The sequence below is a fragment of the Vitis riparia genome, chromosome 4 (genome assembly GCF_004353265.1).
Source record: "Vitis riparia cultivar Riparia Gloire de Montpellier isolate 1030 chromosome 4, EGFV_Vit.rip_1.0, whole genome shotgun sequence".
Taxonomy (NCBI): domain Eukaryota; kingdom Viridiplantae; phylum Streptophyta; class Magnoliopsida; order Vitales; family Vitaceae; genus Vitis; species Vitis riparia.
Genome location: NC_048434.1, coordinates 6331508 through 6444944, shown reverse-complemented (window position 1 = coordinate 6444944; position 113437 = coordinate 6331508). Strand labels below are relative to the sequence as shown.

Here is a 113437-nt window from a genome sequence, read left to right as displayed (position 1 = left end):
TAATTCCAAAATAATGAAATTTGTAGGATTAATTTATGCAAAATCAATTGGGCTTTGGTGAGGGCCAACATCCATGATATTTTCTTTTAAAATTGATTTGAATGAAGCCCATATGTAGATCGTACCATTATGATTGGTCACATCATTTTCCTGTTGGTTTCATGATAAACAACGCCCAATCTGATCGATCACAACAACTTAGTTTTGTTTTTAGCATAAATCGCACATGTTTGATTGGTCACATTATTGTCATGTCTAGTTTTTCTCAAAGACTACACCTAATCAGACAGGTCCCGAAAATTCATATTGGTTTCGATGTAGACCAGACCTATACAATCGGTCACGTCACTATTCTGTCTAGTTTTCATTTTTTTTCCTTCTCATTTACACCATCCATTCTAAGAGAGCCCTAAAAACTCTATCCCATTCTCCCTTAACTATTCATTCATCCTTCTCTTTCTGCTTTTCTTTCTCTCATCTTCCTCCTTTTTTCTATTATTTATATTTTAGTTTTTTTAAATAAATGTATACTTTTAATATTTTAAAATAAAAACATTCAAAATTTAAAGGATAAATATAAAAAATTTAAGAGTTAAGTGATAGTAATTTTTTAGAATAAGATTAATGAGATAAATTATGATATATTTAATATTAAAATTATAATTTATTTAATTCAAATACATTTAATAGTGTGAAATAAATGATGATACATATATGATTTTTTTAATATTTATATTTTTTATATTTAATTATCATATAAATAATATAAAAAGACTTGTTAAAAAAATTATAATATTGATTTTTATATTTTTATTGATCAATTAAATATAATTTAAAATAAAATAATTAGAATTAGATTTTTTTTAATGATGAATCTTAACAAATTTAAATTAAATATATGTTATCAAAGAGTATCATAGGGTCCAATGGTAGCAGGGATTGAATAAAAATTAAGATGATAATTAATAATTAATAATTATTTATATGGAGGAAAATTGTTCTCATGATTTGTTTCCCTTTTTTTTATCTCTACTAAATCTAAAACTCAAAAGGGCCACCCACTTCTCTCACTCGAGGCATCAAGAAGCCCTTCTCTGAAGTTGCCCTCCAGACGAGAGAATCCCTAAAAAGGCCCTATTTTCCTCTGCCACTCTCAATCCTCGCAGGTACTAATCTAATCATGTTATTTTTATTTTTTTTCAACCCCCGTTTGATTCCCAAGAAAATCCATCCCGCATTTAATTTCCGGGAAAATTCATCCTCGTTTGGTTTCCGAGAAAATCCATGTAAAACCCCTAAAGAAAACCAAAAAAAATTGCCTTTTTTTTCGCTCCCTGTGTTTTCTGGATCTGTTCTAGAGGTCTCTTTGCTTTTATGCCACTGGATTTAAATTTCACGAACCCTAAATCCACGATTTTTGAGCTAGGCTGAAGAACACAACCTTTGCCTGCAAATCATGATCAGATTACCAAATAGCGTCTTATTTGTTTTTTAAAAAAAGAATTGGACAGATTTTGTATCCTGGGCGTGGGCTGGACTGGAAGGAAATATGGGGAAATTTCCCGAAAAATCGGTAAAAATACCGATAAATACCGACATATCGGTGATATTTCCGAAAAACTACCGGGAGAAATATCGCCGAAATTTTTCGATATTTCAAACACTGATTACAATGGAAAATCATTCACAAAGAAATAATTATGGTCTCCTTCAATTTTGTCCATTAGTTTTAGATTTAATTAATTGATACAACAATGGATCTTCACAGCTATTGCACTTTAGTCAATAGGTGCTTCTCCTCCCAGAGTCATCATGTTTTTGTTACCCAACACATTACAAAAATAAATATATAAATAATTTTTTTTTATATCCAAATTAGAATCCGATTAGTAATACTTTTGAAAAACACTTCCAATATTAAAAAAACATTTTTATAAAATAAAAAAAATCCACATATTTGGTAAAATTTAGTAGACTTAAAAAGTTGAAAATTTGCTTTAAATGCAAAAACCCCATAAATGTTTTTGGAAAGAGAGTCAAAACCCATTTGACAATGATTATAGGAAGCACTTGAGTCTAAAACTGTTTTTGCAATTCATTTGTATTGTTAAAAAATCATTTGTAATATTTTTAGTCTCCCAAAAATATCAGACAAAATATTTTTTAAAATAATTCAAATAAAAACACCATCAAACACGGTGATGATTCTAGTTATGCTAAGTTCTAGTGAGGTAAAAAATAAAATAAAATAAAATAAAAAATAAAAAAGGCTACAGAATAGAAGTGGAAAGAGTTTTCACACGTGATTATGAACACATCGTAAATGTAAATGTGGAAAAGAGTTTATAGGCCACTCCCTTCTCCAAAATAGAAGCCCGAAATCCCACAAATATCAAGTCTGAATAACAAGCATTGTAATATTGCACTACTTATTTTTCAAACTGAATTTACAAATCCAATACATGTATTCTCAAACTGTGAGCAATTGTAATTTATAAGCAAATAATCCTGCTTCCTGTAGTCTTTCAAGGGAAAATCCCCTACAGATGCAAAAAAAATGGCATACCTGGCTTTGCAGCCCAATCACAATTACACTCTAAATCCAAAACCAACATTAAAAAACTATACCTCAAACTGTGAACCATCCAATTGAAAAGAATAAAAAATCTTGCTTCCTGTAGTCCTCAAAAGAATCCCCAAAAGAAAATATGATACTAGCAGCTTCGCAGCAAAAAGACACTGACTAGGTACCAAGCCAACACTCAAACAGACACAATAATCCATGCAGAAAAAAGACCTGCAATAAAAGAACATCCAAAGCAAAGACATTTCAGTCGGTCCAGACGTGCTGATCTGATATCAGATTTCAAATTTATACAAGTTTTGAAGAAAATGAGATTTGCCAAGAGGAAAAAAAGAGTGCAAAAGAAGTGATCTACTCAAGCATGCAAAAGACTAAAATGCTTACCAAACATAGAAGAGCAAAGGAGATAAACTATAATCATGCAGCTGCTTTAAGGAAGAATGCCTTCAAATTAACCATTAGAGTAATCCCAATATTCAGCTGGTAAATAGCTTCTTTAATTACTACACTTTATTTTATTTGAAGTAACTAAGGTGGAAAGCGCAAAGATAAATGTTTGATGTACAAAATATTGAGGTTCAATCAGAAAGATTTTAATTTCCAAGTACCCCATTGTATGTTTTTAGTGATACTTTTTGCTGCCAAGTTAACACAAAGATATAAAAAGAATATACATACATACATACATATATATATATATGCTTCAATTAATGCATATGTCATATGAACAAGACAGATTTCAGATAGAGGTCTGCTATAGGTCACTGATCACATTGCACAACATGTACAGAATGGAGCAACTTTCTTATCATAAAATGAAAATTGATAGTTTGACACCATGCTATCCTCTGTAGCATCATGTGGCAACATGGGATTGCTATATGACAAGCTAGGAAGACTAATATCAGAGAGAAGTTGGACCCTTACTAAATAGGTAGCCAGTGATTTTTTTTTTTTTTTTTTAATCTTTTTTGATAGATAAAGAAGATGTACTATAAATAAAAAAGGTATAGACGGCGTGTACAAAGTAGCCACAATACCCAAAAGGAAGCACAAAAACACAAAAACCAGCAAACGCGCCCTACATAGAGCCTAACCAATCCACAAATCCTAACCTAATCCCAAAAAAGATACAAGAAAGAATTTTTAATTGTTTGATCTATACTTTCACAATTATCAAAGACTCTCCTATTTCCCTTCCTCCATATGGTCCAGATCACACATAATGGAGTAACCTTCCAAGTTTTTTTTCCCAACAAAGGAGTCACCCCAACTTAAGAGAAATCCCCTAATTGAAGAGTGCATCACCCATTGTACACTAAACAAAGCAAAAACAAACTACCACACAATGCATACTTTCGTGCAATGAAGGAGAATATGATCACTTGTTTCCTCATCTTCTTTGCACAAGTAGCATCTATTAGGAATTGCCCTACCCTCCTTTTAAGCCAATCCAGAGTCAAAATTCTAGCCCATGTAGCTTCCCATGCAAAAAAAACTTTCATTGGAAGCCAAGAATTCCAAATTATATCATGAGGGAAAGGCTCCACTCTCCTACAATGCAAAGAGGAGTAAAAAGACTTAACTAAGAAAGTACCATTCCTTAACCCCAGCTGCACCATAGTGTCCTCACAGTCCACTCTGATGGAGTAGTCATACAATCTCCTAAAAAATACATTCACCTCCTCAAGCTCCCAATCATGTAACTGTCTAACAAACCTAGGGTTCCAGCTACTACCATCCGAGACATCAACCACCCAAGCATCTTTTTCAGGATGCTATAGAAAAAAGTGTTGGAAACAAATCCCTTAGACAAGTGTCCCCACACCACTTGTCTATCTAGAACTTCACCCTGTTGCCGACTCCAACTCTGAACCCTGTTCTATCCTTGAGCACCTCCCATCCACCTCAGATTGTCTTCTAGACACCCACACCATACACCTCTCACTTTTTTAGTACACCATCATCTTTCTTCTTGCTCATACTTTCCTACAATTACCATTCTTAGACTCAAAGTTCAGCATATACACTACACAGGCACTTCACAGCTTTTGTTTGGCCAACACATACCAAAAGGGTACCAAGTAAGCCGACTAAATTACTTCACTATTAAGCTCCAAAAGAAATAGAGCACATACAAAAGAACTAACCAGACAAAATCAACATAAGGGGCAGGTAAGAAAATTGAGAACTAGTTTGATCAAGGAAAAGTACATACATTCCCATAGAGGATCTAGGAAAATATACAAGTAGTCCAAAATCCAGAAACACAAATAACATTCTGATTGTTCCATGGGAAAATAAAACTATGTCTTTAGGTAAGAATGAGATTTTGAAATGTTAATGATCAATCTTATCTATGCCACTTAAATTTTCATGACCGAGATCAGTGTTAGCATGAATCAGAGCAAGTCAGAGTATGGCAGTGCTTTCTCTTTTTCTCTTTTAGTTCTTAGAGAGAACTCACATATCACTAATAGGATAAAATCAGTTAAAAGTATAAAACAATAAATGTGTGACGTAACTGGAAAATTCTCCCATCCACGGGCAAGGCAATGAATTTAGGCTTTACCTATCTTAACACTGATACTGTAGCTCTTGGATGATGAAATGATAATACTGATGATCTTCTTCAATGCCTTGTAAGAATTGCCAATAACTAACAGAGAACCTCAAATATGCTCCAAGATATGATGAAGTTTTGGAACCCGCCGACGAAACAATGGTTCCAATCGAAAAGATGGAACACCAATCTGCCACCTCTTAGCATCATACATTTCATTCCATGCTTGTACAATCTCATTAATGTCGAATCCCAAACCTGCAATTATTCCAAAGGATTTATATTTTCCGATTCTAGTATTTTTGAAAGGATAAGTATGATATAGTACTAGTAAGCAACATTTTCAGCCAGTGAGTTCTTTAATTTACCTTCCAGTGCAGCTCCATTGGAACAATGGTTCTTTATCATAACAGCTATATCAGTTGGAGAAGCTCCAGCAAGTTCAAACTTTTCAACTGCAACCTCCAAACATTCTTCCCACGACAGTAGCCCCAACTTGAATTCCACAATTGAACGCTCATAAAGCAATGTACCCCACAAGAGGTATATCTGTGACTTCATGTTTGCAGCCTGCTCTGCAACGTCACTGGCAGATATATCTTTGAATAGCGCATCCAAACCCATTTTCTGCAACTGGGCCTGATATTTATCCAATTTCGAGAGGCCATTCAGACGCCGCTCCTCCATCTCCTCCCACATCAGCATGCCCCTCTCCATGCTGTCCTCAGCCTTGTTATACAGCTGTAGGACCTCCATGGAAGGCCCTGACTCTAAATCAATCTTGCACCCAATTGCATAATACCAAGAAAGTTTTGCTTGCTCAAACTGCTGCTGCCCAAGTGCAAGATGACCTTCATAGAAGTCGGGTTTGATTTTTAGAGCTTCTTCATACCTCAAACTTGCCTTGATATATTCTTTCTGTGCCCACTCATATGCAGTTTTAATCTGAGCACTAATAGATTCCCTTGATCCATCTTCAGTGAGGAATACCCTCTTTCTTGCCATGGACATGTGAACATTTCCCCAATTGAACAAGGCCAAAGCTGCCATCTCTTGAAACTTGTCAGCAGCAATTTCAAAAAGTTCTTGGGCTTCTTCACTTGTAACAGCATCCTCCATCGCCTCTGAGTACAGCTTCATCCCAAGCTCATGAAGATCCAAGTATGAATCAGAATTGAACCCAACATAGTTCTTGAACAACCGTGCAAACTGTACTATCCAGTCATCAATACACGAGAACCCATTTTCCATGTCTCCACCTTTCTCCACATTTCCATTCTCCTTAACATGAATTCCTCTCCTATCATGATTGTACACCTCCTCCTCATTCTCCATTCCTTCATACAGCGGCTCATGATCTGGACTAACTTCTGCAACATACAATCTAAGAGACCCCTGTGGATCACCTGAAGCTTCCGCAAATCTCAACTCATCATTTGTTGTGATTGTAACCAAATCACCTTCATGATCCCTATATTTTACAAGAATACCCTTCAAGCTTGGAAACCGGTCTTGAACTATGTCCCTCACCAATCGAATGCTACAATTAACCGGTAACTGTGCCCACCTTATATCCTCATTGAACACCAACTTCACAGGCCTACTCACGGTCACCACTTCTTCTTCCTTCACAATCTCTGAAACAACAACTTCTTCTTCCTCAGCAGTCTCTGGAGCCACTGCCTTCTCCTTAACAGCATCAACATTCTCCTTAACAACACCAACATTCTCCTCCACAACTGCCTTATCTACCGGTTTCACAACTGCCTTATCCACCGGTTTCACAACTGCCTTATCCAGCAGTTTCTTCACCTCAGTTTTGTTACTCTTCTTCTTCTTAGTCTTCTGTTTTACAGCCTTATAGGGAGGTGACTCGGTATACTCCGCAGCCATAACAATTTCCTTATCATCTACCTTGATACCCTTTTCCTCTATGGCCTTTTTAACCCTGTCTGCGATCTCCAACGCAGCAAGATTATTAGATTCAATACTCAGAATACCGTTAACATCCTTCAATGCTAAATCAAGTCTATTCAGAGCCTCATAACACTTAGCACGCTTCAAAAGCGCCTTACTGTATTTTGGGGAGACCTCAATCGCCAAATTGCATTGGTTTATTGCTCGTGGGTACTCCCCAATGCCCATTTGCATATAGCAAGAGGCCATGTTAGACCTCAAATAGGCAATATCAATATGGTTTTTGGGAAGCAACTTTAGGGCTTTTTCATACTTCAACATCGCCCCTTCATGGTCGCGCTTTTGAAACAGCTTGTTACCTTCTTCTTTCAATTCCTGAGACATTGTTATGAAGACAGCCGTGTCCTCATCAAAGGCCGTCGTTTTTCCGTGCTTCGCGCTGGCGTCGCCCGGTTTCGACGGCCCCGGAGTCTTCTTCTTCCCAGTGGGCTTCCCCATCGATAATCAAACAACAACAATAACAACGAAAAAAAAAAACCAAAAATCAAGGCTTACACACACAACCCACTTCACAAATCCCAGGAATTACCCAATAAAAAATAAAAAAAATCGATGTTCTTCTGAGGGAACACAACAAAAAATTCAAACCCAGAAACCCTAATTTGAGAAAAAAAAATTAAAAATTCGGATCAAACGTAATACAGAGAAGAAGAAATACCAATTAAACGCAATACAGATAATAAACCCTGATTAAAATAATAAAATATGATTTTATCGCTGTATCTGTAGATATAATAATGAGGAAATTAATATGAAAAAGAAGAAAAATTAGGGTTTTGAATGGAAACGCGGAAAGGACTCATCAATGGCGTCCTTTACAGAACGTCAACGCCATGTGAGTAATACCAATACCCACATGAAGTGAAGCACGTGTACTCAAGCTCCAATTTCTGTAATAACACATAGAAATGACCCTTTTACCCTTTTGAAATTTATGCCTTAAATTTTAAAAGCAAATAAAGAAAATAAATAATTTCTTATATAAGATATTATAAATTTGATGTTGATTTTGATATGTGAAATGCATGAATTGTAAGTCTTTCATAAATTTTGAGAAATTAAATAAATGTCCTCATAATTTTATATAGAAGAATATCTTTTTTATTTTCTAAAAAAGAAAATAAAAATAAAATAAAATAAAAATGAGTGCGTTTATCAATTTTTTTCTTCATTTCAACAAATACCAAATAATTTTGAAAGATGGCATGTTGTTACGGTAATATTAAATAAAATTTCTAAATCTTTTGGATTTTTTTCCTGATTTTGAAATCATTAAATTTATTGATAAATAGATTCCAATTACTACAACTTGATTTTTCAAGAATTATAATTTTTTTTAAAAAAATCTTGTAGTAAAAATAATTGTAAAATCTAATAAGGTGAGGACCCAAAAATATTTGCAATATTTATGAACATCTAAAATAAAGTATTTACTTATTATTTCTATTTTTGAAATTAAATAATAAGGATATGTGTCATAATTGTTTTCAAAAATAATTTTAAAAAATAGTTTTTAATAATAAGTTTTAAAAACCTTTTTCTGATTTTGGTAAAACAAAAGTTGTTTGAAAATTTAAAATATTTAATATTTTTAAATATGTTTTTAAAATAAATTTTATATTTAGTGTTTTATTTTTAATTATTTACATTTATATGATTATTTCTTAAAATAGTCATAAAAAACACAAGTGCAAACAATAAAAAAATAATTATAAAAGATATTATTTGAAAATACTTTATTTTATATTCTTAAGAATAAAAAACAAAAAATAATTTTTTATTACCAAACGTATTTTTTGCATTTTTTATTGTAAAAAACAAAAAATTATTCTAAAACACAATTTTCAATCAGAACTTAAATTTCCCTTGAATAAAAAAATATTATTTGAGAAAACAAACAATAAAAGACAGAGGGTCTCATTATTGGTTGAACATGTTTTTTTAGGGTTGTTTTAAAAAATAATTATATAAACATATAAAATTATTAAAAATAAAACATTAAATATAAAAATTATTTTTAAAATATATTTAAAAATATTAAAAATATGTTAAAAATATTTAGGGTTACAAATAAACCTTTATTTCACAAAACTTTTAGAAAGTTTTCAAAAACAGCTCTCAAAAACCGTTTTACTGTTTAAAAAAAAACAATTATCAAATAAGGCTATAATTTAAAAGAAAAAAAATCTTGTAGTGAAAATAATTGTAAAATCTAATAAGGTGAGGACCCAAAAATCTTTGCAAAATCTATGCAGCAAAAGAGGGGAGCGTGTCTTTTCCACGCGGAATAGAGAGCGTGGATGGAGCACGTGCCGGCCCGAAAAGGTGGACATATGGTCATTCTAGGCTGTACATGCTTCTTTTTTTGATGCAATAAAATCTCAGTGGATCCTTCCACTCGAAACGAATATTCCCATTTCTTTTTTTTCTTTTTCTTTTTTCACATTTTGGCGTATTTCCATTTCGTCAAATTTAAATTCTGAAAATTTTAATTGCAACCTCACTCTCATATTTTCAATTTATTTTAATTTCTTAATTTTTTGTTATTTGAAAATTAAAATTTTAAATAAGAATAAATTTAACTGAAAATTAAATTAAATTCACTAATCATTTTTGTATGTACAATTTTTATTTTAAGAAGTAATTTTTTGTGCTTATTTCACAAATTTTATTCAAAAAAAAAAACTTATAGCTTAGAAAATATTAATTCTTGCATTAAACTTTATTTAATTTAAATAATAAATTATTGGAAAAATTGCCATGTAGGGGGTAAAAGAGAAAATTCCCTTAAAGGTAATTAAAATTCCATAAATATTTGTCAACAAAAAAGATGGAAATTAAGGCATTTAAAAGCACCTTAATTTTTCAAAAAGGTAGCCCCCCACGTTAGGTGTGATCAATAACACTCCATTTTTAAACCAAAATTTTGGTTTTTAGCCCTTACAAATTGTAAGGTTTCATGATTATGTAAAGAATGATGATTTTTTTCTAATTTAAATTGATGAATCATGTTTTAGTACCGAGTTTGAGGAAGATGAAATCATTTAATATTTCATTTAGATTGTGTAACAAAATTAGGAAGGTGATGGTTTCTTAAAATAAAATAATTTTATAAAATTATATAATTTTTTTATTTTTTTTATTTTTATGTTTCTTTTTTAATTTTTTTTCTTTTTTCTAATGCATTGAGTGAATGACGTTAACAACGTCAATAAAATGTGAAAAAATATCTCTAGTACTATCACTTTGTTACAAATTATACATACAACAAAAATATATTGCAACAATGACACATTACAATAAAATTGAGAAAATTTTGAACTTTTTTTTTATGAAACTAATAGTTTTGTATGATTATATCATACTCTCTAACATACTTGTATTATGAACCATATTTAAAGTCAAATAAAATACTAATTTGAATTTATGAGACTTGTAATTTTCTTTTCATATATAAAATGATTAAACAATTTTCAATACATTGACGGAATGATGTTAATATATTAGTATGATGTCTGAATACTAATATTAATATAGTAGAAATGGGCATTTCTAAAATTATTAATGATGAAGATAAAGATAAAGAGATTGCAAATTAAGATTTTATAATGGTTTGACAATTCCCACCTATATCTGGTCTTCTCAAACTCCTTTCGGATGAGAATTCTACTGAAGCATCTAAATCTTTACCATTGGATTCATTGGCTTTAATGGGTGCTACAAATCTTTCTTCAAGTTAAATTCCAACTTGAAGTTTCAACACCCAATCCTGACCTAATAAATGTGAGTTTAAGAACACTCAACCTAGCACTATAAATACTTAAATACAAGAGAAAAAATGGATGAACACAGTGCATTATCATAATTTGCAAGTGTATGATGAATGCGATAAACAGAAAACGAGAGTTTTTAATGAGAGAAACAAATAGATAATATTAAAGAAACTTTATAATTTCATTGTTGAAACTTTATTAGATAGCTTTTCCATTGTTCAATATCTTGGGAAATAAGGTATTCATTGGTGACGCATAGTCTTTGTCATCGTAACATTTGCTATAATCAGTAATATAAAAAAAATGACATTCAAAGAGTAAAATTATCCTATGATAATCATCTCCACCGTGCGCTTTTAGATAATTTCTCATAAATTATTTCATGTTTTATCAATGCAATCAAAACTATCACATTGATTGTATCTTCAACTTCAAACTAAAACCATAGAAAATAAACTTATCAACAAGAAAACCCTTTTTTTTTTTTTTTTGAGCTATTAAAAATTAAAACTACAACCACCCTCTCATATTTTAAATTTATTTTATGTCCTTAAATTGTGTAATTTGAAAACTAAAATTTTAAACAAGAATAAATCTTATTAAAAATTAAATTAAATCCAATCTTGAGACTTTTTTTTAATATTCAAAACTAAACTTTCTAACATCGTAAGGAAAATTTGTATATCAAATTATTGAATCTAGATTACAAATATCTTTCTTTACTAAACAATCTGTTGTTCTATTTGTTTTCCTATAAATACGATGATAATCATAAATATATAGATCCTAAGATAATATTTGTTTTCCTATAAATAGGACAACAATCATGTTTGGGACATATTTTGAACATTCATTTCTTTTTCCATGATCAGAAATTTTTTCAATTCACCTCCACTGTAAGCCCAAGCCCTTCTAACTGGAGAACTTACCAACAAGGTGCATCACAAAATTGCAGCAACATGTGATCAGTACATCAATGACATGAAACCATTTCTTTCTCCAACCCCCATTGATGTAGAGAACAGCAGCAACTCCCAATAATACTACTACATAAGACGCCCCAAAGCTCACATAGAAAATGTCCCTATCTGTCAAACCTTTTTCTCCTTCATCAATTTCTGCTTCTTCCTCAGCTCTGCTGCAGTTTTTCCTCAACCGTGACCCACAAAGATAAGGATTTCCCACATAACTGTTTTCCAAGAATGTCCCAAACTGGGCTGTCATTTCTGGTATTTTACCACTTAAGTTGTTGTAAGCCACACTGAAAACTGCCAAGTTGGTTAGCTCAGTGAGTTCCCCAGGGATGGTACCAGTCAGGTTGTTGTAGGAGAGGTCCAAGCTCTCTATGCTCCTCAGGCCTGAGAAGGCTGCTGGGATTGGCCCAGTCAAGATGTTGTGAGAAAGATTCAATGCGTGAACCTGGCTCAAGTTTCCAATTTCAGGAGGTATTGCACCTGTCAACTTGTTGGAAGAGAGATCGATCCCAGTCATGGAGTATAGAAAGTTTCCCTTGTAGAAGTCGGTCCTGTTCTTCGTCGTGAACTCGGCCATGGCCTTATCATAAGCTATGGGGTAGCTGTTGACATTTACTTGAGATAATTCAATGTGCTGGCTATGATACAGATATGATGAGAATCCTGGGCTTGGGAAATATGATATGATGGAAAATTTCCCAGATCGAAATCCAGTCCTGAATTGGATTTTGTTTAAGCAAGAAGGAATATGACCAGAGAGACTGTTGTAAGAAAGATCCAATATGGTTATCTTGGACAATTGGCATAACTGATAGGGAATTTTTCCCTGAAAATGGTTTCCTTTCAAGAGGAGAATGCTTAAGCCTGAGAACATGGAAATCCAATCTGGGATGCCACCAGATAAATTGTTATTTCTAATGTCTAAAGTTGCCAAATCCATGCTTCTAGTGAAAGCCTTAGTCAGAGGCCCTGTGAGATGATTTTCCTGCAAGTGTACATGAATTAATGAGTATGGACTAAAGCAGGATGGAAGGGAGCCGGAGAGATTGTTGTTTGAAAGGTCTAGGAGTTGAAGGGCATCAAGGGAGCAAAATTCAACAGGAATGGGTCCTTCAAGACTATTGTTGGGCATGACTAGTGCAGCCAAATTTGACATATTTCCAATCCACCCTGGCAGCTTACCGGATATGGAGTTGTGACTGACATCTAATCTCTCCAATCCAGAACTGTTGGACAGGTCTGGGATTTTTCCAGAGAAGTGATTCCCATCCAAGTGCAAATGTCTCAAACGGGGGAGATTAGAAACTCTTGGAAACATTTGGCCATGCAAATCATTCTTTGAAAGTATAAGGTACTCCAGAGAGGGGCAACCCATGGCCAAGTCCTCGGGTATTCCTCCCGTGAATGAGTTGTTAGACAAGTCCAAAAAGAGCAACTTTCTCATACCACCGAAGGAAGGAATGCTACCTTCAAAGGAATTCCTCGACACATTCAGGAACATGAGATTTGGGAGAGAGACGCTGATGTTTGATGGCATTTGGCCTTGCAAGAGATTGTTGGAAATATCTATTGCAGAGGTAAATATATTTGGACGATAAGGAAGGTGAAAATAGCCTGTAAGAGAGTTATTCTTCAAGTTTAGTTCTTCCAATCTTGTATTGTTCTTCATCAGCCAAGTGGGAAAATCTTCTTCCAAACTGCTATTCGAGAGATCAACTACTCTTAAATCATGCTGGTGGTGAAGAAAACTTGGAATGGACCCTGTTTTGAGTATGCAACTTGAAAGACGAAACACCTTGAGTTGAAAGGATGGAACCCAAGTTTGATCTTCACTTTCTAACAACAATGTGTTATTCCCACAGATGAGATCAAGCACCTCAAGCTTGGAATGCTTAGCAAAGGAGCTAATGGGAGGAAAAGTTTGGAAGACATTATGTGAAAGGGAAAGGAATTCTAGTTTCATGAGACCAGCAAAGAGAGATGAATCTAGGTTTCCTGAAAATCGATTTTAGATAGATCCAATGCCCGAAGGGAGGTCAAGTTTCCCAAACATGGAGAGACACTGCCCTCAAACCCATTATCACTGAGGTCTAACTCTTGAAGGTTCTTAAGTTTGCACAAACCTGAGAAAAAAAAAAGGGAGCAAAATGAATGATTCTTTCCCATTTGGTATCAGCAAATGTTTTGAACCAAAATTCAAACTATTATAAAAGGTACCTTGAAGCGCGGTCTGTGAACCATTGATTCCATTGCTTCGCAAAGATAAGCCTTTAAGTGATGTCATTACTTCTACCATTTGCAGAATGCTGCTGCTGATATTGGTAGAAGACAAATCAAGAACCTCCAAGTTTCTCAAATTATTGAGCTCTGGAAGGGAAAAAGGAACAATTACAAGAGAGAAAGAAAGAGCAGCATTACAAAATTTGTACTTAAGCTTACCTCTGAGTGTAACAGAACCTTCCAATTTATTCCCTCCAAGATAAAGCTCCTTAAGCAATGAGAGCCTCCCCAATGATTTTAGGGTGCTGATATTGAAACCATTTGTCTCCAGGTCTAAAACTCGCAACTTTCTCAGACTTTTGAGCCCTGATATCAAAGATGGAAAATTAGAGCTATCATAAATCATCACAGACCCAATTAAAGAGTTTCTTACACTAAGCAATGGGAGAGAATTCCCTTTGTATACCTTTGGTTGTTATAAAGCTTTCCAACAAATTATTACTCAAATCCAACTCCTCCAAGTTGTGCAAAGCAGCCAACTCTGCAAAAGACGATATAAGAAATCATACAGAAAAGGCAACATACTTACCAGTGTTTGCAATACAGATCAATAGGATGCCACATGGAAGATGAAAAATGATTGGAAAAACTTGAATACAAACCTATTGACAATCAAAATTGAAATGGTAGACAGCACCAGAAGAAATGAAAACATTGGGAAATACAATTCAGCAGAGTTATAGGTACATTTGAGGAATCTATGTTACTTTCTAAGGCTATATCTGGTTCCTAGAAAGAATAAAGGAAACCAAAAAAGAAATGTTCAACATAATATTTTTCTTCTGTTTGGATAATATGGAAACGGTGAGAAAAAGTTGCAGAAAGTTTGGGAAAATGCATTACTCAATAATTAAGTTTTCTTTCCTCCAACTCTTTCATGGACAATCAAACAACAGAAAAATTTTATAATTTTATTTTATCTTTTCTTTCCTTCTATTTTTTCTTTCTATTTTCTTTCCGTGAAATTTTCCAAATACCAAACATGGCTTATATGCTTTAAAATGCAAGAATTGAAACAGGTTTCCTTAAATTGAAGGGAACGAAGCTTAAGAAGTTCACCTAGGAAGAAACTTTACAGTAACTATGGACCAAAAAATATATCATCCAGAGAAGGATATTCAAAAAGGAAGAAGGGAAAATCAAATAAAATAAAAGAGGAAGAAAGAAATCCATTGTACCTTGAATTGATCCTTCCAATATGTTGGTACCTAGAGATAGAGACTTAAGTGATGAGAGTTCAGTCAAAGATGCGAGGATGCTAATGTCCAAAGTATTATTGCTTAAATCAAGGAGCTCCAGATTGTTCAACTTAAATGGTCTTTCAGAGCCTGCAGGATAAGAAAGAGGGAAAAGATTCAAAAGGAAGAATAAAACTAAGACCTGGAAACTTAGTGGGAAAAATTTATACCCTCATCATCACCCAAAGTGGCCAGCATATTAGTAGATAAATTGAGTATTTTTAGCTCCACAAATGGACTAAACAAAGAGGCATTGAGGTACAAATCTCCCTGGGATGACTCCCTCGTATTGTTGAGAAAAAGCTTGAGTACTCGTCCTGTTGTGTTGCTACACTCAACCCTTTCCCATCCACAGCAGTCACTTTCTTCATCTTCCCAAGATGGAAGAGAAGAACAATCTGGAGAACAGAAGGCAGCTTTCAGCTCTAAGAGAGCAATCCTCTCTTCATCTAAGCATCCAAAACACCCATAATCCAGTACCAGAAACAAAACTAAGAAGGCCCAAATCCCAAAATGCCTCTCCATGAATATAATAACAATTTGCAGATTACAGTTGCATTGAACTCTGACAAAAGTAGTTAAATAGAAGATACTTTGTGATTATCCACATACCTCAATTTAATTCTGTTGAAAGTTTCAACAATGGGAAATGCTGACAAGTAGTTCACAGGAGCATTTGAGTCATTTTTTCAGATGGGACCAGCAAAAAAGATGTCCCATTTCGGGCAGGGGACATCTAGCATAAATGAGATGGCTCCACTGCAGAGAAAAAAGAGGCAACTTCCAGCGGCTGGTTGTACCAGTCAATAAAAGACTGCACATCTTCAACCACCACTAAGTAACAGCGATGTATTTCCTGTAGTGACAGTTAGTACCAAAATTTATGACAGTTAGCAATGGTGTAAAATCACAGAGATGAGAATAAGATAGGAAAGACATTACAGTTAAGAGACAGTCAGAACTTAGAGCTATTTTAATTGAATTACTAGTCATTCTCCTAGTCACCTACTTTTCTTTATGCAATGTTGGATTATAACGGTGGTGTTCATATGCTTGCTTATATTTCAAGATTGAATTTAACATGGAGAAAAATCCTTTGGTATCTGGCTGTTGGGTGTTTTCAAGAATGCTGGAAAAACTGGAAATATATAGTTAAGGAACTAGGTGACATATTGACCAAATCTTCACCATACAGATTACAAAGCAATGTGTCACATATCAAGGTCTCAGCTGTGGACCAATGTAGTTTATGGAGTGAATGAAGTTCTACATTAACTGAGAAAATTCTTATCCTGGGTATAGAATTCCACATTTCTAATTTTGAATAGAGTAAGATTGTCGGAAAATTTGAAGTTTGAATTATTCAAATATTTGTTGATTTGAACTAGTCACAGAAGTTTGTTAAGAGTAGAAGTTAAATTGTTTGTTTTTGAATCTTATCATATTAGAAGATTGTCGGAAAGTCCTCGATTTTAGGACATGAAATATAGACGGAAAATATCACAATCATAAATGTGTATGATATAAATAAAAAGAAATTATGGACACAAATAAATCAAAATCGTGTATTGCCATTCATATTTGGCAATAACGTGTAAATCAAATTAGAATAGTATATTGTCATTCATATATTTGGCAATAGCGTGTGATCTACATGGAAGCCTGTGGTGGTAGGAGGTTATAAATAGAAGCCTCCTCTACTCATTCTATTCATTCCCCAGTCAAAAGAAAAAGAGCGGTACAACTCTTTCAGTGAAAAAGTAAAGTTGTCTTTAGAGTTACAGAATTATTATTTTTTGGGTGTAATTATTCTTTTGGGTTTGTGAGGAGTGAGTGTTTGTAATGGTACCAAAATTTATGACAGTTAGCAATGGTGTAAAATCACAGATATGAGAATAAGATAGGAAAGACATTACAATTAAGAGACAGTCAAAACTTAGAGCTATTTTAATTGAATTACTAGCCATTCTCCTAATCACCTACTTTTCTTTATGCATGTTGGATTATAATGGTGGTGTTCATATGCTTGCTTATATTTCAAGATTGTATTTAACATGGAGAAAAATTCTTGGGTGTTTTCAAGAATGCTGGAAAAACTGGGAATATATAGTTAAGGAACTAGGTGACATATTGACCAAATCTTCACCATACAGATTACAAAGCATTGTGTCACATATCAAGGTCTCAACCGTGGACCAATGTAGTTTATGGATTAAATGAAGTTCTACATTAATCGAGAAAATTCTTGTCCTGGGTATAGAATTCCACACTTCTAATTTTGAATAGAGTAAGATTGTCAAAAGGTTTGAAGTTTGAATTATTCAAATATTTGTTGATTTGAACTAGTCACAGAAGTTTGTTAAGATTAGAAGTTAATTTGTCTGTTTTTGAATCTTATCATATTAGAAGTTATTTATTCAAATAAGGGTTGGATATCAACCTGAAAGAAATCATGGACATGGATAAATCAAAATCGTGTATTGTCATTCATATTTGGCAATAACATGTAAATCAAATTAGTCATTCGTATATTTGGCAATAGCGTGTGATCTACATGGAAGTCTGGTGGTGGTAGGAGCTTATAAATAGAAGCCTCCTCTACTCATTCTATTCATTCCCTAATCAAAAGAAAAAGAGTGGTACAACTTTTATGAAAAAGTAAGGTTATCTTTTAAGGTTAGAGAATTATTATTTTTTGGGTTTGTGAGGAGTGAGTGTTTGTAAACACTTGTGGTTATTTTTCTCCCTATAGTGAAAATTTGCAATAGCTCTGTGGATATAGCTTGTTTTAGGTGAATCACATAAATTTCATGTGTTGATTTTGTTTGCTCCATTTTGTTATTATTATTTTTATTCGTTTCATTAATCTGGTGTTTTGGGAGGTCTATATCCTAACACAACCAAGTTGTTAGGACTTAGGAGAGGGTTTTTGGTTTCCTTAGTTTAAGGATTTTTGAATCCTAAAGTCGATCTATAAATCCTATTGTATTTCCTAATCTAAAAGAATAAGAATTCAGTGCTTTTTGTTCTGTTTTTTCTCCTACTTTGACTTCATGGTATCAGAGTCCACCGGTTAGTAGTTGACAGAAAACAATGGTCAAAATGCAACTTGCAGAGTCCCTGTATAGATGGTAACATCATTCACCTAATATTTGAAGAATTTAAAGAAAAGCAGGGGCTTGTGGTGATGTAGGAAGAAGAAATTGAAGAGCCAACAGGAACATACATATGTTGACAGGATATAAGTCCATCATTGTTCATATCAAAAAACATAAAAAATTCTGACGGATCACAACGTAACTCTCCAGGACTCCTTTCCCCCCTCAAATACCCATCCCTAACAAGGTGTGATTCAGATGGAGGGAACACAGGAACAACTGCCCGCATGAAATCTGCTGGTCTCATTAGTATTTCTCCTTCAGGGGTTCTGAACGATGCAAAGTACTCAAAAACCTTCAAGGAAAACATGGACCAAGACTTTGTCAATGTGAATATTTAGTAATGATCTGAATAAATCAAACACTAAACTAGCTTGATGCAGCACCAGTTAGAGTTCAAGCAGTGCAATAAAAATGCATGTCAATCCTGAGGCTCAAGGATTGCATTATTCTCTTAGAACAGTGACAAATAAGACAAATAGCAAATCCTAAAAGTGACATTAAGTAGAGCCTTTGGTGTTGCATAAAGTCCAAGTCTGATCTTTAAGAAATCCAAAATAATTAGAATAGACCAAAGATTGAGAAGGGGAAAGAAGGAATATTATCCTGACAAATCATCCCTTGAGACCTATCTCAAGTGGTAAAGGGTTGGGAAAGATTTGTGAGAGGTTCCAGGTTCAAGTCCCAATGGGGACAAAAAATTACCTGCCAAAAAGATATTATCCTGACAAACAATATGTAATCCAAGTTTACAATGTACTGCAACAGATTTTGGGAATTGTACAACCATTATACTTGAACTGATTTTGATGATTATGGAAATAACGATGACGACAGTTATAACACCAGCAATAAAAATAGCAATGCCACAACAACAAATTCCCACAGCTTATAATCATGTTGATAATAAAATAAATTCAATAACTTTACTAACATTTATTTCATGAACCACGTGGGATCATTGCTGACACACAGTTGGGCTTCTTTACTGCAGTTAATCTTGAAAGTTTGAGCCTGATGTCATAAAGTTCAAATCTCAAAGCTCAAGGGCATGCTTGAGGTGGAAGACCATCAAAATCCCTAGGGTGCAATGCATCCATCCTTTTAAAAGAATTCCTTGTGAAATTTAAAATGAAAACTGTACAAATGAGAATATTTTCATTCAAAATTGTTGTTGTATACATAATCGGTCCCTATTTAACATGTACACAAAGAGCAAAACAATGAAAAAAATACAAATATAAAAAAAAATAAAAATCACACAAATTACCTACAACTGGGGCCTCAATCTTTCCCTCAATATTCCACAAATCACCATTCAAATTATACCGGATTTCCACACTCCCCCTCAAGTTAGATCATAGATATTAATCATGTCCAACTTGTAAATAAAATCTTCAAAGCTTGATTTCTTGCACCCACTCTCTGTGATTCTTAATGTTCAATTTTTCAATGATAAGATGGAGTGGGGAGTTGTCGAATGCACCGACGGGGCCCATTGAGGAGTGTATCTCCGACACTCTTTCATGGGTTTCCGATTGACTGGACTCATGGTTGTCTCCTCTTTGGGCAGCCATGGATTGATTAGGGTTTTAGAGCAAACACCGCTCTAATACCATGTAGAAACTGAGAATATTTTCATCAAAATTGTTGTTGTATACATAATCGAGTCCATTTGGTGTATTTCCATTTCGTCAAATTTAAATTCTGAAAATTTTAATTGCAACCTCACTCTCAAATTTTCAATTTATTTTATTTTCTTAATTTTTTGTTATTTGAAAATTAAAATTTTAAATAAGAATAAATTTAACAGAAAATTAAATTAAATTCACTAATCATTTTCGTATGTAAAATTTTTATTTTAAGAAGTAATTTTTTGTGCTTATTTCACAAATTTTATTCAAAAAAAAACTTATAGCTTATAAATATTAATTCTTACATTAAACTTTATTTAATTTAAATAATAAATTATTGGAAAAATTGCCATGTAGGGGGTAAAAGAGAAAATTCCCTTAAAGGTAATTAAAATTCCATAAATATTTGTCAACAAAAAAGATGGAAATTAAGGCATTTAAAAGCACCTTAATTTTTCAAAAAGGTAGCCCCCCACATTAGGTGTGATCAATAACACTCCATTTTTAAACCAAAATTTTGGTTTTTAGTCCTTACAAATTGTAAATTATGTAAAGAACGATGATTTTTTTCTAATTTTAAATTGATGGATCATGTTTTTGTACTGAGTTTGAGGAAGATGAAATTGTTTAATATTTCATTTAGGTTGTGTAGCAAAATTAGGAAGGTGATGGTTTCTTATAATAAAATAATTTTACAAAATTATATAATTTTTATATTTTTTTTGTTTTTATGCTTCTTTCTTAATTTTTTCTTTTTTCTTTTTTCTAATGCATTGAGTGAATGATGTTAACAACGTCAGTAAAATGTAAAAAAATATCTCTAGTACTATCACTTTTGTTACAAATTATACATACAACAAAAATATATTGTAACAATGACACATTACAATAAAATTGAGAAAATTTTGAACTTTTTTTTTATGAAACTAATAGTTTTGTATGATTATATCATACTCTCTAACATACTTGTATTATGAACCATATTTAAAGTCAAATAAAATACTAATTTGAATTTACGAGACTTGTAATTTTCTTTTCATATATAAAATGATTAAACAATTTTCAATACATTGACGGAATGATGTTAATATATTAGTATGATGTATGAATACTAATACTAATATAGTAGAAATGAGCATTTCTAAAATTATTAATGATGGAGATAAAGATAAAGAGATTGCAAATTAAGAGTTCGACAATTCCCACCTATATCTGGTCTTCTCAAACTCCTTTCGAATGAGGATTCTACTGAAGCATCTAAATCTTTCTTCAAGTTAAATTCCAACTTGAAGTTTCAACACCCAATCCTAACCTAATAAATGTGAGTTTAAGAACACTCAACCTAGCACTATAAATACTTAAATACAAGAGAAAAAATGGATGAACACAGTGCATTATCATAATTTGCAAGTGTACGATGAATGCGATAAACAGAAAACGAGAGTTTTTAATGAGAGAAACAAATAGATAACATTAAAGAAACTTTATAATTTCATTGTTGAAACTTTATTAGATAGCTTTTCCATTCTTCAATATCTTGGGAAATAAGGTATTCATTGGTGACGCATAGTCTTTGTCATCATAACATTTGGTATAATCAGTAATATAAAAAAAAATGACATGCAAAGAGTAAAATTATCCTATGATAATCATCTCCACCGTGCGCTTTTAGATAATTTCTCATAAATTATTTCATGTTTTATCAATGCAATCAAAACTACCACATTGATTGTATCTTCAACTTCAAACTAAAACCATAGAAAATAAACTTATCAACAAGAAAACCCTAATTTTTTTTTTATTTGAGCTATTAAAAATTAAAACTACAACCACCCTCTCATATTTTAAATTTATTTTATTTCCTTAAATTGTGTAATTTGAAAACTAAAATTTTAAACAAGAATAAATCTTATTAAAAATTAAATTAAATCCAGTCTTGGGACTCTTTTTTTTTTTGTATGAAAGGATACTACGAAATAGATACCTACAAATATTATTAAAAGATGTGTCACAATAATATTCAAAACTAAACTTTCTAACATCGTAAGGAAAATTTGTATATCAAATGATTGAATCTAGATTACAAATATCTTTCTTTACTAAACAATCTGTTGTTCTATTTGTTTCCCTATAAATACGACGATAATCATAAATATATAGATCCTAAGATAATATTTGTTTTCCTATAAATAGGACAACAATCATGTTTGGGACATATTTTGAACATTCATTTCTTTTTCCATGATCAGAAATTTTTTCAATTCACCTCCACTGTAAGCCCAAGCCCTTCTAACTGGAGAACTTACCAACAAGGTGCATCACAAAATTGCAGCAACATGTGATCAGTACATCAATGACATGAAACCATTTCTTTCTCCAACCCCCATTGATGTAGAGAACAGCAGCAACTCCCAATAATACTACTACATAAGACGCCCCAAAGCTCACATAGAAAATGTCCCTATCTGTCAAACCTTTTTCTCCTTCATCAATTTCTGCTTCTTCCTCAGCTCTGCTGCAGTTTTTCCTCAACAGTGACCCACAAAGATAAGGATTTCCCACATAACTGTTTTCCAAGAATGTCCCAAACTGGGCTGTCATTTCTGGTATTTTACCACTTAAGTTGTTGTAAGCCACACTGAAAACTGCCAAGTTGGTTAGCTCAGTGAGTTCCCCAGGGATGGTACCAGTCAGGTTGTTGTAGGAGAGGTCCAAGCTCTCTATGCTCCTCAGGCCTGAGAAGGCTGCTGGGATTGGCCCAGTCAAGATGTTGTGAGAAAGATTCAATGCGTGAACCTGGCTCAAGTTTCCAATTTCAGGAGGTATTGCACCTGTCAACTTGTTGGAAGAGAGATCGATCCCAGTCATGGAGTATAGAAAGTTTCCCTTGTAGAAGTCGGTCCTGTTCTTCGTCGTGAACTCGGCCATGGCCTTATCATAAGCTATGGGGTAGCTGTTGACATTTACTTGAGATAATTCAATGTGCTGGCTATGATACAGATATGATGAGAATCCTGGGCTTGGGAAATATGATATGATGGAAAATTTCCCAGATCGAAATCCAGTCCTGAATTGGATTTTGTTTAAGCAAGAAGGAATATGACCAGAGAGACTGTTGTAAGAAAGATCCAATATGGTTATCTTGGACAATTGGCATAACTGATAGGGAATTTTTCCCTGAAAATGGTTTCCTTTCAAGAGGAGAATGCTTAAGCCTGAGAACATGGAAATCCAATCTGGGATGCCACCAGATAAATTGTTATTTCTAATGTCTAAAGTTGCCAAATCCATGCTTCTAGTGAAAGCCTTAGTCAGAGGCCCTGTGAGATGATTTTCCTGCAAGTGTACATGAATTAATGAGAATGGACTAAAGCAGGATGGAAGGGAGCCGGAGAGATTGTTGTTTGAAAGGTCTAGGAGTTGAAGGGCATCAAGGGAGCAAAATTCAACAGGAATGGGTCCTTCAAGACTATTGTTGGGCATGACTAGTGCAGCCAAATTTGACATATTTCCAATCCACCCTGGCAGCTTACCGGATATGGAGTTGTGACTGACATCTAATCTCTCCAATCCAGAACTGTTGGACAGGTCTGGGATTTTTCCAGAGAAGTGATTCCCATCCAAGTGCAAATGTCTCAAACGGGGGAGATTAGAAACTCTTGGAAACATTTGGCCATGCAAATCATTCTTTGAAAGTATAAGGTACTCCAGAGAGGGGCAACCCATGGCCAAGTCCTCGGGTATTCCTCCCGTGAATGAGTTGTTAGACAAGTCCAAAAAGAGCAACTTTCTCATACCACCGAAGGAAGGAATGCTACCTTCAAAGGAATTCCTCGACACATTCAGGAACATGAGATTTGGGAGAGAGACGCTGATGTTTGATGGCATTTGGCCTTGCAAGAGATTGTTGGAAATATCTATTGCAGAGGTAAATATATTTGGACGATAAGGAAGGTGAAAATAGCCTGTAAGAGAGTTATTCTTCAAGTTTAGTTCTTCCAATCTTGTATTGTTCTTCATCAGCCAAGTGGGAAAATCTTCTTCCAAACTGCTATTCGAGAGATCAACTACTCTTAAATCATGCTGGTGGTGAAGAAAACTTGGAATGGACCCTGTTTTGAGTATGCAACTTGAAAGACGAAACACCTTCAGTTGAAAGGATGGAACCCAAGTTTGATCTTCACTTTCTAACAACAATGTGTTATTCCCACAGATGAGATCAAGCACCTCAAGCTTGGAATGCTTAGCAAAGGAGCTAATGGGAGGAAAAGTTTGGAAGACATTATGTGAAAGGGAAAGGAATTCTAGTTTCATGAGACCAGCAAAGAGAGATGAATCTAGGTTTCCTGAAAATCGATTTTTAGATAGATCCAATGCCCGAAGGGAGGTCAAGTTTCCCAAACATGGAGAGACACTGCCCTCAAACCCATTGTCACTGAGGTCTAACTCTTGAAGGTTCTTAAGTTTGCACAAACCTGAGAAAAAAAAAAAGGGAGCAAAATGAATGATTCTTTCCCATTTAGTATCAGCAAATGTTTTGAATCAAAATTCAAACTATTATAAAAGGTACCTTGAAGCGCGGTCTGTGAACCATTGATTCCATTGCTTCGCAAAGATAAGGCTTTAAGTGATGTCATTACTTCTACTATTTGCAGAATGCTGCTGCTGATATTGGTAGAAGACAAATCAAGAACCTCCAAGTTTCTCAAATTATTGAGCTCTGGAAGGGAAAAAGGAACAATTACAAGAGAGAAAGAAAGAGCAGCATTACAAAATTTATACTTAAGCTTACCTCTGAGTGTAACAGAACCTTCCAATTTATTCCCTCCAAGATAAAGCTCCTTAAGCAATGAGAGCCTCCCCAATGATTTTAGGGTGCTGATATTGAAACCATTTGTCTCCAGGTCTAAAACTCGCAACTTTCTCAGACTTTTGAGCCCTGATATCAAAGATGGAAAATTAGAACTATCATAAATCATCACAGACCCAATTAAAGAGTTTCTTACACTAAGCAATGGGAGAGAATTCCCTTTGTATACCTTTGGTTGTTATAAAGCTTTCCAACAAATTATTACTCAAATCCAACTCCTCCAAGTTGTGCAAAGCAGCCAACTCTGCAAAAGACAATATAAGAAATCATACAGAAAAGGCAACATACTTACCAGTGTTTGCAATACAGATCAATAGGATGCCACATGGAAGATGAAAAATGATTGGAAAAACTTGAATACAAACCTATTGACAATCAAAATTGAAATGGTAGACAGCACCAGAAGAAATGAAAACATTGGGAAATACAATTCAGCAGAGTCATAGGTACATTTGAGGAATCTATGGTACTTTCTAAGGCTGTATCTGGTTCCTAGAAAGTATCAAGGAAAGGAAAAAAGAAATGTTCAACATAATATTTTTCTTCTGTTTGGATAATATGGAAAAGGTGAGAAAAAGTTGGAGGAAGTTTGGGAAAATGCATTACTCAATAATTAAGTTTTCTTTCCTCCAACTCTTTCATGGACAATCAAACAACAGAAAAATTTTATAACTTTATTTTATCTTTTCTTTCCTTCTATTTTTTCTTTCTATTTTCTTTCCGTGAAATTTTCCAAATACCAAACATGGCTTATATGCTTTAAAATGCAAGAATTGAAACAGGTTTCCTTAAATTGAAGGGAACTAAGCTTCAGAAGTCCACCTAGGAAGAAACTTTACAGTAACTATGGACCAAAAAATATATCATCCAGAGAAGGATATTCAAAAAGGAAGAAGGGAAAATTAAAAAAAATAAAAGAGGAAGAAAGAAATCCATTGTACCTTGAATTGATCCTTCCAATATGTTGGTACCTAGAGATAGAGACTTAAGTGATGAGAGTTCAGTCAAAGATGCGAGGATGCTAATGTCCAAAGTATTATTGCTTAAATCAAGGAGCTCCAGATTGTTCAACTTAAATGGTCTTTCAGAGCCTGCAGGATAAGAAAGAGGGAAAAGATTCAAAAGGAAGAAAAAAACGAAGACCTGGAAACTTAGTGGGAAAAATTTATACCATCATCATCACCCAAAGTGGTCAGCATATTGTTAGATAAATTGAGTATTTTTAGCTCCACAAATGGAATAAACAAAGAGGCATTGAGGTACAAATCTTCCTGGGATGACTCCCTCGTATTGTTGAGAAAAAGCTTGAGTACTCGTCCTGTTGTGTTGCTACACTCAACCATTTCCCATCCACAGCAGTCACTTTCTTCATCTTCCCAAGATGGAAGAGAAGAACAATCTGGAGAACAGAAGGCAGCTTTCAGATCTAAGAGAGCAATCCTCTCTTCATCTAAGCATCCAAAACACCCATAATCCAGTACCAGAAACAAAACTAAGAAGGCCCAAATCCCAAAATGCATCTCCATGAATATAACAATTTGCAGATCACAGTTGCATTGTACTCTGACAAAAGTAGTTAAATAGAAGATACTTTGTGATTATCCACATACCTCAATTTAATTCTGTTGAAAGTTTCAACAATGGGAAATGCTGACAAGTAGCTCACTGGAGCATTTGAGTCATTTTTTCAGATGGGGCCAGCATAAAAGATGTCCCATTTGGGGCAGGGGACATCTAACATAAATGAGATGGCTCCACTGCAGAGAAAAAAGAGGCAACTTCCAGCGCCTGGTTGTACCAGTCAATAAATGACTGCACATCTTCAACCACCACTATGCAACAGCGATGTATTTCCTGTAGTGACAGTTAGTACCAAAATTTATGACAGTTAGCAATGGTGTAAAATCACAGAGATGAGAATAAGATAGGAAAGACATTACAGTTAAGAGACAGTCAGAACTTAAGAGCTAGTTTAATTGAATTACTAGTCATTCTCCTAGTCACCTACTTTTCTTTATGCAATGTTGGATTATACTGGTGGTGTTCATATGCTTGCTTATATTTCAAGATTGAATTTAACATGGAGAAAAATCCTTTGGTATCTGGCTGTTGGGTGTTTTCAAGAATGCTGGAAAAACTGGGAATATATAGTTAAGGAACTAGGTGACATATTCACCAAATCTTCACCATACAGATTACAAAGCAATGTGTCACATATCAAGGTCTCAGCTGTGGACCAATGTAGTTTATGGATTGAATGAAGTTCTACATTAATTGAGAAAATTCTTGTCCTGGGTATAGAATTCCACATTTCTAATTTTGAATAGAGTAAGATTGTCAGAAAGTTTGAAGTTTGAATTATTCAAATATTTGTTGATTTGAACTAGTCACATAAGTTTGTTAAGATTAGAAGTTAATTTGTTTGTTTTTGAATCTTATCATATTAGACCACAAGCAAGTCAACTGTTTAATAAATTGAGAAGATTATTCAAAGAAACAGAGTATGTACAAATCTATTTGTATTGAATAACTGTACAACTTTTCAGTTTAGCAGCAAAAAGGTTGCTTCAAAAAATCCACACATGGGTTAACAGGAAAAAGCCAATAAAGGAATTATCTGCACTGTAGATGTACAGAATGCCTTTAAGCAGCACCATAATACAAGCTGGCAGCAAATTCATAAGATTAGCCTGCTAGTTAATCACTCCATTTCCTAATTCTTGAACTGTAGATCGCCAGTCATGGTGCAAGCCTCAGTTTTACAACCGGATCTCATTCCCCGAGTTATCAGAAGCAACATTGTGAAAAAATCAAAATCTATGCACCAACGAAATAATCAAGAAAGAAGTCCTGAAATAGAGCCGTAATTTGAATGATTACAACAGCAGGAAAAAAATCCCATGATTCCTGACTCCATCGGTTGAGCAATGTCCCTTTCCCGTTTCTGTAAAACTCTCACAAGCTCCTCTGAGCTTAAATTTCCATCATCGTTCATGTCAAACACATGGAAAATGATTTCAACCACACTCTTGCTGAGAGAAATGCCACATACCTGAAATTGGACAGATCACTCTATTAACGAAGAAGGTTGAGTGATAAATCCAGTATTCTGAGATATTCTCTTGAGCATAAATGACAATTCAGCAAGATTCACATGATAAAGAAAATCAAGACTGAATATCTATTATCAATCATAGTTTACTGATTTAGCAATGATAAAATCAAGCAATAGGGGCCCTGCAAAAATAGTTGCAAACAATGGTGAGGCAGCCACTGACATGCAGAACTCCCACCAAATTTAATTTCTGAAGGAAAAGCCCCTTGTAATTCAGTAAATTCCCCAATTTTAAATACTTGACCAGAATCCAAGAAATTAGCCATTATCATAAAATAGGAGAAAGATACACAACCAGGAACAAGGGAATCAGTGTCATACATTGGATGCTGCATGTTGGAAATCCGTCTTTGTCAATAGTCCATTTACTTTCCCATAACTAGAAAGAGCCAATGCAAATGGTCTCAAACTTCTACGTAGCTCTGCAAAACTCTTAAATTCCTCAAAGGTAATACGAATGTCACTTAGAGAAGACTGCTTGTTTAATCCATCAACCCGATCAAGCAACCTGTTTAAATTACTCAAGTCGGCAGAAGCTACCATGGATAAGGCAAAATCCTTAGCTGAAATGGATCCTCGTAATTTGTAATCATAATGGGCAAACTCCAACTTCAGCACCTATGAAAATACAACTAGGTGTTAAAACATTGTCTTTAGAGGGGCATGAAAGGTAGAGATAAAATTATCCACGGAAAATTAAAGAGAAATAGAGAGAAAAAAAAAAAAAAAAAAGATTAGAAAACAAAAATAAAAGATTTTCAAATGGTTGCATAAAACAAGCAAATTGGGTAAACTCAGATGCATACAACTCAAATGAATCATTCTTGAACTGTCATTACTCAATTATATCCAGATATGTTAAAGATATGGGGAGGGGGAACATACTTCATCATGCAGATCTCTCATAAACTGGAAAAATTTCTCATGTTGGAGTTTTGCCTTTCCATCTTTACCAAAGAAGTGCTCCAGCAGGCCTCCATTTTCCACAGAACCAACAGTTCTGAATCCAAATCGAAGTCCATCCCTGTGGAGAGATCCTTGTCTGTTATGAGCTCGCATCAAAGCCATAACTTTCTTGAATTCCTCCTTATCAATCTCCCTATAGGGACCGAAACAGCCAAGTCATTAGCAAGTTGGTAAACAAGAGAATCAACAACTGCCTGAGAGAGTTCTACAAAGTGAAATCAGTTGAAAAATATACTGAAGTGAAGACTATGATTAAGATATAGCATTCAACCTCTACATTAGGGTAATAGTCTTTGCCCCAGATATGGTATTGATCATATTTGTCTACAACAGATCAACCAAGCATCAATACATAAATTAGCTAAAACTTAAAAGTTTTCATGTCGCATAATAATTCAATATATTTACATGAACCCTACAGACTTGCCTATTATTTGCTTGCTTATCAAAAGATACAAATAAAAATTGAACCCTACAAACTTCGTTGCATGTTTATGAACAAACCCAACTTGAACACAAACTATTTATTAAATGGATTTCATGGGTTAATACAATTATGAGACGAACACAATTATACTCAACTCGAACCCACTAATTCCCATCATTTTCAAGTCATGTTGATGAGTTGTGTTAAAATTGTCACCCCACATGTGGTAGCCAGAAAGATAAAAGTTTTAAACCCATGTTAAACATCAGTTGGAAGGGGAATTAATTCATGGAATTTTATGAAATTTCAGGGGAACTTAGAAAAACATACAGGTAAACAATATTTTGAACTTACCATCCTACATAATAAGGAATACCACCATTTCCTTGATACACCACAAATTAATTTCCCACATTGATGAGAACAAAAAACTCAACTTAAACCCCTAAGGGAATGCAATACTTTCAACGATCATCATATGCAATACCAAAAGTTAATTTTCCATCTTGCTGAGGGTAAATAGCTTGAGTTAAATCCATGAGGAAATGCAATACTTCAATTTTTCATGCATCTAAAATGTTCAAAATGCAATCACTAATAAAACATTGAAGTGAGAGAGCACAACACAGATCTCTCCCAACACCTTGTATAGCAATTATTAGGGCAATAAGGATTAAGGATTACTAAAAGGATAGGATTCAGCCGCTTTACCTTTTCCAGATTGCCTTACATAATAAAGAAATAAATAAATGAATTTTGATTTTTAGGAACTCTAACAAATGGCAGAGATTTACCTTAGAAAGATAATAATTTTAAAAAATATTTTAAAAAGAACATGTAATTATTAAAAAAATTTACTACCTTAAATTTAAAAAACTTTGATAGTAGTTTTTAAGAACATAATGTAAATCCTTAATTTTATATTTAAAAACAAAAAAACAAGCAGTGTATCCAAATAACTCATTGATTATAAAATTTGTAACTATTCATGCCAACAAGAAAAGGCTTTCTTTTTAGAGATGAATGTCCATTAATTTATCCTTTCAATAGAAATTTCTCACTTTTTTTTTATATAAAAGGTAATAAGAGCACATTTCTAATTGAATCAAAATCCCAGGGAGGTTATGGCTCTTTGTCACAGGGTCTGTGGAAGGGAAGGAATAGGAAATTTTTTAAAAAAATTTTGTTCATAAACAATGGCAAGTTATCATTCATCACTTGAGGACTGCTATACTTTACAGCTCTATAACATCTATTCTTTACCTACTCGGGCTATTTTTTCCTCTCTTTTGAACACCATTTCAATTAACAACATAAAAATAAAAAATAAAATAAGAAGAACCTCAAGAAGAGTGATAAAATAGAAGTAAACGGTGGATCTACTTGGAATGGATCAGTTGTATCATACTTAGGACAGTCTGAGAGAGGATTTAAAAAATTAATTCCTTGTACGATATAAAAGAATAAAATACTGGAAAATGTAAAAAAAACTACTAGATATAAAACACTCTTATCTGTCTTTGCTTCCTCTACACTTCCTAATAGGTTGGGAATGCCAAAAACAAAAATGCCAAGCTACTAGAGGAAGAAAATGGTCATAAAGAAGTTAAAAGTGACAAGAGGACTATATTCAACAGCAAAAAGTGATGATTAGCAGAAACAGATCTGTAAATGCTAAAGAGTAAAATTAGACCAATAATGAAAACTGCAAATTGTGGAAATAGTTATGCATTTCATTGTGCAAAATTTATATTAATACCAACCCGTTATTGTTAATGTCAAACATTTTGAATGCCACTAAAAAGCTTGTCTCTGGGATGCTCAGTAGGGTAACACAAAAGATATACCTGTTAAAAAAATAACAAAAGTTTAATCCTCCACAAAGCAAACATTCATCATTCAAGAATTAAGTATCTGATAGAGAAGGGCCTAATAATATAAAAGTCAATTACAACACTTCATACAACAAGACATTAGAAAACCAAAAAATGATACATTGGCAACTTACTCTTTGAAAGATATAAGTCCATCATTGTTCATATCAAAAAACATAAAAATTCTGACGGATCACAACGTAACTCTCCAGGACTCCTTTCCCCCCTCAAATACCCATCCCTAACAAGGTGTGATTCAGATGGAGGGAACACAGGAACAACTGCCCGCATGAAATCTGCTGGTCTCATTAGTATTTCTCCTTCAGGGGTTCTGAACGATGCAAAGTACTCAAAAACCTTCAAGGAAAACATGGACCAAGACTTTGTCAATGTGAATATTTAGTAATGATCTGAATAAATCAAACACTAAACTAGCTTGATGCAGCACCAGTTAGAGTTCAAGCAGTGCAATAAAAATGCATGTTAATCCTGAGCAAAGTTTTTAAAGGCGAAAGCGTAAGGCGAGGCGTTTTTGTGTTCGTGAGGCGAGGCGTAAGCCTCGAGGCGTTGAGGCGTAAGCTTTTTAAGCCTCACATTATATAATTAATTAATATTTTTAAATATATAAAATAAAATAGCATAAATAGAAACATGAAAACAATTCATTAGAATCATAATAAAAAAAGCATACTAGTACCCTACTTTCACAAAAAAACCATAACAAAGTCATAAAATAGATTCTAGATTCAACTATACTAATAATTTCAAACTTTAACAAAAACCATAACTAAGTCATGAAATAGAAAATAGAGTCAACCATAATAATAGTTCTAAACTTTTACAAAAAATCTATAACTAAGTCATAAAATAACAACTAGAGTCAATTGTTTCAACTTAAATCCTCATCATCAAGGTCATCATCATCCTCATCCAATGTATCAATAGTAGGAAAATGTCCACTATCATGTATCCCCATTTCATGTAAATCTTCATCTTCATCAATTGGTGTCAAATTCAACTCCTTCTCTTTGCCTTTGCCTCCACTTGTACCTAGCATAAAGAATTAATTAAGTGTAAATATTATAAGTTTTTTTTATTAAATTTAATCAAATTTATGACTTCAATTTTTGAGTACTTACTTGGTACTTCATTATGTTTCCTTTTGTAGGAATGTGAAGAAACCATGTGATCCGATGATGTTTCAATCTCTTGGGAGTTGGATGAAACAGCTCTAATGGCATCAACACTGAATAACTCATTATCTTGAAGCCAACAAAGATCAAGGGGGAGGAGGGGATCTTCTTTCTCCGCAATCCATTCATCATCCGAATCAATCTCCTCTACCAAAATCGGATCAACATTTTGTTTCCTTTGTAGACTTCGCTCTCTCAATCTAGTGTTGTATCTTACATACACTAGAGCATTCAACCTTTGATGTTCAAGTCTATTTCTTTTTTTTGTATGGATCTACAAATAATAAAAGTATCAAATTTATGTGTTAAAATGAAATAAGGTTCTCTAACATTGACATAGAAATATATGTATAAAAATTTACAAAAATAGAAGTATTACCGACTCAAATGTGCTCCAATTTCTTTCACATCCCGAAGCACTACAAGTAAGGCTAAGGACTCGAATAGCAAACTTTTGCAACTCCGGTGTTGAACCTCCAAAACGCATCCACCAACTTGTAGGACTTCTTAATGTTCGAGAATCAATTGCAATACGACTCCCAAATTCACCCATTGCTTGGTCATATGAGTCCAACTGAATGTCAGCTTTTAAACGTTCTTGATAATCCAACATCCTATCCATGCATTCAAATAATCCCTTCCTCACCTCATCAGCATTAGAAAACTTATCTCCATACCGCAATTGAGGATTAAGATAATAACCCGCTGCATGTAAAGGTCGATGAAGTTGCGGAGTCCATCTTGCATCAATTTTTCTCCAAATTGGGCCATATTTTCTCTCCACACCTCGACAATTAAATGCAATCTTCTCCTTAGCTGAATCCATCAACTCATAAATATAACCCATGGCTGGTCTTTCCTCTGAATCAACCTCTCTCAAGACACTAACTAATGGAACAGTGGTCTTTATGCAAAAAGCAACATGAGGCCAAAAATTTGGATCAAACAACACTGTACTTCGAGTTTTCACACCTTCTACCTTTTTAGCCCATGTGCTTGAACACCATTTTTCTGATGAGAACATTGCTATAAGAGCTTGCTTTTGCTTATAAAGACTTTGGAGAGTAAGAAATGCAGTAGCAAATCGTGTAATTGCTGGACGAAGAAGTTCATGATTTTTTGTAAATGTTCTCATCAAGCTAAGAACCCAAGTATGCCCATATATGAACTTCACTACTTGCCTAGCTTGAGATAGTGTAGTAGCATGGACATTTAGCTTTCCAATATCCTCCAACATCAAATCAATACAATGAGCAGCACAAGGAGTCCACCACAATTTTCTCCTTTTTTCCATAAGCCTCATTCCAGCATTCACATAATTAGAGGCATTATCAGTGATGACTTGCACAACATTCTCCTCTCCAATTTCTTCAACCACCTCATCAAGATATTTGAACATCAATTCCCCATTTTTTATTGTATCAGAAGCATCAATTGATTTCATAAACCAAGTGCCAGCAGGACTATTCACCAAAAAATTGATAAGACACCTACTCTTTCCATCTGTCCAACCATCTGACATAATTGAACATCCATATTGTTTCCAAGCTTTTTTGTGATCTTCCATAATGATACTTAGGTCATTCACCTCTTCTTTAAGAATCCATGTCCTCAATTCATGCATAGATGGAGGCTTAAACCCGGGCCCAAAATTTGCAATAGCATCTATCATAGGAAACCAATAAGGATCATTCACAGTGTTGAATGGGAGACCTTTTGAATACATGAATCTACCAATTTTTCTACACACTTCCTTCCTTTCTTCTTGCTTCCACTTTGAATTCAAAGTAGTTTGTCTAGGTTGTGAAGTGGTAAATTTATCCATGGGTCCCCTAGGAATAGGTTCCCCACTCCCACTTACACTCCCACTCCCACTCCCACTCCCTAATGTCCCTATTGTTTTAGACAAGGCACTCTCATGCATTGAATTAGGACCCATACCAATTTCTTGGAGCAATTCATTTCTTTTCGTTTTTTGATCCTTAAAATTGGCCAATGCCTCTTTGCATTCCAATCTAGCATCTTCACTAACCTTGTTGCATGGTTTCATACCATGATGAGTTCCGGCTAAGTGATGCTTGAGTCTATTCACCCCTCCCGTGCATCTTTGATTGCAAAATTTACATCTTAAATATTGCTCCCCGGTAACTTCAAGAACATACTTCCACACAAAATCTTTTCTTGAATTTTTCGAATCGGAGGAACTCATTCTAAAAAAAAAAACACCAATAATAATATTCAAATTTCTATATAATAATATAATTGACTAAAAAATAATAACAAAGCACAATTGAAAGAAATTTAAAAATGAAATACAAAATTTAATTGGTTTAAATTTAAAAAAAAACCAATTTTTTTTAAATGAGTTTAAAAATTATACACATAAATTTTAATTGGAATTTAATAATGAAACAAAGAAAATTGAGGTGAGAATTAAAATTAAACCAGAAATAAAAAATTCAAAATTCACAAATAATTATCTTTTATATAATTTTAATTATATTTGTAAGCAATCATATAAAAAACTTCAAAAAAAAATCTTATTAACAAAAGGCACATCTGATTTGATAAATTAAAAAAAAAAAAAAAAAAAAAAAAAAAAAAAAAAAAAAAAAAGATGAAAACCTACTGGGAGAGAGAGAAAAAATGTGGACGGGAAGTGTGGGCTGTGAGCTTGTGGGAGAATTTAAATGTGAGAGAGAAAAAAGGCTTTAAAGCTTAAATAGATGTACAGCAAGCACATCTGATTTGATAAAAAAAAAAAAAAATTAGGATGAGGAGCCGACGCCCGTGTGGATCGCAGAGAGAGAGAGATGAAGAGGGAGAAACCATGGAAGAGGGAGTTCGCAACATACCTGGAGATGAGAGGGATTGCCGCCGGAGAAGATCGCTGCGATTGGTCGCCGCCGAGGGTGAGCACTCCGTCGCCGCTTGACTGGAAGAGGTAGGGTTTCGTTTTGGGTTTGTTTTCAGTCGGGATTGGGGTTTTAGGGATTACTTAGGGTTTTTTTTAAGTCTCTGTTCATTGCCACATCAGATCCGACGAAGCGTACGCCTCACCGGAAAAGCGTGAAAGGCGCGAGCAAAGCGCGCCTCAATCACGCCTCACCAAAAAAGCGTACGCCTTTCAGGTGTTTCGCTTTATTTTTAACGCCTCAACGCGTTTTCGCTGCGCCTCGCCTCAAGGCGCGCCTCAGGGCGCGCCCCACAAACGCCTTTAAAACCATTGATCCTGAGGCTCAAGGATTGCATTATTCTCTTAGAACAGTGACAAATAAGACAAATAGCAAATCCTAAAAGTGACATTAAGTAGAGCCTTTGGTGTTGCATAAAGTCCAAGTCTGATCTTTAAGAAATCCAAAATAATTAGAATAGACCAAAGATTGAGAAGGGGAAAGAAGGAATATTATCCTGACAAATCATCCCTTGAGACCTATCTCAAGTGGTAAAGGGTTGGGAAAGATTTGTGAGAGGTTCCAGGTTCAAGTCCCAATGGGGACAAAAAATTACCTGCCAAAAAGATATTATCCTGACAAACAATATGTAATCCAAGTTTACAATCTACTGCAACAGATTTTGGGAATTGTACAACCATTATACTTGAACTGATTTTGATGATTATGGAAATGTCGATGACGACAGTTATAACACCAGCAATAAAAATAGCAATGCCACAACAACAAATTCCCACAGTTTATAATCATGTTGATAATAAAATAAATTCAATAACTTTACTAACATTTATTTCATGAACCACGTGGGATCATTGCTGACACACAGTTGGGCTTCTTTACTGCAGTTAATCTTGAAAGTTTGAGCCTGATGTCATGAAGTTGAAATCTCAAAGCTCAAGGGCATGCTTGAGGTGGAAGACCATCAAAATCCCTAGGGTGCAATGCATCCATCCTTTTAAAAGAATTCCTTGTGAAATTTAAAATGAAAACTGTACAAACTGAGAATATTTTCATTCAAAATTGTTGTTGTATACATAATCGGGTTCCTATTTAACATATACACAGAGAGCAAAAAAATAGAAAAAAATAAAAATCACACAAATTACCCACAATTGAGGCCTCAATCTTTCCCTCAATATTCTTCAAATCACCATTTAAATTATACCGGATTTCCACACTCCCCCTCAAGTTGGATCATAGATATTAATCATGTCCAACTTGCAAATAAAATCTTCAAAGCTTGATTTCTTGTGCCCACTCTCTGTAATTCTTACCGTTCAATTTTTCAATGATAAGATGGAGTGGGGAGTTGTCGAATGCACCGACGGGGCCCATTGAGGAGTGTATCTCTGACACTCTTTCATGGGTTTCCGATTGACTGGACTCATAGTTGTCTCCTCTTTGGGCAGCCATGGATTGATTAGGGTTTTAGATCAAACACCGCTCTAATACCATGTAGAAACTGAGAATATTTTCATTCAAAATTGTTGTTGTATACATAATCGAGTCCCTATTTAACATATACATAGAGAGCAAAAAAATGGAAAAAATACAAATATGGAAAAATAAATAAAAATCACACAAATTACCCACAATTGGGGCCTCAATCTTTCCCTCAATATTCTACAAATCACCATTCAAATTATACCGGATTTCCACAAAAACATATGGTAAGGAATCTAAAAATGAGTTTTAAAAAAAATTTGACCTACCAAGTGCAGAAATTCATTTATTGAAGCCAGTGTGCACTCTCTTTATATAACTAAAATAATCTTGCTTCAATTCCTTAGGATTGTAGAAATTGAAGTTTACCAAAAAAAAATATATATATATATATATTTAGGTTTTGGCTGGGTCACAGGCCACTTTTAGTGATTGGAAGTTTTAAAAGGAAAAAAATAAAAATAAAAAAAAGAAAGAAAGGAGAAAAGGAAAGAAGGAGGAGTGCAAAGAAGGGGGAAGGGCATTGGCGGATTGTGTGGAGATAGTGTCGCTCACCTTCGGCCAGCCGTTTCGCATAAATTTTTAGGAGAACACTCTACTCAACACAAGGAACATTCGTACAATGTCGGATTTTGGTTTCAACAGTCGGATTTTCCAATTTGTGGTAGGATGTTTTAACCATAAAACTTTTATTTAATGTATTTTTCTTGAGAAAAATTATAGATTTTGTTGTTGGGAGATAAATAGGTAGTATTTGTGACATTTGAATGTGATTATTGATATGGGAAATTTTATTTGGTGATTTACGGATTTTTTCTTTGAAATTTTTGTGATGTTGGGATTATTTAATTGTGGAAAAATTGTTGTATTATGTGTTTATTTTGGAACCTTTGTTGGATGAAGTTTTGTTTTGATTTAAATTGTGATTCTTTCTAGAAATAAAAAATAAAAAAAATTTAGTGTTTTGGTTTACTGTCAGCTTGGACTAGGAGAAACCCTTAGGGTTAAACCTTTGATCTGGGGTCATTTTGGGTCGTGACATATACAGTCCCCATTATAATGAACAACAGTTTGTGCAATCACTAATCTCCAATATTTGTTGCTTTTTATCCCATTTTTTGGGCCCATTCTCCCGAATGGGCTACATTCATGTGAGACACTAATTGGAATTCTTCAGGATATAACAGGTCCCATTTTAATTTTTCACGTTTGTAAACCGAAGGAGGTCTCTTTGAATTTCTTCAAGACGTTGAGAGATCAAAATACAGGATTGCAAAATGGTTGAGGAAATAAGTAAGCATGAGCACAAGAGGACTCTTAATAAGAATTAACTTGCTACCATTGGTTCTATATCCAAATTTCCATATGGTAACCTTTTTTAGCAGCTCTTGGTCGACAGGCCCAAACCGATCTTGATTTAAGGGAGAATATAAGAAGAGAAAATATGCTCAACAAAGAAGCACCCAACTCTCAAACCAATTCTGAAATATTTTGGAACTGGACCTACGATATTTTATCAACAAAATAGGGCTACAAAATCTTTTCAATTCAGATAACAAGCTAGCCCCCTGAAAATTTTTCAATATCCTAAACTAATACAAAACGAAAGGTATTGCATCTAACAAATTTTAAGGCAAGCAACAGATAATAATAAAATAATGTCACAGGCCTTCCAGATTCATTTTTGGTAACAAACCTTAACATGATAATATATATTACTTGTGTCAGGTAGATACTTTTATCAATGCCACAATATTATTTAAGGTACATGGAAAAGATGCAATTCATGGCCTTGTATGACAAATTATTGCAAGTTCATGATCATGTTATGAATACCTTTTCAGGAGGGCTTCGCATCCTAATGCGTTTCTCATAGTTGAAAAAAATCTTTCTCCTGTATGCTTCTGCAATGGAAAACGAGGCCATTAACTATTGATAATGTATTGCAATGAGGACAGACCACTAGAAGAATGGATCATGCATCAACCACAACCAAGAATCAACCAAAAATCAGTTGGCACAAACCAAAGTATAAAAAGATTTTGGCCAATAAGGACAATTGGTTAAAACATGACTGTCAGGCATTAAACAGACTAACTAGATGGAAAGTAATGCATCGCTATCTGGTGATTTCCCAGCAATAATCAGTATTGTAGAAACTGCACCATACTTTCTTATATATATATATATATAGGCACACACACATAGTTGTGTACATTTTCCTTTCTAAACGACTTAAAATGACCTTCCATCCTCTGGTCAATACTACATCTTTCCTTTATGTTACACAATATAAATTATGTTTCTTAAATAAAAGAAAAATAAAAAACCAAACCACATTTTCCTGTGATAGTCCATTGATCCCTAACCAAGTTGGTTTGACAGCCAACCCAGGTTGCAATTTGAACCAGCATGACCTGCAGTATTCTAGAGTTTCTATTATATTTCAAGATCATAAAGTTCCATCATCTAATGTCATGGGTGTAGAACTGGTTTGTATCAACCAAATTTGATTTCCAATTCAACATTCTGTGAAACTCTCAGAATATAGGTTAAAACAACCAACCCTTACCAGTTGTCTTTCTTAGGCTTAAGTTTGGGCCTAAGATGACAAAGAACAATTCTATATTTTATCCATTCTGTTAATTAAAGATTTCAAACTACAGCAAGATAGAACAAAACTTCATCAGCATACAAACTAATACAGATAATTTTGCACAGTAGTTGATTTAGGCCTTTCTTTTTTACTTTTTTTGATAGGTTGTGGTTGATTTAGGCAACTGGGCTCCAAGTCCACATAATGCAATTGTGTTGGAAAATGGGAATTGAAGAATACCCAGATTAATGCATCAGATATTCCATTAGAGTTAATTCCTGTCCAGAAATCAATCAGAGAGGGAAAATATGTAACGTATTTTGCAGCCGGACAAAATAAGTTCTATTTCCCTACTTTGTCATGCATGGTTTCAAGGACAGCTTGCTTTGAGGTAAACAAGCTTCACAGGGGTTTGTTCTGATGGGAGATGAAATGCTCTGCAGGTGACAACCCAGCATTGAAATGGTGACATAACTAATGGGAGTATAGTTGAGGGTAGGCACTGATGATAGGGTCACCAAAAACAGTGTGAACTATCTTTAAAGAATACTCCAAACAAGTTTTCAAGTCTCTAACTTCTTTTATTTTCAGCAGCTGTAACTTAATATCTGCTTGGGTTGTCTCTATAAAAGACCATACTCTTTTGTCTTTTTTCATGAATAAGAACTCTAGGGATCTCTTTCTCCAATGGCTTTGAAAGTTTCTTCAAAAGTTGCCCCAAGACCAATTTTCTCAGAGGAGCAGACATCCATAGACAGGATTGGTCTCTATCCTTCAAGATTTTAAATTTATCCATATATAATTTGAGAATTCCCCAAGAGATTCTCAGTCAGAAAATGATTACCAAAAAATTACATGGTAAATAAGTATAATCTGATTGTTTCCAGACTCCCCTCAAAAGATCAAGACAAGAAGGTGGCCAACCGAGGTTGAGGTGATATGGGAACCCCTGCAGGATAATGCATTATAACAGAATCCTATAGGTACCCTTTGTTTGAGAACACATATATGTTGCTGTTGCTATAAGTAGAAGAGCCATCACAATAAACTCTCAATAGAGCAGCTTTCTCAAGGCTCCTTAGGTAGGGGCCATATCCACGCATTCCATGCATGTAGTCAGTTGGGGCCCCAACTTAAATGCCCTTATTTGTCAAACTTGCTTTTAGGTATTCAAGCATCATTTTCCCCCCTGTTTTTTGTTTTTGTTTTGTTTTTCTAGCTCATTGTATACCCCCGATGTACTCCTGTGTGCTTTATGCTTTTTAATTCAATCTCTTACTTATCAAAAATAATAATAATAATGACGTCAAAGTTTTAGGAAGTAGTTAGGATATTTTATTTTTCTGTTAAATAAAATCTGAAGTCAGTAATTCAGATTGTAGTTATGGGGTTTCTATTTTTATGAAGTAGTTACATTTTCCTATATTATAGCTGAATTGGTTATAGAGCCCTGGTAACTAGTTTCTGCTATATGTCTATGTATTCATACTTTATGAAATTTAAGAAGAACAATTACTTTTCTTCTCAAAAATTACATGGTATCAGAGCCTTGTGCACTTGATCCATTTTTTCTCATGACAAAAAGGCGATGACCGGCGCAACAAGAAACTCTACAGCTTCTGCAAATTCATTTGATAGCATCCAATCTGCTGCTTCGACATGAAATGGCAACTCTTTCTCCCAGAATTTCAACCTGCAACTCACGGTTCACAAGCTCAACGAGAGGAACTATCTCTAATGGGCACAATCCGTGAAATTGGCAATTGATGGAAGAGGGAAATTAGGGCATCTGACAGGTGAAGTGACACAACCGGCATCAAATGATCCATCCCTGAAAAAATGGCGATCTGAAGATTCCCTTGTCATTGCGTGGCTCATCAATTCTATGGAGCCGGCGATTGGGAAGCCTCATCTTTTTTTACCAACAGCCAAGGATGTTTGGGAGGCTGTGCGAGATTGTTATTCTAATTTGGAGAATTCGTCTCAAATCTTTGATTTGAAGACCCGACTCTAGCAATCCATGTCAAAGGACAGCTTTGCTGTCCACACTTCTTTCCTTATTTTAGTCCACAATTGTTTCCTTATTTCTCCATTTATTAGTTTGTACAATTAGCATACATTATTTGACAGATTATAGTTTACATATATAGGGCTAGAACCATGCTGGAATTTATTTGCTTTTATTTGCTTTCCATGTATAGCATCCTTGTAAAGTCTATATATACTATACAAAACTCAAGGCCAAGGTATTCGGCCATTCACACAATATTTTGACATGGTATCAGAGCTTGTGTTCTAAACCTAGAGTTTACACGCTTTCTAGTTTTTCTTTGGGTTTTCTCGGATTTAGCCCTAAGGGCTCTCGGATTTAGCCATAGGGGCTCTCGAATTTAGCCCTAGGGGCTCTCGGATTTAGCCTTAGGGGCTCTCGGATTTAGCCCTAGGGGCTCTCGGATTTAGCCTTAGGGGCTCTCGGACTCTAGCCCAGCTTTTGGGTTCTTTTTTTTTTTTTTTCTGGTGGTTGTGACAACACATCTGTGGTGTGATCTTGGAGTTTTCTTTAGGTTTCTTCACTTCTAGGCTCTTGGAGATCTTCGATTATTTGGAGGTTTGTTATCAAATTTAGGCTCTTTGACAATGTTTTTTTTTTTTTTTTTTTTTTTTCCTAGGCTATTTCTGTCTTCATAATGTCTAGAAAATATTCTATTGTTCGTTTCAATGGCAAAAACTATCTTAGTTGGGAGTTTTAGTTTAAGATGTTTGTGAAAAGTAAGAAGCAAGACAGAGTCTCTAAGTCATCTACGGAATCTGAGTACCGGGCGATGTCTCTTGCTTGTTCTGAAATCATTTGGCTTCGAGGTTTGCTTGCAGAGTTAGATTTTTCTGAGACCGATCCTACACCTCTACATGCCGATAATACAAGTGCTATTCAGATCACGGCCAATCCTATCTATCATGAGCGCACAAAGCATATTGAAGTGGACTGTCACTCTATCCGTGAAGCCTTTGAAGCTCGTGTTATCACTCTTCCACATATTTCCACTGACTTACAAATTGCTGATATCTTCACCAAGGCTCTCCCTCGTCATCGATATTGCTTGCTAAGTAGCAAATTGATGCTTGTTGATCAACCTGCATCAATTTGAGGGGGGCTGTCAAAGGACAGCTTTGCTGTCCACACTTCTTTCCTTATTTTAGCCCACAATTGTTTCCTTATTTCTCCATTTATTATTCTGTACAATTAGCATACATTATTTGACAGATTATAGTTTACATATATAGGGCTAGAATCATGCTGGAATTTATTTGCTTTTATTTACTTTTCATGTATAGCATCCTTGTAAAGTCTATATATAATATACAAAACTCAAGGCCAAGGTATTCGGCCATTCACACAATATTTTGACAATCCAAACAAGGCGAACGTGACGTTACTACCTATTACAACGAGATGGTGACTTTATTTTTTTTTGATACGTAAACACAAATATATTAGCAAAGGCAAACGCCGCAAGGTACACAGGGAGTATACGAGGCGACGACGGCCTCACAACAAAAGACCAAAAAACAAACAAAAAACCCACCAACCCTCAACTGGAGGCTAGCCACTCCAGGAAACCTATAAGGAGCGGGACTCCGCACCATTATACAACTTAGCCCACCCCCACAAATTACAAACAAAAGAATATTTAATTTTCTGTATAGCAAGCTCCCCCCCCCTAAATGCTAGTCTATTCCTTTCTTTCCACACCGTCCAAAAAAAATAACGGTATGGATCTCCAAATTCTCTTCCTCTTTTTGCCCACAAAAGAGCCCTTCCAGCTGATAATCACCTCCTTACAGTTTCTGGAAAAACCCACTGGGCTCCAAACAGGCTAAGAACCATCCCCCACAACACTCCAGCCACTGTACACTGAATAAGAAGATGATTTACATTTTCCTCCTCACTACCACAAAGGTAACACCTGTTAGGCATCTGCCATCCTCTCTTTTGAAGCCTATCAATAGTAAGAACCCTTCCCCAAGTCGCTTCCCAAGCAAAAAACGCTAACTTGGAAGGAACATTCTCCACCCAAACTTCTTTTTTGGGAAACATAGGGATCCTTGACTTCATACTTCCCATTTTTTCCCCCCTTCCATACAGCCAAGTCTTCCTCCAAGGATATTCTTTGACTCCTTAAGATTTGTAGCAATTCGTCAACCCGGGTCAGCTCCCAATCATTGAACCTTCTAATAAACCTAAGGTTCCAGCCTCCTTGGCCAGCAGACTGGTCCCATAACTCCCCCACAGTGGCACTTTTTTGTGCAGCCACATTAAAGAGATTAGGGAATCTCCTGGCCAGCCCCACATCCCCACACCAAGTGTCCTTCCAAAAACTGATTTTGGTGCCTTTTCCAACCTTAAAAGCCATATTGTTCCAACACCAATCTGCTTCTTTCATAATATCCTTCCAAAGCCCAACACCAAAAGCCCCATTTGCTTTTTTAGTTCTCCACCCAAATTCCTCTTGTCCATACTTAGCCACAAGAACACGTTTCCACATCTCCTCCTTAGCATGAGCAAACCTCCAAACCCATTTTCCAAGGAGGGCTTTGTTCAAGAATACTAGTTTCCTCAAGCCAAGCCCCCCCTTCTCCTTGCTCACACACACCCTCTCCCAACTGACAAGGTGAGCTTTCCTCTCCAAACTTCCCCCTCCCCACAAGAAGTCTCTTTGCAAATTTTCTAGTCTTCTCGCCACTGTCTTAGGCATACGGAATAGGGACAGCTGGTATAGTGGCATGCTAGCCAATGTACTCTTTATAAGGGTGATTCTACCACCCTTAGAGAGATATTGCCGCTTCCACAAGGCTAGTTTCCACCTCATCCGTTCCTCCACCCCATCCCACACGTAGCTAGCTTTATTTGGCGCACCCAGGGGCAGCCCCAGATAGGTTGAAGGCAGCTGCCCAACCTTGCATCCCAATTCCACAGCCATCTCCCGGATCTCCTCCACCTCCCCCACCGGAATAATCTCACTTTTAGCCAAGTTAATCCTCAGCCCCGAAGCAGCTTCAAACCAGCATAAGGTCCAACTCAAACAGGTCATATCTTCTTTCTTAGCCTCGCAAAATACTATGGCATCATCCGCAAAGAGGAGGTGAGAGATGCTAACAGCCTGCCCCCTACCCCTCTGGATTCTACATCCAGTGATGCAGCCCCCTTCCACAGCCCTTCGAATCAGGACACTCAGCACCTCCATCCCCATGATAAACAAATATGGAGATAGGGGGTCGCCTTGCCGGAGTCCCTTAGAGCTAGGGAAGAAACCAGCTGGCTCCCCGTTTACTAAAACCGAGAACTTGGCAGTCGATATGCAGCTCCATATCCACTCCCTCCACTTGGCCCCAAAACCCATTTTCTCCATTACCCTCATCAAAAACTGCCAATTGACGCTATCGTACGCCTTTTCAATATCTAGTTTGCAGATTAGGCCCTTCTTTCCTTCTTTTTTCCATGAGTCAATCACCTCATTTGCGATTAGGGACGCGTCCAAAATCTGCCTTCCCCTTACAAACGCGTTCTGGTCATATGAAATCACTCTATCCATCACCTTCTTAACCCTATTGGCCAACACCTTAGCCAATAGTTTGTATAATCCGCTCAAAAGACTGATCGGCCTGAAGTCCTCCAGCTCCTCCGCTCCTCCTTTTTTGGGTATCAGCACCAAGAACGTGGCATTGAGACTCTTAAGAAAGGTGTTATGTTCATGGAATTCCTTGAACATCTCCAACACCTCCTCCTTCACAAACTCCCAGCTGAATTGCCAAAAAGCTCCCGTAAAGCCATCCGGGCCTGGAGCCTTGTCCCCATTCATGTCCATTAGAGCCGAGTGGACTTCCTCTTCCATGAAAGGCCGCTCCAAGAAGTCCGCCTCTTGTTGAGTAATCTGGTTCAGATTAAACCCCCTATATCTGCCTTCCACTCCGAGTCTTCCGTTAATAGCCGATGAAAGGCGTCTACTATCCCGGTCCTAATTGCATTCTCCTCTGACAGCCAGGCCCCCCTGATTTTAACTCTTTCCATGGCATTCCTTCTTCGGTGCGCATTTGCCATTCTATTGAAAATACCCCGTATTTTTGTCCCCTTCTCTTAGCCACAGCTCCCTAGATAGCTGCCGCCAGTGAGTCTCTTCCAGCATGACCCACTTAGCATATCCTTCTTTTGCTTCTTTCTTTCTAGAGAATTCCTCCTCAGACAACCTCCTCTCACTTTCCACTTGGTCCAATAGTCCACTTGCTGCAAGGCAGCCAGTTTATTACTCTCCAAATTCCCAACACCTCCTTGTTCCAGATTTTAAGGTTTTGTTTAATTCCTTTCAGTTTTGTTGCCAATTTATAGCTAGCCCTACCTCTAACCGATATCCCCTGCCACCAACTCCTCAATAGCTCCTTAAAGCCTTCCACTTTTAGCCACATGTTCTCGAACCTGAAAGGTGAGGGGCCTCTTCTTTTGCCACCCCCTTCAATTGTAATTGGAAAGTGGTCTGATGTAGGCCTAGATAGCCTCTTCTGAGTCACATTGCTGAACTGGTCAAGCCATCTGGACGAGACCAGAAATCTGTCAAGCCTTGCCCAGGCTTGGTTATGAAGCCCCCCACTCCACGTGAAAATTCCCCCTTGGAGGGGAAGATCATGAGCTCAAGTCATCCATAACCTGAGCGAACCTCCTCATAACTGAGGTCACCCTCCCTTGCCTGCTTCTTTCTCCTTGCGCGAGAATAGCATTAAAGTCACCCCCAACACACCATGGGTCACCCCAAAGACCTCTCACTGCTCCTAGCTCATTCCAGAAACACTCCCTATCCTCTTTGTTGAAGGGGCCATACACACCCGTGAACACCCATGTTGCCCCATTTTCCACAGTTCTAAATTTGCAAGAAACTGAAAAAATGCCCTCCTCCACTCCAACAATTCCAAGGACCTTTTATCCCAACAAACCAAAACACCTCCGGCTGCACCAGCAGCTGCAATAGCTCTCCAGTCTAAGAATCTCCTACCCCTAAGCTTTTCGCCGCCCCATCAGTCATTAACTGAATTTTTGTCTCCTGGATACACACCAAATCCACCCTCTGTTTCTAATTACAGACTTAATAATCCTTCTTTTGTTGACGTCATTTGCACCCCTCACATTCCAGCTCATTAGTTTGAGGTTCATTAACCCAACAGCAATTGGCCCCCTCCATCTTTCATGGAATTATTCTTCTTTTCCTTCCCTTGTACTTGACTGAGCATTCCAGCCTTTTGAGCTCCCTCTCAAATTTAGTTCTCTCCAATAATCCCTTGCTATGTATCCTTTCCCGTCTTTTCCTTATTTTAGACAGGAAATCCAAGATCTCCCTCTCCAATCCCTCTATTGAAAAACCCAACAGCTTGCTGAACTTAGCCAAGCTGCTTTCTTCCCAATCTGTCTCCTTCACACTCCTTTGGGCCTGGGATCCAGACACGGCTGGCATCCAGTCCGGGTTTTGGTCCTCAAGAGCATCGCCATTAATCGCAACTAAATCCCAACAGCCCTCTCTTCGCGCTGGCTCCCCCCCTGAAGCTGCATCTTCTATGTTGTTTTCTTGCTGGCGGCTCACCCTTAAATCCCCAGAAAGGTCGCAATACTCCCTCGCCGGAGTCCGACCAAAAAGAGAAGAAGAAGAGGGAGAAGAATCCCCAACCCTAAGATTTAAAGAGGACCCGTACCTGAGAGCTTCCTCCACGATCGCTCTCTCTGCCATGGAGCACAGGGGAGCCGGCATCTGCGTTCCAAAGATCTCCTTCTCGCGACACTTTATAAAATCCCCTTCCATTTTTAGGCCCAGATTTTTCTTCATGGCCTATGCCATGAGCTTGGCTTGCCTTTGGCCCAGAAGACCCCCAGCCGAAACATCAGGCCCATGGGCCAGGAGCGCCATTCCATCAGGGGCTTGAACCTCAGCCGGCCCACACTCTAACCCACCTGCTTCCATTGGGCCTTGGAACACTGGCCCGCTATCCCGCTTCAAGCCCACGAGGCCAAGCCCCGATCCAGAGGAGCTTGACCCATCACCCGCTGGACCAGAGTTCTGTCGGGCCACCCGCCCGACATGGGCCCACTTTTCAAACACTTCTCCCCCTTCCCCTCCCACCTGCTCTCCCGTCACTTCCTCTGACCGGCGCTGCTCCTTGGTTCCAGCGCCCAGCTTCTCTCCCACGCACCAACCCGCGCGTGGAAAGCGATCACCCCGTCCAGCATCCTCACGCCCATCCCCCTGGTTTCTTCTCAATGCCGGCAGGATCTCCCACCACAGGGATACAACGTACATCTCCCCTTCCACCCCAATCTCCAGCGAACTCGGCAAGAAGCCTCCGTTCATCCTAACCTTAATCCTTGCCCATTCCAAATCCTCTTTCCTTTCTGTTTGAGGATCAATTCCTACGAAACCGCCACACTCATCCCCCACTTTCCTCAGAACCGACGGCACCCACAACGAGATTGGGAGCCCCATGATCCTTACCCACGCATCTTTCCTCTCTTCATCCTCTGCAACGCATCCAAATCTCGGACTCCACATCTCCAAGCCAAATGGAGTCCTCCCACTGATCTTTCCCCCGCGGCAAGGACCACTTAGCTTCTTCCACCGTCTCAAATTCCATCAAAGCGCAGCCCTTTCCCAGTCTGGCCAGCCCTAACTTTCCTTTCAATCTCCACGCTCTTGCCGCTGTCCACCCCAGCCTCGATAGATCTTCTTCGCAAGCCGAATTAGGTTTCCATTTCCCTATCAGACAATGCTTCAGTCTGTTCACGTTGCTCCGTATATCCTCCTCCTTCAGCTCTACTCTAACCCTTGCGGAATCCCTTAACCCCAAGCCCCTGGCCACCTCTGCATATGACCTGCCCGACTCCCCTGGCCCTTGTTCCACTGCTTTTCCTTCGCGCCGAAATCCAGCCCACAAGAGGGACTCCAACAACGACACCCATCCTCCCTTTTCCCTCTCCCTTTTGGTATGCAAATCCCAAATCTCCTCTTTTCCTGATCCGTCACCCCCAAGCGGATGAAACTCCCGGCCCTGTTAGTCTCTCTTACCAGAGAGTAGACCCTCCCTTTTTCCTTCCACCCTTTCTCCCATTTGCCATCTTTTCCGTCCTTCAAGCACTGTGTCAGCCCTTCTAAGAGTAGACCCACACTCGCCGGCCCTAGCCGGACCCAAGAAACTACCCCTCCCTTGCTCTCCGAGATAATGGCAAAGCTCTTACCATTTTTCTCCTCAGACACTATTTCAAACTCCTTTGATTCCACCACGAAGCTTTTTCTCTTCCTCTTCCCTCGATTCTCCGCCCTGCTATCCCCTTCTCCCTCTTCGCTCGCAGGGTCGCCCACGCTCTCTCTCTCTCGCATCTTTTTAAAAAACAACGAGATGGTGACTTTATGGCAAGAACTGGACCAGTGTTATGATGATGTTTGGGAAAATTCCAATGATTGTGCTCGCCATAAGAAGAGGGAAGAGAATGATCAGGTCTACATGTTCCTCACTAGTCTTAATCAAAATTTGGATGAAGTTAGGGGACGGATTCTTAGTCGAAAACCACTACCCTCCATTTGTGAAGTTTTCTCTGAAGCCAGGCATGAAGAGCCCCGAAGGAGAATTATGCAACAAAATATAGAGTCTAGTTCAAGCCAGGAACTTGAGGGCTCAGCCCTTGTATCAAAAGGGTTTGACTGATAAGCAAAAGAAGCCATGGTGCGAGCATAGTAAAAAACCATAGCATACAAAGGAGACTTGTTGGAAGCTTTGCGGTAAACCACTGAATTGCAAGAGAAAATCTGGTGGAGATGGACGTGCTTTTCAAGCCACAACCGAGGAGTCTCTGGAGCACCAAATCAATTTAGAAACAGTCCCATTCACGAAGGAGCAATTAAAGCACTTATACAAACTTTTTCAATCTCCAAATTGTCTACAAACCCATCTTGTTCTTTGGCTCAAAAAGGTAATTATTTCACTATTACCTCTCTTAGTGTCATCCCGAATTCAATAAGTCCTTAGATCATTGATTCTGGAGCAACTGATCACATGATAGGTTGCTCGAAACTATTTTCCTCTTACAATCCTTGTGCAGGCAATAAAAAGGTCAAAATTGCAGATGGTTCCCTTTCTGCCATAGTCAAAACCGGATCAATCCAACTCTCTCCTTCCTTAATACTTCATAATGTGCTTCATGTTCCTAACCTATCTTGCAATTTACTATCCATCAGTAAAATAACTCTTAAACATAAGAGTCATACTAACGTTTATCCTTCATATTGTGAGTTTCAGGAATTGATTTCGGGGAGGACAATTGGCAATGCTAGAGAGCATGTCGGACTCTACTTTTTTGAAGATGGAACCAACTCAAGTAGACAAAACCAACATACCTGTTTCAATTCTGTTTTTGTTTCTGAGGATAGTGAAATAATGGTATGGCATTATAGGTTAGGCCATTCGAGTTTTCAATATTTGAAGTACTTGTTTCCAAATTTTTTTCAAAATAAAAGTCCATCTTTCTTTCAATGCGAGATTTGTCAATTAGCTAAACATCATCGTGCATCTTTTTCTCCACAACCTTACAAGGCCTCTAAACCATTCACTATGATTCATAGTGATGTTTGGGGACCTTGTGGGGTTTCTACAAGTTTTGAAAAAAATGGTTTGTTACATTTATTGATGATCATACTCGGTTAACTTGGGTTTATTTGATGAAAGAAAATCTGAGGTGGAAACAATTTTTCAAAAAATTTTAGACCATGGTGCAAACATAGTTTCATGAGAAAATTCAAATTTTTAGGAGTGATAATGGCAAAGAGTATTTTAACAAAATTTTGGGAAGTTTTTTCTTGGAAATAGGTATTGTTCACCAAAGCTCTTGCAATAATACTCCTGAACAAAATGGGTTAGCTGAAAGAAAAAACAAACACTTGTTAGAAGTAGCTCAAGCATTACTTTTTACAACTAAGGTACCTAAATATCTTTGGGGCGAAGCCATCCTTCCTACAACATACCTTATAAATCGAATGCCTAGTAAGGTTTTAAACTTTGAAACTCCTTTAAATATTTTTCATAAGCTTTATCCTATGAATAGGCTTTCATCAACTTTGCCTCTAAAAAAATTTGGGTGTACCGCTTTTGTTCACATTCATGATCACAATCAAGGAAGACTTGAACCCCAAGCTCGAAAATGTGTCTTTGTTGGTTATGCTTCCAATCAAAAAGGATACAAATGTTTTAACCCGATTTCTTAAAAAAATGTTTGTCACCGTGGATGTAACATTTTTCGAATTAACACCATTTTTCACCACTGATCTTCATGAGGGGAGAAAAAATGAAGATTCAGATCGATTAGAATATTTTCAACTTAAGCAATCACCAATTGTTTATTCTCCCACACCTTTAGTTCAATTGAGAGTCCAAATATTATTGTACTAGATTTGAGCGAATCAAGTTCTTTAAATAATGAAAATGCAAATCCATCCTTAGTGTTGTCTCATAAAGATCACGACTCTGACATAACGAATGGAAAAGAATAGGTACCAAGAACACAAGGTTAATACTCAACATGTCTACTTGCGAAGGAATACAACTCAAAGGAAAGAGTCGACTGATCTCTTGCACTGCCATGAGTCCACAGATCCTCTAGGTAACACTTTCCCTTGCACAACCTGTTTAGTCCACGAGTCCTAGGACCAAGTCTAATGAGTCTACTGATTCTAATATTCCCATTGTTGTCCGCAAAGGTGTAAGGTCATGTACCAAACACCCATTGTCTAACTATGTGTCATACAAAAATCTCACCCAATTTTCATGTTTTTACCTCACAAGTGTCTTGTATGGAGATTCCAAAAAATGTGCAGGATGCTCTAAAGATTCCCGAGTGGAAGGAGGTTGTTTTTTTTTTTTTTTTTGATAAGTAAGCATAAATTGTAAAAGGGCAAACCGCCATAAAGCATACAGGGAGTATACAAACGCAGCCACACCCCAAAAAACAACAGAAACAAGCAGCCCCAAACGGCCCTTAAAAAGCCGCTAGCCACTCCAAAAAGGTTAAAAGCGAAGAGGACTCCTCTCCCATATACAATCTAGCCCAACTCCACAAATTACAAACAAAATAATTTTTGAGTTTCTGTATGTCTAACGAGCCCCCCCTAAAGGCTAATCTATTTCTCTCCTTCCAAACCGTCCAAAAAATACACACCGGTATGGAATTCCAGATTTTTTTTCTCTTTTCCCCACAAAGGAGCCCTCCAACTAAGTAAAAACTATAAGACCGTCTCTGGGAACACCCAATGAACTCCAAACAAAGCAAGGATGATATCCCAAAGAACCCTAGCCACTATACAATGTAAAAGAATGTGATTTACACTTTCCTCTTCACAACCGCACAAAAAACAGCAATTAGGAAGCTGCCACCCTCGTCTTTGGAGCCTATCCAAAGTAAGGATCTTCCCCTATGTAGCTTCCCAAGCAAAAAAGGCAGCTTTAGTAGGGACCATGATCACCCAAATGCATTTAACCGGGAAGGCAATGGTATTAGGAGCAGCCAGCAGATTGTAAGCGTGTCTGACTCCAAAAATACCTTTACCTCCGCCTCTCCAAACCACCAAATCCTCTTCTTGGGAGATCTTGACGTCCCTCAGCATGTTAAACAAAGCTCCTATTAAATCCAGCTCCCAATCATTTGAGTCCCTAGCAAATCTGATGTTCCAACCCCCTTGACCAAGGCTAGAGTCCCAAACCTCGTTGATTGTTGCATTTTTATGCACCGCCAAAGTATATAACTGGGGGAAAATTCTGGACAGCACCTCCTCACCACACCAGAGATCCGTCCAAAATTTTACCTTAGTCCCCTTGCCCACCTTAAAACTTATGTTATCCCAACACGGAAGGAGGTTGTTTTTGAGGAGATGAAGGCACTTGAAAAAACAAGACATAGGAGATGATGGATTTGCCTAGAGAGAAGGCGACTGTGGGGTGCAAATGGGTGTTTACAATTAAATACAGGTTAGATGGATCGCTTGAAAGGTATAAAGCTAGGTTGGTTGCCAAAGGATTCACTCAAACCTACAACATTGACTACCTAGAGACCTTTGCACCTGTAGCAAAGCTAAATACTATGAGAGTTCTCTTATCACTTGCAGCAAATCTCGATTGGCCTCTACAACAATTAGATGTGAAAAATGTTTTCCTTAATGGAGAGGAAGAGGTATATATGGATGCACCCCCGGGCTTTGATGGAAGGTTTGGTTCAAAGGTATGTAAACTGAATAAATCTTTATATAGGCTGAAACAGTCACCAAGGGCTTGGTTCAAGAAGTTCACTCAGTTTGTTAAAAGTCAAGGGTACACTCAGGGACAAACCGATCATACTATGTTTGTAAGACACTCACAAGATGAGAAGATAGTTGTGTTAATTGTGTATGTGAATGACATAATTCTCATAGGGAATGACTTGCTTGATATGAACCAGTTGAAGCAGTCTCTCTCATCAGAGTTCGAGATCAAGGATTTGGGGTCTTTAAGATACTTTCTTGGAATGGAGGTTGCTCAATCAAAGAAAGGAATAGTTGTCTCACAACGAAAGTATGTTCTTGATTTCCTTGAAGAAACTAGAATGAGTGGTTGTAGGCCAGTAGACATTCCAATTGACCCTAACCAAAAACTTGGAGATGACAAAGAAAGCAATTTGGTGGATACATCTCGATATCAAAGACTACTAGGGAATCTGATTTACTTATCACATACACAACCAGATATTGGATTTGTTGTGAGCATGGTAAGTCAATTCATGCACTCGCCCAATAAGAAACACCTTGAGGCAGTATATCGAATCTTGAGGTATTTAAAAAGTACACCAGGCAAAGGTCTACGTTCCAAAAGACTGCACAACAAAAAATTGAGGCCTACACTAATGCAAACTAGGCAGGTTCAATTACTGATAGGAGATCTACATCAGGATATTACACATATGTTTGGGGTAACTTGATCACGTGGCGAAGAAACAAACAAAATGTGGTTGCAAAAAGCAGTGTCGAAGTAGAATATTGAGTTATGGCTCATGGAGTCTATGAGATGTTATGGCTAAAGAGGGTACTAGAAGAGTTGAAGATGCCAGTTAACATGCCAATGAAGTTGTACTGTGACAATAAGGCCGCCATCAGCATTGCACAAAACCTAGTTGCACTAAGCATGTTGAAATTCATAGACACTTCATAAAAGAAAAGATTGACAATGGAGCTATTTGTATGCCATTTGTTCCAACAACGCAACAAATAGCTAATATCCTCACCAAAGGATTGTTCAACCTAATTTCAAACTTTTTGTCAGCAAGTTGGGCATGATTGATATCTATGTGCCAACTTGAGGGGGAGTGTCAAAGTTTTAGGAAGTAGTTAGGATATTTTATTTTTCTGTTAAATAAAATTTGAAGTCAGTAATTCAGATTGTAATTAGGGGGTTTCTATTTTTATGCAATAGTTACATTTTCCTATTTTATAGCTGAATTGGTTATAGGGCTGGTAACTAGTTTCTACTATATATCTATGTACTCATACTTTATGAAATTTAAGAAGAACAATTACTTTTCTTCTCAAAAATTACAAGTAATAATAATGATTGGCAAATTTGTCACAAGCCACCTCCTTATTAGCCTATCAAGAAAAACTATTCTACTCAATTTTTTGCATCAAGAGAAAGTATTACTTGTGCTGAAAGGCTCTTTACATGGATTTTTCTTGTACTAGTGAGATTCTCCAGAGATATAATTCTTGCCTGTTTGTTATTTAGCTTAAAAATCATTTTAGGATGGTGAGTCCTAGTACACTTAAATGTAGTTTCCTTCCAGCTTACCGCTACTCAAGTTATAGTTCATAAAGAATACGCCTTATGCTATCAATAAAATATAGCTTCTGTTACCAATTGTTGTTTCTCGTGCTAGCTTCTTCCCCCTTTTAATTGCATGTTTTCTTGTTACATGAGTTGGCCTGCCCAGCACACAAACTAGGAGGAAATTGGTTGTGTGCATGCATTGCTTTCAACAAGTTACTCCAATGTAGTGGCCTTCCCTTTCATCTTACTCCCTATCCCTACTTAACTGCAGTATGTATGAAGTTTGCAATCTTTCTATCAAGAAAAGAGCTCTTTGTTTACCAATAGTTGCTTCTAGTCCTCTATCCTTTTTCCCCCCTTTATGTGCAAGTTGGCTAAATAGCCACATGAATGTTTGTGTTGCTTTGAACAAGTAGGCTCTTGCTACAATTTGGCAAGCAGTCATGGTTTGCACTTGGAAAGTGAATCCAACCCTGGGCAATCTCCACCTAGAAGGAAGTGGGAAACCCTTGTATCCTTAAAATCCCACGAACAATGAATGTACCAAAGTTCTAGAGAAGACAATAGTTCAAAGAACGAAGTGGCATGGTTATTGACAAAGTAAGCATCATGCTTGAGCAAAAAACCTGGATACAAAATCAGAGGTGATAGGTGAAGATTCCGTGCTAAATTTCTAACCCTTAGATCACCTAATGGACAAAGTCATCAGACATTAGGTCCACAGGATTATATAAAAACATTTATGGCCCATGATTTGATCAAGCATATTGCTGAATAACAAAAAACAATGCAGAAGATTCAAGGGGTCAACCCAACCCTTGTAGCTGTCACTTAGGACATGATTACAATATAAACAGATGCATGCAGGCCAATCCAGTGACTAAAAAAACTTATAACTTACTATTCAATGGAGTATATGGCCTTAGCCAGAGATGAACAATAAAAAAGGATTCAGTTACCCGACCTTTTACTTATGGTAGAATAACGGTACAAAAGAAAACAATGTAAATAGCAAATGAAAGACATCAAGCAAGTTCAGCTAATTTGATGACCAAAAAAAATTATGTCCCATGATTTAGTAGAGGAAATGACTTCAGATATAGATGAATGAAAATAAATACATAAAAGGATTCTCTCTACTGATCTGAGTAGTCGTTACTAAATGTACAATTATGATAGAAAATGACTAACATCACGCCAATACTGTATATTATTTCAAATATTTGGAACAATGCTCACCCATCAATTTCTTGAACAGTAAAGCTTGTAATTTGCTTCTATATCGTCAAAACACAAAGAATCAAAACCCAATTTGAGTCAAATTATAACAAAAATACCTCCAAATAGAAACTTGGGATTCTTCCCAGTCATTGATTCTTTAGTTGCCTTTGACCATTCGGCAAAGGATGAAAACGAATTCTTTAAAGAATCAAAAGCAGAATCAGAGTAGTACAAGTAGCCTAGGCCTGAACCAACAAAGGTGATCCCCGAAACCCATTTCAGAAAATATGTTAAATTAGGGTTTTTGGGATGATTGGAGTGAGAGATTTCGAATAGGGTCAATGAGGAAGGTGGCGAGTCGACTGGTTGGGAGAATAGGCGAACATGAAGCCGATGGATCGACAATGGAGATCGTTTCAGAGGTGTTAAAGAAGGCATATTAAGGTTAGGTTTTGTACAGAGCGAGAGACGCAGTGGCAGGAGGATCAAATGGAGATTTGTGGGAATTGAGAGAGGCGAAAGCCGGAGGTAAAGACGGTTTATAACGCGTGGCACTGTGGAAGACGTCGGCTATCTAGGTAAACGACGTCGTTTAGGCTGATGTTTCATTTTGATTACCGCCACCATTCAGGTGGCAAACCAGGTGGTTACAAGTTTACAGTTTACCGCTTACTTTAAATTTTATTTAACTTAAATTTTAAACATAATAATATATAAGAAAAACTAATATATAAATTTGAATTTTAAAAAATTGAAAACTTAACCAAGTCATCCATCATTGAAGACATGTTTTGCTTTATAGAAATAAAGGGAAAATAAATGTATTAAACAAAACATTATCTATTATAATAACATATCTTATACAAATTTTATTACTTAATATCACATTATATGTCTTATAAACGAGAAAATATTATCCATTGTAATAATAGATCGAGTTTTATTTTTTGGAAAACAACTTTCACTTTTCTTAATTAAAGGTATTTAAAAAAAAAAAAACAAAAGATGAAAGTTGAAATAAAAATGGAAAATTAAAACTAGATAACATTTTTCAAACCAAACATAACCTAATTGTTAAGATTAATTTTCAAAAATGATGCCTAAAGCTTCTTTAAGATGTTCATTTTCTTATTTTGATTTTTTTATGTTTGGAGTATTAAAATATGCATATGGATATGATGAATTTCTCTAAATGATACGATTTTTCTTATGATGTAGGGTATGATATTTAACATTTTAAAAAATTATTACTATTTTCTTAATTTTATAAGGCATCATAGGAGATGAAAATTTAGAAGTATTGATTGTTTAAGACTACTTATATTGGTTGAGTATAGAATAGGTAAATATCTTTATACTATTTTATCGCCTTATTATAGTTAGGCGATCGCCTTAATTTTTGTCTTTCGCGTCAAGTTAAAAGGGATCTTATCGCCTTGGCATCATCTTTTGCCTTGATAGTATTGTTTCTTGTAAGTAGATAAGTTGTTCATAGTCAATTCATGAATTTAGGCAATGTAATAAAAATTATAGTGCACCACCTTTTAATTGAAGGAATAATTTGTCTTTGTCGTCGAGATGGGTTTTCCACAGTGAATACACCAGTAGATGTGATGCACATTTGACAAAACCTACGATGAACCATAATACAAAGCTATCGATTATCATGATTCACCAAGCTATTATATTATATGGACCCTCAACCTTGAGAGGATATTGAGTCTATGCCAAAATAAATAGGAAGCTTTAACTTATGGATGAGATCCTAAAGTGGTCATATTCCCATGAATTGGATCACTATTGATGGAAGTTGGTAACAATAAATATTCTCAATAGAGGTATCATAATATCTCATAGGATTGACACGATGTGTCCTCTAAGGTGATCCAAATGACATGTGATCATAAAATATGTGGCATCTCAATAATTCCTTAAGTGGAATTTGACATATGCTCTTTATGAGTTAGAGTATGTCAGTTGATCACATAATAAGCGAAATTCGTAACTTAATGAATGGAAAGATAATCTTGATAAATGATAGCACTATCTTGTTAGATTACGAATACTAATTTATGGAGAGTTTACACGTAGTGGATAGTAGGTCACATACCCGAACTTCATCTCGTTGTTATTTACATAGGGTACTAGAATGTAGTTGATTTTCTTTAGTAGAATGTTGAATAAACTTCAGGATTGGATTTTGAGAAAGTCAGTACTCTTATGGGTTCCAATGGTCCTCACTTGAACTCATATATCATGATGACACTATTTATGAGAGTTTGATTAACTCCAAGTTTACTCTTGTGTGTAAGGATGTTTTGGTAATTACATAATGTTGCATAAGGGATAATGAACAAGGCATCTGGATTAAGCTAATTGATTAATTAGATCGATCTGTGTGGTTAATTAATTAATAAGAACCTATTTTGGGCTAAATTAAGTGATTAAAGTCTTTGTAGACTTCAGTCACTTAAGCCCAGTAGGGGAACCTTATAAATACCCCCTTAAGGGTTAGGATTTTCATCATTTTATGATAAACAATCATTTTCCACCTCTAGAAAAAGAAAGTCAAAACTTCCTCACTTCCATTGCCCTTACTTTGAAGTGTTAAAGTCGTGGTTCAACTCATCGAACGAAAGATCTTGATGTACAAGATCTTTAGACTTATTTTTCTCCACGTATAATTAATATGGGAACATCTAGATCAAAGTATGAGTTTTTCTTCTTTAGATTTCTATTTTAATATGGTTTATATTGTCATATGTATCCACTTTGATATATTTAAAGAAGCCTAGGATAGTTTACATGCACCCTATGTAGTCCAGGGCTAGGATATGGAGTAATCTGATTTTTCGTAGCCACCCCATCACCCCCTTCTCCTCCCTCCCTCCCTCCCTCCCTCCCTCCCTCTTCATTATTAACCACAACTGCTTTTGGCCATTTTCTCCTCTCATCTCTCTCTCATTCTTTCACTTTCCCTCACTTTCTCTCACCTTACCTTTTTATTTTATTTTATTTTTTCTTCACCTCCACTGCTACTCCTTTGCTACCTTCTATCTATGGTTTTTTAAAGAAATTTGTGAGTTATTTTTTCTTTTCATTTTTATTTATTTATTTTATTTTTTATTTTTACAATAATTGGTATCGACTATTAAGCTTATTTGTTTGGGCTAATTTTCATTATTTTTAAGTTTGCATTCACTCAATTTGGATATTGTTTATGGACTTTGGGTTGAGTTTGAGATGATTTGAATATCATTTGAACTTTGTTTATTGATTTGTATTCATGATTTGAGTTTGTTGGTTTAGGTTTTTGTGAACCCCGTATTTCACTCGATGACGAAACTTGTTTTTTTATTTGTTTGGTGGAAATTCGATTTTTAGAAATACTTGGAGTCGCCACTTATTTTTATTTTATTTTTAAAGGAAAAACAAAATAAGAAAGAGAAACCTTAAGTGTGACTCCTTATTTGAAAAAGCAGGTCTGTGAAAAATCGAGTCGGGTTCAGGGGTCAGGTTACTTATTGGGAAGGTACGGTAAAAGACCAAAGACACCCTTCTAAGTCTCTAAAAACGGGTCTCTACTAAATAGGATGAGATAGATGTGGCAATTGATGGGGAACTTAATGGATACCAGTGAAATAATCAAATAATAAAGCAAATCATGCATAGTAATAAGCAAAGTGGGAATGAGATCGTACCTTAACAACAATTAATAGTGCGCTATCATGGAAACAGGGTTAGCTCAAGTATAAAATCATTACATGTATATCAAAGAGTAAGACAAAAATCAAGCAATACCCATTAAGCATAACATTGACAATCGGAAGAGAAACTTCATATGTAGGGCCCCCCACCAAAGCCCAATTGATTTCACATGAATTAATCCCACAAATTCCATTGTTTTGGAATCATGAAAATCATTATTACTTATTTAAAATAAAATAAAAAACAGAAAATTTATTTTAAAATCAAAGAAAAATTTATGAAAATGCTTGCTTGAAAGAAAAGGTAGCAAGTTTATTAAAAAAAATTAAGTTTTGGTGACTCAGGATTTTAATGAAGAAAAGAAAAAAAAAAAAAAAAAACAACAACAACAACAATAATAATAATAATGACAAATAAATAAATAAAATATAGTGAAATAATAATATAAATAAAAGATGAATAAATAAAATAATTAGATCATATGAATAAACAAATTAATAAATAAATTTAAAAGAATTAAAACCATTTGAAAGACAAATTTATGAAAATCAAGTTTTAAAAATAAGTGTGTGGGATTAAAAAAATGAGAACATGTGGCCTTTGGGATTGCATGCTGAGGGTGGCCATGTATTCTCATGCGAAAGGGTCTGGGATGGAATAAAAATTATTTGAAAATCTAGAGTTTTGAAAATTGAAGTCTCGAAATTATTTAAAAATTGGAGTTTTGAAATTTGAATTTAAAAAAAATGGAATTTTGAATAATTATTTGAGAATGGAATTTAAAAATAAATAAAAAATATAATAATAATAATAATAATTAAATAAATGTGAAAATTGGAATTTTGGAATTTGGAAATTGGAATTTTGAAGAATTATTTAAAAATGGAAGTTTTAAAAATTATTTAAGAATGGAAATTTGAAAATTAAATTTAAGAAAATGGAATTTTTGGAAATTTAAACTTGGAAATTGGAACTTTGGAAAATTATTTGAAAATGGAATTTTTAAGAACTAAATTTGAAAATTGGAATTTTGGAAAAATAATTTGAAATTGGAAGTTATGAAAATTGGAACTTGGAAAAATTACTTGAGAATAGGATTTCTTGAAAATTAAATTTAAAAAATTGGAATTCTGAAGAATTATTTGAAAATGGAAGTTTTGAAAATTAAATTTAAAAATTGGGATTTTAAAAATTAAATTTGAAAGAAATTGGAGTTTCGAAAATTATTTAAAAATTGGAAAATTAAATTTAAGAATTGGAATTTTGGAAATTAAATTTGAAAGAAATTGGAATTTTGAAAATTATTTGAGAGTTTGGAGTTTTAAAATTTTAATTTAAGAATTGGATTTTTGAAAGAAAATGGAAGTTTGAAAAATCAAAATTGGAAATGAATTGAGAATTGATTTTTTAAAAAAAATAAAAATAAAAAAAATAAATTTTAACACCAAAAGATGAAGAAAAACTGAGAGGATGACACGTTAAAGGCCATGCATGGCCATGTAGAAGTGGGGCCCATGTAGTTGAGGAACCATATTCGTGAATCCATGATGGCTTCCATGCATCTACTCTAAACTTCTTCATTTCCCACTACTCAATTTAAAAATCAAAGATCTTTTCCCACAGCCCACCGACATTTGGCACAATACCCTATGCAAACTCCCATAGTTGTTGGATATTTCATGCACATAAACCTTTTTTTTTTAGGACAGCATGTACAGAGATAAAGAAAAAAGCCAAAGCCAAATATCCTTGTGACGTCCCCTCCAAGTAGAACTTTCATAACCGTATTGATTTAAGTATTCCATTTTACTTGAAAGCGAAGCGGCGAACGCATTAGTGATTTTTGCATGGCGAGAAGCAGCAACAATTTGGGAAGGGAAAAGAATTCTCCTATGCAAAGCAGCCGCAGCTCATTTCAGAAACATTTTCTCAGCAACTCTGTTTTCTCTACACTCCCATTCGCAGTAAAGCTATCATCTTCATCAAACTGATTTTCCAACGGGAGTGTGAAGGTGGAATCGGCTGGGAAGGTCACCACATCCCACGACGACTGGTTCAGTTAGCGTGCGTGTGTTTAGAGCATCTCAGGTGGGTATGCAGGAGTTATACTGTCCAGGTCCATGATATATGCGATCCTCGCATTCCCCGGATCCTCATCCTCAACTGATTTTCTCTTAGTTTCTCGCACTTTCTTTTCTTTTCTCTCATCCATTTCATTTTTATTGTTTTTGCAAATCTCACACACTCCTCGATAAGTCTTCTAAATCAAACACAAAGTCACAACTGTCAAAGAAAATCAGTCTATTATTTGCATCTTAACCTCTTGGAGTTCTTTTCTCTGGTGACATTCCACTCTTTTGCAACTTCCCTGAAAATCCAACACCTCATTTCTTTTTTGAGCAACAAACCATCGGTAGGAAAGCAAAAGCCACGAGCACAGCTCCACTCGTTTTCACCAAACCCCAGATCAAATAATCCACCAACCCCAGCAAAAATATAGGAATGACAGCAAAAACGATAATCAAAGTGAACAATGAGGATTGGGCAAATAGGAGAACATGAAGCACATAAATGTACAGAGCCTCATTTCAAGTGACGTACATGAGCACAAGACAAGTGGGATTAACAAAGAAAATGAGCACAAGTCTCACATGTCAAGTTCAAAAACAAATTCATGCGTCAATCTCGTACGGGGAAAGGCAAAGAAAATCCAAAAACAGAGCATGCACATAGAAGACTGAGTTCAACGAAAACAAACAAATAGTTTTTCCTATCCACACCAAAACAACAAATTGATGCTCAGAAAGACAACTGAAAATGAAAATAAAGCGGTGTAAGAATGAGAAAACAAGAAGTTATAGTAGTCATACCTGGAAAGCCCTCCTCGAGCAAAGAATTGCTTTTTTCAGCTCTCCTTCCTCAGTTTTTTTTTTTTTTTTTTTTTTTTTTTTTTTCTGGTAATCCTTCACACCTCCTATATTTTTCTCTCAAACTCTCAAAAAACCTCTCTCCAATTTCTTCCACCCCACTCCCTCTATATTTTCTTCTAAGTCAAACCTCACCTGCCCCCAAACACCCTCACGTCTCAGTCCCCCTGAATCAGCTGACTCACCCTCCTCCTTTACTTGCAAACTCTCGTGCTCTTTCTTTTCAAGCAAGCCTCTATCGACTCCCTGCTCTTACTCAGACCATCATTTTCCTCTATCTCGTTCCAGTCGTCCCCTCTACCAACTGCTCCAATGCTTTAAAGGAAAGGCCTCATTTACCCGGTCCCAATGAGAGGTGGTAAAAAAAGAGAAAAAACCTTTGAGGGGTCTACAGTTTTATTTGAGATTATTGTTCATTATTTTGAACTTGGACCATTGTTTATTTCATTGGATTTCTTTTATTGGGCTTGTTGTTGGGTTTATTGATTATTGGGCTTTGGATTGTTGAGTTGCATGATTTAGGCCCATTAGATTGGACACCCATTTTTATTGGTTGGGCCTAATTTAATTTATTTGATTTGGACTTTGGGCTTGATATGTCATTGACTTAGGACTCATCTTCAATCATGCATGGGCCCATTCTGTCACCTCTCATAGCTGAGCATGGATGCTTGACACGTGGAAGACTAGATTTTATTGAAGAAAAGAGAGCTGAACTCTTACTAAAGTATTTTTGTAAATAATTTTATAAATTTTTTATTTATGTTGGAATATTCTTTTGTAAATAAAATTGTAAAACTCTTGGTTTCAATAAAAAATAATAAAATTCAATTCATTTGTAAATAAAATCGAATTGAAACATTCTTTTATAAATTTTTAAATAATTTATAAATTATAAAAAAATTAAATTGAAATAATTTTGTAAATAAAATTGTAAAAATACTTTCTTTTTTTTTTTTGTTAGCAAAGGTAAATAAAAATCATTTCTTGTAAATAGACTCAAATTGAATAATTTTAGTGAAATTTCATTCTAAAACCTCCTTTAATAAAAACAAGAAAAGTCATTTTGCAAATAAATTCGTATTTAATAAAAATCAAAGTTTCTAATAAATAATTAAAATTTTATGAATAAATAAATTGAAATCACTAATTTGAAATTGTTTTTAAACTCTTTAGACATTTCTTGAAATTTTATTGTGATATTTAACAAATGAAACATATTTTTAATAAATTGATTTGTACATTTTTCATGTACCAATTATATTTATCTTTGTAATCTATTTTCATCATTTCAATATTATATCATACTTTCATCAGTATTCATGTTTAATTATTTATTTTTCATAATTCCCTCAACTTATTTAGTAGATACTACCAATGATGAAAATATCGGTAATCACGGATATATCGATAACTTGATTTTACGGATATATCGGAGAAATATCGATGGATATTTTGGAAAAAAATTTTGATAAGCAAAAAATTGATCAAAACTTATGGAAATATAAAAAAACCTCGTATTAATGTAATTAAAAGTATAATAAACAATTTAAAGTTGTTTTTGTGAAGAATTTGATATATATATATATATATAATATGATTTGTGATATTAAATATAATTATATTATGTCAGTTGTACTTATACACTCATGATGAAGTTTTATGAAAAACTTATTTTAGTAAATATCAATAATTTATACATATTATCACATAGTTTAAGGTTCAATTTTGACTATTGGATCACATCCAGTTTCAATTTGGACCATCAGAAGCACTGGGGTCCAAATTAAAATATCAATAAAATATTTTATTTGAGATCTAATTTCTAAAATTTTATTAAAAATATGTGGTAACAACTTTCTTTTATTAACATTAATTTATTTAAATAATTAAAATTATTAATAATTTATCTTATCAAATTAATTTTAATTCATAAAATATTATCGATAAAAACCAAATTTTAATGGGAAAGTTAGGTTTTGGGCTCTTGATACGGAATATATATGGTTATGAAAATCCAAGTGTATAAAATATGAGATGTCACTGTTAATTGGTAAAATAATATCCAAAACGTGCACTATTTCCTGTTTATTTTTACTCTTCCCAGATTGCCCCTAAATTTCTCCATCTCATCAGCAAATCCTTTCCATGTCAGCAGAACAATTTGAAACTTGAACTCGTTCTCAAAGCTGAAGCACAAAGAAACCCGACCCGAGAACCAAAAGTAGTGAGTCTCTCTCACTTCTGGTCATTTTGCCCTAATCCCATCTCATGAAATTCCCAATTTCGATATTCCATTTCCAGTTTTTGGGAGCCAATGAAAATCGTAAACCTAATGCTCAGTGCATCCACTCAGTTATCGTTGAAATCAATTTTGTTAGGGTGTATTCAGCGGAAGAAGGCGAAGAGCATTTCGAAGAAGCTGTGCGACACCGTTTCGGAGTTGGCGTCGTCGATTTTGCTGGAGAACGGGTGGCCGAATCTGTTGTCGTTTATGTTTCAGTGCGTGACCTTCGATTCGACGAAGCTTCAGGAGGCAGTGTTCTTGATTTTTGCGCAGTTGGCGCAGTACATCGAGGAAACCCTAGTTTCTCATATCAAGCATCCATACTCAGATGTTTTTGCAGAGTCTGACGTCGTCGTTGAGCTCCAATGTGAAAATCGCGGCCTTGAGCGATGCAATTAATTTCATTCAGTGTTTGTCGAGTTCGACGGACCGGGATCGGTTTCAGGACTTGTTGCCGGCGATGATGCGCACGATAACAGAGGCGTTGAATTGTGGGCAGAAGGCGACGACAAAAGAGGCGCTCAAGTTGTTGATCGAATTGGTCGGGACAGAGCCGTGGTTTCTGAGACTGCAGTTGGTGGATGTGGTGGGGTCTATGTTACAGATTGCGAAGGCTGAGACCCTGGAGGAGGGAACGCGACATTTGGCGGTGGAGTTCGTGATAGCTCTGGCAGAGGCGAGGGAGCGCGCACCTGGGATGATGAGGAAGTTGTCGTAGTTTATAAGTAGGCTTTTTGCTATATTGATGAAGATGTTGTTGGATATTGAGGATGATCCAGGGTGGCATAGTGCGGATAGCGAGGACGAGGATGCGAATGAGAGCAGTAATTACAGTGCTGGGCAGGAGTGTTTGGATAGGTTAGCTATTTCATTGGGTGGGAATATGATTGTACCTGTTGCTTCAGAGCTTTTGCCGGCATATTTGGATGTGCCGGAGTGGCAAAAACACCATGCAACTCTGATTGCTCTTGCTCAGATCGCAAAAGTCTGTTCAAAGGTATTGGAATTGTTATTTTCTTTTAATTTTGCTTTGTTTTTTTTTTTTTTCAAAAGTACTTTGATTAAATTCTCATAGGATTTCATGGAGTTGTTCTTTTCTCTTAAATTGTTTTTTCTTTCTTCTTTTTCCAAAGTACTTTATAAAAATCTCATAGGATTTTTTGTATTCTAACTGCTCACTTGGTGGAGTTTATCCGGAATTTAGCATAATTCTGGTAAGTGAGTTTGGTTGTGAAGTATTTAACCCAATTTTCATTAAGGAAAATTATTTACTACCTTTGTTAAAACACATACTTCCCACACTAAGGAAGGTGAATATTTAACATTTGGAGTATGGGTTGAAAGGTGGTCAATTTGTTTTGAAATGAGAGGAAACAATAATGGGAATACATTGTTAATATGGTTTGTTAGTATAGGTTGTTAGTTTGTCTGTGTTGCTTGTTTGTTTGTATTTATTAGAAATAAATCATAATAGTCCCTACATGCTACTATAGTTATTCATTCTGACTATTTATTTTCAGGTGATGATAAAAAATTTGGAGCAAATGGTGACAATGGTTTTGAATACATTCCCAAATCCCCATCCTCGTGTGCGATGGGCAGCTATTAATGCCATTGGGCAACTGTCCACAGACATGGGCCCAGATTTGCAAGTTCAGTACCATCAACGAGTGCTACCAGCTCTAGCTGCATCTATGGATGACTTCCAGAATCCACAGGTGTAGGTTCGTAATTTTTTATGCGTGTTTTTGTCTATATCTTAACCAGTTATGAATGTTATCTTGTTATATTTTAACGGGCAAAAATTTTATCTTGTTCTCATGGATGCAAACTATTACGTGGTTATCTTATTTGTTTCTTTGTTTGTTTGTTTATTCGATGGCTACATTATGCCTTCTAGATGCCGAGTCACTTATATTTTTCTTTTTTTGAATTTTGTAAACATAGTTATAATTTTTATGTCTGGATCAATCTTGGTAACTTTTTTCTCATAGGCAAAATGCTTTTCTAATTTTATTATCTGTAATGGGTGATTTTGTCGATGTAGAAGTCTGGATATTTCGGCACTTAGAACTAAAATAGGAAATGCCCCCAAGAGTAGTGAATAGGTTCTTTACAGTTTGGTTTACTGGACTGTGGTTGCTTTCCAATATTTGAATTTTTTGCCCTCAGAATAAGTAGGTATTTCTGATCTGGTATGCTGGTGGTCCTTTCAAATCTCTTTACGTATTTGTTAAATCTTGTTAACACAACATAACTTATTCATTTTACCTCCAATTCCATGAGATGAATTGTGGCAATAACTGATTATGCTCTTTATGAGGTGAGAAACCTAAAAGGAAATGTAATTGCCATATGGATTATTTTATAAGAGAAGATCATAGTGGGAAAAAACAGCACGTGGGAATCGTGGTATGGATGTATTTGATGTGTTGTTGGAAAATTATGCTTTAGTTTTGAATGATAACGGGTTTGAATTTTTTTCCTGTTTAAAATTTTGGAACATGGTATGTTCAGAAATTATGGGGAAAAAGATTTTTTTTTTTTTTTTTTGGGTTTAAGTTCTTTTTGTCGGGGTGTTGGAAGCATTTGCAATCAAGAGGACTGCCAAAGGCCTAATTGATTGATAGATGATATCACATTGCAAAGGGTGGAGGGTTGTATACTTGTATCATGCAAGATGTATCTATTCCTATCAAATCAATAGGAAAAGTAGGTTGTATTGCACAATATCAAATATCGTGTTATATATTATTTCATATCATGTGATATAACATGACACATTTTCACAAGATAATCCAAACTGTCCCTTTTCTTTTAGGTTTTCCCCCCTTTATATCGTAAATTTTCAAATAGTTCTCTCCAAGAAGCTTCAAATCCAATTTTATTTTGTTCCATATCTTTCTTTACATGGAAAATATTTTTTTGGACACAAGTTTGGAAGGATTTCAAGTCTTTTTGAGGTTCCCCATTAAATGTAATTTTCTTTATTTATTTGTTTTTTATGGGTCTCCTTTGGTTACCTTCCATTTCTCTTCCCTCTTGTATAAAAAATGAGTTGATAAAAGGTGCTTTTACACGCTTATAGTCTTCTTTCGATATATTGATTAGGTAATTTTTGTATGTATGTATGAAATATTTTTATGTGTGAGATAGTTGATAAAAGGTGTTGCACATTTTATATGTGAAATTTTTTTTTTCTCCTATCTAGTTTCTAACTACAGATTGGATTGCTAGGGTCATTGAACATGTTAGAACCAATATGACTTTATGAAATAAATTACATAGAATTAGATAGGTCATTCATTAGAGAATTGGTTGCTAGAGATTTTGGTTGCAGTTGTGAATTTTTTGTTAATAGGAAAATAAAATTTTATTAGAAGGCGTCTAGCAAAAATGGAAGTACACCATGAACACAGGAATTATGAAGGGAAAGTTGTGTTTTGGGGCCCCATTTCCCAATAATATTGTTTTCAAAACCCAAGTTTGCATAACCCAAGATATGTCCACTATTTCAAGAAAATTTTTCCTTTTCATGCACTCTGGTCCGAGGTGTTATTTCATACCGAAAATGCCTTCCCCTTGGGGCCAACTCAACAGACTCATATGTGAACCGGAACAAATTTCTCCCGGATTTTGCTTCTTGGGTTCCCCTTTGTGACCCTTAGAGCATCCCATTATGTGGTTCTCTTGAGTGCTCAAGAGGTCCACCAAAGGTTTTTTGGGACTGTAACTTAGGTACTACCTTAAGGGCCCTTAGATACTACCTTAATGGCCTTTAGGTACTACCTTAAGGGACCCTAGGTACTACTTTAGCTAAACTTGAACTCAACCTGTCCCAAGCCTCGAGTCTTCCTTTGTAACCCTTAGAGCATCTCATTATATGGTTCTCTTGAGTGTTGAAGTGGTCCACCAAAGGTTTTTTGGGACTGTACTTTAGGTACTACCTTAAGGGCCCTTAGGTACTACCTTAATGGCCTTTAGATGCTACCTTAAGGGACCCTAGGTACTACCTTAGTTAAACTTGAACTCAACCTCTCCCAAGCCTCGAGTCTTCCTTTGTGACCCTTAGACCATTCCATTATGTGGTTCTCTTGAGTGTTGAAGTGGTCCACCAAAGGTTTTTTAGGACTGTACCTTAGGTACTACCTTAAGGGCCTTTAGGTACTACCTTAAGGGATTCTAGGTACTACCTTAGCTAAACTTGAACTCAACCTCTCCTAAGCCTGGGGTCTTCCTTTGTGACCCTTAGAGCATCCCATTATGTGGTTCTCTTGAGTGTTGAAGTGGTCCACCATAGGTTTTTTGGGATTGTACCTTAGGTACTACCTTAAGGGCCCTTAGGTACTACCTTAATGGCCTTTAGGTACTACCTTAAGGTAAACATGAACTAAACTTCTCCCAAGCCTCGAGTCTTCCTTTGTGACCCTTAGAGCATCCCATTATATGGTTCTCTTGAGTGTTGAAGTGGTCCACCAAAGGTTTTTTGGGACTGTACCTTAGGTACTACCTTAAGGGCCCTTAGGTACTACCTTAATGGCCTTTAGGTACTACCTTAGCTAAACTTGAACTCAACCTCTCCCAAGCCTCGAGTCTTCCTTTGTGACCCTTAGAGCATCCCATTATGTGGTTTTCTTGAGTGTTGAAGTGGTCCACCAAAGGTTTTTTGGGACTGTACCTTAGGTACTACCTTAAGGGCCTTTAGGTACTACCTTAATGGCCTTTAGGTACTACCTTAATAGCCTTTAGGTACTACCTTAAGGGACTTTAGGTACTACCTTAGCTAAACTTGAACTCAACCTCTCCCAAGCCTTGGGTCTTCCTTTGTGACCCTTAGAGCATCCCATTATGTGGTTCTCTTGAGTGTTGAAGTGGTCCACCAAAGGTTTTTTGGGATTGTACCTTAGGTACTACCTTAATGGCCTTTAGGTACTACCTTAACTAAACTTCAACTTAACCTCTCCCAAGCCTCGGGTCTTCCTTTGTGACCCTTAGAGCATCCCATTATGTCGTTCTCTTGAGTGCTCAAGAGGTCCACCAAAGGTTTTTTGGGACTGTACCTTAGATACTACCTTAAGGGCCCTTAGGTACTACCTTAATGGCCTTTAGGTACTACCTTTAGGTAAACATGAACTCAACCTCTCCCAAGCCTCGAGTCTTCCTTTGTGACCCTTAGAGCATCCCATTATGTGGTTCTCTTGAGTGTTGAAGTGGTCCACCAAAGGTTTTTTGGGACTGTACCTTAGGTACTACCTTAAGGGCCCTTAGGTACTACCTTAATGGCCTTTAGGTACTACCTTAAGGGACCCTAGGTACTACCTTAGCTAAACTTGAACTCAACCTCTCCCAAGCCTCGAGTCTTCCTTTGTGACCCTTAGAGCATCCCATTATGTGGTTTTCTTGAGTGTTGAAGTGGTCCACCAAAGGTTTTTTGGGACTGTACCTTAGGTACTACCTTAAGGGCCTTTAGGTACTACCTTAAGGGACTCTAGGTACTACCTTAGCTAAACTTGAACTCAACCTCTCCCAAGCCTCGAGTCTTCCTTTGTGACCCTTAGAGCATCCCATTATGTGGTTTTCTTGAGTGTTGAAGTGGTCCACCAAAGGTTTTTTGGGACTGTACCTTAGGTACTACCTTAAGGACCTTTAGGTACCACCTTAGTGGCCTTGAGGTACTACCTTAAGGTAAACTTGAACTCAACCTCTCCCAAGCCTCGGGTCTTCCTTGGTGACCCTTATAGCATCCCATTATGTGGTTGTCTTCAGTGTTGAAGTGGTCCACCATTGGTTTTTTGGGACTGTAACTTAGGTACTACCTTAAGAGCCCTTAGGTACTACCTTAATGGCCCTTAGGTACTACCTTAAGGGACCTTATGTACTACCTTAAGGGACCTTAGGTACTACCTTAACTAAACTTGAATTCTACCTCTCCTAAGCCTCGAGCCTTCCTTTGTGACCCTTATACCATGCCATTATGTGCTTCTCTTGTGTGCTAAAGTTGTCCACCCTTTGTTTTTTGGGACTGTACCTTAGGTACTACGTTAAGAGCCTTTAGGTACTACCTTAATGGCCCTTAGGTACTACCTTAAGGGACCCTAGGTACTACCTTAGTTAAGGATTCCCCATCCTGTGATACTGTAGAAAGACCTTTGAGGGCTTTAATATTTGATAGGTATCTGACTCACACATCATGGTTGAACTTCTCAACATTCATGAACTCAAGTTCAATTATGCTCTAATGGTCTGTCACTTGTCCTGTATAATGCATGGTCTCTCTTCTCTTATTATTGAATGAAAGTTTGGATCACATTCAATACTAGTATTCTTACATAATGAATAAACAAATGCATATCATACATGCCAGTTAATTATGTTATAATCTTAGTGATTTTATTGAACATGCAAGCTAATGAGTTTGCTAGCTTACATGACAAATTTTTTTATAGATACACATTTTCCAAATAGAAATTGACTACCATATACTTCTTATGGTGATACAAAAGGTTGTGTAAAAGTTGAACTTGGAAAAAGGAAGCTGTGTAACCTTGGCAATTCAGAATCCATTTCTAAAAGTCATGCCTTGTACATTGCATTTCTGAAATGTCTTCATATTTGAATTGGCTGAAACATATCAATGAAGTGGAACCTTGGATGATGCAGAAATTGATTTTTACCTTTTTCGATAGGCGTAAGTCCGAATGTAAACATAAGCATGAATGTGGCTGCTAAGAAAATAAATGAACATTTGAAAGACTGAAAGGAGAAGAGGCTTTTTTTCTTGCCTTTTTTATTTGTGTTGGGGAGTGGGGTTTGGTTTGGTTTGTTCTTTTTGGATTGAGATATGCGTAAAAAGAGGGATGCTGGTGCAAAATGTTGCGTGTCCAACTCTTGTGAATTTATTGTGGAATTAAATGCTGCTGTTGTCTAAATAACAGCTGATGTAAAAGTTTCAGAAAACATTTATAAAATTATATTTTCACAACATAAATAATAAACTTTCATATTTTGGCCCAAAATTATAGGGCTTTTTAATGTTGAAAACAAATTGTCCTATTCCATGCATTCTTCTTTTGTTTTCTCTTTGCTATTTTAATTTCAGCATATAACATATTAGCCTTTGCATTATTTGGGTGTGTATAAATATCATTTCTTCAAACCTTTTCAGTTACTATGATCCATATAGAGGAGTGATCGTATATTTTCGAGTCATTGATGGGACTATAAAGAAAGGTGACAGGATTTATTTTATGGCTAGCAAGAAGGTAAAGTATTTCTTTCAAGTATTATTTGTTTTTTGTCTTTCTTTCCGAACTCAATTAAATTACATTGGCAGGCATTATTTTCTCATTGTAGATATTTGCACCTGGTTCTATACACCACGTTCCATTTTCCATCAATGTAGTGTTATTCAAATAATTAACTTTGAAGAATTGTTGTGCATATTAAAGTTTTCTTTAGGGTCTTTATGATCACTGTTTTGGTTTGAAAGATTCTAAATATTCGTGACATCCTTTATGCTAATTTCTTAACTGCTTAATCTTTGATTGCAGGATTATTATGCTGATGAAATTGGAGTTTTATCTCCCAATCAGTTCCAGGTTGATGAATTATATGCTGGTGAGGTACAATAATACATCTCAAACATTTGGTTCTTTATATGATTTCTTGGTTTCTGCCTTTTTTGATTCTTGATTGAGGTTTCTCTTATGTTTAGTTTTTGATGTGAAAAGTTGGTATGCATTTTCTAAGCGTACCATTTTCTGACTTAAATAGTAAATGTATATAGGAAATTGAGAAATGGTTCATGTAGAATGATGGCACTTTCCATTTGCAAGGCTCATATAAAGCAAAGTTCATACAATAAATATACTTTAGGTAAAAGAGCAGACTAGGTTTAATGTGGGCTTACCCTTACTAGATCCATTTGTACATCTGAATGAATCATCTGGTTTGCATCAGACCTAGCTCATCTATAGATCATTAAATGTATGCTCGATTTGATAATCCAAATGAGGGATGATCCTGAAATCGAGGTAAAAGGGATATAGAGTGAAGCTGAGAGAGTAGTACATCCTGAAATGGAAGCAGGATGCATGGCTGGGAGTGACCAAAAGATTGGCTGGTAATTGGATCACTGCCTGAATATTGATTTTACCTTATGAGGAAGAATGTATCCACAATTAGAATCATCATTTGTTAATTTTATGAATTTGTATTAGATATTTGTTGTTGTTATTGTTGTTATTGTTGTTGTTACTGTTATCAACCAGGTGCAATGACACTATTATTTGATCTTGTGATGGTGTAACAGGTGAATAACTATGCACTCTCAATGCACCTGAGGCAGGCTCAGCAAAGTAGCTCCATCCCTGGCCATTTCCATCCAGATGTCTTCTAAAGAACATGCTATTGTGCTTTTCAGGAGACAACTGTTGGGAAGCACTAAGAATATATAGACTGGCTTTTAACTTTGTAAGGTGTTGTCTCATACACAGATTATGCCTACGATTCGAAGACACACTTAAATTAGTCCAAACTTACATTGTGAAGGGGTGCTTTTTGCCATCGTTCTCCTTGATTTGAAAATGGATGTGATGCCCATAAATGTTTGAAACTAGATGTTCAATGGTAAACTTCGTTTTTTTTTTTGGATAAAGACACAATTACCATATTTGTTTCTTCAACTACTTTTGTTTTGCCCCTTGATAGCCGTCTTTCTCATTGAGAGTTCGCCAGAGCCCATATTTATTCTCATGAGTAAGATTTTGCCTTCTTTTTTTCCTGGTGGGATCCACACTTGTTCATGCCTGGAATGAATATACCCTGAATGTGGGATTAGGGTATCTCTTTTTACACAAGCGGAGCTTTGATTGCTCACATCACGAGCTATACCCTTGTTGCGCATTACGCGTGAGGTGATTCTTGAGATGGGATGATCACATTTTACTGTGTGTTGCCACAGGCATGCCACATGAGCACGATGTTCAAACTATCTGTAATTTTACTCTCTCCAACAGTGCCCCCAAAGATTGACAACAAATCAACAAAATTGACTATTACCCAACTCATAAAATCCTTAAATCCCAACTATTTCAGCTTTGATACAGAAATCCCCCATTGCCATTTGGCTCTGCTAAAGGCATACTCTGTTAAATCAAATGAAATCATGTGTTTTCTCCCCATGTTAACCTATGCCGTTCTTGGGCTTCCTCTACTCTCATCCCTCCTTCAATCTAAATCTAACCATTTTTTTTTTATTGGTGCATCAGACGGTCTTCAATGCAAATGACCACATCATGTTAGATACTTTCCCGCATCATTACCTTGAATTGATCCCACCTCATAACTCCTTCAGAATCCGATTGTTTCCTATTCCACATTTTCTAGTATTACCACTCCTTCATATTACAAAAGTAATGGACTTATAGTGAACACCAATCAAACTTTACTGCCAGCTACTGATCAAAGTCTCAAACAATGAAAAATCACAAAGAACCATTTGCAGCAGATAAATGGGAAAATATTATACAGATGCTCCTACATGAACCCAAGTTGCACGTTTTGATATAGGAAGCTTGCTTACCCAATGTAGGCTCCTTTTTCTAGGGTGCTAGAATGGGTTGCCTAGTAGCAGACCTAAGCCTCTGAATTTTGCAGGAAATGGCTGCATGTAAGCACGGTTCCACATTTCATTATAAACAGCACAAATCAGCAACACTCCAAGAACTGGCTTCGGCGACTAGCTTTTAAAGTAGTTGAAAATTTTCCATTAAAATGCATGCATCAAATGGGATGTTGCAATATAGTTATCAAACTATGATCACACCAAGTCTGATGTGGTTGGGTTTGAGTTCAGCTTTCTAAAAGTACCATCATACAATAACATTCATAAAAATTAGGTTCAGGTTATGTCACTCTTACACTATTTTGTGATTCAAGGTGAGCATATGTTTTCTAGAACCTAGTCTCAAGCCAGCCCATGTATGGATAAACCAAATCAATTGTCAGCATCAGCATACCAGCAGATCTGATTCCTAAGAGTTCAGAAGGCCTTCAAATTCCAAATCCAAGACTCACCAGTGAGATCATCTTAACTCTCCTATCCCTTTTTGAGCCAGTCTCCAAATACATTTTCTATGTTCATCGAAATGGGTCAAATATTGGTCAGTTATCATAGTTGCCATGCATTTTAGAGCCCATGTCCCCGAGATATACACTTTATCTTACTTTGAGAACAAGGACATTCATGCCATCCTTGCTGCTGACATGTACAATTACAGATAAACCTAGAATTTTCCTTATATAATAGATGAAATTAAGTAAAATAAAAAATTTAAAATATATAAAAATTATTTATTGAATTTAAATTTATTTTTTTATTTTTCTTAATTTTTTCTTTCCTATCTTTTTTCTCTCATATTTTACCTTAAATTTTATAGTAACCAAACATAACCTAAAGTAATAATTTTTAATTAATCTTGAGGTTCTTAGAAACTTAACTGAATGAAAGAAGATATAAAATATTTTGGAACAAAAATTTTAGTATTTGAGACTCTTAATTCACAGATGAGATTGTTGTTGAAAGTCAAAATGGTTATGATGAATAATTGGACGGTTCAGATGCAGCTGCTGCCACAGTAATATCCCATAAAATAAAGGGTAATTTAGTAATTCCGGACAGTTAGGGTTTGGTTTATAAGCTTCCCTAGTTTATCATATTCGGTCTCAACAGGATTAGGGTTTTTGCGGAGCCTCCTCTGGCAATGATGAAAATATCGGTAATCATGGATATATCGGTAACTTGATTTTACGGATATATCGGAAAAATATCGACGGATATTTTGGAAAAAAAATTTTAATAGGCAAAAAATTGATCAAAGTTCATAAAAATATAAAAAAAAACCTCATAACAATATAATTAGAAGTATAATAGATAATTTAAATTTATTTTATTGAATAATTTGATATATATATATTATATGATTTGTGATATTATATATAATTATATTATATAGGTCAATAAAAAATGTGAATTTTGTAATTAAGCATTTATTATCAAGCTTCATAAAAATTTTGATTTTATTAATATAAATAATTTATATATATTAACTTGATTTCATTAAATACCAATAATTTGTATATATTATCGCATAGGTTCACTTTGGATCGTTGGATGACATCCAAATTCACTTTGGACCATCACCATGGAGTCATGATTTGTTTCCATTTTTTTTTTTATCTCTACTAAATTTTTAAAAAATCAAAAGGCCGCCCATCCGAAAAGCCCTTTGCTGAAGACCCGCTTCTCTCACTCGGGCATCAAAAAGCCCTTGGCTGAAGCTGCCCTCCGGACGAGAGAATCGGCCCCAATTTCCTCTTTCACTCTCAATCCTCGCAGGTTCTAATCTAATCATTTATTACTTTTTTTTTTTTTTTTTTGCAACCCCTGTTTGATTCCCAAGAAAATCCATCCCCATTCAATTTCCGGGAAAATCCATCCCCCATTCGATTTCCGGGAAAATTCATCCTCGTTTGATTTCCGAGAAAATCCATGCAAAACCCTCAAGGAAAACCAAAAAAAATTGCTTTTTTTTTTTTTTTTTCTCCCTGTGTTTTCTGATCTGTTCTAGGGTCGCTTTGCTTTTGTGCCATTGGATTTAAATTTCACGAACCCTAAATCCACGATTTTTGAGCCAGGCTGAAAAACAACCTTTGCCTGCAAGTCATGATCAGATTACCAAGGAACATCTTATGTTTTTTTAAAAAAAAATAAAAATTGGACAGATTTTGTATCCTGTGCGCGGGCTGGACTGGTAGGAAATATCGGGAAATTTCCCGAAAAATCGGCGATACAAACCGAAATTTCACCGATTTTTTGCTTGCAGCCATGTTTCGGTGATTTTTTTCGCCGATTTTAACAGAAATTTGGCGAAATTTCTCCCGTCGACATTTCGCCCCCCTCTTTCGTATCGCCGGCCACCGAAACCCGAAATTTCGGCGAAATTTCCGCGAAAAAAATGGAAACTTTCATCCTTGTCCTCTGGTTTATTCGTCCTCTTGAGTCTCCCACAGCCCCTGAGCCATGGCGGAACAGGTCTCTCTCTGTCTCCCTCTCTCTATTCTTTCTGCAAAGCAATGTATGCCTTGATTCTGATCTCTGTATGCAGTTTCAGTACCTTTTCTCTTCCTGTTCTGTACGCATCTGTTGTTTGTCTCTTGATACTGATTTCTGGTTGTTTCCCTCATTTTCGATTCATAAACAGCGAATCATGCGCTATGTTTCTAGAAGTCCTCTGGTTTCTCTACTTTCCGTCATGAAATGCATTAACTTGTTCTGATTTCTGCTGTTGTTCTATTCAAATTCTACTGATCCTGTACAGATTCAGTGTCTCTTTCTACTTTCTTTCCCTTAAATAATTTCATTTGTCTCTCTAGGAACATACTCTAAAAGTGGATATTTCGATCCTTATTTGAGGGGCTGTTGCTTCGGTTATTAATTTTTGGGTTTTTTTTGTATGTGTTGCAGACGGAAAAGGCGTTCTTGAAGCAGCCCAAGGTGTTTCTATGTAAGACTTGTGATTTTTCCTTTCAAAATGATATGCTTGTGCTGTGTGTCTTCCCTTAATTTTCTTGGTAACCAAACATAGGTCTAGAATTTCACTTGGGAATTCTAATTCTGGAAGATTTTAATTCTAAGGTTTCTCTTTGAATAGCCGTGAAACTATTGCAAGTTTGGATTACTGCTGAAATTTTTATTAGATTGACTGTCCTTGTTCTGTGGGAATGCTTTCTTTTATGAAATTAGATTTCGTTTAGATGCAAAGTAAAAATGAGGAAAGTAATTAAAATTTTGAATTGTAAAATTTTCACCATTGAGGATTCAGGAGTGCAGAAAAGTGCCACTTTAAACTCAACTGACCTAAGGGGATTTACTTCTTATGCAGACCAAATAGAAGTCCTTTCCTTCTTTGAAGGATGATATTTAAATTATTATTTAAAAAAAAGGATTTTTAAAATATCATTTTTTAAAAATAATTATATTTAGAAACACTTTTTATTATTTTATTTATTTTTGTATTTGAAATCCATCGTCTCTCCCCCTCTAAAACCCTTCCCCTTCTCTCTTTTCTCTCCCCACCAAATCCATCATCTCCTCTCTAAAACCCTAATTTCCGAAATATCCGTGCCGTTTCCGGAGAACCGCCGCCGGCATATTGCAGTTCGGCGACCGAAGTCAGTGGAAGGATTCTCGACTCCTGATACCATAGGTCAGTTTCGTTGATCGAATTTTGTGTTTTTTAACTTTGTATGGTCTAGATTTATAATAATTCAAGAAAAAGAAAAGGAGAGGGGCAGTGTTTGGGTTGAGAAATCCATATTCATGATTTAGGGCAGTGATAAAATTCACATAAAACTCAGAAATCGTGATGAAAATTTTCAAACTTCTCGTTTAAAGAGGATCTTAAATTGGTTTTCTACTCATTTGTTTGCACATTCTTCACTATGATGGACTTCGAATTTTAGCCTTAGTCTACCTACTTGGGGTCCGGTCCAGGCTCAGCCCATTATCATCTGTATTAGAGTTCAGTACGTTCGCAGCACAAGAAGCCGGGGTCTCTATTTACACAGAAGCATTCAATCATTTCTTTTCCCAACGCTGCGTTTCAATCTCTGAATTCGAGGTATTGCACCAATCTTTACTCCCAGTTCTGTCCATCAGACTTCTAGGTTGGATACAGTCGTTTGGATGGTGAGAAAGTAATAAGAAAGTGAAATAAAATTTTGAATCATTAATTTTTCACCATCTAGGGTTTGAGAATATCACGAGTCTTAATTGTTTGCTTATTTTGTATTTTCGGCAGCAAAGAAAGTGAGGTGGCGTAGGAAAAAAATTGTGGTTTTTTCTTCCCTTAATTTTCTTGGTAACCAAACATAGGTCTAGAATTTCACTTGGGAATTCTAATGCTGGAAGATTTTAATTCTAAGGTTTCTCTTTGAATAGCCGTGAAACTATTGCAAGTTTGGATTACTGCTGAAATTTTTATTAGATTGACTGTCCTTGTTCTGTGGGAATGCTTTCTTTTATGAAATTAGATTTCGTTTAGATGCAAAGTAAAAATGAGGAAAGTAATTAAAATTTTGAATTGTAAAATTTTCACCATTGAGGATTCAGGAGTGCAGAAAAGTGCCACTTTAAACTCACTCAACTGACCTAAGGGGATTTACTTCTTATGCAGACCAAATAGAAGGATAGGGTTTCTCTTTGAATGCTTTTAACTTGTCAATGCTAGTGCTGAAAATTTTTATTTGTACGATTTCATTTTGGACTAGGAGTTTTATAAATAGCATTGTATTATATATATATATATGGCTTGAATTAATGCTCATTGATTTTACCATGGAAACATGAATGGTACACGCTATGCTGCCAATAAATTTTAACATAAATGGAAGCCTTTGAGGAAAAAAAAAGAAGGAAAAGCAACAAAAATGTAAAAGCTCTCATCCTTCAAAGAAGGAAAGGAAAAACTCTAAATTGCAAAATAAGTAAATGAATTTAATTTTATCATTTGTAACCAATAAATAACAAAAAGATGAATTTATTATAATCTCTAAGTTGAATTGATTATGATTGTTATAGTCAAATTACAAAGAGTGAGATATGAGGAGAAACAAGTGATAAAATACAGGTTGGGAAAAAAGGTCCACAAATTCTTCCTAATTTTTCCATATGCTTATGAAAAAAATAAAAAATAAAAAGATATAGAAATAGAAATAGATCTACTTCTATATTTTGCACAATTATGGACTTCTAATACTAGCCATCTTGTAGCTACATGGAGTTGGGTAAATGAGTGCCAACTATTTGATGAAATGAGGAGCACATCCAAGGAAACTTAGGAGGTTTTTTTTTTTTTTTTTTTTTTTTTGTGTTTTGTACAAAAAATTTGAATAGTCAAGGTCACAAGATGTGGTTGAAATGGGTGGTTTGAATTAAAACTTGCCTTTGATTGAACAAAATGACTTGGTTGCATATCTTAGTTATTCTAGTATGCATATCTTAATTAGAGAAAACACCAATGTTGAAAGGGTAGTTAATACCAAGGATGAAAATATTGAAAATTGGTAAAATATCGGTGGTTGGATTTATGAAATTTTGGAAATATTAAATGGAAATTAAAAAAAAAACGATAGAATAGAAAAAATTAGTACAATTGAAATTAATCAAAATTCATAAAATATTAGGAAAAAATTAAAAAAATAATAAGGTAAGCAATAATATATATGATAAAATTTATGATAATGAACGATAATACATTGTACTTGAAAACACATGATCTATTTTTCTATTTTAGATGTAATTAATGATATAAAAAATGAGGATATATTTATGATAATTTTTTGTTTAAAAATATTTATAATTTTATGTAAAATTTGATTTGATTTTATATTTTATATTATATAAAGGATATAAAAATACTTAACTTAAATCAAATTAATTTATTTTGTACTCTTTACTAATAAAAAAATTATTTTGTAGAAATTTAATTTTTACTATTTTATTTTATTATATATATTATTAATAACTAGTGGGGAGGAAACCAAGATCAAATCCCCCTTTTATTTCTTTCCTTATTTTTTTTTTCCAATGCTCTATCTCCCTTGTTGTCTATTTCTTTTCCAAGATCCAAACTTTATCCACTAGGTTGCACTATTTCTCTTTTCTAGGATCAAAACTTTGCTCACCGAGGGCACAATAGTTTGGGTTTAGTTTATTTATTTGTCTATTTGTTTTTGCATTTTTGGCCTCTTGTGTTCTTGTTTATGTTTTGTTTGGTTTTTGGGAAAACAAAAGAAATGAATACTTGGAATTTTATGGAGGGTTTGGGTTTGAATTCATCCTGATGATAGGTGATGTGTCGTCGATTTTGGCAAAAAAACGGGGATAAGATCCTGAAATATCCAAAAAAATATCGAAATATTATGAAGAAAATCATTGGAAAATCACTGAATTTATGGCAGACCAACTTTCCCTCCCATTTTTTCTTTCAGGGCGACTGATAACAGATATATCTGTCGATATATCTGCAAAATTCATGGACATTTTATCCCTTGGTTGATACTATCATGAGGATGGCGTAGTTTGGCATGAGATATGATACACAACACAATAGGTGTTTTCCTTAAAAATATTTCTTTCATTTTTGTTTAAAGGGTTCTTCAAGATAAAAAGATGGATGGGAAGAATGAGGTAAAAAAATTATGAAAGTGATGCTTTATGGAGATCATTATGCCAGGGCTTGTCCAAGGCATCCATGAAAAATTGAAGACTGTGTAATTACTGTTTTAGTGAATGCTGGGGAGGTGTTCTTCAAATGAAACATATGTTATTTGGATGATTTGTAGGTTGAGGTGGAGTATAGTTCATACAAACATACAATTACACTTGCACGAGATTTGAGCTTCTTTTCCTTCATTTTCTTCCTGTTTTTGGGGGGATATATTGGTTAAGAACTTGCAAAAACTTGGTAGTTTTGGTGAAATTTTTTTTTATTAATGAGTAGTTGGAATTGAATCTTAAAATTATAGTTTAGAGTTTGAAAAGTCTTCTTTACTCATTCTACGATGAATCTTTGTATTAAAATGTCAGTGGCCTTACTAATATTAAGATTCTCAATAAGAAGGAAAAATATATCCATTTAGGAATATACTCAATCCTTATTCAGAGAGCAATTAATGAGTGTAAAGTGTGGTATTTGTTGAGTCAATTTTATCAAAATTTATTGTTTGGTGTTTACATGTGTATGACATTAGTAATATAAAGCAATATATGTGTATTCAATGTATGTCATTAGTAAAATCCGATCTTTACCTCTTTTAACCTTACTATCTCTGATGACACTTGTTATATATTGCTTTATATTTTATTATTGTAATATATGTGTATTTAATGTATCTATATATACTGTTTATTTGTTTTCATATATTTGGAACGATTGCTATGGACAATATCACAGTTGCTATTTGTCTTAATTCCAATTGGCTCAACACAATTTGCAAGGGATTTCCTTTTTTCCTTCTTTATTTAGTCATCCAAGGATCTCAGTAACTAGCTTGAGTTTCTTTTTGCCTTTTGAACTAGAAATTATGATGATTTCTTATCTCAGGCTTAATTTTTCGTTAAATATGTCGCGTCATTTCTTTGGTTGTGTTCGATGTTCTTTTCTGCATTTCTATATGGTTATCATTTTTTCTTTCAAATGCATGCATACATAGGATGGTGGGTCTATCTGTTGGTGAGAAGCATTTCATACAGGGTGGCATTGCTCAAGACCTTCGTACTGATGGTCGAAGAAGGTTAACATATCGACCTTTCAATGTAGAAACTGGAGTCATCCCACAGGTATACTTACATATATTTTCTTTAAAGCATATTTACATCTTTCTATTATATTACTTTCATGTTTAACTTGTGTTTTCTCAATGAAAAACTGTATTGTTAGTTTCCATGTAAACTTTGTTTTTATGTGTTTAATGATAGGCTAATGGATCAGCAAGAGTCAGGTTGGGTGGAACTGATGTTATTGCCAGTGTGAAGGTATTACTTCTCATGGCCTAAGACACTTCCACTTTCCATGTGTCTAATGATATATGCATGATTACTATTCTAACAATGTGAACTGCTTCTTCTTCTCATAAAATGATTTTTTTCTCATATAATATTGTGATATTATGTTGTCTAATGATTTGTGTATTTCAGGCTGAACTTGGAAAACCAAGCCCATCACAACCTGACAAGGGAAAGGTCAATATATACGTGGATTGCAGTCCCACGGCTGCACCAATGTTTGAGGTTGCACACTTTGATTCTTCTTGGTCTTTATTTTGATGATTCAGGTCATCAGAACATCTTAGTCATGTATAATCAAACTCATAGTCAGTAATTGTGTTAGTTTTTATGATTTTATCACAAAGAAGCCATTTGAAAATACTAGTGACACTAAAGGGAAGACATTACACTCAGGCTAGGTTTCTATCCACATAAATTGATGTATATTGGCACCTCTTTTATTTATGTGAGTGTTCGTTCATCCATTTGAGTGTAGCGGGCTCTATGCATGTATATGATTATAAGAAAGGACTATGTGGCTGTTAAAATTATATTGAACTAGAATATGACCGTATTCTGACTTCATCGGCCTTCATGTGTTTATGGGGTAAACAAATTACATGAAAATATTTTGCTTATTTTTACTGTTTCATTGGGTAAAATATACCTCTCTTGTATATTTAGAAATGATTGAGATGCAATTTCTGTTGGTTATAAATAATATTTTCTTGTTAGTATAGGACAGAGGGTCATTTGTTGCTTACAATTGGCATATAAAAAGAGAACGAAGGGGTGTGGACTCTGATCTTTCATCCTTTCTTCATCTACTACAAACAGAAGTCAATAATCCTTTCATAATTTATAGGCTCATTATGAATGATAGTATGACTGTAGTTAACTTCTGGGAGCACCTGTTTGTGATTTAATCTTGTGCATCACATTTTACACAGGGCAGAGGAGGGGAGGAATTGTCAACAGAACTTTCAGGTGCTCTTCAGCATTGTCTCCTTGGTGGTAAAAGTGGAGCAGGTAAAAAATTTTAGTAGAGTAGAACAATCCCATAATTGGTCCACAGTTGGCAACCCCTTTAATTTTGTATTTTCATTTTGTGATCTTTACTTGAGTTGGTGACATGGAGGTCTTAACCAATGTCTTAGGGGCTGGAATTGATCTCTCATCTCTGGTAGTTGTGGAAGGAAAGGTTTGTTGGGATCTCTATATTGATGGCCTTGTGGTTAGTTCTGATGGAAATCTGCTGGATGCCTTAGGTGCTGCCATTAAGGTATTTTTATTATTTATTTATTTCTGAGTGTTTTTTTATATTTATCATAACTGTGAAGGGAAAATGGACATGCAACAAATATATTGTTTGAACTTTGAAATCAGTTTTTATCTCATAAGCATTTTTCTTATTTGAATCAATCCACATACTAGAGTTGATGAGGCTCATGGAGCTTCATACCATTTGATTATCATTCTTCAATCTAACTATCTTGTTGTCTTCTTATCACTCTTTCATGTATCTCTGTATCCTCTTATTAAGTTAGCATGACTAATGATTTACAATAACTTTTTCCTAGTACTTCGTTATTGTTAAAGGATTAAAATTAGCATTATAATGATTACTGATTTTTATTCTTGAAGGCTGCTCTGACCAACACGGGCATCCCAAAAGTCGAAGTTGCCGTTGGTGCATCTGGGGATGGCCTACCAGAGGTTGATATAAGTGATGATGAATATTTACAGTTTGACACCTCTGGGGTCCCTGTCATAGTTACCTTAACAAAGGTTGCACAGTACCATGTACAAAACTTCCTTTTTTCTTTACTGCTAAAATCCGTAATCTCATATTAAGATTCTTTCTTTTGCTTCTAGGTTGGTAGGCATTATATTGTAGATGCAACTTTAGAAGAGGAATCCCAAATGAGCTCAGCAGTTTCTGTTTCAGTGAGCGGGCAAGGCCGCATATGTGGGCTGATCAAACGAGGGGGTGCAGGTCTAGATCCAAGCGTTATTCTTGATATGATATCTGTGGCAAAACATGTAAGTGAACAGCTTATGAATAAATTGGATTCTGAGATATCTGCTGCAGAAGCCTGTGAAGAAGAGTCATGACTACCTTGGAACTCCTGATATCACTCAACCTAGCTCTATACAAAACTGTAGTTGGATGCAGAATTTGTTGTACACTAACAAACTAACCGAATTACCAGAGTAGCATTCTGTATTCTTATTTACAAAAGTTGTTCACATTTTTCTTAGCACATGAATGGGAATACGCATGCAGGTTTTTTTTTGTTTGAAGTACTTTGTAGTCATTATGTTTGTCTTCTCACTTGTTAGTACTATTTTGTTCTCATTTAGTTTTTGTTATGAAAGAAATGTTTGAATTAGGGTTTGGTTGTTATATAGAAGCATATTTTTTATACCTATCGGAAAAGGCATCATCAATCAAGTAGTACCGCATATACATTTTTAGGTCTCATTATTTATGTTCTAATCCTATTTATTTGTATGTTTATACTTCGACCCTACTCATTTATACCTTCGTTCAGCGACTTAGATCTCAACAAACATATTTAATGGTTCGGATCTTTTGTTTCGAAGGCACCTCAACAGCATCTTAATATTTTCATTTGAATTATCAATGCTTTACTGGGTGAGGTGGGTGGAGTAGGTTGACGTTTAAGTTGAAGCTCATTTGCCTGAATTTCAATTCAACTCCATGTTCAACCAAAGCTGCTAACACGGGTTCAATGCAACTATAACGGGCTCTCGTTTGGATACATCTTTTATATTTTTCTAGAAAAAAAAAGTAAATATTAATAACATTTATGTAAAATATAAAAATTTAAATTTTTTTAATAATAAGGTAATTTCTAAAAATAAAAAATGTATTCGAAATAAGCACTAAAATTTACATTTATTTAACAAGGGGTAAAAGTAATTCGTGATGCACATTATCGATCTCACAACTTGAACTCACACTTTTGTATCAAAGATTCGAAGTCCGACAAACCCACATTTTCCATCCATTGATTTGCTAAAGGCCATTAAAAATAAATAAAAAATAAATAAAATTACCTATTTGAAGTACAATACATGTTCTATTATCTTAGCAGTCTTTCACCATGAGCAAAGCCCCTCGTCAAAGTGTTTGGTAACTCAAGCCCTGTCCTTGTATATCAGCCTCACTGAAGCTATGTTTGAAGAAAAATACAGAAGAAAATAGAAAGAAAATGTGAAAATAAAAATTGATTTAAAATTAATGTATTACTTTTATATACTTGTTCAAGTTTTTTTCATTTTATTTAACTCTTTTATTTAAAGATTAAATAATGTAGAAATATCAAATTTTCTTAATAATTTTAATTATTTTTTGGTCACATTTTTCATAATAAGATCAAATAGGGAAAAAAAATCATTTTTCTTAATTTTTTTTCATTCTCTGATATTTTTGGGAACCAAATATAGTTTTAGGTTCTACTTTTCAAAATATAATTTATAAAAACAATTTCAGAAAACAATTCTATAATGTCTTTTAAAATAAAAAATCCCATTGAGAACTTAGAATATCCTTCACATATTTTCCATTTTCCAAATACTTTTTAAAAATAACTTTTATATTTTATTTTCAATTATTCTTCATAATTATATAATTATTTTTAAAAATAATCTTTAAAAAAATTAAGTAAAAACAATAAAAAAAATAATTAAAATATGCTATTAAAAAACACACTATTTTTTTGTTAAAAAAACTATCAAACCGTATTTTTAGTCTACAAAATAATTCTCTCTTTCATGATAAAAACTATTTTTCAAAAACAATTTTCAAATAGACCCAAAATTACTCATTTCATAGCCAACTCATCTTGTGCAATAGCTACACTAGGGATCCTGCTTCTATGCCACATTCATAACACAATGCCAAACTCCCCACAAAAATGCCCAAAAAGATAAGACACAATTTGTACCCATAAAATGGTTCAAACTTCAATGGGTCCATATCACTTTCTATGCCCTTATTTATCAATTTCAAAGGATCTTGACACACTGTCACAAGTTACCCACTTACCCTTGCTTTATATAATGGGGTTCTCAAAAAGAATGCTGCTGTGGTGCCTGCCAAAAGTTATGATTCCTTTAGTTGAATGCTCGTCACATGCAATGGGGGTGCTATTTCTCTATGCCATTGAAAATTTATTTTTCTGAAAGTGGTAGTGATAAAAGATGAAAATATTGGTAATCATGAATATACTGATATTTCGATTTTACAGATATATTGACGAAAAAATATTAATAGACCTAAAATTTATCAAAATTCATGAAAATATATTAAAATAAATAATATAATTAGAAGCATAATAGACATTTTAAAGTTCTTTTGTTAAATAATTTAATATATGTATGATATGATTTATCATATTTGATAATAATATCATACATGTTAATAACAAAATATCAATTTTATATATATAAATTTATTTTTAAATTACATCAAATATTATTTTATAATAATATTATGATATTTGATTATAATATGTCTAATTTTAAAATATATTTAACATTAAAATTATGATCCATTTTATTCAATTGTATTAAATGATATAAAATAAATGATGACATATGTACAATTTTTTAATATTTAATTAATCTATTCATGATATTAAAAACATTATAAAAAAAATTATCATAATAATTTTATATTTTTAGCAATCAATCAAATGAGATTTTTTTATTTAATTATAAAATAATTATAATTAATTTATTATTTAAAATATTCTTTTAAAATTTTGTTTATATAATGACTTTTACTATATATATATGTTTGGTGCGATTATTAAATTAAGGGCAAACTTGCCCGGTGGTTGGTCAAGTGTTGGGTGAGCATTTAAAGATAAAGCTCATTTTTTAGCTTTGATTGTAGCGCACTATGTGTTGATCACCTCAACTGTGCTTTAATCAAGCCGAAAATATCGGTGATTTTTCTCGATATATTGTTTATTGATATTTTTTTACATATCATTTTCATAAGTTTCTATACATGATATATCGCGATATTTTCATCCATTGTAGTAACCCATCACTTAGCCACGAAAGTCTCCCTTCTTTTTCATATTTTAATAAAATTAACTTTATTGAAATTTTCCTTCATTAATTTAAAATTTTATTCAATACCTCTCTTTTCTTATATATTGTTTTCATTTGTTTTTCTTTTAATTCAAAATAAGGGAGGTATTTAAAGAATTTTTTAATTAGTGAGGAAGGGGAGTGAAATTAACCATATTTTAATAATGCTTTCATTTTTTTTATTTATTAATATTGAGATATCATTTTTTTTTCTACTTAGTTCCTATGTACTTATATTTAAATCTCATTTACTATTACATTGAATAAATGATGTAAATTTAAACTTTCAAAAAAAATTCAATCCAATATTTTTTTGTAGTTTCAAACAATTTGGCAGCAATTTTGACATAAACCAACATTTAGGCATAATTATATTAATGTCATAATCATGTAAATTGGTTTAACTCCTTATAAAGAGTTGGGAGAATTATGTAAATATGTTTCATCATGAAATAAAAGAAGAAAACAAAACCCAAAAATAATTATTTCAGGGAAAGTACAATTGACCAAAAAAAAAATCCCCACTATGCCCGAAAATGCTCTTCAGCCCATTAAAGCTCTTTTTCTTTTTTTTCCTTTCTTTCTTTTTGACATTTTTTTTTCCTCATGCCCAATTTTTGGGCCTCCCCCACCTGTTTTTTTTCTTTTATTTTTTTTTTTTTCCTGTTTCCCCTTCCCACCACCCCATTCTCACCTTCTCACCATATTAAATTAAGTTTTATATTATGATTAAATAAATTAAAATTTTCTCTTTTTCAATACTTTAATTTTAATTAATTTTATAAAATAATTCTCATCTTTTTTCCCTATTTTTGAGAATCTACTTAATTAAAAAAGTAAACTTTATTTTTTTTAATACAATTCATTTATTTATTATTTATTTCATTTTCTTTATTAAAATTTTATTTTAACATCATGTGTAATTAATACATTAAAATAAATTAGTTTTTAAAATAAAAATATATTCACCTATAATAATTAATATTTTAAATAATATTGATATATATATATATATATATATATATATATATATATATATATATATATAGATATTTCAAATCAATATTATTTAAAATATTAGTATTTGTTTATTAGATTATTAATTATATATATAATATTTTATTTTGTTTCACATTCATAATATTTTTATATTTATAATTTTTATTATGGATTTCATTTTTTATATTTATATTTTTATAGAATATTAAACTTAAATTTATAAAAAAAAAATTAAAGAAAAAAATACCACCCATATGTGTTGAACTAAATTTTTTGTCTTCTTCAAAATAAAACTAGAAAAATAATATTAAAAAATATTAACTTACCTTTAATTTCATTCAACAAAAAAATTAGTAATTGATCATTTCTAGGAGCATTTAATTTTTAAAAGCAATATTTGAAGGTAGATAAAATTAAAATTTTAAAAGTGTTTACATTAATTTTTTAATGTAAATTCACAATTCCCATCATATTACATTTATAAAAAAAATAATAATAAAAAAAAACTAACATTTTTTATTTATTAGTATGTAAAAAAGTACATTTTTGTTTAATTAAAAATTTAAACTGTTAAAATTGTTTTTATTTTAATAAATAATGTTTTTAAAAAGTGCATTATGTGTTTTTTTTTTTTTTTTTTGCATATTATTTAATAATCATTATCAAAGTCATAGCAAGGACAATAAAAAACTTAATAAGTTAGTGCATGATACTTTTAGGTAAAAACAATATTACTATCTTCATTGATATATTTAATATAGAGATTGAAGTAAATGATAAATAGGCTAGTACATCCTTCTATTTATGGTTATACTTTTAGTTATTAGCATTGTTACTTTTAGATAAAAACTATGTTATTATCTCCAATGGCATATGGACCCAAATGAACTCTCACAGCTTTAAAATGCGTCTACTTGATTAAGAGGAGTCCCTACATATATAGTACCAAAAACTTTCTCCCCATGCAGACACAGACACAACATCCTCGTTGTGTCACATGATATTGTGGGGTCAAACAAATAAACACCCCTTACAAGACCAAACAAATTCCCATCGAGATCGATGATCGGCTCTGATATCATTTGTAATGATCTGCTCCCGCTTTGAGCCCAAAGAGGAGCCTCTACATATATAGCGCTAGAAACTTTCTCTCATATCCGATTTGGGTCTCCCACAACCCCCCATGCAAAGAAATCCCGACAAATATACTTATAACTAGTTTTTGCACCCTATCTTTAAGTGGGTGAAGGACATTTTCGATACAATGCGGAAGGCAATGTTATAGTGTAACGGGCATTTTTTTTGTGAAATTGTACTTTCCTTGAAATGATCATTTTTGGATTATGTTTTCTTCTTTTATTTTATAATGCAGCATATTTATATAAAAACTTCATATTTGGGTTTGACTATTCAAATTATTTATCTCTTTTATTTAATTATATTTAAAATATCATGTTTATGATACAACTCCTTTATAACTCATTTAACAAATTTACTAATTTTATATATTAAAAACTATAAATATTTAACATATTTTTTAATGACAAATATCACATAATTTAAACCTAAATAATTAAGTAAAAGAAAAAGTTTATATATTTCACTTGGCCATTGTTGCGCTTGTAAAAAGGTGAGATTGAGGTGAGGAGATGTTTTAAAAAAATAAATAATGAATAGAAAATTGTTGTGAGCTTGAGATTTGAGAAAAGGCTAAGGAAGTGGATCTCAACACCTAGTATGAGAAACACATAAAGTTGGAACAAGAAACAAGAGGATAAGGGCTACCTCAACACTTGTTCACCACTAACCATGATATTCAAATCACCCCAAGAGTGAAGACATGGACATGGGAAAAAAGATGATCAGACTTTACTTCTCCGAAGTGGCTCCCAGATTTGCCAATCGGCCCCCATATGCATTGTAGACAGGTGTGGGCTGATAGTGACCTTCCAACCTCTTTCTCTTCCATGCCACCCGCCCAAAATCTAAAGATTTGCCTCTCTTTTTCATCGGGATTATGGTAAAAGGCCATAATATTTTTAGAAATTAAAAAAAGGTTTTACGTAAAATAATCGTAATTTTATTAAATTATATTCCGCATAAAGCTGGGAAGTAGATCACGGACAGCTACAACCTCGCCAAGTTTTGCAGAATTAAAAAAGGCATGACTGGTTCAGCACAACTTGCTAAGTTTGGAATGAAGCTCTGCAACCTTATTATCTACTGAGTAGTCTATAAGGTGACGCTTACCCAAAATACTTAGATATGACATAGGAATCTGGAAGCTCAAAAGAACTTGTAAAAATATGTTCTTCCCTTTACGAGAAAATCGTTATTCCCCAATTATTAGCTCTCCGTCCCATCGCTATAGGTAGAGATGTTAATCAAAATAAATTTATTAAGTTTTGAACTCATAAGCAAATCCTTCTTTATCACATTTGTACAAGAATTTTTGTAGCATTTTGTTGTCTAGTCACTACCAAGAAAAATCAGGCCAACAGCCTGTCACCCTTATAAAAATACATGTGATTTTGATTAAATTTTATTATATTTCTTTAAATGAATCCAGAATATATTTTCCAGCTGGTTGGCCGAAAGGCGAGGCTCGTGACAAATCTCAAATTCTTCCCCTCCCATGTTTATCCATTACAAAACTGTCCCCCCATGTTTCCAAGGGTAAAATCCGGTAAATTCAAGAGAGGTTTTTTTCTTTTTCTTTTTTAATTGCTATTCATATTCTTTATCCTTCCTTTAATTTAATTAATTCCCCTTGAAGTCAAGGAGATGATTCTTCATAACCTCCATTCAACATGATTTTAACAATTTCTAATTTCATATTTAATTGTTAAGTGTCCTTGTCCTTCATATATGTAGGGCCCCTCTAATTTTGAAGTCAAGGAGATGATTTTTCACAACCTCCGTTCAAATGATTTTAATAATTTTTAAATAAAATTAATGATATTTTTCCATTATTTAAATTTTTATAATTTCTTGAATCATTAATTTCATAATTAATTCTAAGTGTCCTTGTCCTTCGTATCCACTAAAGGTTTCTTCCATTTTCCATATCTCCCGCCCAGGTAAAAAGTTTTTGGATGTTGAAGGAAAACACGTCATACCTGCACCAGAATAAATAAATCAAACAAACATATAGAAAACAAGAAAGAGAACACAGACCAAGGAAAGAACAAAGGAATTATCAAACGGAGAATACCTTACACCAAAAGCAACGCAAACCGGTATACGTATAAGGCGAATACAAATACGTCACGCATATACGGTGAACGGGAACGAAACGGACGGGCTGGTTAACGGCAAACATAACGCATATCCCAACGCTGCAAACCACAACGAAAAATGTACCTCAACGCCATGTCTCTAAATGAACAATGCTCAACTGCTAAGCCAAACCATTCCAAACCAAACCAAGTGGGACACACATTAATTAGGGCTTTGGTTTTTAGATTAATTCAGTTGTAGTTTCTGAATGAATGAAATATATTTAATGTCCAAAAACGTCCTTCAATAGCCAGTAATGGCTTGCATATGATATGTACAAGGAGGGTTAATCTCCGTCGCCTCCCGAAACAAAAATCTTGGTTACGAAGCCTCTAAGGTAGTATGCTGCTCGGCTCGGCTCAGCTAAGCCACAGCTTCCTCCTCTTCAAATCCAAACTCGACTGATAGCAGCCTTCCGCCACCGATCTCAACAACGAACTCACTCGCCGGAATCTCATATCATCGCCGCAAACTCTAAAATAGAAAAGGTTATAGATCGGAAAAAATAAGAACCAACCTGATCACCGTTTACAGATCCTCGGCTTTAGACATAATCGAGAGGCGACTAGGCCGAGGTTGAAAGGCAGCTCTTCGCCTCTGTTGGTGCGAAGAAGGACGAATCAGTGCGGCTAATGCTCGCTTAACCAGATCTCCTTCAACGGTGCCGATACGAACCAGTGAGTTCGTCATGGCAGATCTCCGAGCGTTCAACCGATTCGACGAATATGAGATCGTGTGAGAACTATTGTTGAAGTTCTTGTGCAGACTGCATCGGAAGGAGCCGGGATGCGTCGTCGGAGAGCACATACACCTCTTCTTAGGAGTGGACTTACGGACGATCTGATCGCGCCGGGGAACCGCAATCGAACGGCTAGGAGAGATGGATCGGTCGATAGAGAATCGTACGGATGAAGCCAGCGGCGTGGACCCATAGAGATTTACGCGCGTCGGAGAAGCGGATCGGTGGAAGAATCCAGTGGATGCAGAAGAGAAACTGGAGGTCGATGAAGCGAAAGCAGATGCTGCCGCCGCCGCCGCCGATGAATCAGATGGCGAAGAGCAAAATCTACCTGAGGGAGATGTCGATCTTTGGAAAGCTCTGGTGACCGGAAGAACTGGACCGCTCGATCTCGTTCTCGATGATGTCGCCATTGTCGTTGCAGTGGAGAGAGAAAGCTGAGGAAAAGATTCTAAAGATTCTAGAGAGAGAAAGAGAAAGGGAGGTTTTTTTCTTCTTTCCCCCTCAGAGGGCCCGCAGGCTCGTTGGTTTGGCAAACCTAACTCGCCTCAAAGCCTAGATTTATAGAAAGAGGAGAGACTGGGGTGGATGTAATTTACGTCTTCTTCGGGTCCACAGTTGTGAGGCTGTACTGCCACCGCGGTTAACTTAACCACTTGTTGGTTAGGAGCCGTTTAATTGAACTAGACATTTTGCGTCAACATCCAAAAGTTTCTCATAATTATAAAAGGAGCCCACCTGACTATAAAATTATATTTTTTAAAATTAAATTATATACAAAATTGTTAATTTTTTTAACCTTATTTTAGCTTATTTTATATTTTTCCCTGTACTTGAATAAAATGAAAAATAATCTTTTTTATATTGAAATTCAATCATTTTAAATTAAACATCATAGGATGTTTAAAAAATGTTGTGCAAATGGTAATTCATGGAATCTGTAGGGGCTTTATGTAAGAGAGCTACGAATCTCTTAACTCAACCCTAGACACTTTAGGGTTTAGTTAAGTAGAGATGAGATAGTGTCTGGGATGCTGATCGAACGGCCGAAAAGATCTGGACATCCCAAAACGACGAAAATTGAACCGTTTGTCCAACTGCTTTTCTGGGCAACCGGAGGTGCTGACACGTATTCATTTCCAGGAAACGGGCAGCAGTTTTGTTAAATTTACGAAAACACCAGCTATGAATAGATAATTACACTATGCCATTGCTATAAATGTTTTCATGTGAATTAACCCTATCGCCATTTTCGCCGAGGATAAGATCTGAGCGATGTGTATGCCACCGATAGATTCTCACACGTGTGTGGTACTTAAAATTCTGGCCTTTTTAAGTAATAAATAAGTTGGAAAATATTTTCAAAATGATTTTTCTTATTTAAAATAAAATATCATAATTATCCCCCACATAAATACAATATTTTCATTTTAGAGTGTATTTTAGTGATTTTAAGAAATATTTTTAATTTTTTATTATTTGTAAGGATTGGTAGTGAATAATGTGATAATTGAATGTAAAACTTTTTATGGGGATATGATGTAGATTGTGAAAAATATAAAAATGTCGACATTCATGTACGGATCCACTAAGCCCACGGAATAATGTTGAGACGTGTGGGGGAAGGTTGAGTAAGGAAGAATAGCCAATTTCGTGGACGAGGGACTAATTCAAATTTCAAACTTAGGCGAGCGGTCAGTCAATAATGATGCTTAATTCTGAATTTTATTAGCCGTTTCTTGCTCGATGGGCATGATTTAACGTTTGGTTTCATATTGGTTGGTCTAACATGGACCGCAACTCTATGAGGTCAAAGCGTCCAAATAATAACGTGTGAGGGGTACCCTACAATGAAGTCATGTACTGTGCGTAGGTCAATATGACAATTTTACGCTATATGATGCTTTAGGGTTAGTATAACTTTTCCTATTTTTCTCTTAAAGCCTTTTTTTCTAACTTTTTTCTGTTTTTAATTTTGAGTGGATGGTTATTATAAGAAGCGTTTTTGAATTTGAAAAGTGTTTTTTTTTAAATAAAATATTTGATAAGATTTAGAAAATATTTTTAAAAATCTAAAAAATCATAAATAGCATTCAAAAATTATTTATGGGAGATTCTCCTAAAAATATTTTTGAAAAATATACTTTCATTATAAACCCTATCAAACGATATTTTTCAAATTTGGAAAATCAGTTTAGAACATCTTTTGAGTTCGCCAAAAAGTAATGATTTAGAAAAAAAATTAATTATGAATATTTTTTAAAAATATTCATCAAGTTAATAACATGTTCACAATATTTCTATTCATAGCGTTTTTAACGAAAGTATTTTCTCTAAAAATGTTTTTAAGAAAATCATTTAGAACTCGTTTGACAGTGATTTCAGGAAACGTTTTTAATATTTTTAACAATTAAAATTTTTTATCATTCAAGTGTTAAAAAGACTAGTAACGTTTTCTAAAATCACCATCAAACACACACTTAAAGTTTATTTGATAGTAATTCTAAAAAATATTTTTAATATTTCTAATACTTAAAATTTGTTATTATTCAAATGTTAAAAATATTAAAAACGTTCTATAAAATCGTTGTCAAACATACTCTAATAAGTTTGAGAGTGATTTTCGAAAACGTTGCTAACATTTTTAATACTTAAACGATAAAAAATTTCAAATATTAGAAAAATTAAAAATATTTCCTAAAATTACTATCAAACAAACTCTTAAAGTGTGTATGATAGTAATTTTAAGAAGTATTTTTATTTTTCAATAATTAGAAATATTAAAAATACTTCTCAAAATCGCTATTAAACACACTTATTTAAATATTAAAAAAGTTATAAATACTTTTTAAATTTATTATCAAATGCATTCTTATGTTTTTTTATATAATACCGTAAGTAATTTTCCAATATTAAAAACTTTTCTTAAATTAAAAATATTTTTTAAAATCACTACACCGTCGTTACATCCGTATATATAAAAACACTTACCTTTATATTTGTAGAATCCCTAAGCTTCATCCCAAATAAAGCAACTCCACGAGTAAAACGACACAATTGTCGACATCCGTAACCTCGTTAAAGTATTATAGTAAAAGGCCACGGTAAGAACAAGTTAAACAAGACAATTAAAAAAGGGGGAAAGGATAAAGTAATCAAATAATGGAAGCGTGACAGCTGTACTTAAGAAAGAGAGTGATTTGTAATTTTGTTAGTTGAATTGTTTACTCCCTTAAATTAGGGTTTGGAAAGATGCTTCATATCTATTGTGTGTGGCTAATGCTTATCCAAACTCTATTGAGAAGGATGTTTTATTTGATTAATTTTTGTATTTAAAACAAAGACGCTAATCAAATTAAAAGGAATAAATAAAATAATTAACCTTAATTTTCTTTTGTTCTTATTAGGGTGTTTTGGGTTCCCATGTCTCTTATAACGATCTCTAATATAAAATAATCATATTTTTGGAGGTATGAAATAACAAATAAAAAAAGTATGACATGTTTAATGAAATTTTAAATTAATTACTTTATTTTTATATAAAAAAATTAAAATAAATAAAATGAGTTTTGGATGATGAAAATATATTATCGACTTTACTTCTACCAAACATAACCTAAAGTATTTGACTAGGAAAAAATTTTAGAATTTCATTTATTGTTCAGGGAAAGTATGCTTTCATTCACATATTTGAAAATGTTCACAAAATGAGGAAAGATAGTAGGGTAGTATTTTTACGATAAAAATGTAGTAACTTTGATTGAAAAGTGTATCAAATTCAAATTATTTTTAGATAAATGTAAAAATTATTTTGTGATTTTTTTTTTCAGGATCTTAATGAGAACAATTTTTTTTTTAAAAAATGTGAATGTATATAATTTTTTTTAATTTATCTTCAAATTACAACTAATTTTTATATCTTGATCAAAGAATATTCGAATTTTAGTTATTCTAACCTAAGGTAATCACCCTAGAGAAAGGAATAAGATGATGGTCTCTTTTTGTAATTTGAAATCATACGAATGCAAGAGAAAATTATATGCAAATGTATAATAAATATAATAAAAAAGTAATTGCATATAAAATAAAATAAAAAAAAGTAGAAAAGAGATAATGCAAACTCAAAATTTTTATAATAATTTGGTGCAACCCGACTTACATTTACTCTTCTCAAGCTGCTAACCAAGTGAAAATTATAATATTTTGAGTCTTCCAACCCAAGCTTCCAAATTTTACAATTGAATTATGGTTTCAATCAACTATATTGGACTTATGGATCACAGCACCTATGAATCATAACACTATTTACAATTCTCAAGAGATACCTTACTTTTGAATAATCTTTCAAGTGATACCTCATACTTGAAAATCCCTAAGTAATACCTTACACTTCAATTTTTCTTACTTTAAAGGTTTTCAAGAAAATAATAAGAAATATTCTTATAAAATCATAATACAAACTTTAGGCTTAAATGATGTAAGATAAAATAAGATTGAATAACACACTAATGATATGCAAGTTTAGACATAAATTGCACTCAAAAACACTCTTCTAAGGTTCAAATATGTTGTAGAAATATTGAAATATTAAGTTTCCAAAACATTGAATTTTGGAGCTTTTTTATTTGAATTTGGAGACTAAACTAGTTGCTAGATATGGTTTAAGAGTCGTCTAGTCGAACACCAGTTCAACCAAGTTACTAGTCATTAGTAATTAATGCTTCTAGCAAGTGACTATTATGGTTCATGACTTTGATGCCTTGACGGATCCTCAATTGATTCTCAACTGATTGAGGTTTAGTCTCGATTTGTTGAGACTTAACCTCAACAAGTTAAATACAAGCTACTAAAATGAAGACAGTGTACAAATGCACCTTAATCAATTGAGCCAACTAGCTCATTTTTACCTCAATCGGTTCCTCCTTACCTTAACCAGTTCATTCTTACCTCAACCGATTGCACATTAAAGTGCATAAAAGATCCTTGTATAAGGCTTGGAACTTTTGGTAACTTGTATTCAACTTCTTAAAACATTTTAAAGCAAGTTTAAAAAACATTTGATATAAAGTTTTAATTAAAAATATGAAATCATCAAATTATAAAATTATTTAAATAAATTAGTACTTGGATAATTTTTAGTGCTTAAGTAAAAGATAAAATGCATGATTTTAGTGCACTAACAACCTTATAAGGAGATCTAAATAGAATTTTAAAAGCTCTTCTTTTTGAGGTCTTTTTTTGCTTTTTAATTTTTTTTTACTCGATTTGTGACTTTGGAAATCTTCTTACCTAAACACACTTAATATAAATCATTAATTTCAAACCTTATTTTATTATCATCAAAATCGAGATGAATCAAACCTTGATTTAATAAATTATTTATAACCATTTGCTTTAAATTAAAATGAACATTCTTAATATTATATGAATTTTATCAAATAAGAAATACATTTCTTTACATAAAATTAAAAGAGCTCAATAAACATGTTTTAATAACAAATTGATATTATAATAAAATTATCCTAAAATATGAAAATCATTTTATATAAAAAAGGGTAAATTTCTATAAAAAAATAAAAATAAAAATAAAAAAAGACTCATTCAAATAGGATTTTAAAATGTAGCTAAATAAGTTGCTAAGCCAAGAAACTATCAAGTAGTAAAGGAATTGGTCTAAATCTTTAATTATATTTTAAGAAGAAGATGCCCTAAGCAATTTTTTTTTTCTTGGCTTCAAAGTAACCATTAAAGTGGAAGTTAATTTCAAACTAATGCTTCTAATATCTTAAATATTAATTAAATCACCATGAATTGACTCTTCAACCCTCATATTTAGTCTTTTTTTCAAACCCTTTTTGGGTATTTATATGTCATTCTAGAAGCATATATGACAAGTGTGGGGGTACTTGGTATTCCATTGTTTTTATATTCAATATTTAATACAACCTTTGGTGCACCCTAGGGTTAAATATCCCCTAGTTGGAGTTGGCCACCTCTTTTTATGACTTTCCACACAAGATGATGGGAGAGGTGCACTCAACCCCAACCAAACATTTAATAAATAAATAAATTAAGTGGATGGAGAAATTGGGTGGTTTTGAAAATAAATTCCTTCATACAATTTTTTGAATATAAATATAATAATATAAGTAGGGTTTGGGTATGTTTAAAATAATATTTTTTTTAAAAATCAAACTTAAATTTTTAAAATTTAATATAAGTTAAATCATTAGAGTTACATCCAAAACGAATAATATCTGTGAGGGAGAAGGTGAAGGTAATTTTTGATTGATGTAGAGAGTGGAAGAAAAGGCTGTGAGATTGTAGTTGGTGGCAAGTTTCTAGAAGTTGGTCTTGACATTGGTGTAATGGATATGAAAATGTAGCATGTGAATCCTAGAAGTTGGAGCGTGGAAGTTGGATTTTGATTTCTAAGTGGTAAAGGGTGTATTCACGTCTCTTTTGCTCCTAAGTCAATCCATTGTGACCACTTACCTTCACTTTTGGAATTAGTGCCTTCCAATCATCCTTTTTCCATTTCTTCCCCCTTTTTCTTCATCATTCATCTCTTTCTTACATTGTGTTCCCACTTATTAGTCCAAACAAAATTAGGTATTTGCTTTTAAATTTTTTTAAAAATTATTTGTATCATTTCTTAATAAGTAATTAATTAATGATTTCTCTAAGACTTTTTTTTAAAAAAAATTCTTTCATTAAAAATCCTTCAAATATAAATACTGTTAAACCTATTTTTAAGTGTTTTTTTTTTAAAAAAAAATTAAAATGTTTTAAAAATATTTTCTAAATTTTGTAAAACATATGATTTTTATGTGGTATCCTATATTGGATAGCGGATAATATCTACATGATTTGACGTAAGTCGTTACGAATAGTATTAGAATCGATCCCTTACATTGACTTTATTTGTTTGATTCTATAAGGGGTATATGTCTGTTTAATCTTATAATCTCGTGGAACACAACGAAGACATTATGTTTGTACAAGGGAGTGTTTGTGATATCTCAAATTAGATAAAGGAAAAAACTTTTAGTATTATATATATGTTTGTTTGATTCTAAGTGTTTTTTTCAAAAAATAATTTAATTTTTTTTTAAAAAATATTTTCTAAATTTTGTAAAACATATGATTTCTATGTCATACATCATATTAAAAAATAGACAATATCTACACGATTGGGTGCGAGTAATTACAAATGATATCAAAATCGATCCCTATCCCGTATGTGGAAATATTTGTAATATCCCAAATCTGATAAGGAAAAAAATTTATAATATTATATATATATATATATATATATATATATATATATATATATATATATATATATATATATATATATATGAATTCTTCTTAATCTTGTAAACATATTTTAAAACGGTGAAAATCTTACCCTATAAATAATAATATTTACACGATTGAAACACATTGTTACATTTTATTTAAAAATAAGGCTTCTCGAAGCACTAAAGGACTCTCATTATTAGTCTCATTCTTAAGAAAATACTAATAATGGATGGGATGATTGGTAAATAAGATTACTCTCATTGTTTTTCTAATGGGGAAAAAAATATTTAGATAGTATGATTGGTGGTTGATTATTAATTTATTATTATTATTTAATAGCGATGTTTGACAAAGTGAAACAGCCATTTGGCGCTTGAACATGCATCCACAGACACCAATAATGAAGGTTAACGGCAAGTTAGGAGGGAACACGAACTAACATTTTCGAATTTCCCCCCCAAAAATTTTAATAAAAAAAATAAAGAAAAAAAAACGAAAAAATAATACAATATCATGTTGATAAGGTAGAAATGTTTATTAATTGACAAGTTGGTGGGCCCCGAGGCCCATAATAAGCCCAACTGCCCAAATAAACCTGACAGTCGTATGTGGGCCAAACCACCTGAACCGAACCCAATTTATTTAATGGACTACGGTTAAAAGTCAGTTCTGTTACCCACCATCCCCTCACACGGGCCCATTCCTCGACAAATAAATAATAACAATAATAATAATAATATTTATAAAAAAAAAAAAAACGTTATTGCTTGTGAAAGTCACTCTTTAATATTTTTTTTAATTATTTTTGAAGTGGTTTTTGAGATGTATTAGAGATATAATAAAAAAGTTATATACTTATAAAAAAATAATAAAAATTAATTTTTATAATAATAATAATCAATAATTCGAAAATTACAGTGGCTCAATAAATAAAAAATAGAATATGATTCACAATGTTGTGCCAAGACCCTACCAACTTTAAATAAAAAAATATTTTTTATATTTTAAAATTTGTGATTGGGTCAAGGGTTGTCCATTTATCTGTCACCATTAAATTAATATTTAAAATATTAATAAGAAAAGTCATCAAGAAATTGCTCTTGGCATCGAAAGTTCCATCATATTATTTATTGTTAATAGGATGACAAGTGGTTGAGAGGCTTAGAACAAGATAGGTTTATTTTTTTTATTAATGCTTAATATGCTTAATTAATTAATTAATTAATCATATTTGAAATCTTTTGGACATTATTTTATTTAAAAATAAATAAATAATAATAATTGTCTACTTAGAACGCCCATTAACATTTTGAAAGGCTCAAAACGTGTTTTAAAATAATGTCTTTTTCCTTTCTCCTCGGGTTGACAAGTTGTTTCCTATTTGTATTTTATCATTCAATAATTGAATATTATAACCATATTATAAACTTGTTTTTAACTTTTTCTGATATTTTATTAATGAAATCATTTGATTCAATGAATTTAAATTTTCTCATATTGGACGTGATCAGGTTGTGGGGACCTAGACTCCTCTCATTAACAAAGATTGAATCTCGTACACATAAAACCTAATTAGACAAGGTTATTCTATGAATATACATCCATTACGTTCAACTCTACTATTACACACCATCAATGAGACGTTACTACATCATTAAAAGTAGAATTTATTATTATTGTTATTTTTTTTTACGTTTATTTCTTCCGAGATAAAAAATGCTTCAACTAACTTAACCATTGAAGAAGTCTACATGAATCCCATTCAGGCACTCTTTTACAGGGAGTTCAAGAGGAGAAGAAGTTAGAGCAATTGCCTAGGGAGGTCACACTAAGGAGGGAACCAACAAGAATGAAAGAAATTCTTTTGAATTTTTTTAACTATATTTAGGCTTTGATTTGAATTTTGAAAAGTCAAAAACTTTTTTTAAACTCAATAAGAATTTCTATGCTAATTTTGTTCAAATAGTTTATCACTTAAAAATAGAAAATTTTAATATGGAAATCGAAAAAATATTACTTTTTATAAAAATTTTATTGTGATTTATGTGAGATGTCGTTTTGTATTTAATAAAACTTTTATAATACCAATATTATCCTTTAAAATATGTGACTTTTACTTCACCTTCTACTTTCGGTTAAAATAAAAACTAGAAAATTCTCTCAAAGAAAGAAGTTGAAGCACTCTGCAATCATTGAATTTGGGCCAAGATCAGCTGTACTAAAATATACTCAGGCCCACAATGAACTGGGCTCAAAGCCTGTGCCCCATGAAGTAGAAAATGGGTCATCTATCCTGCTTTAGTTCGAGTCATGCATAATCTCAACGTGAAAGGCCCCAAATAACTACGTTCAGAAAAAGCGTTGGCCCAAGCCCAAAGCCCACTCCATTTCCCCGAACTTGTTTAATTTCATATTCATCAAAATAGGAAAAAAAAGTGAGTTGGCACATATACTTGGTTTTCTTGATTATGTCTTCTCTTTCACGCTCTTCCATCATATTTTCCCACCAACCAAACAGGAGAAAATCTCTCTTTATTTGGCCTTCTTCTTCTGTTCCCCAGTATAATAGACTATGCAAGGTAACAATATTCAAAATATACAAGCCCAAAAACCAAACGGGGGCTAAGAAATAGTTTATTACTTATGTATAAGCAGCAGAAACAAACGAGACTTTCTCGGAAAATGTCTCTTCATTTCAATCAAAATGAATTGGACAGTTCCAGCTTGGTATAATACCGGTGTTTCTGCTCTCTCCCATGAGCTATCCAGAATATTGAAGAGATCATCACTGCAGCAGAAACCACTGCCAATCCAATGTACATCCATTTACTCTGTGACTGCAGACCTGGACAATGATCCTTGGATATGGTAACGAAGCTTTGCCTCACAAAATCACAGTCCGCTAAATCAACCAGAAAGGGACTGTAATAATAAAACCCATAGCTCACATTCACCGCCACTGTCATAGCACTGTACAAGGAAGGGGAGAGACGGCCTTTCGACACACACTCATCATTTTTCGAATCCTCACATACGTACTTCTTCCATACCTGCATTTTAATATGACCCAATAATATATCTTTATTGTCGAAATGAATTTCATTTCATCTCATTGAATCAAGAGGATGTGATGAAATGTTAATATTTACCTGTGTTGCGTCTTTCAAGTCGACTGCGTCGGGAGGGCATGCTTGACCCACAGAAGCAAAGAAGGGGTTGCAGAGGAGTGGAACCAAAGGACCGGCACCAGGATCAGCGTTTGATACGTCAACGGCGAGGTTGACGATGCTGAGAACCTGATAAGTGACGTCCTTGGCTTTTGACAGTGAATCTTGAGCGGTTTCGGCATCGACACAGGGAAGTATATCATCCAAAGCTGTATGAGCAGTGGGGTTCTGGACCCATTCGTCCATTGCAAGACAAGTATCTCCAGCCACACTAGTACACCAGAGTAAGAGTATAGTTAACTTAATTGAGATGACAAAACCAAAACCCCAATCAAATTTGTGAAAATATAGAATTAATTGTACTTGATGGAAACATGGATTCCGCCATGGGTTCATCTCAAACTCCCGAAAGATTTCTTTTTTTCCAAAGAGCTGGAGAGTGGAAACTAGAAGTATGAAGGGATGGATTTATATGAGACAACTTACTTATGGAAAAGAAGAAATATGCCAGCTAAAATGAATGTTCCCGCAACAAGAATCCATCCAAGGATCACAAAGCTGCAATTATAAAACCTTCCCATTAGAACAAAAACATACACATTTGTAGTGAGAATCAAGGTGATCAGAATGGATGAATGAGGGAAAGAGTTCTCCGACATCGATCTCTTACTCACATGAACACAAGACACTGCACGCCAGAAATTGAAAACACTGGACAAAAAAATTACAAGTAGTCAAACAACTAGCGAAATCAAATCACTAAAATAAACCAAATACCTGTAAAATATGTGCGGCTCAGTGGGCTTACCGAATCCAAGGAGGGACAAAGCAAGCATCGCCGCAGTGACTATTATGACTGTGAGTCGCCTGCATGCATAAACAAACATCACCACATCCCTTGTTACAGAAAACATCCCAGAAAATGGATCATGAAGAACAAAAACAAAACAAGGTCTTAGGATCCTTCATTTACACAGCGTTCACGACGTGTCGTATGCCGTCCAAATTATCTGCTGTTTTTGTGGCAAGCTGGTTAGCTGTATCATTGATCTGCTTTTGGAGCTGGGTGATGGAGTTTTGGACGCCTGGAGGCAGTAACTGATTTTCTACTCGAATTTGCTTAGCTGCATCAAAATAATTAGATACATTCCGGAGGGTTTCGGTTGCGCTTTCTGCCTGGTGGACAACATGTGCTAATGTTCTTCCTATGGTACGGTTGAACTCAAACTGGCTAGTATATAAAGCAGCACCTCCAAGCCTGAAAGTCGAAACCATAGAATTTAAGTTAAATTATTTACTTATCACTTATTATTTAATTTTTATTTTAAGTATTAAAGTTATTTGATAAAATTAACTTAAAATTTATTCTAAATTATTAAATTAACATATGTATCCTTATAAATTATAATTATAACAAAATAGATCGAGTAATAATGAAAATCGTGAAATAATAAAAGAGATCGTGGAAATAATTAGGATAAATGAAGGTAAAAAGGTAAAATAAAAATGTGAAATTAAAAATATGTTAATTATTTTTATTTATTATTTAAAATTATTTTTTATTTTTAAGTTGTATTATTAGATTATTTTATCAAATATACTTAATTTACTTGATAATTTAAATTAAGTTATTAATTAACTTTAAGTTACTAAATTACACACAGTATGATTTTCATTAGCAACTGATAGAGAAGTGTAGAGAGAGATAAACATACATTGCTGCAATGGTGATGATTACTAGGAAAACAAGAGTGATAGCGTAACAGGCTCGAGAATAACCATGAAGGGGCCTTGGACAACAGCAATAGCAGAAGCAGATGACCAATAAGAACACCCCAAATACCATGTACCAGATACCGGCGATGAGAAACATGGGGAAAGCAGTAAAACCAACAGACTGCATTCGATCACAATTTCACGACAAATCAATAAGCAAAAGAATTAATTCACCAAAACCCTATATATATAATCTTTTTTTATATTTAACCACCGTCATTTGAGTGATCTATTCTCGGGTTTAAAAGCCATATTATTATTTTCCTTTGTCCTTTTATTTTCACATTTTGAATTTCCAAAACCATTTCTGATTATCAAACTTTGAAAATGGTAATTCAAATTATACCAACCGGTCTATAACTCCCATGACTTACTAAGAGTTTGTCGAATATTGATTTTAGCAAACGCTTTTAGCCTTTTTAATATTTATTATTTAAATATGAAAAAAAGTTAAAAATATTTTTCAGAATAAACACCAAACACACTTAAAATTTAATGAAAAGAAAGATAAATGTTAAGTATGAATATGGGTATATACTAAATAAAAAAAAATGGTATATAAATAAATAGCAAATACCAATATTGAGAGCATTTTAAAAAATTAAAATAGGGGATGAGAATTTTATTACAAAAAATAATGAAAATTAAAAATTCATTCTCATGGAAACCAAAATCCGCTTCGACTAAGAATCCAATTCATGGGGAGTTGGTAACAAATTAATGGGAAGCATTTGCAATTTCATCAATGTTCTCTAACATACCCCACAAGATTCCATAAATGGGTCATATTTTTTAGTCAAGTGGGGTGGTTTCTCAAAGTATATATAAATTTCCTTTCACATTAACATTTTTCAGCCATTCCAAATGGGAAGAAAAAATGAAATCCAACTCAATTTCATTTCCTTTAATGACTTGCAATTTCCTGATGATTTCACCCCTAAAATTGAATTAGAGTTTGAGAGTCTTACAGCCCAGTAATGCGTGTTACTGATATTCCATCCTCCTGTGTATTGTTTGAAGTGATTGAGAGGGTCTTTTCTCTTTGTTCTCTCTGCAACTAATACAAGAGTTTTCTGATCAGCATCTGCATCAGTGGTAAGCTCCACAAAAGAGGTACTGTCCCCCCATGGCATCTCCTCCCCACCATTCTGTTCCTCAATTCCCATCTCTGAAAATGAAAATGATCCAAATTAATTCATTAGCCTCCTACTTTTCAATGGAATCACCAGATAATATATGCTTTCCCTCATTGATTTTCCACGAAAGGGACAAAGAAACTAGAGGAGAAATAACAACCTTTTTTTTTCCTTCCCAACCTTTGCACCACAGCAATGCAGTGGAATACAGGAAAAGAAAAGAAAAGAAAAGAAAAGAAAATCTGGGGTTGGGTTACGATGGTGTTCTGTGTCTCAGAACTGAAAAAAAAATCCAAAACTTTTACTTCTTTTCTTTTCCTGCATTATTCTTGGCCACCAAACATAACTATAGGAAACAACAGCAAGAAGTGAAGAACCCAACAAATGAAAAGCCAGGTGCAATGAAGTACCTGAAGCGGCCCATGTTTGGAGGCTTGGAAACTGAGAATCTCCATGGGAAAGGCAAAAGAAAGTGAGAGAAAACAAGAGATAGGTGACTGGAAAAGAAAACAAGAGTGTCCTCCTGTAACAAAACATGATTGCGGAGACAACCGTGAAGTAATTTAATAAGCTGATGTAAAAACTCTATATCTATTGAGATTCAAAGAGAAATCCATACATACATATATAGAAAAGAGGCAGACTCCATGTTGGATATTCTCAATCATTTAGAATTATTACCAAAATACCCTTAAGAGTTTTCTGTTTGGTTACCTGCAATTTTTTTTAAAAAAAAAAAACAAAACAAAATTACCTGCAAAATTTTGAAATATATATTATTTGAAAATCCAACCAAATATTTTTTTTTCCTGATAATAGTATCATTATTTGTATTATTCATTAAATTAGTTTTTTTTTTCAGCTCATTTGAGTTATGTTTGATTCCGAGAAATTATTAAGGAGAGAAAAAAGTATTAAAAAAAATGATTTCATTGTATTTGATTTATTATGAAAAATATAAAAAAAAATTAAATATAATTAAAATTATTTAAAAATGTATGAACTTTAAAATTATTTAATTAAAGAAAATAAGTAAAATAAATTTGAAGAAGCATACAAAAATATTTTATTAACTTTAAATCTATTTTTTATTTTCTTCCATTTTTTCCCTCTCATTTTCCCTCAAATTTGATGGGAATAAAACATAACCACAGTTTTTTTTTTCTTATAGAAAATTATTTTAATTATCTCTCATGTATTATCATATTTTCAAATAAATTAGTAATTTTATATTCATATTTATTTTTCTTACCTTTAGCAATATTTATTTTCTATATCTCTCGTATATTATATTATTATTGATATTGACATTTGTAAATTTCTTTAATTCTCCACGCGCTTTCTATATTTATCCATGTATAATTTATAGAATAAATTGTAGAAAAATTTTAATTTCTCCACCCTTTTTGGGCATTTTTTTACATGAAAAATGCACTATTAAAAAAATTAATTGCAAATATTCATGAATTATTTCGTGTTTTTTTCCCTTAATTTTTACTCTTACAAGCCTATTTGTTATGCCTTCACTCTCATTAAACTAATTCTATATGATTTACCTGATTTGATTCATTTTATTTATACATATATAATTGTGTTAGAATACATTCTATTTATCTAATATTAAAATGCATCACTGATATTCATTTAATATGCGTTAATATTAATTTATGTTACTCGTATTCATTTAAAAAAAAGTTATATAAATTTTTCAATAATCATTTTTTCTTTATTTCTATCATTAATGGAAGTCTGTATATCATTATCATTAATAGGGATGAGAATGTGACAGGTTTTTTTGGATTACTCTCCCTTAATGAAAAAAATTTGGCATAATGACAAATGGGTTCAAAACGGGTTTGAGTATGACTTTGTCTAATCCTGCTCTGATTATATATAATTTTAAATAAAAAATTATTTAATTTGATTTTTTTCACTTTTCAATTTTTGAAACATAAATAAAATATTAATTTTCATAAAAATAAATTATAAATATTTATAATAATTTTTTATTTTAAATTATATTTATTTTTAATCAATTTTAAAATTTTAAAAATTAAAAAAGAAATTGAAAATTGTTCAAAGATTTCAAATGGGAAAGGGCATGGCAGGTATGAGAATTTCCTCTTTTCCCCACCCCATTTTAATTTTTTGGTCGAATGAGGATGAGAATATATATAAATTTGTTTATCTCTTGTTGTAATCTTTTATTGGAATTAACTTTGATGAAATGACATCATTTCCTCCTTTACAACTCAAATTATGTTTTATTAACAAGCTACTAATTATCTTGTTCTCTATTTCTTTAATGCATGTTACAAATTATCTTCTATGTTTTCATTACACTATTGCTGTCTATTTTGTATTCTCAAATATAAGGTTTATTTTAAAAAAGAATAGTAGAAGTGCCCGATAAATTACATTTAAGGGAAGATTGATTGAATGTGTTAAGTGTAGCAATGTCAACTTTTAATAAGGTGACACGAAAAAATCATCATCTAGGCATCTTCTTTCATTTGTCCTTTAACTAGTATAGATTGGTTTTGAATTTTAAGTTTTATCACTATTTTTTAAAAAAAATATTATGATGTCCCGCATCTAATAGGCGGAAGAAGTTCTTGATACTATATATATATATATATATATATATATATATATATATATATATATATATATGAGTTTCTCGTAATTAAGTAGATGTATTTTAAAATTATGAGTGTCATTTAAGTCCAAAACAGATAATATCTATCCGAGTGACCTTACTATTTTTTGTCTTATCATCATGGGAATGATTGTGAAGTTTTTATAAAAACCGATCTCTAACCTGCAAGAGAAATGAGAGAAATTTTAGACAATGACACAAATTATTTTTGTTTTGATTTTTGAAATTTAATTGTATTATGTTTAATGTCGATTTGAGTGATTATTAAAGGGATTTTAATCTATAATGTTTTCATCAATACCATATGTATAAGAAAAACACATGGGATAATTAATATTTGGATATAAAAAATTATAATTTTATGGTACTTATGGTAATGTACTAATGTGTAATGCAATAGTGGGGAAATTGTATAAAGAAAAATTCATAAATATATACACAACCATACATAAATAATGGGAGCCCATCTATCCATGGACCTATGGTTAGACTCATGTCCATATTGACCCACAATTGGGCCAAGCACATGTAACTTGGACATGTGGGCCTAGCCCAAACCCAACAGAAAGGTTTGGGCAATTTTAACTTGAGTGGAGACTGGAGACAAATTCATTTCCCCATTCCCTCCGTGGACCGTGGATGACACTATTCAAACTACCATTTTTAACATAAACATTAGCAAAAACACAATTGATAACTTATGTGCATAATCTCAATTTGAAAATTAAAGGGCATGTGAAAATCAGAATTTTCACTTAACATTGGTTTGAACACACTACGGTTATATTTGGTTCTCATAAAATATGAGGAAAAATGTAAGGAAAATAAAATATAAAGACAATGTGGAATGAAAGAAAAAATGAAGAAAAATAAAAAAATAAATTAAAAGTCGATAAATTATTTTTATTTATTATTTCAAACTCATTTTACTTTTTTTTTAATTTATTAATATAAAGATTAAATAGTTGAAAAATACGTAAATTTCTAACCAATTTTAATTATATTTTTCATAAGACAACCAAATATAAGAAAATCATTTTTTTTTATATTTTTTTTATTTCCTTAGTATTTTTCAGAAACCAAACATAACATAAATGTTTTTTGTTTTTAAAATTATATAATTTTTTTAAAAAAATAAACATCGTGTACAAAAAAGAGAGTATATATTTACATTATAAATCACTTTAAGAGATTTTAAAACTTGATTTAAAATTGTTTATTTAAGTCTTTAAAAAGTTTTTATAGTTCATAAGTTAGGATTAAATATACTTTCTCTCATCAAATCTTTTATGTGCTTTACACTTTATCAATTTATATTCAAAATCCAATACTTTGCCTTTTAAACTTGTTAAAGCATAATACTTGAACATCATTTATAAACCATCAATAAATTAGAAAATTAATTACTCTCCACATTGTTCTCTCATATTTCATTCTAATTCTTGTCTTCTCTAGGACCTTACCTTAAGGAATATAATTGGCAAGGATGAAGAACACAATGGATTATATTGTTTTGTTATCTATGATGCTTCGATATGTAATTCTATATAATGTCTTCTCACGATTCATATAATGTTTAATTGTATTATAATAGTCATTCAAGATAATTTGAAAAGGAAAGTTCTTGATTTTCAATCAATTAAACAATTGGATCAAAATACCTTGACCAATAGCTTCATTTCTCTAAATTACTATAAATTTTGCCTCTAGATCTCCCTTTCTCTAAGAAAAAAATGAGATCTATCCACTTATATTTGAACATTTGGTTTCACAAGAGATATTTGGCTAATGATAAAATGAGAGAGAATAAAAGAAAATGGAAATTTCTATTTAAAGAAATAGAGAGAGAGAAAAAAAGTCTCTAAAATGTTTCCAAATCTAAGTGTAAAAAGTCAAGATTCATATCCCTATTTATAGTTCAAACAAATGAAAGACTCGACATCATCCCATTGGGTTTCCAAAATCTTCCAAATTCAAAAACATGATATTTGGTGTCAAAAATCAGAATTCCGCGTTAAAATTTCTTATTTCTCACTATAATGCAAAATGGAGTCAATAGGCTACAACATTTGAAACCCATCTTTAGATCAAATGGTACATATATGTGAATTTTTACATGAAAGTGCGAAATCATTTCTAACATACTCCTCAATTCACTGCATCTTTTACTCCTCTAGTTCAATTGACATGTTTGTGCAAAATCATTATTTGGCTTACTATAACTTTTCTTTTATTTGTCCCAATTTATACGATTAAACAAAATTTTGCATAATGGTGTGAAATTGCTAATCTTTGATTTTTCAAGTTTTTTTTGACATTTCTTCACACTCCTTCCCTTAATACCAAGTTGGCTACCTCCAATCAATACAAAATCTAATCCAAACCAATTTGTATTATTGTTTCATTTCAAATTTAGATGATCGTCATATTTTACCCTCTTCAAGTAGATTTATCTCTATTGCTACTCAATTAATCCACAATAACGCCTTGAAATCACTACAAAACTTTAAAAAATGGTTAGTAACTTTTGTAAGAGTAACAACACATCAATTGACTATTTTATGCAGAATTACTACTCAAAAGATGTGAAACTTATAATAATTATTATTTAAAATGTGCTATTTTTTAGTAGTAATCAATCATACATCAATGTTTTCGGTCAATATGATAATTTTCATGTATTCATTATAGTCATTCTAGTATCGTGTTTGTGTCAAACTGATTTAATCTTCTACTATTGTCGTTCTCAGTTTTCATTCTTATTTAATTTCATTTATATTTTGCATCTTGATTTTAATTTTTCTTTATTTCCAATTATGATTTTTGGCTTCTTTTTTTTTTTTTTATGTGACATATGGACTCCATGTTTAATTTGAATTTGAATTTTATTTCCAACTTTAAACCTTAATTTTCCTTTTTCAATTTCTAATTTCAATTTTAATTTTAACTTTAACTATTTTTTGTTTTGATTTGAGTTTTAATTTATTCTCATTTTTATTTCAATAATAAATGGAAAAAATAAAATGAAAAACATGATGATAGTCAGAAACACATTTAATGCACTAACCAATCTTGTAATGAAGTGATCATTCTTGTATCATTTTCAATTTCGAGAATAGTTTGTCGAAGATATTTTACCATTTTTGTGTTAGTGTTGGACTTTCTATTTCACATTTGAGTATTTTAGGAATCTAAATTTAATTTGAATGTCTGAAAATGAAAACAATTAAAATCCGAAGATGATTTTTTTTTTTAAAAAAATTAATCTTATATTGATCATATGACATAAAAATACATGACTTCTCCATTTAATAATACAATTTCATAATTTATATATCTAGAAGTATGTATATCCTTTTTTAATTTTACTAATTTATAAGGACTATTTTTTAATTATGTCATTATTAAAACTAAAAAAAAAAAATCATTTTATACAAATCTAATAATTGTTTTTAATCATCATTTATTGCAAAATCAGTATAAATATTTAAAAATTGAAAATTCTTTGGGCATTGGGCAGTTCCCTTTTACCCAGTACCATGCTCAACTTCAAAATGTTAATCATAAGAATAAAATTAATTAAATAAATTTTTTATTTTCTACAATAAAAACTTTATTTTAAAATAAGTTTAATTTTAATTTAATTTAATTTTCTATAATAAAAATTATTTAATTTAAAGAGAAATTTAGTATGCTTCTCATAAATTCAACATTTTATTAATGTGTTTTTCATCCTAATTAATATAATTTAATTATAAATATTAAATAAACTATATATAGATTTATAATTAAACATAATTTAATTTTTACCTTAAAAATATCTTATAAGTAGTTAATAAAAAATATTTAGGGTATGTTCGGTTCTTAGAAAATGTTAGAAAAGGGGATTTTTTTTATTTATAAAAATCATTTAAAGAGATATAATTTTAATTTATAATTTTTCATTAATCCTTTAGTAAAAAAAATTCTTTTTTTTAATAAATGAGTTTATTTAGAATTCTAACTTTATTATATTAAATAATTTAAAATTTCAATTTTACTATAAATAAATTAAAAATAGAGTTTTATTTAATATGATTCTAATAAATCAACCTAAATAGTTTTTTTTTTTTTTTTAAAAAAAGGCTAAGAATAAAATTTTGATTCAAAATAACACTCATTTTAGTATAAAATTATTTAATAATAAAAATATTTATTTTACAACTATCATAAACATGGAATAAAAAGTTATAAAAAATCTTAAAATTTACTTACCCTGCTCTGCATTGCCATAAATGATTTGTCCAGTCCTTGGTTTTTGGTTGGTGTTTAATGTTAGGTGATTTAATTTTTAAGTCAGATGATTTTTTTTCCATTTATAAGTACTTGAACACTTTTATCAAATATTATTTCATTTTAAAAAGATAATGATTTTTAAAAATTATTTAACAAAAATTAAAATATTGAAAAAAGACTTTAAAAGTAAAAATTTAAGCACATAATTTTAAAATTTTAAAATTAATTTTTAAGCATCCATACTTTTATATAACAATTATTATATTTTATATGAAAATTGCTTATTTTATTTTTTTAAAATAGCGAACAAAAAGCATATCCAAACGACCACTAAAGCTTACATTTAGATGTTCATCATTTTTTTTTAGTTAAAAAAATAGTAATAATTTTTATATGAGATACAAAAACTTTTAAAAGATTATATTGAAAAAATGGTTAATTTCATTCGCATCCTCCAATGTTTCTGCTAAATACATATTAACCCCCATAGGTTTGAAATTTTATCTTATGTCTCCCTTATATTGAGCGAGAGGGAGAGTGAAAAATAAAAAATAAAAATGATATATGTATGATGAAAATAAGAGAGGTATGGGATGAAATTTTAAACCTACGAAACCTACCTCAAATAAGGTAAATGAAATTAACCATTTTTCAATATAATTTTGTAAAAGTTTTTGTATTTCGTATAAAAATTATTACTATTTTTTGAATTAAAAATTTGAAGTATAAAAAAA

The 113437-nt window shown here is 33.7% G+C and overlaps 10 protein-coding genes across 20 annotated transcripts; 2 read left to right on the top strand and 8 right to left on the bottom strand.

Annotated features, from left to right (window-relative positions):
* Positions 1 to 2392: 2392 nt before the first annotated feature.
* Positions 2393 to 7947, bottom strand: LOC117912942 (protein PHOX4). The gene is made up of 3 exons (XM_034827758.1): positions 5516 to 7947; positions 5157 to 5405; positions 2393 to 2797 (listed from the first exon to the last, which is right to left on the bottom strand). The coding sequence occupies exons 1-2, from the start codon at positions 7560 to 7562 to the stop codon at positions 5257 to 5259; spliced, it is 2196 nt and encodes a 731-aa protein (XP_034683649.1). The 5' UTR covers positions 7563 to 7947; the 3' UTR covers positions 2393 to 2797; positions 5157 to 5256.
* Positions 7948 to 11726: 3779 nt separating this feature from the next.
* Positions 11727 to 15990, bottom strand: LOC117912592 (receptor-like protein 9a). The gene is made up of 6 exons (XM_034827240.1): positions 15560 to 15990; positions 15330 to 15479; positions 14558 to 14632; positions 14311 to 14457; positions 14089 to 14238; positions 11727 to 13994 (listed from the first exon to the last, which is right to left on the bottom strand). The coding sequence occupies exons 1-6, from the start codon at positions 15912 to 15914 to the stop codon at positions 13858 to 13860; spliced, it is 1014 nt and encodes a 337-aa protein (XP_034683131.1). The 5' UTR covers positions 15915 to 15990; the 3' UTR covers positions 11727 to 13857.
* Positions 11810 to 13408, bottom strand: LOC117912744 (receptor-like protein 15). The gene has a single exon (XM_034827434.1). It carries the CDS (start codon positions 13406 to 13408, stop codon positions 11810 to 11812), a length of 1599 nt encoding a protein of 532 aa, XP_034683325.1.
* Positions 15991 to 22208: 6218 nt separating the features above from the next.
* On the bottom strand, positions 22209 to 26795 carry LOC117912588 (receptor-like protein 13). 2 transcript variants are annotated; one of them, XM_034827237.1, is made up of 7 exons: positions 26662 to 26795; positions 26223 to 26450; positions 25993 to 26142; positions 25221 to 25295; positions 24974 to 25120; positions 24752 to 24901; positions 22209 to 24656 (listed from the first exon to the last, which is right to left on the bottom strand). In XM_034827237.1, the coding sequence occupies exons 2-7, from the start codon at positions 26392 to 26394 to the stop codon at positions 22471 to 22473; spliced, it is 2880 nt and encodes a 959-aa protein (XP_034683128.1). In that variant the 5' UTR covers positions 26395 to 26450; positions 26662 to 26795; the 3' UTR covers positions 22209 to 22470. The 2 variants fall into 2 exon arrangements, with proteins under 2 accessions (XP_034683128.1, XP_034683127.1); XM_034827236.1 differs by lacking the exon at positions 26662 to 26795 and having other exon boundaries at positions 26223 to 26647.
* Positions 26796 to 27538: 743 nt separating this feature from the next.
* LOC117912591 (calcium uptake protein, mitochondrial-like) lies at positions 27539 to 56225 on the bottom strand. Its single transcript, XM_034827239.1, is given in 8 exon segments — positions 27539 to 28103; positions 28488 to 28784; positions 29052 to 29265; positions 31323 to 31406; positions 31568 to 31616; positions 31619 to 31790; positions 38860 to 38927; positions 55822 to 56225. Coding segments are annotated over 8 exon segments (1422 nt in total). The 5' UTR covers positions 56144 to 56225; the 3' UTR covers positions 27539 to 27887.
* Positions 32270 to 36317, bottom strand: LOC117912590. Its single transcript, XM_034827238.1, has 4 exons — positions 35482 to 36317; positions 33006 to 34836; positions 32573 to 32900; positions 32270 to 32483 (listed from the first exon to the last, which is right to left on the bottom strand). The coding sequence occupies exons 2-4, from the start codon at positions 34833 to 34835 to the stop codon at positions 32323 to 32325; spliced, it is 2319 nt and encodes a 772-aa protein (XP_034683129.1). The 5' UTR covers position 34836; positions 35482 to 36317; the 3' UTR covers positions 32270 to 32322.
* Positions 56226 to 65346: 9121 nt separating the features above from the next.
* On the top strand, positions 65347 to 73283 carry LOC117912872 (importin-5-like). 3 transcript variants are annotated; one of them, XM_034827641.1, is made up of 5 exons: positions 65347 to 65624; positions 66148 to 66347; positions 71793 to 71889; positions 72178 to 72244; positions 72939 to 73283. In XM_034827641.1, the coding sequence occupies exons 1-5, from the start codon at positions 65373 to 65375 to the stop codon at positions 72944 to 72946; spliced, it is 624 nt and encodes a 207-aa protein (XP_034683532.1). In that variant the 5' UTR covers positions 65347 to 65372; the 3' UTR covers positions 72947 to 73283. The 3 variants fall into 3 exon arrangements, with proteins under 3 accessions (XP_034683532.1, XP_034683530.1, XP_034683533.1); XM_034827639.1 differs by having other exon boundaries at positions 72178 to 72249; XM_034827642.1 differs by lacking the exon at positions 71793 to 71889 and having other exon boundaries at positions 66148 to 66345; positions 72178 to 72249.
* A 2626-nt stretch (positions 73284 to 75909) lies between these two features.
* Positions 75910 to 84597, top strand: LOC117913127 (exosome complex component RRP42). Of its 8 annotated transcripts, none has more exons than XM_034828057.1 (11): positions 75910 to 76025; positions 77154 to 77193; positions 77826 to 77895; positions 78183 to 78309; positions 81905 to 82031; positions 82170 to 82226; positions 82389 to 82481; positions 83189 to 83267; positions 83396 to 83520; positions 83883 to 84026; positions 84114 to 84597. In XM_034828057.1, exons 5-11 carry the CDS (start codon positions 81906 to 81908, stop codon positions 84351 to 84353), a joined length of 864 nt encoding a protein of 287 aa, XP_034683948.1. In that variant the 5' UTR covers positions 75910 to 76025; positions 77154 to 77193; positions 77826 to 77895; positions 78183 to 78309; position 81905; the 3' UTR covers positions 84354 to 84597. The 8 variants fall into 8 exon arrangements, with proteins under 8 accessions (XP_034683948.1, XP_034683947.1, XP_034683949.1 ...); XM_034828056.1 differs by having other exon boundaries at positions 78152 to 78309; XM_034828059.1 differs by lacking the exon at positions 75910 to 76025 and adding an exon at positions 76488 to 76721 and having other exon boundaries at positions 78152 to 78309.
* A 6966-nt stretch (positions 84598 to 91563) lies between these two features.
* On the bottom strand, positions 91564 to 92912 carry LOC117911976. The gene has a single exon (XM_034826375.1). The coding sequence runs from the start codon at positions 92796 to 92798 to the stop codon at positions 92175 to 92177; it is 624 nt and encodes a 207-aa protein (XP_034682266.1). The 5' UTR covers positions 92799 to 92912; the 3' UTR covers positions 91564 to 92174.
* Positions 92913 to 102389: 9477 nt separating this feature from the next.
* Positions 102390 to 105799, bottom strand: LOC117912743. The gene is made up of 7 exons (XM_034827433.1): positions 105602 to 105799; positions 104573 to 104754; positions 103831 to 104115; positions 103635 to 103724; positions 103344 to 103568; positions 102840 to 103128; positions 102390 to 102740 (listed from the first exon to the last, which is right to left on the bottom strand). Exons 1-7 carry the CDS (start codon positions 105797 to 105799, stop codon positions 102390 to 102392), a joined length of 1620 nt encoding a protein of 539 aa, XP_034683324.1.
* Positions 105800 to 113437: the final 7638 nt, after the last annotated feature.

What these genes read in the sequence shown, in the direction of transcription:
- LOC117912942 (XM_034827758.1), bottom strand. Translation starts at nt 7,562, where the DNA reads ATGGGGAAGCCCACTGGGAAGAAGAAGACTCCGGGGCCGTCGAAACCG. An exon ending in CAATGGAGCTGCACTGGAAG is followed by an intron (nt 5,406 to 5,515) that starts GTAAATTAAAGA and finishes GAATAATTGCAG; the next exon opens with GTTTGGGATTCGACATTAAT.
- LOC117912744 (XM_034827434.1), bottom strand. Translation starts at nt 13,408, where the DNA reads ATGCCATCAAACATCAGCGTCTCTCTCCCAAATCTCATGTTCCTGAAT.
- LOC117912592 (XM_034827240.1), bottom strand. Translation starts at nt 15,914, where the DNA reads ATGGAGAGGCATTTTGGGATTTGGGCCTTCTTAGTTTTGTTTCTGGTA. An exon ending in AAGCTTTATAACAACCAAAG is followed by an intron (nt 14,458 to 14,557) that starts GTATACAAAGGG and finishes CTTTGATATCAG; the next exon opens with GGCTCAAAAGTCTGAGAAAG. An exon ending in TTCACAGACCGCGCTTCAAG is followed by an intron (nt 13,995 to 14,088) that starts GTACCTTTTATA and finishes TTTTTTTCTCAG; the next exon opens with GTTTGTGCAAACTTAAGAAC.
- LOC117912588 (XM_034827236.1), bottom strand. Translation starts at nt 26,577, where the DNA reads ATGGAGATGCATTTTGGGATTTGGGCCTTCTTAGTTTTGTTTCTGGTA. An exon ending in AAGCTTTATAACAACCAAAG is followed by an intron (nt 25,121 to 25,220) that starts GTATACAAAGGG and finishes CTTTGATATCAG; the next exon opens with GGCTCAAAAGTCTGAGAAAG. An exon ending in AGGTTCTGTTACACTCAGAG is followed by an intron (nt 24,902 to 24,973) that starts GTAAGCTTAAGT and finishes TTTCCCTTCCAG; the next exon opens with AGCTCAATAATTTGAGAAAC.
- LOC117912590 (XM_034827238.1), bottom strand. Translation starts at nt 34,835, where the DNA reads ATGAGTTCCTCCGATTCGAAAAATTCAAGAAAAGATTTTGTGTGGAAG. An exon ending in ATTGGAGCACATTTGAGTCG is followed by an intron (nt 32,901 to 33,005) that starts GTAATACTTCTA and finishes TATTATTTGTAG; the next exon opens with ATCCATACAAAAAAAAGAAA. An exon ending in GAAACATAATGAAGTACCAA is followed by an intron (nt 32,484 to 32,572) that starts GTAAGTACTCAA and finishes TCTTTATGCTAG; the next exon opens with GTACAAGTGGAGGCAAAGGC.
- LOC117912872 (XM_034827639.1), top strand. Translation starts at nt 65,373, where the DNA reads ATGAAGATGTTGTTGGATATTGAGGATGATCCAGGGTGGCATAGTGCG. An exon ending in TCGCAAAAGTCTGTTCAAAG is followed by an intron (nt 65,625 to 66,147) that starts GTATTGGAATTG and finishes ATTTATTTTCAG; the next exon opens with GTGATGATAAAAAATTTGGA. An exon ending in ATTTTATGGCTAGCAAGAAG is followed by an intron (nt 71,890 to 72,177) that starts GTAAAGTATTTC and finishes CTTTGATTGCAG; the next exon opens with GATTATTATGCTGATGAAAT.
- LOC117913127 (XM_034828054.1), top strand. An exon ending in TGGTGGTAAAAGTGGAGCAG is followed by an intron (nt 83,268 to 83,395) that starts GTAAAAAATTTT and finishes CCAATGTCTTAG; the next exon opens with GGGCTGGAATTGATCTCTCA. An exon ending in CCTTAGGTGCTGCCATTAAG is followed by an intron (nt 83,521 to 83,882) that starts GTATTTTTATTA and finishes TTATTCTTGAAG; the next exon opens with GCTGCTCTGACCAACACGGG.
- LOC117911976 (XM_034826375.1), bottom strand. Translation starts at nt 92,798, where the DNA reads ATGGCGACATCATCGAGAACGAGATCGAGCGGTCCAGTTCTTCCGGTC.
- LOC117912743 (XM_034827433.1), bottom strand. Translation starts at nt 105,799, where the DNA reads ATGGGAATTGAGGAACAGAATGGTGGGGAGGAGATGCCATGGGGGGAC. An exon ending in CGACACGTCGTGAACGCTGT is followed by an intron (nt 103,725 to 103,830) that starts GTAAATGAAGGA and finishes TTATGCATGCAG; the next exon opens with GCGACTCACAGTCATAATAG. An exon ending in GAGCCGCACATATTTTACAG is followed by an intron (nt 103,569 to 103,634) that starts GTATTTGGTTTA and finishes TTTTTTGTCCAG; the next exon opens with TGTTTTCAATTTCTGGCGTG.